General features: G+C 43.8%; 1 protein-coding gene across 1 annotated transcript; it reads left to right on the top strand.

The window, feature by feature from the left end:
- Positions 1-12,361: 12,361 nt before the first annotated feature.
- Positions 12,362-115,450, top strand: DOK5 (docking protein 5). Its single transcript, XM_054980953.1, has 8 exons — positions 12,362-12,636; positions 70,410-70,517; positions 98,580-98,694; positions 98,818-98,937; positions 99,839-100,028; positions 101,615-101,750; positions 110,192-110,312; positions 114,808-115,450. Exons 1-8 carry the CDS (start codon positions 12,571-12,573, stop codon positions 114,864-114,866), a joined length of 915 nt encoding a protein of 304 aa, XP_054836928.1. The 5' UTR covers positions 12,362-12,570; the 3' UTR covers positions 114,867-115,450.
- Positions 115,451-144,179: the final 28,729 nt, after the last annotated feature.

The raw sequence follows: 144,179 nt of genomic DNA on the forward strand, positions 1-144,179 counted from the left end.
GACCTTCTGCTGACCCGGAAGTGACCTTCTGCTGGCCCAGAAGTGATGATTTTCTGACCAGGATGTGACGTTTTCACGAACCAAATGAACCGGTTCGCGAACCAGGGGCAGGTTCGTGAAAGTTCATAGTTCATGAAATTTGATGAACCACGAACCACATGGTTCATTTTTTTCCCCGGTTCGTGCCCATCTCTACCTAGGAATGCACATAACACAATCATGATTCTCTTGTGTGTGCATGTTTTCTCATATGTGTAATGTATTGCTGTTAGCTGAGGAGAACTCTCAGGGTAACAAAATATGTAAAGTTCTGAGTTCAGCCCTTGATGTGGCCATTTTCAGGGCTGATACCTTGCAGAACCTCTAATAGTTAAGAGTCAACAGCACTAGGCTAGATAAACTATTGGTCCAACTCAATGCAGGCCAGCTTTTTCTATCTAAATTTTTTACAGGCTTTGTAAAGCCCAAAAGGCATTTCAGTGTCGGTTCAGTGGTGCCAATAACTCTGCTTCAACACTCCATTAGATCCACACACAAACACAGCAATGCACCCACAGAAGGCCATTTTTTTATTAGTGTGAAACCAAGTCCCAATTGCATTCAATATTGATTTCCTTATGAAGAAGACATCTTGGTTTCTGTGGATAAACACAGGAACAAGCGACATTTGGTATGACTCTACACATTTCAGATTAATGGGCTTCACTAGTTTGAAGGCTAAAAGGAATGATTGCAACCTTCCAGTATTAATCATTTTGTGACAGTCTTCCCTAATAGCACCATTTTTATACCTCTATGGTAAATTTAGCTTTCAGTGTTAAATCTCCCACTGCAGATCATCCATCCTCACATTGTCATTGCATATTTTCAGTGCCAAAAAAAGAGAGAGAAGAGCCTGAATAAAAAGGGTTGAGAGAGAAAACGAGGGGAGGGGGGGTTATGCAGCCCTGCATTTTCAACAAAATGGTGATGGTGGGGAGCTTGATATAAATTCTGATGTGCAAATATATCATCCTGTTCTAGTTAGGCAGGACACTCAGATGCATTAGAGACAACGCTAGGGTTGCGGCTAATGTGAAAAAAGATATGTGATAGCAGAAGGTTCCCCAAGAGGGTGCCCGTGGGCATCATGGCACCAGCAGGTACTTCCCTGGGTGTCCACCATGTGCTTCATGAGAGGAAGTGGGGCCGTTGTGAAGGTAGGACCGGTGACTGGTTGTCTTCATAAAATCAAGGAGCTTTTCACCAGGATCCTCCCTATTATTCACTGGAGGGATAGGGTAATCCTATTAATCCTGTAAACAAGGCCCATGGGTTAGCTGTGAAGTGGTGAGGCAGGGAAGCACCAGAGCAATAGAGGGGTGCCCGAGGGGGTGGGGAGAGGGAGCACAGGACAGCAGCGCAGCTGTGCCGGGGCAGCATGAAGGAGAGCTGCTGTAGCACAGTGCAAAATGCTGCAGCTCGACTGTTATGAGGAGCAAGCAGGAGCAGGAACACCGCTCCCATCCTACAGTCACTCCATTGGCTGCCTATCAGCTACCGTGCTCAGTTCAAGGTATTGGTTATTACATACAAACCTCTTCATGGCTGGACTGCCTCCCTCCCTATGTTCCTCTGCAGCAGCTTCGCTCATCTGAACAGGGTCTCCTGCAGGTGCTAGGCTGCACATGGGCGAAATCAACAGCAGCCTGTACACGGGCTTTCTCTGTGATGGCCCCTACCCTGTGGAATGACCTCCCTGAGAAGGTCAGGAGACCCCTCACTCTCCTGGCTTTCCGCAAATGGTGCAAAACTGAATGATTCAAAAAGGCTTTTTACTCAAATGGGAGGGCTGTATTGTAGGGGTGAGGTCTCAGATGCTTCGCTAATGAGTTAGGGACCATAGACTTCACCATTATGTTGCCTTACATATTATCTGTTGCTTTAAATATGTACTCTTATGTCCTACCTGTGCTTTATGTTGTCTAATGTCAATCCTAGAAGTGATTATGTTCTGTTTCAGTATTTTCTTCTACTTTGTATTGGATTCTACTATGTCTTTTAAAACTTGGATCTATTTACCCTATGGCATTGTTTATGGCAATGTCCTTGATACTGTATGAAATGTACTTGATACGGATTGTAATAATCTCATACTATGTAATCCGTCTTGAGTCTCAGTGAGAAAGGTGGACTACAAATAAATAAATAAATAAATAAATAAATAAATAAATAAATAAATAAATAAATAAGTGGTTCAGCTGCAAATCAGCACTCTGCTGCTTCGAATCTCACTACTGTCATGAGCTCAGTAGGTGGCCTCGGGTAAGCCACTCTTCTCAGCCCCAGCTCCCCAGCTGTGTTGTGGGGATAATAATAACACTGACTTTGTCCACCACTTGAGTGTGGCACTAATCTTTCCAGCAGAATGGTATGTAAGTGCAGCTATTGTTATTGTTGTTATTGTTGTTATTGTTATTGTTAGGCAGGGCAAGTAGTAAACTGGAGAGGTGCTTACCTTTGCTGCCCTAGGTGGGTTGCTGGACAGAGAGAGAGAGAGAGAGAGAGAGAGAGAGAGAGATCATTATATTTCATTTGGTAGCAGAGTTTTCCAGTCAGAAGTGTTTCCCCCAACATACAGTAATTAATCCCCACGCAATTTAAGTGTTGCAAAGATAAAAACTTATAGTTTATTGAGGCAGATTCCATTTAAAGCATTTTCTTATAAAAGAGTCCTAGATAGATAAAAGCGCTACTTTCCCTATTTCATGGCTGACTAGTTCAGCATCAAGGCTGCATGAGAGTGAGAGGGAAATCCCTTACTGCAGGGGAGAGAGAGAAATAGACGTGACCTCTCTGTTTGCAGACAGAGACAGAGGAGATGGCCATCCCACCTCAAATAAAGAGAAGCCCCTCACTATCAAGAGAGTGACACACAAACACAGAGAGACATGCAGCTCCCCGCAGTGGCCAAGGCATGCTGAGTCACCTACCCCAACAATTCAGAGTCAGGGAGTGGCATTGTGCTTACCCCCTGCTCTGGCATTTTACTCTGGGCCAGCGAGCTGAGACTGAGTCCCTGTCTGCCATGGGATGTGGTGCCTGTTTAGATCTTTACGTTTTGAAAAGGCTTGGGGGTGGCAATCCATTGTGGAAAGCAGAGGGGTGGGTGGGTGGAGAGATTGGAGCCCCATATCCCCCTGCGCTGAGATCTCTGGCGTTTTCAAAAGTTAAAAAAAGGAGATCTGCAACAGCGTGGCATCCCTGTGGCAGATTTGGGGGCACAGCATCCTCTAATCTGGCCCTCCCTCTCCTTGACAGGTATGTGGGATCAACACGAAGTAAAACATTTCTCCACTTTACTCTCTGCCTCAACTTTGGGGAGAAATGCTTGCCTTTCCCCCGCTTTGTTCAGGCAATTGAGCCAGTTTGGTGTAATGGTTAAGAGTGGCAGGACTCTAATCTGGACAATCGGGTTTGATTCCCCACATGAAGCCAGCTGGGCGACCTTGGGTCAGTCAGGGCTCTCTGGAGCTCTCTCAGCCCCACCCACCTCACAGGGTGATTGTTGTGGAGATAATAATAACATACTTTGTAAACCACTCTGAGTGGGCATTAAATTGTCCTGAAGGGTATATAAATCGAATGTTGTAGTTGTTGTTATTGATTGGGGAACTGCGGTGGAGAGAGAATGAGAGTGAGAGATGTCCCAGACAGTAGGACAAAGTAAACAAGATAAACTTAATTAACACCAAATCTGAGCCCAAATAAAATTCCCTTGTATGTCTCTACATTTCATGCAAACGATCCTAGATTTACTCCTATCTTCACCTAAAAAAGTCTATGGTAACATGGCTACAAAGACCTCTCTGCCTTTGCAAACAGCTGTCAATTGAAGAAGATTGATGGGCCAAAGGTCAGACTCAGTCAAAGACAACTTTGCTTGTTCATCACTTCAGATCAGTTGTAATGCTATCCCATGAAGTCCCAACAGGATTCATCTCCTGTCTGTTCCCCTCTTTTAATCAGAATTTTAACTGCAATATCAGGTTCAATTGTATTTCCAACATACTTGCCTTAGAGTGTAAAGGAGTGTAGAAAACTCACACTCTAGCAACCTGTGAATATATTCCAGACCCTAAACCTCTACCCAGGCTTGCAAAAACTGGGGATAGCAGCCCTCAAGATAACAGCAGATTAGTGATGAATGGCTTTTGAATGAGTAGTAATATTTCTTCACTCAAAGTCTCTCTACACAAGACATCTTATGTAGGGACGCTCAAGTGTAGGGAGACATCATGTTAGCTGGAAAGCGTAGTTTAAAAAGAAAGAGCCAGCAGAGATCACTCCTCAGAGGGTTTGTTAATTTCATCTTCACCTTCCTGAAGGCTCTGTCAATTTCACCTCCCCTTGGGAGCAGAAGATGAAATTAACAAACCCTCTGAGGAGCGATCTCGGCCTGCTCTGTCTTTTAAAACTATGCTTCTCGGCTAATATTGCATCTCCCTGCACTTGAGTGTCCCTGTGTAAGGTGACTTGTGTAGAGAGACTCTTAGTGTTTGGGCAACATTTTGCATTCAGTCCACAAAACCACTGCTTACATCCACCCAACAGTGAATTTAAAAAAATGATCCAAGCACATGTATGGTTGGACCTTGTGTGGCCATTTCTTTGGTGCAGCAGCAGCTACTCCAGTGGAACTGCTTTTCAGTTAGCAGGGATGCAGATTGTGATTTTTGCTGATTTCCCCAGCAAGCTACAAACTCCCAGTTTGGGTTCAGTGACTCAAAGCAGCATGATTTGAGGATGGAGTCAAGGAAGGTTGCAATAAGATGTGGGAGGCGGAGACATTTTGGTGTAGTGATTAAGAGTGGCAGGACTCTAATCTGGAGAACTGGATTTGATTCCCCACTCCTTCGCTTAAAACCAGTTGAGTCAGTCACAGCTTCTAGGAGCTCTCTCAGCACCACCCACCTCACAGGGTGATAGTTGGGGGGATAATAACATACTTTGTAAACTGCTCTGAGTGGGTGTTAAATTGTCCTGAAGGGCGGTATTATGTTGTTGTTGTTGTTGTTGTTGTTGTTGTTGTTATGCCCTTCCCCTAGCACAATTTGACTGATGTTAGAATCCAAGATTTTTTATACAGAATCCTTTGCTCTATTCATATAATGAGGTTGAGGCCAGCGGCATTCAGAATGAGACTCTCTCCCTTAGTGAGTTCGTGTTCTCCTTTTTATACCAACAGTCGACAAGTGAGGCTTTATTTATGAAGGAATAAAACTGTTCCAGTTCTCCAGAGCTCTGAATGCAAACATTTCTAGTGATGCTCACTGAAGTGTAGCCTAGACGAGCAATTATGACAAGATCTTAATGAATGGTTTCACTAATGAGCGTGGCGGGCCTCGGCAGCAGAAAAAATATGATGCGCCAAAATGAGTGTTGACTGCAGTTGGTGTGGTTCACTTGAACAAAACTTTATTTTTGTTTTTGAGTCAGGTGGCACCTTAGAGATCAGCACGATTTTCAGGGTGTAATCTTTCGAGAGTCACAGCTCCCTTCTTCTTTTGTTTGACACTGACATTTGTTCATGTTTGCCTGTGATTCAAGAGAGGGGAGAGCTTGTGAAAACAATCCCTTCCCTGCCTATGTTGGATCACAGAGGCTGAATGAAGAAAACAACCACAACACCCAGTCCTTTGAACTCTAAGCCATCCCAGTGTATGTGGTGGTTATTCTGGTATGTTGTTCATTATCTGTTGCCAAAGCCAAAAAAAAAAAAAAATAGGCCAATGCCGCCTGGTTTGTTGATTCCTCTCCAGCCTAACTGATGGGAACGAATGTTCTCTCTTTGAGAGTCTGTCTACATGAGACACCTTACAAAGGGGATGCTCAAGTGCAGGGAGATGCAATGTTAGCCAGAAAGCGTAGTTTAAAAAGGTAGAGCCAAAAGCTCTGTCAATTTCACCTCTCTACACCAGGGTAGTTTAAAAAGACAGAGTGGTGAAGATTGGTCCTCAGAGGGTTTGTTAATTTCATCTTCACCTCCCCAAAGGGGAAGTGAAATTAATAGAGTCTTTGGGGAGGTGAAGGTGAAATTAACAAACCCTCTGAGGACTGATCTCCACCACTCTGTCTCTTTAAACTATCCTCATGTAGGGAGGTGAAACTGACAGTGCCTTCAGCTCTGTCTTTTTAAACTACACTTCCTGGCTAACACTGCATCTCCCTACACTTGAGCGTCCCCCGTGTAAGATGTCTCATGTAGACAGACTCTCAGTCTCTGATGGAAATGCTGGTCTGTGGAGAGGACACGGATGGAATTGAACCAACTATTGGCTTCTGGGCATATCTGCAATGCGAAGGTCCAGGCATCGTGGTAGGTCCAGGAATGGCCACAGGCTCCATTGGTAAAGCTCAATGATCTGAAGGAGTGAACTTCATCAAAGGAAGTTTCAGTCAATACTCCCTTCGCCACTTGCTGTTCGTCAAATCAGCTGGCCGGCCTTTCTCCCGTTTTGTCCGTGCTTCAGTCCATTCTCACAGTGTTCAATTGTTTGTTGCCAAAACCTGATGCGCTCATTAACAAATGACTTCATTAAGATTTTGTCATCGTTGCTTTGTTAAGCTAAGCTTCAGTGGGCATCAGAGAATGTTTTCATTCAGGAAACTGGAAAAAACAAAGAAACCTAATTCACAGTGGAAAAAGAAGACAGAGGCAGTTCAGTTTTGCATGGAATGGAAAGTGCTTCGATAAAACCAATTACTTTCTGTAGATAATAAAGAATGAATCACAGGCTGGTTTGGGATTCTTCATTTTTCTCTGGATCTATGACCACTCAAAAGAATGTGACCATTTGGAACTCCGGCAACCAGCTTTGGTCTGCGCAGGTGGAAGGTTCTGTTTTGGGAGCTCTGACTCTCGAAAGCTTACATCTGTCTTTCTTGTTGAGACTCAAAGTGAATTACAGAATTGTAAAAACAATGCACTAAAGACCGGTAAATAATACAATAAACAATGCAAAAAAACCAGGATTTCACTATTAGAGAAGAATGAAATAAAAACAACGTAGTGGGTGGGAAGTATGGCTGCCATATGTCCACTGGGGACAACACTCTAGCAATTAGTCAAAACTCTAATGCCAGAGCATTGCTGGTAATGCACAAATGTCACTTCCTGTTCCACCAGAAGTGAAGTCTGCATGCTGGCCTCCGTTCCCCCATTCTCTCCTTTTTTCTCCTGCCTCCTGAGTAGTGGTGGGAAGGGCCTTCTGGGGCAGGGGAAAGGTGGATGATAAATGAAGTCAATAAATAAATACAGTAATTACATTGCATGCCTGTACCACAAGTGTGCCTTCATTCTATTTTCTCCTGCTGCTCAGCTGGATAGCAGGAGAAAATAAGGGGGGAATGGGGGGCAGACACCAGTGTCTTGATGCACTGATGTTCCTTCTGCTTGTAACCAGAAATCACTTCAGCAATTATGACAACACCAGTGATGCCCTACTCTGGGAAGTTAATCTTCCACTGGTTGCCTGGTGAGAAGAAAGAAAGAGAGAGAGAGAGAGAGAGAGAAAAGAAAACTGCTTAAATTTTTTTTCACAGACAAACAGCAACCCTATTCCCAATATAAAAGTGCACAATCTGTTTTGCCGCGTTCCTATTGCCTTTCTAAAGGGAACAATTTCGAACAATTCCATTTTATACATTCTGTAAATTGATAGAAGCGTGGGAGTCTCTCTGTATCCCTTGTGCTCACAAGAGATCTTTGGATCAGGTTGAATGTTGAATAGTTTGAACATTCTAAGATATTGACCATGTTCTTTCCCCCCCTTTCACAGTTTAAAAATAGATTATTCAGATAAATTCACCAATCCACTTTGAGGGGGGACTTCACTAGGACGCGGAGTCAGCAGCATGCCGTCTCCTCTCCCAAGCCCTCGGAAGATGCTGATCTCTTCAGTCCAAATGTTTAATTTTGCCATTTTCTTGCAACTCCCCCCACCCCCACCCAAAAGATATCTTGGAACATAACGTTGTACCGGGTATTGAAATATCTTATCGTGCTCGTATAATGTGATTATAATTATTACCCACTTAAATTATTAACAGCAGGGCTAGTACTTCAAAGTGACCTTTTATTCTCTCACAATAAGAAATGCTACCACAGTTTTGTGATAATGGAATGATGCTGTTGTGGGTAATGTTCAAAACATTCATCTATTTCCATCAAAGACTGCAGCTCACAAAATAAATTTAATAGGAAGTCTAATGCTGAGCGGCGGCTGGCGGATGTTCCCCTGATTCTCCAGCTGTTATATATGATCCCGTCTTAGAAGAGGAAGCATCATTGTAACCCACTGGTGCTCCAAGTGCTGGGAGGAGAGCTGGGGATCAGGTTAAGAACTGGGTCGGGAAGCTGAGAGGAAGCACATTGGTTCATTTGAAATAAGTGGGTACTAGATCAAAGACCAATAAGTGGGTACTAGATCAAAGACCAATAAGTGGGTACTAGATCAAATCAAGCCTGAATTCTCCCTAGAAGCTAAAATGACAAAACTGAGGCTATCATAATTTGGTCACATTATGAGAAGACAAGATTCTCTGGAAAAGTCAATAATGCTAGGAAAAGTAGAAGACAGTAGGGAAAGGAGAAGATCTAAAACAAGATGGCTTGACTCAATAAAAGAATGAATGTCCTCCAGTTTGCAAGATGTGAGCCAGTTTGGTGTAGTGGTTAAGAGTGCGGGACTCTAAACTGGAGAGCCGGGTTTGATTCCCCACTCCTCCTCTTGACCTTGGGCTAGTCATGGCTCTCTGGAGCTCTCTCAGCCCCACCCACCTCACAGGGTGTTTGTTATGGGGATAATAATGACATACTTTGTAAACCGCTCTGAGTGGGCATTAAGTTGTCCTGAAGGGCGGTATATAAATTGAATGTTATTATTATTATTAAGTCTGTTCATGATAGGACGTTTTGGAGTTCTTTCTTTCATAGAGTTGCTATAGATTGGAGGCGACTTGACGGCACATAACACACACACAGGATTCTCTGAAGTATACACAGGGGCCAAAAGATGCATGTTCAGGAGCATTTGCGCCTTTATGTGTTTGCTGCAAGAAACATCGGTGTTCCTGGGAGCAACTGGGATGCAGGACGTTGCCTTGCACAACAAGGGGAGAGAAACCTATTTTGTGAGCATGACATAGATACATGAATCTGCCTTCTATTGAGTTAGATCCTTGGTCTATCAAATTCATTATTGTCTATCGCGACTGGCATAGGCTCTCCTGGGTCTCTGGCAGAGGTTTTTCACATCATCTGCTTACCTAATCCTTTTTATTGAAAACAGTGGAGGACCTTCTGCATGCAAACAGATGCTGTACATGGAACGACTTATGCTCATTAGGGAGCCAGAATTGCTGGGGCTGCCTGTGCTGTCAGAGACCAAATCAGTAACATGATATGGGTAAGTGCTCAAAGCAGAGCAAGGCAGGAGGAGTGGTTAAGGACTGGCAAAAGTGAGGGCAGGGGTAGAAATGATGAGGAAGGGCAGCAAGAAAAAATGGATCAGTTCCTCTGGAGAAAATGGTGGCTTTGGAAGGAGGACTTTATGGCATTATACACCACTGAGGTCCTTTCAAAACCCAACCTCTGCAGGCTTTGTCCACAAATCTCCAGGAATTTTCCAAGCTACAGGTGGCAACCCTACGTACATTGGTCTCCTCTCTTACCCTCACTACAACCCTGTGAAGTAGATCTAGATGGATAGCCATGTTTGTCTGTAGTAGCAGCATCAGAAAAAGAGCAAGAGTCCAGTAGCACCAATAAGACCAACAAAATTTGTGGTAGGGTATGAGTTTTTGGGAGTCACCCCACCGCTCTTGCTCTTTTCTACTCCTGCAAAGTAGGTTAGGCTTGGAGGCAATGGTTGGCCCAAGGTCCCCATGCAAGCTACTGGGACCCATGAGGATTTAAACTCAGGGCGTTCAGATCCTAGCCTGACACTTTAGCCATTATACCAAGCATTTATTGTACTTCCAGTACAGTATGGCCTGGAATGAGCTCTGTGCTCTCAAATGAATGTGGGCTAAGGACAGTGGCGTGTTTCTATTCCCTGCCTCTTCCTTTCCCTTCTTGATATTTTCTAGCTTAATTGGATCTCACCAGCAGTGGCTGCTAGAAAGGGCTCAGGGGCTGGGCAATGACAGCATTTGAGATCACTCAGGCAGTGGGAGCTGAAGGGGGAGCGTGTATGAGAACACACTGAGAACAGCATTCTTCCACCCCCATGTGTGCTCAAAGTCTTGCTTTCTTTCTCTGTCCAATCTGGCTCTTTAAAAAGCTGAGTTTTTGCAAACCTTTTCAAACCCCCTATTGTTCAATTTCCTTATAAAGCAGCATTAATATCCATAACCGTTTGCAGAATACCATAAGAAACCCCTTGGCTATTATCCAGGGATCTGTAATGAATTGTGTCCTGGAGTGTGGCTAGAAGGAAAAGAAGAAATCGCTTGGAGGATGGAACACTAAGAGCTAAGTGGAGCACGCATATTACTCCCGTACTGCAGTCAGTCCATTGGCTGCCCATCAGTTACCAGGCTCAATTCAAGGTTTGGGGTGTTGCCTACAAAGTCCTTCACTGTCTTGGTCCCTTATATCTGCAGAGCCAGCTGCTCCACCATGGCAGCTTCTCTGATCTGAACAGGACCTTCTGCAGGTGCCACCCAGCAAATGGGCAAAATCAACAACTGCCTGTGCGCACACATTCTCTGTTGTCCCCCCTACCTTATAGAACGACCTGCCTGGCGAGGTCAGGAAGTCTCCCACCCTCCTGGCTTTCTGCAAACTCTGCAAAACTGAACTATTCAAGAGGTTTTTTTTTTTAAAATGCAGGTAATAGGAATGTACAGTAACAATTTTTTTTTCAGAAAGATGCTTTAGTAAAGAGGATAGGGACTGTGGACTATACTACTGCGTACAGTATGTATCATCTGTTGGTGAAAGTATGATCTGTGCAATTTCTGCATTGTTTAACATGTTGTGTGAATGCTTATGCTTTGTTTCTGCTCTGTTCTTCAGATTTCTGGTTCTTGTCAGATTTCTGCAATCCAAGCCCCATTGTGTTGTGCATTGGGTTTGTCACATCCTGTGGATGGTGTTTGATTCACACTGTGTCATCTGCCTTGAGTCTCAGTGAGAAAGGCGGACTATAAATAATGTAAATAAATAAGAGGGAGATAGGGGTTGCTGGAGGGTTCAGCTGCAAGTGTTTCAATTCTATTGACTTAAATGGCTTCAGAAGGGCGTCACTTTCTTTAGGATTCCACTGGTGCTCAGATCACAGAAGTTCACGAAAGCTGCACCCTAACTTAAACTTTTCTAATTTACCATTGTAGGCAGTTCCAGGTATGTTGGTCTGCAGTAGAACATCAGGACTGGAGTCCGGTGGCACCTGAGAGACCAACAAGATTTCCCAGGGAGATAGATCCAGCTGTGTAGCCCTGTCAGTCTGTCCGTAGCAGTAGAAAAGAGCAAGAGTCCAGTAGTATCTGTAAGATGAACAAAATTTGTGGTAGGGTATGAGCTTTTGTGAGTCACAGGACTCACAAGAGCTCATAACCTACCACAAATTTTGTTCGTCTTATAGCTACGTCAAGATTTTCCAGGACTGAGCTTTCGAGAGTCAAAGCTATATACAGATACATGCCCTGTACCTAAAGAAGGGAGCTTTGTCTCTCGAAAACTCAAACCCTGACAAACTTGTTGCTCTCTAAGGTGCCAATGGTCTAAAATCCAGCTACGTTGGTTGAAAAACTGCAGACATTGTTACTAGATAGTCACCCTGTGGTTCCCTTGTTAATTCTTTGCACCCACTATCTATGCTCCCTTCCTTTTTGTTATTCCATGGCTGTTGTGCTGCTTTCTCTCAAGAAAAAAATGTGGCTGCTCAGATCTGATGGGCAAAGCCTTCCACAGAACCCTCGGTGACTGGAGGCCCTCTAGGCAGTACGGAAGGGAATGCATTTTGCACATGCTCAGAGACACTTCCAGCTTGTTTCATAGATTCCAAGGGCTGATCTTAGAACCCACAAACGTTTGTAGAGGAGGAAACTGGGGACTCCTGGTCCTAATTTATCACCCTCCCCCTTTTTCTTATTGCATAAAATAAAAAGATTCTTCCTTTTGCAATTACCGTTCCTGGGGAGAGGGGAGAGGCAGGCGGAATTCAGCAGGTTGATTCCAGTTCTGCCAAGGAGCAGCGAGCGAAGGAGGAACGCATCGCCCACAAGCGAGCGAGGGAGGGGGAGCTGGGCCGATTCTCTGATCTCATTCCATAAGCCAGTCAGCTGCAAGCTGTCGTCTTTCCCCGTCAGCTGATCCACGCGGGGAGTCTCCCCTCTCATTCACTCTTTCTCACTTCCCAAGTGGATTAAAAACTCTCGCCGGCGAGTTTCTGGGTCAGGAAAAGGTTTTTCTTCGGTCGGGAGATTTATTTGTTTTTTTTAAAAGAGGCCAAAGCCAACCCACAGCTGCAAACTGGATCGCTCTGCAAGTTCCCCACAACTCTTCGGCTCTCCCCAAAGAGGATGGCTACCAATTTTAACGACATAGTGAAGCAAGGTTACGTCAAGATTAGGAGCAGACGTTTAGGAGTGAGTACTTGGGCTCTCCCCGTTTTATGTATTTGTTTGTTTATTAATGGGCCGGGGGGCGTCAGGCTTTGCCAGAGTTCGTGGCTTCTGCCACGTGGGGTGTGCGATCGCGTTGCAACGGAAGCTCAGGTTAGTTTCCATTGTAAATAGCAGCTCCTTTCCAGATCCGAACTGGTATGTGCATTACAAATATAGAAACAGCTTGCGGTGGAGGGCCAGGCACATTTCTCGTCAACGGATCCAAGGGGCGGGGAAAACAGAGGAGACCCACCGAGGTTCCAACTGAACCACTTGTGGCAATAAAATAGCAAGCTTTTGGATTTCACAAGACGCCATGCGAGGCAGAGCTTGAAGCTCATTTGCAAGATTTTTGTTTTTTTAAACATACTTGGCTTGGGAAAGAAACGGTTTTGGAGATCGGAGCTGCCCTAAGGCTCTTCAAAGCACTGAGCGCCTATCTGAAGAGGACCCCCTGTTGGGCTGTAGCAAAGTACAATGATGCTATACCCACTCCCATTCATGGTGATGGGTCTGGGGCAAGAGAATTTCCTAGCAGACTGTGCCCGCAAATTGTTGTGGCACCTTAAAGATATCTTCCCTGATGTATGTTTACCTAGAAGTAAGCCTTATGAAGAGTTCTGTAGAACTCAAAAGCTTGCACACTTCTTTTGGTTGGACTTAATTAAAGGTACTGCTTGCGTTTTAAATTTTGCTTGGGACCAATGCAGTTGCCTGAAGCCTCTGAGTAATTCTATGTAAGTGAGTTTAGGATTGTAGGCTAATGGAGGAGGCTTACTTTGGAGTCAAGGTGCATAGACTCAAGCTGTCAGAATTGGTTTAGTATGTGAGGCCAAATCAGATGTGTTGTAAATCATTCTGCAATGACAATGCCAAAATTAGCAATTGTGTGCATTGCATTTCTCTTCCATTTTCTAATCTACGTTAACATAAATGTAACTAGAATAACAGTTTTGGGACATTATGAAGTTAACATCCTGAACCGAGTTACTCCTTTAGGATTACAATCCAAAAGTGAGTCAAACCCTTCTAACGGCATTGTCAGTGGGTTTAGAAAGGTGCAATTCTGTTAGAGCTACACTGAATTAACTTCAGTCTAAATCAATTGACCTCAACGATTTCAGAAGGGAAAAACTCTTCATAGGCTAAATTGTGGCTATTAAAGAAGGCAGATGCTCAAGCCAACTTGCTGTACCACAGGTAGTGGCATCTCTTCAATGCATTCTCACCTGCCATGGATTCAGGTGCATGCACATAGGAGGGGCTCACTGCTTGCAGTAATCATGGAGATACCACACTGAATAGCACCTAGAGTGCCAGCTTTCATTTTGCCCAAAATTATTCCTTCGCTCATGCAACATTTTACATGATGATACACGGAAGAAAGATATGCTAAATGAACATGGAAACCTGTTCTTAGTACAGGAGCTGGAACTCTAATCCAGTTGGGCTGAGATTGTATGGGAGTGAGTTGTGCGCATTCACAAAGTTTGCATAGTCTGTGTTGAAGGAATGCCTTGAGTGAAAGCATGTGCCTGTAGTGTATCTCTGTGGTACCTAACAGCACAGAGCTATATAAAAAAAACCCTGATGCGTTCATTTATATTTCTTGGATTTGCAATTTAGCATTTTAAAAATGGTGACTCCACTTGAAATTCTTAAGTATATGGTAGTTTATACAGGAGCATAAAATGTTTAATATATGTTTGAACTGTTAGGGTCTACTAAATAGCATACTGATCTTGGGAGTCAGGTTACAATTCCTTTTCTGTCATGAACTCATTTGACAAGCAATGAGCTAGCAATCTGCCTGATTCTTCCGTCTGTCAAATGGGAACATTGTATCTCTCCAATTTTGGAGGCTACGCATAAGTACAAGTGACACATGCTTCTTGAAACACATCTGCTAGTAATGCATGAAGCTGGACTTGCCAATATTGCCGGTATGACGACTTGTGGAGCTCTTGGATCTTGCCGAACGTGAAATCTGCACAACGGCCATTTCAAGCAACATAAGTATTGAGAACCAGTGGGTGTAGTGGTTAGACTAGGATCTTTGAGACCCAGGTTCAAATCCTCACTCTGCCATAGAAGCTTTCTGGGTGACCTTGAGCCAGTTATACATTCTCAGCCTAGACTACCTTGCAGGATTGTTGTAAGGATAAAATGAAGGAGAGGTGAAGAGTTGAACCCCCTTTTGGGGAGAAAGTGGGGTATAAATGAAATAAATACAATAGGAAACAGTGCTTTGAAAGATAAAGAGGTGCTCTGAGACACCCCTTAGAAATATTATAGATGTGATAAAGAATGGCCGTAATGAAATATATGAAAATGACCTCGCATTCAACTGACCCCAATTAAAAATTCATATCAAACTGTCATCCCTGAGAATGAGAATTCTCCCTTCCTTCTCCGTCCGTGCTGTTGAATTCTCCGGCTGTTCTTGTAACATCATTTGGGTTAGAGTTCAGATCTGAACTATCAAATTGTAAATATATAAATGATGTTTCAGGGGCTATGGGTCCAATGCTGCCCCCATCAGAACAATAGCAGCAACTTAGGCATTATTGTAATTTTGCTACTTAAGTGTGTTTTGCACAAAATAAAATGGGACTGCTTGTCGAAAGGCAGACTTCTAGATTATATAGGAGGAGAGACTGCTGTTTTGTCCATAATCCTTACTAACAATGCCAGTTACAATAGGTTTAGAGGGGTGTAACTCTATTTAGGCTCACACCATGGACCAATCGAGCTATTCTGTTGTACTCACTGTTTGAGGGTTTCTTTCAGCAGTACAATAAGAAAACCATTCTGTAGCTAATTATCTATTTTCCTCTCTATTATAATTCTATAGGTTTTTTTTTAAAAGTTCATCCTTGGGTTAATAGGAAAATGAGAATTTCTAGAGAGAAAAGCCAACTACTACATTTTGCATTTCTGCTTAATAGAATATTTCTCTAGGCTCATTCTGCTTGAATACATGAAGGCTGGCTGGCATTATTTTGGAAAAAGAGACTGCCCTTGATGTTTGAACTGTGCTTCAGTTAAGCTAGTTAGGTGTAGATTCATTCCACCCCCACCATTCCTGTAGCTAAATTGGTACTAAAATGAAGATAAACTCAGTGTTTAAAAAATAACAATAAAGGAGGTATTGGTAAGTAGGTGTGATAATGGTGCCATAGCACCATCCCTTTAACTTGACTCAGACAACCAGCAGTTTATAGACAAAATATAAGTGATATACAAGTGGCATGTTAAGAAACTGGGAAAGACTTGTATGGAAAGATCAGACTAAATGGTAGAAATGTTTCAGGTATTCTCCATGTGCAAAGGAAAATCTGAAATTTTCTTTAGATGGAGAGAAATTGACATTCTTCATCAGCAAGTGGAGTGATTAGTTATGAACTAATAAAAGATATTGGTCAGGCTCCATAAAGATAGAATACAGTATGTGGAAAGGAAATGCATTCTTTATTACTGCATTTCCCTGGTCGGTCGTAAATGGTGTTTGCTAATGTAATTGGAGTAGAGAATTTATAAAACTAGGAGAGCCTGGGTGATGTAAAATTGGCATAGGAAGTTGTGTGTGCATAGTTTGGCAGGGATACCGAGTTAAACAAGTGTAAGGCAGCAATCCTACGCTCACTAACTTGGGTGTAAGAGCCCCTGTGAATTAAATGGGACCTATTTCTGAGCAAACATGCATGGGGTTGTGAATGTCTGTAAATGTAAATTACAGTGTAAATGCCTTGCATTCCAATCTTAAAACATATGAAGCTTCCTTAAATTGAATCAATCCATTGGTATAGCAAAGTCAGCATTGTCTGTTCAGATGGCAACAAGTCTCTGGGGTCCCAGGTCATGGTCTTCCATATCATGTAATCTGATCCTTAACTGGAGAGGGTGGGACCTTTGGCATGCCAAGCAGCCACTCTGCCACTAACCATGGTCCTTCCCTGATCAATTTTGTTTACTCAGAAGTAAAAACCTGGTTGTAAAATCCCACTGATTGCTTCCAGGTAGGTATGATTGTGATGTTAGCTTCAGAATTAAATCTCAGATGAATAGAAGGAATGGGAAAAGTTCAAACAGAATAATAATAATAAGACTTTGTCTTCATCACCATACCATTTAAATAAGGATCAACCAAAACAGTGGGCAGGCTTTTGAGCTATCCAGAATTCTTCTCCAGGCTGGATGTACAGAATAAAACAGGGGAAGTAAGTAAGCTGTGCGAGTAAAAAGCCCATGTGAGAAGGGAATGCAGAATGTGGCGTGGGCTTCATTGGTTTAGGTAGTGCAAAACAGGGTTTTCAAGCGGCACCAATGAAGGTTATGTTAGAGAAAAACAGCATTCTCCCTTGCTGAATATAAAAGGCAGCTGTTAATCCAATCTCTCTCCAGCACTAAATGAAACACAGCATTTCATTACAAGATAGAGAGCAAAATCAAGGAAACACAGTAAACCTAAGGAAGTTGGAGATTTGGCCATTTTTGAGTGTGGTTGACAAGGCAAAAGCTCTTACACAGAAGACTTTGCATTCATGCAGCATATCATTTAAACTGGGCTAGTGTGCCTAAGGTCTATTGCCCAGGTGGATGCTGCACAGGTGTGCTAATTAAGCACATGTAGGTGCTTTGTCCAGGATTCAGTCCAGTTTCAAAATGTTGCTTGTCAAATCAAGGTTGCCAACTCTGGGCTGGGAAATTCCTGGACCTTTGGAAGTGGTGCCTGGGGAAGGTGGTGTTTGAGGAGAAGGCAGACCACAGAGGGCTATAATACAACAGCGTCCACCATCCAAAAGATGCCTTTTTCTCCAAGGGAAATGATTTCCGTCATCTGGAGATCTGGGAGATTTCCAAGATCCACCTGGAGGCTGGCAATCCCTAGTATAAAAATCCTTACAATTAGGGTTTCCAGCTCCAGGCTGGGAAACTCATGGGGATTGGAGCCTGGAAAGGGCAGGATTTGGGCAGGAGAGGGACATCAGCGGGGTATAATGCCATACAATTCACCCTCCAAAGCAGTTATTTTCTCCAGGGGAACTGATCTCTGTGGCCAGGAGATCCGTTGCAATTCCAGGAAATCACCAGCCACCACCTGGAGATTGGCAACCCTACTTACAGCAATCCTGGGAGGTAGGTCAGGAGAAGAAAGTGGCCCGAGGTCACTCTGAGTTTCATGGTTAATGATGAACAGAAGCTATGTCCTCCCAGTCCTAGTCCAATATATTAAATAATATTTAATTAAATACATGAAATGCCCTGACCTGGATAGCCCAGGTGAGTGTGATCTTGTTAGATCTCAGAAGCTAAGCAGGGTTGGCCTTGGTTAGTAATTGGATGGGAGACCTCCAACGAAGACCAAGGTTGCAGAGGCAGACAATGGCAAACCACCTCTGTTAGTCTCTTGCCATGAAAACCCCAGCAGGGGTCGCCATAAGTCAACTCTGACTTGAGGGCACTCTGCACCACCAAATACATGAAATAATAAACCACTGCACCACATCGGCTGTCATATATGTGAGCCCTTTCATGCTAATAGACATTACAGATTTTTCAGGACAGGATGCCCAATCAGAAAACTCCACCAATCCTCAGAAACAGCTAAAGAAAACATGCCATTGCTGGAAGGTAGACCACTGCGTATGCATGCAACAGAAAAAGGAAATAGAGAATTGATACAATGTTTACTAAAATGTAAGGCTAGTTTTTTTTTCACAGATATGCCATCAAACAAAGGTCCATTACATTTGCATACAACTTATGGTTATTTCCAATAATATATTTTTTTGGTGTGTCTAATATTTTTAAGGGAGTCATCTCACATTCAAACTTATCTTCCTTTCTGGTAAATACAGTGGCTGACGTGATCTTTATTATTATTGTTGTTGTTGTTTACTGTTAGTACAAGAGCAATTGCACACACATGGTACAAATTGGTATCTGGCATATTAATTTTAATAAAACAAAGAGTTGCCATGGCAGCACCGGCATCACAGCCTCCTTCTTCCAAAGAAAGTACATTCTGAAATAAAATCACTCCATCATATCTCTGAATCTGTGCACTCTGAGAAAATTTACTCCTCTTTCCCCAAGAAAATGTCATTGTGAGTGCCCTCTGCTTAGAGTTATCAATTTCAAGCTGAGAGTATCTAAGCATGTGCAAAAATTTTTCCTATGGAGGAAGTTATCCTAAAAGACAGTGTTGCACAGTGGTTAGAGTGTTAGACTAGGATCTGGGAGACCCAGGTTCAAATTCTCTCTCTGCCATGGAAGCTTGCTGGAGGACCTTGGGCAAGTTGCTCTTCCTCAGCCTAATCTACGTCACAGGATGGTTGTTGTGAAGATTCAAAAAGAGGAGGGGATAAAGATGTTGTATACCACTTTGGGTCCTCATTGGAGAGAAAGGTATGGTATAAATTCATAAATAAATAGGGGGATTTCTCCCACTCCAAAACAGAGACGTGAGGGTATCTGAGCATGTGCAGAGCACCTCTGCCTTATAAAGGGAAGGCTTTCTCATATAACTGGAGAATGGCCCAGGTGTGCCTTGGAATGGATTTGCATCATCTGGTTCTCATAACCAGATGAGGGTTTTTGGGGAGGCGAAGATGAAATTAACAAACCTTCTGAGGAGTGATCTCTGCCAGCTCTGTGTAGAGAGGTGAAATTGACAGAGCCTTCAGCTCTGTCTTTTTAAACTGTGCTTCCTGTCTAACATTGCATGACCATACACTTGAGTGTCCTTGTATAAGATGTTTCATGAAGAGGGACTCTAAGACAAGTGTGTGCATTTGTGTGTAGGGGTGGGGGAGAGTGAGAATGTGAGAGAACACATTTTGGCAGGGCCCATAAAATTCTGGTTGGATTATCATTTAGCATACTGAAAAGGCTGAATGGAAATGACCCCTTGGACTGTCTGCTTAGATCTGATTTCCTGTAGGTTTGGCTATCTTCATTGCTTCCTGATCTACCCTTGGTGGATAAGGTGAACAACGGTACTTAGTGTTCATTCATTCTGACATACTAACCATCCTCCTTCCAAGTCCTTAATCTACACACAGGCAATTCCCTTGGCTTCCTTATGTATGATTTTCTCCTAGACTCAATATCATCCTTGCAGATCTCCTAAGAACTTGGTGAATCTTGTCACAACGCCACCTTTACACACTCCAGGTGTTCTTGCATTCAGAAACACGATCGTGTTTTGTCACTGATACTGACATACAGTGAGGCTCCAAGCTGAGAAATGTCTGTTATATATAGAATGGGAGCTGCTAAGACGTGAACATTCCACACTGACTTCCTTCCTGTATCTTTAATATCCTATTTAAGGAGGCAATCTGAGGTCAGGACCTAGAACTGGCCATGTCATATCTTGGATACGCCCCACACATGTTCTCCCAAAGTGGTTGAGAGCCACCCACGGTTGATTTGCGCTATTCTTTCTTGATGTTACCACCCTACCCACGTCACTTCTGCTGCCTCCTGCTGCTGCTTTTGCAGTGACAGATAGCAGTTTAACAGTGGAATCCTAAGTAGAGTTAGAGCCTTTTAAGTCCATTGACTAACATGGGGTTAGAATAGGGCTGCCAATATGGCTTGACAAATGTTAAGAGTGACCGAGAAGGGTTGAGTTTGAGGAAGATGTGATGTCACTTCTGGATGATACTCTAGGAATTTCCCCAGTCTCTGTGGTAAAGGGCATAGGGATATGAAGAAATTCCTAGAGCATCACTATGGAAGCCATTTTCTGGCCATTTTTTCTCCCAATCCTCAATTTCTCAAGGAGGGAGATTGGGGCCAAAGGTAGGTGTTTGCCTGCCAAAGGTTGGTAAATGGCAAACCTAGCTTTAAAAGGTGTACCTCTGCTTAGAGTTGCATTTAGGATTGCCAACTTCCAGGTGGGGCCTGGAGATCTCCTGGAATTACAACTATTCTCCATAAATCAATTCCCCTGGAGAAAACTTTGGAGGGTGGGCTCTATGGCACCACATTCCTACTGAACTCACCCCCCTTTCCAAACTCCACCCTCCTTGGGCTCCATTCCAGAAATTTCCAGGGATTTCCCAACCTGGAGTTGGCTTTCCTAGTTGCATTGTAACTGGTCAATGGGAATTAAGAAGCTACTGAAAGGTTTGGGTTGCAAGGAGTACTGGAAAGGGACAAAGAGTAGTGTTCTAGGCAGCATGAACACGTTGAGTGCTAGAGATAGCTCTAGAGAACAATCTTGCAGCATGTTGAGTTGGCCTGATGGCCTGACGGCCTGACGGGCAATGACGTCAGGTGGGCTTCCATAGGCTATTGTTTTTGAACAGTTCTACTGGAATCATTTCCTCTTTTACTAAAATGCTCCAGGGAGAATTCATACCAAGAGATAACAGCACTGATATAAACAAAGGCATCCTGCCATCAAAACAGTGACATAAGACATGAGCATAGGCTGATTAATGAAGCTGGTGGGGCACCATAAAGCTTTCTGTTGCATTGTAGTGGGTCCAAAACAACACCCCCCCCCCCAAGCCCCACATGGGATATATAGCATACCAGCCGCAGCCATGCAACATTTCCGCATCCACTGGAAAATAAGTGGTCAATTCTATCACAACTGCAGCCACCCATGAGAGACTGCTCTGAGGTTCAAGGCATGGTTTGGAAAGAGTGTGGGAATGTGCACGGAAACAGAAAGGTTACAGCAGGGGTGGGGAACTTTTTTTCTGCCAAGGGCCAATTGGATATTTATAACATCATTTGCGGGCCATACAAAATTATCAACTTAAAAATTAGCCTGCTAAATTTGGTCAAACATTTAATTAACTCCCCCCTAATGGGATGGCTGGAACTGCTTCTCTTTGGTGAGGCGTGTGATGTTAGCTGGCATTGATGATGTTGCCACTCACAACTGTAATGGACATTCCTTGCTTGTCTCTCAAAATTTACGTTATTATGATGATTCACTTAATATAAATTTAAGTTGCTATGAAAAAAGCTCCTAGATGTTGAATATCGAGTCCCGCCTGCGGTTGTCTTGTGTCAGCATCGGGCAGGTCCGTCAGCGTCGGGCCTGGGAGGCTGGCCGTGCTGGCCTTGTAGCGTGGGTCCGTCCTACCTTCCCTACCCTTGGCTGCCTCTTCGGCCTGCACTGATGACCTTGGGGGTCAGAGAGAGAGAGGGGGCTCCCCCACAGGCCTCAGAATGGGGTTGCTCTGGTGTGCGGTGAGGTACTCCAGTATTCACTCCCCTAGGAAGCTGCCTTCTCACCCTCCAGTCCCCTTACTTTTTGTGGGTTGTGGGGGTGTGCCTGACCTGGGGCTGGGCCTTCCTGGACTGGGTAGGGTTGGCGTCTGCTGTGGCGGTGCAGTGCTGCTGTTCCTGTGGGAGCTGGCGCATTGACCTGCAGCTCTGTCACGCCACCACTTCTCCTCACCTCCCCCCATCTGGTGCCTGGCCCAGGCTGGGCCGCTGTGGCTCTTTGTCTCACTGGCTGCTTGCATAGCCCCCAGGCTGCTGCGTTTGCCCACAGCGCTGCCATCGCTTGTCTCTCTCTGCGGTGTCTCCCCACCGGCACTGGAGCTGCTGGGCCCGTCGGAAGCCAGACATCTTGGCAGGGCCAGACCAAATGATTTCACGGGCCTTATATGGCCTGCGGGCCAGGTGTTCCCCACCCCTGGGTTACAGTAACACATATCCCACGGTTTCCAGGTTGCTTTGCACAATTCATTCATCTATACTTGATATGACTGCTGAGAGAGGTCAGCCCTGTTTCCATCAGCTGAAATAAGGGCACAGTATGGTGGATGGAGCCCAGGCTTTCCACGTTCCTGACAGGAGCAGGAGATCTCCCACCTCACACCCTTGAGTTGCTAACCTCCAGGAATGGCCTGGAGATCTCCTGGGATTGCAACTGATCTCCAGACAACAGGGATCAGTTCTTCTGGGGGAAATGGCTGCTTTGGAGGATGGACTCTATGAAGCTGCTGACGTCCCTCCGCTCCCTAAAATCCACCCTCCCGAGGTTCCACCCCAATAGCCAGGAATTTTCCAGTCTGAAGTTGTCAACCCTACCCCTATTTAGCCCTTTCTGCCACCATTCATCTGGATGGCAGGAGAAAAAATGGAGGGGATGGGGGGAACAAAGTTGACATCCTCACATCACTGGTGATGCTTTAGCCTTCAGTTGACCAAATGCTAGCTGGACCATCACCAATGATGTCATTACATCACTTTCACTTGCACTGGAAGTGACATCATCACATTGCCAGTGATGTCATCATGTCACCACCGACTCCCCCTTCCCCCATGACAAGTCTTCTGCTGGTGTCAAGCCTCCTGCCAGTGACTCTAATGGGGCCATTTTAAGCTTGCTGATTCCACCTTGGGAAATTCCTAGAGGCATATAGGTGGGTCCTGCAGAGGGCAGAGTTTGTGCATGGGAGGGAGCTCAGTGGGAATGTGATGGCAAAGAGTTCACCTTCCAAAGTTGCCATGTTTTTCCAGGGGACCTGATCTTTGCAGTCTGGAGATGAGTGCTAATTCTGGGAAAACTTCAGGCCTCACCTGGAGGACGGGAAGCCTGAGCCAGCCATGAGTGGCAGTGCATGCTGTAAACTTGGCAGTGCAAGGACACTGTTATGCACTATTGACAATGTACTTATGCCATAAAGCCAGGCTAGGTTTACCAACCTCAAGGCAGAGCCTGAAGTTCTCCCAGAAATATAGTTGATCAGACTACCATCACCAGTTGCCCCAGAAGAAATGGCAGCTTAGAAGGCAGATTCTGTGGTATACCATAGAATGTAAGGGAAACAGAAGTCCTAGAGAGATATCACATCTGCATTGAGCTCCCTCCCCAGCAACCACCTGCAAATCTCCAAAGATAGTCCAAGCCACTATGGGCAACCCTAAGTTGTCCCACTCAGTAAGGTTTGCAAACCTGTACTGCCATGGAAACAGATCAAGCCAAACCCATCAATCAGTAATGAAAGAGTACAAATTTATTTACATGTGTAGGAGTAAGTGAACTAAATATTTCTCTATTTATATCCTGGATATTTTTTTTAAAAGCAAATCATTAGATTGAATGTCAAAGATGGCCAAAGCATTCCTAACAAAGAAGAATTCCGACAGAGTCAGCTCAGCTGTGTGTTTTTTCTACAATCCCAGAAATATTTTTGGCATGGAGCAATCCTGTGCTGAGCGGCTGTGATATAAATCCATTGATCCCAGTAGGTTTAGACTGCAGCAACTGAGCATAGGATTGCACTGGCAGTCCGGGGCAATTTTAATAATTTCACGCATCTTTCAAAAGCAGATTGCATAGCTAATTAACTCAACACATGGGCTGTCTTATCTAGCACTGTCCAATATTTCCCATGATGATACTCTGAAGATGAATAATTTGTAATATTCTTTTGTAACTCTTCAACAAACCACCTGGCAAAATTTACAAGCAAATTTCCTTTCAGAGGAGGCGCTGAAAGGTTAAGGAATTGGATGATGACCAGGAGTTGGTGATAAATCCACTAAGTCTGGGTGGAATGGAGCCTGGGATAACAAACTGCCCATTTACCTAAGAGTTAACATGAGCAAGTCATGTAAGGAAAGCTTCCAACAGGAAGCAGAATGAAAACCACAGCTATTTCCATTTTGGTGTCTCCATACTTTTTCTAATAATTGAGAAACAGGCAAATAATCAAATGACCTGCCAAGAAGTTTGACCTAGAAGGAAGTCCTGTGCTACATTCTAAAGATAGGATGTCTTGAAATGCTAAAAGATAACTACAGAGCTGACAATTTGGGGTTTTAAAGCAGAGCAAGCCTGCCCAACTTGTGACCCTCTCAAGTGGGGTTTCCAACCTCCAGGTAGGGACTAGAAAGCTCCTGGAATTACAACTGATCTCCAGACCACAGAGATTGATGGTGATGATAGATCCAGAGGGGTTAGCCATGTTAGTCTGTAGTCACAAAATAGTAAAGAGTCCAGTAGCACCTTTAAGACTAACCAACTTTACTGTAGCATAAGCTTTCGAGAACCACAGTTCTCTTCTCTGCATACTTCTTTGCATCTGATGAAGAGAACTGTGGTTTTCAAAAGCTTATGCTACACTTAGTCTTAAAGGTGCTACTGGACTCATGATGATGATGATGATGATGATAATGATGATGATGATGATGATGCCTTTCTCACTGAGATCCGAGGCAGATTATGCAGTGCAAGTGAAAATACAATATAATCAACAGATAGGACATTCACTGAGCAACAACAGTTAGAACATACAGTGAAAAGAGAAACACTATGGTATGGCAGCAGAAAATCTGAAAAACAAGCATAAAGGCAAGCACAGAGATGAACTCTTTCTGAAACAAAGCATAACTCATTTTCATGAGCTCCCTAGCAGGCTTATGTCTATATCAGCAGACAGTACCCAACAGAGTAGCATATAGACCCTGTCCCTGCCAATGCATCTTTCTGAGCTGCTTTTATTGATCTTGATATTTATTTATTTATAGTCCACTTTTCTTGCTGACACTCAAGGCAGATTACACAGTGTGAGTGAAATAATATAATCAACAGCCAGGACATTCACTGAACAACATATAATAGTGATTAGGATATTAAGTAAGCAGGTACAATAAGGTATGGTAGCAGAAAATTTGAAAAAAGGGCATAAAGTTGAGCATAGAAATGAAATCTTTCTAAAACAAGTATAACAAATTAACACAACATGTTTAGCAACATGGAAGCTCCCCAACAGGAGCATAACTACGTCAGCAGACAGCACCCAATAGCACAGTCTAATTGTATAGCCCTGTCTCTACCAATGCACGCCTCTGAGCTATTTCTTATGACCCTCCTGAATAATTCAGTTTTGTACAGTCTGCTGTAAGCCAGGAGAGAGGGAGCTTTCCTGACCTCCTCAGGCAGGCCATTCTGTAGAGTGGGAGGCTACCACAGAGAAAGCACATATATTGGCAGCTGTTGCTTTTGCCCTGTTCAAATAAGCAAAACTGCATGAAAAAGTGGAGGGTGGAATGTACTGCTGATGTACCTCTGCTCCCTAAACCCCACCCTCCCTCAGGCTCCACCTCCAAATCTCCAGGAATTTCCCAACCCACAGTTGGCAAGCTCAAGTTGAACAGACCTCCTATATTGTGGCCAACCTCTTCAAAACCAGGTAATTTATCGTGGCCTGCCATGAGCCACTAGAGCCCCTTGCACAAAGAATGCCTCTGCCAGGATAGCTAATTCCAGTTTGGGAAATTCTTATGAGATTTGGAGATGAAGGCTAGGGAGGGGAAGGAGCTCAGGAGAGATGTAATTCCCTAGCATATATCCTCTGAAGCGGCTATTTCCTTCACGGTGAATGGAATCTCTAATCTGGAGAGCGGTGGTAATTTGGGGAGAACTCCAGGCTCCATCTGGAGGTTGGCAATCCTGCCCCTCAGTTAAAGAAAGAGCACACGCACGAACTTGCCAGTCCTTCATGGAAAAGCAAAGGGTTGAAATGAGTGCTGCTCTTGAGAGCCTTCTACGTATTGTTGAAGCTCTTAGACTACAGGCATCATACTAGGTGAAGACCATAAGAGCTAACTGAAGTAGGTAGACTATTTGGTTTCTTGGGGTGCCTGTAGAAACTCTCCCCCCAATCTTCCCCATTTTTGACAGCCCTGCCTTTATCAAGACTTTGGTGGGCTACCATATCTAGCAGATGGACTGAATTTGGCTTAATGGGTGAGAAATTGTACAGCTAAAGGTGTAAGGTTGCCAGCCTCCAGGTGGTAGCTGGAAATCTCCTGGAATTACAACTGATCTCAAGGCAACAGACACCAGTTCCCCTGGAGAAAATGGCTGCTCTGAAGGGTGAACTCTATGGCATCATACCCCACTGAGGCCCCTCCCCTCTCCAAACCCCACCGTCTCCAGGCTCCACCGCTAAATCTCCAGGAATTTCCCAAGATGGACCTGGCAACCCTATAAAGGAGGGTGGGAAAGAGGAACCAGATAACTAAAGAAAAGCAGCTCCAGCTAATCCCAGTCCCCAGCATGTATTTTATGCACATGACATACAAACAAACACTTTTGAAGAGTGCAGTAGCCAAGAAGGCTGCAGCTTATGGCTTGTGAACTGAGCTGAGGAGCTGAGATGGCGCCATCTGCTGGGGCCTTCCTGGCTTGCTAATTCCACCACCATTTATGGACCGTATTAATGGTGGCAGATAAAACTGTTATTGAAGTAGTGCTACTAGTGATGCTGTTGTAGTGTTGTCATCCTCCAGGTGGGGCCTTGAGTTCCCCCAGAATTACATTTCCAAACTCCAGAGGTCAGTTCTCCAGGAGAAAATGGCAGTTTCAGAGGATGGACTCTCTGTTATCACATCTCTGCTGAGCTCTCTTCCTTCCCCAAACTCTGCCCTTCCCAGGCTCCATCCACACATCTGGTTCCTCTTCAGATCGTATAAATCTGCTACTCCCAAATCTCCAGGGATTTCCCAACCAGGAGACCGCAACCGTATGCTACTGAAATGGGCAATTCCTAAACTGAAACGTGTGATATGAGCTCTCATTTTCTGTTATGTTCGCCTTCCTGCTTACCTTTCCTTCTTACATTTAATAATAATAATATTTGATTTATATACCATCCTTCAGGATGACTGAACACCCACTCAGAGCGGTTTACAAAGTGTGTCATTATTATCCCCACAACAAAACACCCTGTGAGGTGGGTGGGGCTGAGAGAGCTCCTAGAAGCTGTGGCTAACCCAAGGTCACCCAGCTGGCTTCAAGTGGAGGAGTGGGGAACCAAACTCGGTTCTCCAGATTAGAGTCCTGCGCTCTTAACCACTACACCAAACTGGCTCTCACCTAGATTCATTTTGATCCCCAACAAATTTCCTGCTCATACCCACAAGTGCTGGACATTTCCTCAGGTCCGTTTGTCCTTTTTAAATATCTCACCTGAAGAAGAGTTCTGGAGAACCTGAAAGCTTGCATGCTGCCTTGTTTCATTTTGGTTGATCTTATTATGTCCAGTACAGTATAGCAGATAGAGGGTCGGACTATAATCTGGCAGACTCAGATTCAAATATCTGCTGTGTATGGAAGCTTGCTGGGTGGCCTTGGGCCAGTCACACACTCTCAGTCTAACCTACCTCAAAGGGTTGCTGTGAGGATAAAATAGATAAGAGGAGAATGATATAAGCTGCTCTGGTTCCCCATTGGGGAGAAAGATGGCATATAAATGGAGCAAGTAAATAGAGCTACAACATGTTTTTTGTTGCACGCCTCCCCCCGCCCCCCCCAGTGGAAACAACATTTTGCAGCATGACAGGGAAGCTATGGGTCACTCTGGGGGTGATTCATTAAAAATTGCTCCCACATTTCATGTCTGAGAGTGATTTTTAATGAATTGCCCCCAGGCACAACCCATAGCTTCCCTGTTGTGCCTGAAAATGATGTCATTTTCTAGCACCACAGGGGGAAATGGGGGCATGCGCATGAAGGCGAATATCCACTGCCCTCTGTCCTACCATCCCGCTGTCCTCCAGTTCAGACTGTGGAGGACCTGGAAACCCTAGCCCAAAATAATTCTGTATTCAGTTTCATAGTCTGTTTCTAGCTTGACTGCAGTGCTGGTTCAAGGCTTGTGATTATATGTTTTAATACTGATTATTTTAATGTATGTTTTTATGATTTTATTGTGTGTGCCTTGTGAGTTGTCTCAATCAGATCTTTGGAGGTGTGGCAATATAGATTTCTGGAAATAAATAAGTTTTAATAATTTACATTATTTGATGGTAGAAATACGAGACTGAAAAGTGAGAAGGAGCTCTAGATGCCTGGTTTCTACTTTAGCGGGAGATTGAATGAATGGTGCCCAGTTTCTAGGTTGTGATCTGACAGTTCTAGTTATAATTATCAGGGTTTTTTTGCAGTGATACTTACTGGTACTGAGTACCAGCAACTTCTTGGGGTTCTCCTAGGGTTGCCAATCTCCAAGTAGGGCCTGGAGATCACCTGGAATTGTAACAGATCTCTCTAGTCAACAGAGAGTCTCTCTACAAAAGATGCCTTGCCATGTGTTCATCAAGTGTAGGGAGACGCAATGTTAGCTGGGAAGCATAGTTTTAAAAGACAGAGCTGGCAGAGATCACTCCTCATAGGGTTTGTTAATTTCATCTTCGCCTTCCTAAAGGCTCTGTCAATTTCACCTCTCCAGTTTAAAACTGTGTGAGATCAAAATCAGAGGGCAGCAAGGAATGGAAATGGGTTGGAACCAGGGCCAGCATGCCCATTGAAACCAGGTAGGCGGTGGCCTCAGGGTGCGGGGTGCCGGAGGGGGTGCCAGAGGAGGTGCGGGGGGCGGGAATGTGCACCTCAGAGCTGCAGCCTCCTAGCCCTCCCGCCCCGCCCCGCCCCGCCACCAGCACATGCCCCCGGCCAGGCACAGCAGCCGTGGGCAGGTGTCTGTGGCAGTGCAGGGCAACCGAGCGGGAGAGCTGGGAGGCCACACGTGCACTGTCCCAGCTGCCCACTGCAGCAATTGGGCCAGCGGCGCTTGCGCGCCCGTGATGACATCACACATGATGTCATCACGCAGGCCAGTGTGTGTGCATGCGCACACGTGCCCAGCCTGCTCGCCGGCCGCAGACTCCAAAAACCCTGGCACCGCTGCTGGTTGGAACTGTCTTCCACAGCTGGGTTTGGACCTGGACAGGTTATAATTGACTGAAGTTTCCCTTCTGGCAATTCACAGCCCCTTCATACAGCTCCAGTGTATAGCAAAGTCTTTGTCGAGCCTTTGGCTCTGTCTTTTTAAACTCTCCTTCCTGGCTAACATTGCATTTCCCAACACGTGTTCTTCAAGTGCCAGATGTCTCATGTAGAGAGACTCAGGGCCAAACTACAAGTGATGCCTGACACAGGCTGGACACTTGTCAGCTTCCCTCAAGTTTTGATGGGAAATGTAGGCAGCTTGGTGGAATGTTGGACAAATGACAGTTGAAAAGTCCATTAGACAGCAGTCAGAGAGCCAAGCTGCAAGTCCAGGATGCCTATATTTCCCATCAAAACTTGAGGGAAGCTGACAAGTGTCCAGCCTGGGTCACTTGTAGTTTGGCCCTCAGAGATCAGTTCCTCTGGAGAAAATCACTGCTTTGGAAGGCATACTCTATGGCTTTATACCCTATTGAGGTCCCTCCCCCTCTCTCACCAAGGCTCCACCTCCAAATTTCCAGGAGTTTCTCAACTCAGAAATGGCAACTATGCTCTCCCAAGTCCTGATGGGGGAAATGGGAGCAATTGGAGTAACCTTATATATGAGAACTAGCACTTAAAAAACACACGCACAAAAAGCACTGAATATCGCTATTTATCAGTGGACATATAAACCTTCAAATTGGTTATTGCCATTAAAACAGATGGAAATTGCTTTGGGAATGTGAGCGGCAATTAAGTGATATTGCTTATAGCACTACTGGCCTTTTATTTCATATTCCATATTGACAAACATTAATGAATTTAAAAGCAGTTGCATTGATTAAAATCAGCAGAGGTGCTGATTGCAAGCTAGGCAGTTACTTGAACTTTCAGCAAGAGTAAGGAAGGAAGTGAACTCAACAACTGGAGAGGATAAAGTAGAAAGTTATGAGGATGGAAAAGGTCAGGAAGATAAATTGCAGGAAGAAAAACTGAAATGGCCAGTGTAATGATTTCAAGAAATGGGTGCATGTGTCTTTAAATGTTTGGTGAGATAGGTGAAGAGTGGGGTTGAAAGAGAGAGATGAGTGAGTGATATGATTGGTTGATGACAGAGAGTGGGCGGAGTGAAGGCAGTTTTCAGTTACTGAGGGAGAGAAAAAGATTCAGTTAGGGCAAGAGAGGCGAGCTGTGTGCAGCCTGAGTGTGTTCATGTATTTGTGAGGGAAAGGCAACCTGAGTGGAAGCCTGAACTGAGTGTGTCTGTGAGACTATATATTCATTCTATTTGAAGCAGGCAAACTGTGTGTGCGCCTGAGAGAGAAAGAATTGAGAGTGAAAAGAAAACAGGCTAGCTGTGTGCTGTCGGAGGAGTTCTCTGTGAGAGAAATACAGAGCCTAGAGAAAGAGGCTAACTGTGTGTGAAGCCTTACAAGAGATCTGTGTGAATGAGTTTGGATGAAGCAACTAGAAGAACTAAGAACTACTTTTATGTAATGTTCCTGGTGGCAGCTAACTACCCAGAGGGTGTGAAGGGAAAGATTAAAGCAAAATCCACCCTAAAGAAAGTGAAGATCATAACAGCCAGATTTTACATTTAGCTTCTCCAAAAATTTAAAACAATCACCAAGAACAGAAGATGTGTCATATATGCCAGCATCCATGCCATTATTGTATTTTGCATTCATGCCATTGTTGTGTTGTATGCCATTTCTGCGTTCTGCATTTTATACTGAGAGTAAGCACCCACACCGTTGTGCTTGTGCTAATACTAATTGCTAGAGGAGCAAGTGGCCTCTTTTGTTATCTCTAAGAAATACGCGCTTTCACTTCTGAGTGGGCTTGGCCGAAGCTGCAGCTGTGTGCTGAACTGTATCTTTTCACAGGAAGGAATGATTCCACTCTACTCTGTCTAGACTAAACAGCTTTGTTCTAATGTAACTTATAGGTTTTCGTGCCTGAATGCAAAGGGGGTGGGAGAACGTCCCTCTATATCAGTAGTCCTATTGTTTGACTAATTACTTCTGCCAACTTCTCCCTATGAGTGAATACCTGAACTGAATAGATCTCTAAATAAAATTTCTTCAACCAATGCACCTGTTTGCTTGCTGTGAGGGGCTTGGGGATCTAACTGCCAGAGACTGACACCCTAGGACTGACAAGATGAAACAATCTTTTCTTTGCTGCATAATGGTTACTCTGGTTGAATTTGGGACTGAAATGAATAGTGGGGGGACTTGGAAAATTTCCTTTCCAAGAAAAGACTGACAAACCAGTTGCAAATGTTCAGGGAACATAATATACTACTTTAGAACTTGGCTTTGGGAAAAGGCTTTAATTTAAATCCAATCTTAATCCTCCAAAATGCAAAACAATGAAAGAAGAGTGTTATTGAGTGTGTAAGGTTTTAATTACTACTGAATAGGGTTGCCAACTCCAAGTTGAGAAATTCCTGAAGATTTAGGGGGAAGCCTGGGAGAGAAACACACGCACACACACAGAGGCTATGGTGGACATCATGGGATCTGTATGAACAAAAGCTGTATGGAGAACTAGTTTGGTGTAGTGGTTAAGAGTGTGGGACTCTTATCTGGAGAACCGGGTTTGATTTCCCACTCCTCTGCTTTAAACCAGCTGGGTGACCTTGGGTCAGCCACAGCTTCTAGGGGCTCTCTCAGCCCCACCCACCTCACAGGGTGTTTGTTGTTTTATGGATAATAATAGCATACTTTGTGAACTGCTCTGAGTGGGTGTTAAGTTGTCCAGAAGGGTGGTAAATGAATCGGATGTTAGAGGATGTGTTACCTGTCAAAGTGAGATCTGCCTCATGAAAATTTATACTGGAATAAATGTTAATCTTTAAAGTGCCACTGGATTTTTGTTTTCTTTTGTTGCAATAGACTAATACAGCCACCCCACTGTAGTAAGGAGGGAAACTGGATGAGACTGTCTGAAAAAGCTGCTGGATTCAAACCCAGACAGAGCAATTTATTGGATTGTTGTGGGGGGGGGGGTTGGATTCATTTTTGGAGCTGGTGGGAGTAACTTCCTTTTCTTTTCCTCTGTGGTCAGCAGCAAATATCATCACAGGCTTACACAGCAAGATCATCTCAGATCTTCGCTCTGCTGAAAAGAATGCCATTGCTCTTAATTGAAAGTATTGTATTGATTGATCAGAACAGCCGCATTTTCCTCCTGGTAGCTGAAGATTAAGTAATTGGCCTTTTTATTTGATTGTGCAAGGTCCACAAAGAGTACAAAAAGCACCACTGGGTTGTTGAAGAAAACATTAGTTCTGATAAACTCACTGATTTAGGTCAGAGCACTAGTCTTGATCTTGAACTGTTTAAGGCAAAATAGGACTCACCTTTGGCTGAAACTTGGAATATGGGAACAGTTTTGCAATTCTTTTGCCTTAAATGTCAATTTTCCCCCTCATCTCATTTTTTCCCTTCTGTTTATTCCAAGTTCTTTCTTTTGCTTCCTTTTCTTTTTCTTACTTAATTTCTTTTCTTCTTTAGTTTAAAAAAAATTCTCACACAAAAAGCTAGGGGGGAGTTTTACTGGTGCGCTTAGATCAAGATGGGACTTGGTCATAAGTTCCGATCTACAACTTGAAGGCCAACATATAGGAACAAAAGGATTCATATTCATCTTCTAAGGTGATATCGGCCAACACAACTGCATGCAATCAGGGGTAACCTTCCCTTGGGCAGCCCTAGGTGAATGCCTAGAGCACCAGAAGGCACAGTCCTGTGGTGCCCTGCCCTGCGGGCAACTCAGGGCACACCCAGACCATCTAGCCAGCTGGAGTGATTCTGGCCTGCCCTGGGGGGTACCTGGGCTGGCAGGCTTAGGGCAACACAGCCCTCCAGCTGTCCCTGTGTGCAACTGTTAATCAGATCTACGTTTACTAGGCCTTCTTTCACATTCATTGAAACAACAGACAGAGCTTAGGAAGGTGTTCCAGCCTAGCCTTCCTCTCCTCCATAGCTGCCTTGCTGCTTAGGTTGAAAATAGTCCCCCTTAGACACAAATTCATTCCTGTTTATGCCTTTGAGTGTCAGTAGACAAAGATTGGTGAGGGAAGGTGGCACGGTATAGCCCAGTCTCATCAGAACTCGGAGGCTAAGCAGGGTCAGTACTTGGTTGGGCAACCACCAAGGAAGACTGAAGAGGAAGGCAAGGGCAAACCACCTCTGCTTCTCAACAGCTTTGACAGCTCCTTGCTGGGGTTGCCGTAAGTCAATTGCAACTTGACGGCAAATACACAAAGACAAGGATTAGGTTTCTTAGTACTGTTTATGCTTAAATAGTGGTTCAGCCATGGATCTTCATTTTGCCTCAACTTGCAAATATTGTCTTCCACTATCATTGCTGAAGCCACATGGTGGGTTGCTTCTGAACCAAACTCTGTGGGATTGAAAGCGATGCTTGTTCTGCTCACAGAGAAGATGTGCAACCCCCCTACTCCATGGTTCATCCAAAACCATTGCCTGGACATAAAGTGGTATCACAAAATCTTACATGGAAACTGACATCCCGCAGTTGCCTTCCATGCCATGAAAGTAGTGTCCAAAAGTGTGCTTATTGCCTGTTTTCAACTAGATACAATTAGAGGTGAATGGTCTGGAAACTGAAAGTCCCTTTAATCTCAGCATTTCATTAATCTCTTCAGGAGGCCTGTAGCCTTTTGGTTCCTACTTGCATGGACAAGTGGGTATTACAGATCTAACACCACAGATAGAACATTCATGCCATCCATTCTCACTTGAAATTTTAAAAAGTAGAATCAGTTCACACCTCTGGCAGCAGGTAGCATTGAATAGACAAGTAATGATGACTGACTAAATAATGTGAATGTATTTGAGAACTACTCTGACCTGGATACCCTGGCAAGCCTTATTTTGTCAGATATCAGAAGCTAAGCAGGGTCGGTCTTGGTTAGTAATTGGATGGGAGACCTCCAACGAAGACCAGGGGTGCAGAGGCAGGCAATGGCAAACCACCTCTATTTGTCTCTTGCCTTGAAAACCCCACCAGGGATTGCCACAGGTCAGCTATGACTTGAGAGCACTCTCTGCCACCACATGTGAGAACTAGACTTACTTAGGGGAAAAACTCAGATTCTTAGGCTGCAAGGTTGGGACACAGGGTTGGTTCACATGTTCATTATCTGATGAGCCTCAAGTGTAGATTTGCACATGTGAATGAGTCACCATAAATCCAACCACAGAGAACTTTCATACCACCTGAACATAATGTTAGCCAGTTCACACATGCAGCTGTGAACCACCAACTGTCCAAAAATCAGTATCTTGATGGGAAAACATCAAGATATGTGTCTGCATGTCCGAACCAATGAAGTTCACATGGAAATTTCCCCCTGCTGCATTAAGCAGATTGCATTTTGTATTTTTCATAGGCCTTATGGCTCATATTATTGAAAAGTAGGCACAGATTTCAGTAGCGTACAATGTCTTAATTAGCGCAGCGAGGAAGCAACATTTGCAGTAGCACAAGACATCTCTCCCCCACTTTCACTTTTCTCTAATTAAAGACAATAAGTAGGAGACAGGGAGCCATAAACTGCTGCAGTCTTCCTCCTAATTGGTAATCCCATTCAGTCTCAAGTTATGCAGTCTGTCTAGTTCTGAGTTAGTCACTGACTCTATTGCACTGGCAGGCAGCCAAGGTGATTCATGAACTGACTTTGTTTCAAAAGAGAATCTTTGGCCTGCACTGGTGGAAGCACCAGTCAGGCAGCAGAACTCTTGCAGAATCGGTCATCTTTTCTGTGCCTTTGTCATTAAAGATTTGGTCACTGTGTTGGTGGGTTGCCAGCCTCCAGGTGGTGCCTGCAGATTTCCCAGAATTAAAACTGATCGCCACACCACAACAATCAGTTCCCCTCGAGAAAATGGCTGGTTTTGAGTTTGGACTCTATGGCATTATACCCTGCTGAAATCCCTCCCCTCTCCAAATCTGTCCTATGTAGATTCTACCCCCCCAAATCTCCAGGAATTTCCCAACTTGGAGCTGGCAACCTTACTGTGCTGTCAACATTACTCATTCACTTTAAGTCTGGAATCAACTCCACAAAGAAGCAGAACAGATGTTAATGGAAATGCTCAAGATGGCCTTTTCAGACACAAGGTATATGTAGAAATATTGGATCAAAATGTCAAATATCAGCAATTCCTGGAGTACATATATGCAGAAACTCACATAATTCAATCTCACTATTCATTCCAATCAGGGGCCATTTCGTAGAAAAAGAGCTGCAGGAACTCATTAGCATAACTCCTTAGCATAACTCATTAGCATATGCCACTCCCCCTGACATCATCTATCCTGGCTGTTTCGGCCCCAGTCCAGGCTGCAATGGGCCCAAAATGGCTGAAAATCAGGTGGGCGGGGCCACCTGACATGTGACCTCTTTGGAGAACTACCGGAACTGTGTTCCTGTGCGTTCCCCCTCAAAATGAGCCCTGATTCCAATATCACATGAAACTTCCATGTTTATCAGGAAGGGAGATATGAGGTTGCTTCCATTATCAAAGCAAACAGAGCTTTTATAGATACGCCAAAACTCTTATATGAAAAAGGCATGGCCAAATGAAGAACTGCATCACAGAATTGCCCACCTATCACATCTTTATCCCATCCTTCTTCCAAAGACCTCAGAATGATATACCTAGAATTCCCTTCCCATCCTGCTAAGTACCCTGAGTTAGTCTGAGAGAGAGTGACTGGCCAGACATCACCCATAAAGCTTCAGGGCAGAGTAGAGACTTGCATTTGGTTTTTCCAGGTATCTGACTAACTAAACACTGCCTTCTACTGGTACTGACTTAGGTTTGCCAGATCTTCCACTATAGTATGAGAAAATGGGAAGCTGCCAGCAGTCTGACATCACTTCCTATAAAACTCAGAAGTGATGTCATCATGAATGCTGAAGAATTGTTGGTTTTATCAACAAGTTTTAGAAAAACCCTAGAGCATCTAGTGACATCACCTCCAGGCTTTACAGAAAGTGACATCCGAGTGCTGGCCTTACACCCGTGCACCAAGTCCCACTCCCTTTTTGCCCCTGAGGGTTTTTGGTTGCAGCCTGGCAACTTATTTTGTCCACACTGTGGACATTCTGTACACTCTACATTCTGCTAACCCCCTTTCTTCCAGTACAGGGATTATTTCTGCATAGTGAAACATAATGCATGAAGTTAGACTGGCAACCGCTGAATATACCATCTTTAATAAGAATAGCTAATGCGTTTCTAGCAGCAGGAGGGCAATAACACTGTCATGCTTAATAAAACATATTACAGAAATACGCATTTTAGATACAAATATAGTGGCACCGCTTCTCTGCTGGTTACCTTAACTGTAATCCTAGTTACATGTTCACAGTGGTGCATACACAGGGTGCATACACTAGATCCATCGGCACTGGTGGTCAATCTTTTTGGCAAGTGTGCCAAATGTAAAATCCAAAGCATAGGTTTAGATCCAGACAAAATGGATCTGGGTTTAGACCCAGAGTCCTGAGGGCCAGGTTCAATTTCTAGAGATAGGTTTACAAATTCAAAATGTAACTCCAATTTATTTAAATATAACATAACACAACTATGAAACCATTCCCAAAGTTATCAATACTGGGTCAGTAACCAGTGAGCCCACAATCCACTTGGTAGAGTGTGCAGACAATTCTGTGGGTTTGGCCAGAGGCTATGCCTGGAAGAGAGTCCCAAATATCCAGAAGGTCTTGCAGCAGCAGGACTTTTTGAATGAAGATGCTGTCTGAACCCTGCAGCTTGCTTGCTGCCCTAGGAGCACTTTCCCTTTTCTCCTAGCAAGACGAAGTGGGGCAGCTCTGTGCTAGGGTGCTGGTCTCAAGCAGTCAATGAGTTCCGCTGCCAGCAATCCCTGCTCTTTGCTCTTCCTTGCTTCTTCAGCTACTGCTGGTCTCCCAGGGAGAAGGGTTCAACTCTTCCCAGCTAGAAGTTTAATCTCTAAGACCTTCTTGGAGCCAAAGCTTAAAAAACAAGCTTTATCTTCCAAAGGGCTGTAGTTTCAGCACTCCCGTCTCTCTTCCAGTCTTTTCAGCTAGCCCAGGCCTGCATCATACCACCTCTCCTAGTCAAGGTGGCCTTTCCCAGCATGTGCTCCACGAGCCTTCGTTAAACATGGAAATCACAGAATCACAGAGTTGGAAGGGGCCATACAGACCATCTAGTCCAACCCCCTGCCCAATGCAGGATGAGCCTAAAGCATCCCTGACAAATACTCATCCAGCCTCTTCTTGAAAAAAACTACCAGTGAAGGGGAGCTCACACCACCTCCCTAGGCAGCTGATTCCACCTTTGAAGTACTCTGACCGTGAAAATGTTTTTCCTAATATCCAGCCACTACCTTTATGCATGTAATTTAAGCCCATTGCTTCGGGTCCTATCCTCTGCTGCCAACTGGAACAGCTCCTTGCCCTCCTCCAAATGACAGCCTTTCATTGCAAACCGTTCACGCAAACCTAGGTACACATCAGTTATCTACTAGTCTGGCCTGTCTTAAGTATCTGCAGTCTATTAATCAGAACTAGGTCCCAAACCCTTTCTTCAGTTAAGGCTTACATAATTTTTTTTGCTGAAGGAGAGAGAGGTGTAATTTCTGCCAATTCTCCCTTCCTGCACAGGAGGTCCTGAGGGCCTCTTTTAAGCCAAGGGGGGCACTGATTCTCTCAGGAGAGGCAGGCAGGACTGTGGTCTGTGTCATAGCAAGGTCTACATTCTGTCCTGCTACCACTGAGATGTGATAGAAACCTGCTGTTTCATCCTTTCTAGAGCCAGGTCTTGTTGAAAATGGGTCTAGGGTTGCCAACTCCCAAGTGGAGCCCAAAGATCTCTCAGAATTACGGCTGATCTTCAGATTACAGCTGATCTCCAGACAACCAAGACAACCCCTGGAGAAAATGGGTTCTTTGAAGGGTGGACTCTATGGCATTATAACCAGCTGTGCTACAGCCTCTCCTCAAATTCCACCCTCTGCAGGCTCCACCTCCAAATCTCCAACTGTTTCTCAACCAGAGTTGGCAACTGTATATGGGACCTACTGAGTGACAAGCATGTGACAGGAAGTTGCATAACATCAAAAAGTGAAGCAGATTTTTGACTCCACCAGTGTCAAGGCCAGGACCATGAGCAGCAGGCCAAGAGAGCTGGGGACAAGATAGACAAGTTAAGCACCAGGAAGTATGCCACACCGAGGAACAAGCCAAGGACCAGAGCCATGGAGGCATCTTCTCCATCACTGAGTGCTGTGTAAGTTTACCACCCTCTTATTCTTCTCTGCGTGCATTCAAGAGAGGACATGGCTCACTTGTTCCTGTGTGGGCACGCTAGCACCATGGGCATCCCCCCCGCCCCAAACAGGAAAAAATGGCAGCTTTATAGGACCTTGTGACATACCAGGTGTGACTTCACAACCTGAGGGTTCTAACTCTTGAGTTGAAGACCACTGAGCAGAGTCTTATGATGTCCTAAGCAGCATTGTCTTGAACACAGAGCATCCTCAAGAGACACAGAAAATGGCAGTTATTGGATAAAGGGACTTCGGTTCAGGAAACAAGAAGTAAACTATTTTTGATGGCCAAGCAACGTTACCTGCTCCACTGTGGCTGCATTTATAGGACGAGCTGCCGCATGGAAACATGAGAGCAAAGCTTTTCTCCTTACCCTGGTAAAAGAAGCAGCCAGTGGCATTACTGGGCCATGTTCGTCAAGGCACAGGTTCATCAGCACCAATGACCTCTGTAGGTAGACATCAGGCTGGCAGGTCCCCTGCTCCTGGCCTCTGCCCCCCACTGCTGCTCACCTGGCTGGAGTGGGGGGAGAGACCCCAGGGAATGGGCCCAGGAAGCAAAAAACCTCCCAGGCCAGCACGCAGCAGGCACGCTCTTGCTGGCAACCACATTGGCCCCGTGAAGCACGGAAGCAAGCCTGACACAAGGTAAGATGACATCACATCTGGAAGTGATGTCATTGTGCCTGTCAGGAGCACATGCATGTGCAGAAACAGCTTCTAGGTAAGTGTCAGGTTCACCCCCTCCCCCCGGCCAGGAAGGCAATCCTAGATGGACATGACTCAGCAGACAATTGTAGCTATTTCTGATCTATCCTATGGTCTATAGTTAGTACACGTTTTGTTCTGCCACTTATCCATAGCACTAAAGGCAGCAAAGCATACATGCCTTCCCCCACCCCTTGGCTGAACTGATGAATAAGCTTTATTATTTTGTTTAATGTCTGCATTTCATTATATTGTATTTGTCTTTTTGAAAATGCGTGTTTGTGTATCCTTGTGTGAGCATGTGAATAAAAAGTTTAAAGCTAGCCAGGGAGGGGGCGGGAGGGATGCTGATTTGGATTGTTTATGTTTCCTGAATGGAGACTGACCTCTCTCCAGTTGTGAATAGCATCTAGTGTGCACATATAGAGCAACTTTGTGCACATTTATACAGAGAACAAGCCATGCATCCTCTGTTTCTTGCACGCATGCTGAGAAGAGCAGCAATATGGTGAAGATGTGGTCACTCAATGGCTGGAGAAGATTCCTCCATGGCCCTTACCCATAGCTTCTTCCTCACCACGGGACATGTCCAGACGCTCACCTGATGTTTCCTGCCTCTGGCTCTTGTGGTGTGCTGCTTACAGTTAATGGTGCCAACCTTCAGGTGCAGCCTGGAGATCTCTGGAAATTACAGCTTATCTCCCGATGACAAGAGATCAGTTCCCTCTAGAAAACAGTAGCTTCAGAGGGCAGACTCTATGGCATTATAACTTGCTGAGCTCCAGCCCCTCCCCAAACCCCAGGTTCCACTCCCCCAAATCTCCAGGTATTTCCCAAACCAAAACTGGCAACCCTGCTTACAGTCCTGATCTCTGAGTCTAGTTGGAGCTTCAAGACCAACAAAATTTTGAGGGTATAAGCTCTTGAAAGTCAACAATCCCTTTGTCAAATACAAATACCCTTAATACAAATAATAAGAGCCCCGTGGCGCAGAGTGGTAAACTGCAGCACTGCAGTCCAAGCTCTGCTCACGACCTGAGTTCGATCCCGGCAGAAGCTGGGTTCAGGTAGCTGGCTCAAGGTTGACTCAGCCCTCCATCCTTCCGAGGTTGGTAAAATGAGTACCCAGGTTCCTGGGGGTAAAGTGTAGATGACTGGGGAAGGCAATGGCAAACCACCCCGTAAAAAGTCTGCCAAGAAAACATCATGATACGACGTCCCTCCAAGAGTCAGTAATGACTCGGTGCTTGCACAGGGGACTACTACCTTGACCTTACCTAATACAAATACCCTTTAAGGTGCTACTGGACTTGAACCTTGCTGTCCTACTGCAAACCAGCACTGCTACCCACCTGAAACTAGTCTTGATCTTGATACCATTGAAGTCATAGCTGTGGCGTCCTGTCAGGGGGTTCTGTTATATGACTTTCTTGCACATGCCCATGGTTAATGGACCCTTGGTCTGGAAAGGTGAGCAGCCACTGTTTAAACTACCTGAAATCTTTTTGACTTGCTCTGAAAACTTTGGAGGACACCAAAGGGAAGCTTGTTTTTCAAATCTCAGAAACTGCCTGGTATTATGGCAGAAAGTCGCACGGATCCCTATAGAAGCCCATCTGTTGCAAAGCTCTCCAGCCGCTTTAACTCGATTGTGTCAGTCTGTGTCTTGACTCTGTCATCTTACTGCACTTCCGGGATTTCGGATTGCTCACGACTTTCCTTCGGCTTGTTCCCTCCAAAAATGCCTGTCAGCTCTGAAGTTTTTTGAACATAAAGGTCTCAGCTTAGCAAAAACTCCAACTGTGAAACTCTCAATATCTGTGTTATATAACTTGCCAAATAAAATTGCCTGTGTGGGGGAAAAAAATTGTGAGGAGGTTTTTTTTTCTCTTCATTTGAGGAGAAAAAAAATCTTAGTGAAGCAGAACGCGTGGTGAGAAGTATCTCCCTGTTAATGAGCTGCTGTCCTACCTCTAGGTCATCTATTTTTATAGGTTTATCTTAAGTATATAAAAGCCAAGTTTCTGGCACTAAGCCAGGTGTATAGAATATCATCTTGTGCCGCCTGATAGGACATTTACTTCTTTAAAAAAGAAAACCCTATAGAATCCCTTATCTGTCAGATCGTTCAGGTTCGGTATTCTCTCTGCATCTCCAAGTGCCACAGTTTGGAAACGGAAACAGCAGAGTAAATAATACACAAGGGCTGCTTTCTGAAAGGTCAGCTAGGCACCTTGAGACAGCAGACTCTGCCAAGATCCTGTTTTACCTTGTGCAGGATTGCACCCTGGGAAGGCGTGAAGTGATCTTACTAAGGGTCTGGGCCAGGTCCTTTCTTTCAGCCTAACTTACTTCAAAGGAATGTTGTGAGGAGAAAATGGAGGAGAAAAGAACTGCGTGTACCACCTTTGAGTTCTGTGGAAGAAAGCAAGAATATAGATTAATGGATAGAAATGGGCATCCTTGCTCTTGGTCATGGAAAAATATACTGGCAATCAAAAACAGCCATCAGTAGTCCTGTTCATGTATTACAGTGAATGCATGTACATCCTGCCTATATGTGCGCTTGTTTGTAAGAAAAAGCCCCCCCACACATTCACTTTATAAAAGAAACTGGGAGCTAATACCTGGGTAAATGTGGAATTTGTATCACACATTCAGCTGTATATGCATTGAATGTAATGTGAGAATTACTCAATACACATTCAAAAAGCAATCAAGTGTTACGATGTGCACCGATCGTATGTGCGTTCACTGTAACTGGTAAAGAAAGGTAGTGAAGGGGACAAAATGCCCAGAGAGAAAGCAAAGGCAGAAGCTATGGTGGCATCATTCCCTAACTTGGGAGCATATTTAAAAGTAAAGGTAGAACTTCTGGCAACCCAATGTGAGCAGCTTACTAAGGGAACAATTTAAATGTTGTCCCATCATGGGCTGGAGCTCAGTGGCAGAGCGAGAAAAGAAGGTTGCTGATTCAGTCTCCATTTTTAAAGGATCTGGTGGGAGGTTGATCTGGGACCCTTGAGAACCATTGCCAGTCATTTAGGGTTGCCAAGGCCCTGGTGAGATTGGGAGATCCCTCCTCACCAGCTTCTGTTGTCTGCCGCAACTCTGAGCAGCAGTGGGAGAAAATTTTTTAAAAAATCTGGCATCATTATGTGTGGTGTTATGTCATTTTTGATAAAAAAACAAGTGACATAGGGTCGATCTAGACTCTCTGGTGAGTCTATGGTTACCATAGAGTTTCAAGAGATTCCTAGAGCTATTGCATTTCACTTCTACCAATGGTGACATAATGCTGCAGTTGGCATTGCAGGTCCCCAAATCCCCACCAACAACCCTCCCATCAGTTGCCACTGCCTGGCAATTCTAGCCAGAGCAGCCAGTACAGATTTTGATAGACTAATTATCTGACTTAGTTGATGGCAGCCTCATGTGTCTATATTGCAGGAGAGCAATGAGGAACTCTAAACCACAGAAATTAAAAACTTGATCTAATGCAAAACATATCAAAAAACCAGTACTAGGTCTTCTATAACATTTTCCTGTTAATATACACTTTTTTTTCCAGTCTGCATTTCAAAATGCCACTTTCTATTCACTCTGTTAACTTTCTTGATGGTTAGCAGTTTATCTAACCAGATGCTGAGCTGAAGAAATTCTAAGTGCCTGAAAAGGCAAAGAGGGAACCAGTCTCTTTCTTCTCCTGGTGTTTCATCAGACATTTGATTCTCCTCATTTAGAACAAATTGCTGCTTTTTGACTCCTTGGCTGTGAACACCATCCTGCTGTAATAGCTGCCATGTGTTGGGATCAATAAGCAGTTGTTTGTGCTCCATTTTAACGTAAGCAGTAAATTAATCATTTTGAAGAATCAGCACTTAGGGATACATTAAACTTCTTTTGTCTTTGGCTGTGTTCATTTTCCTGTAGTTCTTATGCGAAGGAAAATGAAATCCTGACAATGTGTTTTATTGATCTGTCTAGATATTGATATTTCTCGAAACTTTCTTCCTAAAATAACTTTCCCCCCTATTACACTAGAATGACTGTGGCCCTGGTTCAACTAAAATTAATCAAGGCTACCTCTAAATGAAATATATTAGTGGCATGAAGTTGAGATACTGTGGCTCAATGGTCAGAGCTTCTTGAGTAAAAGTGGTGGGAAACTTGCTGTGCTTGAGAGGGGGGAAGGGGGAGGTAGAAATAATGTTGTGCAATACACAACATCGCTTCCAGTCAAAAAATGGAAGTGCAATCACTGTTTCACAGTGATGTTCTACGAATCCAGCAAATCTCTATGATTTTACCATAGAATTTTGTTGGATTCCTAAAACATCAACACATTGTTTTTCAGCCAAAAGTGACATTGTGCATCATGCAATGCCATTTTTTCCTCCCTGGGGGACTGGAAAAGATCAACAGGACCCCTCCTGCTGGAAGTGAGTAATTGACATCCCTATGTTGGAGCCTTCCTGACCTCATCAGGCAGGCCATTCACAAAGTGGGAGCCACAAGAGAGAATGCTTGTGTACAGGCAGTTTTTGATCTTACCCATTTGCAGGGTGAAATCTTCAGAAGTGGGACTCGGGCTTCACAACTTTTTTTCTTTATACCATTCATTATAAACACATTATATTTATTTGCATCCTCTGGTACGATCCTGGGCATTTCCAGATATGTTTGTATTCTTGGGCATGCCTAAGAACTGAGTACCTCTCCACGTAAGCTTTTCAGTATAGAAATTAAAGCTTATATTTAAGAACTCAGGTTTTAGCAGCTCAGCAGAACTCTGTCCAGTGTGAAGTAGTTAACCACCAAATCTCAAGCAAGTGTGTGGAAGGAGGGTGATGAGCAGGGCTTTTTTTCCAGCTGGAACGCGGTGAGTTCCGGCACCTCTTGAAAATGGTCACATGGCTGGTGGCCCCGCCCCCTGATCTCCAGACAGGGGGGAGTTTAGATTGCCCTCTGCAAACTCCCCTCTGTCTGGAGATCAGGGGGTGGGGCCACCGGCCATGTGACCATTTTCTCCGAGGGCAACCCACTGAGTTCCACCACCTCTTTCCCCAGAAAAAAAGCCCTGGTGATGAGTATTGTCTCTTGTGGGTAGCTTGCTAGGTAAAGGAACTTACCAGCGTCACGTCCCTTCCTCAATAGTAGCTGCATTTGCTACTGTGGTTTCCCTACCTCTTTCTTCTGTCAAGGTAGATTCTGGGCTGCTTGCCTCTATTGGCAATGTCACTAGGGAAGTGAAGTGTTGAATTCCCCTCACACACCATTTTTGTAAGAGAGCACATGAGGGAGAGGGAGAAGAGAGGGAACTCTATACCAGGTGAAAGAGGCAGCTGATATGCCTATAGTTGCTGTCGCCTGAGGAGGGAAGGGAAAATCGGTGAGGAAAATGGCAGCTGTCATGTTTGAATGCATGTTCCTGAGGTGAAATGCTTTATATTGCTGTGAAGAGATGCTGTGAAGAGAAGGGGGTGCAGGACGCGGCTAAGCACATCCCAGCACTAGAATTTTAACAACAGCAAAGGTTTTGGGATGAGGATGCTAAATTGAGATCCAGGGAATTGTAGTGGTTAGATCAAGTCTAGAGTCCTGAGTTCAGATTTTGATGCCTGACAAGCGACCTTGGGCCAGTCACTGAATTAAATCCGGTGACCTGTCAGTGGAAGCTGCTAACAGTCATGAATCTCCCACATCCCCTTTCCCCCGGCAGTTCTTTCTGATCCCAAGAAAGTTTCTTCTTGGGCTCATGAGACCTGTGTGGACTAATAGTCATGTAGCCATGTGGGTTGGGCAGGTGAAGGGAATGAACTCAGGCCATTGGTTCACATGGATTGTATGACGTAAAAAAAAATCAGCTTTCGGGACTGAAAGCTGGCTGCTCAGACCTCCTTGGAGAAAGGGCAGGATAAAAATATACTACAGTAAACATCCTTGTTCCAGGAAGTATTACCCCTGAGTTGTTTGGAAGCTTCTATGCACTTGTGTCTGAACTGGTTTAATTTTCCAGTGTTCTATTGAACAGGAATGTCTACACAGCCTATTTTATACACATGGATGCTGATTTGAATAATTGTGGTGAATAGATATAAGGATAGTCAGGGAAACAATGAATTAATGCATACTTATTATTCAGGGCTATTATTCAGAGAGCTAAGTGCCCCTGAAGGATGTTGCCATTAGACATTTTGTGAACCGATTTCACTTGCTCAATGTATTGAGTTGCTCTTTTCTGATTAAATCTGTGTCTGGAAGCTGTGGAATTGTTTGACCAGCAACATTTCCAGTTGTTATAAATTAAAAATAAAAGAGGTACAATTGCTTTGGGTGTTGTTTGGAAAGGCACATTGGAATGAATATAGATCACATATGCTGGTATTTGTTTAGCAAAAAAGAAAAAGAATGGAAAAACACGACAAGTTAAAGATGTACCCACACTGCAGTTATGGATTGTATGATGGAATGGATTGTAAGAGATCCAGCCTGGTGTAGTGGTTGGAATGCCAGAATATGAAAGGGGAGACCCCAGTTCCAACCCCCAAGGCTTCCTAGGTTACTTGATCCACACCTCCAAGCCAGTTTGGTGTAGTGCGGTGGGACTCTAATCTGGAGAATTAGGTTTGATTCCCCACTCTTCCACTTGAAGCCAGCTGGGTGATCTTGAGTCAGTCACAGCTCTCTCGGAGCTCTCTCAGCCCCACCCACCCCACAGGGTGATTGTTGTGGGGATAATAATAACACACTTTGTAAACCGCTCTGAGTGGATGTTAAGATGTCCTGAAGGGCGGTATATAAATCAAAGGTTATTATTATTATTTTTAAGTGAAATTGAATTGATCTGAGGATAAAATGGAGAAGAGAAAACATAGTTGCCACCCTTACATCCTTTGTAGGAAAGGTAGGATACAAATATACCAAAGAGAACAGGCCTGCTCAGTATGTGATCTGTAGGATTGCCAGCCTCTACATGGAGGCTGGAGTTCTCTGGGAATTACAACAGATCCCCAGATTACAGATATTGGTTCCTCTGAGTGAAATGGCAGCTTCATAGAATGGACACTAAGGGGCAGGGCTTTTTTTCAGCGGGAATGCGGGGGAACGGAGTTCTGGCACCTCTTGAAAATGGTCACATGTCTGGTGGCCCCGCCCCCTGATCTCCAGACAGAGGGGAGTTTAGATTGCCCTCCACACCATGGCAGGGGGTGGGGCCACCAGATGTGATCATTTTCGCCGAGGGCAATTTAGACTTTAACCCCCCCCCTTGTTCCAGCTGACCCAAAGTGACATCATTGTGCAGTCCTGGGAGTGTGCGCACACTTCGTGCATGTACATGTGGTACCAGGGGCACTACCTCCTGCCAAGAGTTGCTGCCTGTGCTGGCAACCCACTGAGTTCCACCACTTCTTTTCTCAGAAAAAAAGACCTGCTAAGGGGAACACAGCTGCATTAACAACAACAACAACAACAAACAAACAACAACGTGCTTATCTACCACTCTTCTAGACAGATTAGTGCCCTGTTCAAAGCAGTGAACAAAGTCAGTGTTATTATTATCCTCAGAATACAGCTGAGGCTGAGGTGAGTGGCTTAACTGAGGCCACCTGTAGAGTTCATGGCACTACTAGGAGTTAAACTAGCAGAGTGCTGATTCACAGCCCAGCCACTTAACCACTAGACTACAGCATTGAATTCTCTCCCCAGACACTGCCCTCAAACCTCCAGGAAATGTCCAAACCAGAATTACACTACCCTCATGATCCATCAGTGATGTATGGTGGTGAAGACTGCCAACCTCCAGGTGGGGCCTAGAGATCTCCCAGAATTATAAACGTTCTCCAGATGACAGAGATCAATTTGCCTAGAGAAAATAGCTGTTCCAGAGGGTAAACTCTGTGACAGTCTAGCCTGCTGAGGTGTGTCCCCCGCCTCAAATCCCACTGTCCCTAGGCTCCATTCTCAAATCTCCAGGAATTTTCCAACCTGGAATTAACAAACCTAACCCAGGAGTTCCCCTGGAACTACAGCCAATCTTCAGATGACAAATATCAGTTCCCTTGGAAGAAGTGAGAACTTCAGGGGCATCACAGCTCTGCTGAGCTCCCTCCACCAAAATCAACTCTCCTCAGGGACTGCCCTAAATCTCCAGGAATGTCCCAAACCACAGTTGGCAACCCTAACAGGGTTGTCAGGCATGGCTTGGAAACCAGTGGGAGATGGAGGAGGCAGGTTCATATGATGGTGGGGCAGGAGATTTACAGCTAGCCTTTGGTTGACCATAGAGTTTGTGGCAGTTTCTAGAGCATTGCCCGGTGTGGTGATATCATTTTGGGGTTATGAAGGAAGTGGCATCATCACCACAGTTGCCATTCTCCTACCCTACCTCTTATTTGCTGCTGCTGCTCAAAGTGGTGGGAAAATTTTTTTATTAAAAAATGTTCGTTGGGCAGCTGCTGTGGCATTAGTTCCAGGGAAAAGCCAGAATTGATTGTATACTTCTCTATGATTTGCCAGAAACTCCATGGTTTTACCATAGTTTCTGGCAATTCCTAGAGAGGACTGATGTCACTTCCAGGTTTTCCCCAGAAGTGAAATCATGCCATTGCTGATGAGCGCTCCCCATGTCCTCACCCAGTACCCCACTAATTGCCAGGCTGGACCTGGTAATCCTGGTCTTCATGCCAGGGACTCTAATCACTCACCTCAATTTACCTTCTGCTGCCCAAGTGGGTAGTGGCAGGAAGAGGTGGCAGGGGAAGGTCTCCTAAAAGGTCTCCTAGAAAAATCTGTATATGCATGTAGACTTGTACCTAGGGAGGAAGGGAGGCCTCAGGAGCCCAATACTGTTGCTACTGCTCAGAGAAAGAGAGGACAGGCAGTAAAAGCTGGCCACAGTGCACCATGGCAGGTCAAAGATAGAGATCCCAGGTGGGGCAGCAGATCCTCCGCTCCTACCCTCCACCCCCCGCCACCACTTACCTGGCCAATGGTGGGGAGGAAGCAGGAGAATAGGCCTCTCAGGGGCACTCCCAGGGGAGCATAATAATGTCACTCCCAGGAGTGATGTCATCATGTTGCCCCGAAACGCTCCTGTGCTTTTCAGCGGGCTGATTTGGGCCCCAAATGGACCTACTGTGAAGCACGGGTGTGCTCCCTGCCCCTGCATGATGATGTCACTTCACGGAAGTGACATCATCACACTGGGAGGGTAAAAGGAATCTGGTGAGCCTAGTCAAGGGTCAGCAGTGGGACTAACCTGATTCATTGTGAGACCCCCCTGGGTGCTTTATGAGGCTGCCTTGCGATAGCAAAATGGATGGTGGGGGTGGGGAGAATTGATAGACCAGAATACAGGCCCATGAATTCTGCTTGGCTTTATTCATAGGCCTGCTGTGATAATTAAGGAATCTCAGGCATTCTTCCTTATACTCACCAAGATATGCTATCCAGTTTAATGAAGATTCCTGGAGTGAGTCTCTATTAAGAAGGGCTCAGTTATACACCTTAATGTGAATTCTGTGAAACATCTACATTCTCCTTGAAAAAAGGTGTATCCTAAGCAGGAGTCAGCAGCAAAAGGGCTGGATGGAAGCAAACTATTCTTGAAGAGTCTCTGGATGTTCTTCATGCATATGTAGTTTCTTCCCTTACCACTACCAAAGGACCTTTTACAGTATTATATTTATGTAAAGGCAGATTAAAACCCATTTAAGCCAGCTTTAACATGAAGTAAAAAAGAAAAAGACTGTGCCATCATTGGCTACTGCACTAATATTGTAATAGCCTTTACTGATACCTGGATGTTCCTATGAGCAAGAAGCAGTCCAGTTATGAATGATGGCTGTAGCAGTTCCCCTGATGTGTGGTTGCAGCCTGAGAAATGTGGCTGAACACTCTTAAGATTCGCCTTTGCTAGGCCAGAGGAGCACATGCTCAGACATGCCTGCAAGGGATAAAATATAATTCATAGAGCCTGGAGTATGGAAGCTCCATTTTGCTTCTGTTGTCCCTGTAATAGCTAACGCAACAGAGAACCAATGTTATTTATAATGTATGCTTAAGAAAACAATGCATTGTATATGTAGGCTTCCCAGGCTTCCAGGCCAGGGATGATGGAAGGTCTCCAACTGGCAAGCTCTGTTGCCCACTGCTGCTCCAAGTGGCAGTGGGAGAAAATTTTTAAAAACAAAACAATGACATTGCTGATATCACTACGTGACTTCCATGTGTAACCCAGATGTGCCAAAGGGTAGCTCTACGAATTGCCAGAAACTCTATGGTTTTGCCTTAGACTCACCAGTGATTCCTAGAGCTACCCTTTCTAATTTTGGGGTGTTATTCAGAAATGACTTAGTGAGGTCAGTGATGTTGCTGACATTGCAACCCTCAAGTTCTTGCCCCCAGTCCTCCTGTCAGCAGGCTCGGCCTGACAACCCTATTTGTTATGTGTGTGTTTATAGCCAGAAGCCATTTGTAGTTTGCCACTCTTGGAAACCTAGTGAGCATCCTACTTTAAAGCAGTGGCATTCAGGCAAGGCCCCTGATCTCATTGAGGGTGGAGCCTGGGGAGGGCAAAGTTTAGAGGTGAAAGACCTCAGTAGGGTATAATACCATAGCATCCACCCTCCAAAGCAGCCATTTTCTCCAGAAAAACTGATCTATGTGGTTTGGAGATAAGTTATAATTCTGGATGATCTCCAGCCCAAATAGGCCTGACAACCCTATTTGTTATGTGTGTGTTTATAGCCAGAAGCCATTTGTAGTTTGCTACTCTTGGAAACCTAGTGAGCATCCTACTTTAAAGCAGTGGCATTCAGGCAAGGCCCCTGATCTCATTGAGGGTGGAGCCTGGGGAGGGCAAAGTTTAGAGGTGAAAGACCTCAGTAGGGTATAATACCATAGCATCCACCCTCCAAAGCAGCCATTTTCTCCAGAAAAACTGATCTATGTGGTTTGGAGATAAGTTATAATTCTGGATGATCTCCAGCCCCTACCTGGAGTTTAGTAATGCTACCTCTGCCAAGTTGTACACATGGCCACTGGTCTCAGCCAGAGTCAGCCATCATCGAGCATATCCAGCTTGGTGGAAGATAGCTGGACAGGATACATAAAAATAGTCAACTGGATGAGACCAGTGGTCCATCTATTCCAGCACTCTGTTTCCTGAAGCCAAGCAGTTGCCCTGGAGGGCAAACAGAGCACAGAGGCTGAGCCCTCCCCCGCAGGTGCCTCCTAGCCCAGTTTCACAATTTAATCCTGTATTAAAGGAACAGGACATTTTTCTCCAGGAACCCTAACTCTGTACTCAGGCTCTTGAATATGCCTATGGAGATTTTTTAAATGCCAGCCAAATTGGAAACCTAACTACATGTTACACTGCTTATTAGCACAACTCATGTCTAATGTGTCATGTCAAGAAGATGCCCCAGGATCTCTCTGTTAAAACATAGACTCTCATGTGTGCAGTGTAGCCCAAGAGTACACTTAATTTCCCCCAGAGTGGCTCCGGGGAGCTGTTTGAATGAAGTGCCCATCCTGATCAATGTCAGGGGGGGGGGGGGAGAGAGAGAGAATGGGATGGAGTGCTGGACCCAATGGACCATCAATAGAATTCTTAGGCAACCAGTAGACCAGCCATCAGTGACGGTATAAGATGACTTCCTGGAAAAAAACAGAAGTGGTGTCATGTCTTTCTAAGGAGCTCTGAAAAGTCTATGGTAAAATTACAGTGTTTTCAGTGATTCCTAAAGAGATGTGATGTCACTTCTGGTTTTTTTCCTGGAAGTGATGTCATGCTGTCAGCAAGATAGCTTTTATGTTTTTCACTGGGCGGCTGGCAACTCTAACCATTAGACTGATCTAGTAGGGCTCTTCTTGTTTTTCACTAAATTTCTTGTCTCATGAGTTTATGAATGAATGAAATTGAGCATCAATATGTTTTCAGTATGGAGGCCTTCTTTGACTGCCTCCAGCACAGAACCCATGAAATATTGAAGATAGCTCAGCAATGCAACCTCTAAAACTATGTGGCGAATCTAAGTCTTCCAGTATTGTTTTTTAAGGGAGGCAGCAGGAGCAAAACTGAATACCTTTTAAAGATGAATTGTACAGTGAGGGACTATTATATCAGTAGCTGCTGCTTATGTAAATATCATTAATTTGTAAAACATGTTATGCCTAAGGCTTTCCAACTTAAACCTAGTGGTGTGGGCTGGGTCAGATAGACTCCAAAGTAAGTCACAAAAATTAAATAAAACACTTTAGGGTTGTGCTGAGCATGATACTAGCTGCAAAGGAGGGAAATCTATAGTTCATTATATATTTCTTTTGGCAACTTCGGAATAGAACAGCTGTAAGGACAGCAGAGAGAATATATACATGTCTTTGGGAAAATAATGCTAGGGGTGTGCACTTTGGGATTCCAATTCAGGTTTTAAACTTGAATTGGGCCCAATTTGAAAAGATTTGAGAATCCTGAACCAGCCCCAGCATTCCTGAGCTGAATCCCGAAGCAAAGATTCCTAAAGTGACACGTACTGCTTCAGGAAGCTTTGTGCAAAGTGGAAGCAGCCGTAGTACTTTTCTAGCTGTTTTCATTTGTAAACAGCAAGAAAAGTTTCAAAATTCCCATCTGCCACCTTTTTCACCCGATGGGAGGGGGAGAAGGGAACCCACTCCTCCCCCTCCCATCGAGTCAAAAAAGCAAGGTGGGAAGTTTGAAAGCAACATCTTTCTTGCTGCCTGCAAGTGGCAAGAAAAGTGTTGCTTTCAAATGCCTGCCACTTTTCAGCTGATAGGAGGGGTATCCCCTCCCATCAGCTTAAAAAAAGCTGCTTTCAAATGTCAGCTGCTTTTTTCGGCTGAGGGGAGGAGCAAGAGGGACTGACTTTCAAATGGTGGGAGTTTGAAAGTGGCAACACTTTTCTTACTGTGCAAAAAAAGCTGTGCTGCTTTCAAACGCCGGTAGCTTTTTCAGAAGATGTGGATTTCCCCTCCCATCAGCTGAAAAATGGCGGGTGTTTGAAAGCAACAATTTTCTTGCCATTTTCAAACAGCAAGAAAAGTGCTGCTTAAGCTTCTGTGTTCTCTGTAAAGGTTCCTGAATCTTTACGGAGCATACCAAAGTGGGAAACCTGAATATTTTTCAGATGTACACATGTAATAATGACCCCTACCCCATCATTTCATGCAATGCAGTTTACAAAAAATTACAAGTGGAGGCACATGAAACACCACAGGACAAGTAAGCTCATTAAGACTGAGGAGCACACTGAGATACAGAAGACTGACAAGAAAGCTTTATTGGTTTCTCCCCACTTTGTTTTTTTTGGGGGGGGTTCTTTTATCTAGGTTCGGTGGCAGCATTCCTTGGTAGCTTGTAGCATCTTACTGCAGAGAACCTTTAAAAAACAGGACATATAGTGAAATACCTAAGAAACTGGGCTCTGAATCAAGAAGTCCCTAGTTTGTAACTCACCTCTGGTAAAAATAATCGCACCATCTGTTACAAAAATAGTAAATATTTAGTGCATCACCATACGTATTCTCCTAATATTGACAACAAAATTACACATACAATAAATATACCCTGTGGGTTATATAAAGTATTTTCCTTCCTTTGGCTCTCCCTTCTCTTCTTGTGTTTCCTTGAATCTGTTTGGAAAGAGGCAGAAACCCAGGCAGACAGTTGTAGTGGCTAGACTAAGAACAGGAAGACCTGTCTCGCAATAATGAACTTTCATTTTGTTTCTAAATATAAACCAAGTATATGCTTTTATTATTTTCATTCCTGCACACACACCAGCCTACAGAATGAGCTTACAACCACCTATAATCATGCTTCATATGCCTAACGATAGACTCTGTTAACAGCCCAAACATGGAATCTTTTAATTAGGTTTCTGGGGCCTACCTAATGATTTATTTATCAGTTCCCACCTTAGACAAAAGAGAAGCAGCTTACTTGGCTTGAGTTACACATACATACAGAGAGACATGCAGCACCCTCCAGTGCCCAAGGCATGCTGATTTGCCTATTCCAACATGAATGGCATAAATAAATAAAAATAAAATCTAGGCTGGCAGCAGAAAGAGGAAGCTTACTGTGTCTACCAACAGGCAGTCAATGGGTTTATTGAGATATGTGTTCCTTGGTGGTAACAAATTGCTCAGGTCTGATTGCATGCCTGAAATGTATGAGATTAGGGTTAGGGGACAGCCAGTGAGATGAAGTGATTAGTGTGTCAAACAAGGATCTGGGAGACTCAGGGCCAAGCTACAAGTGACAAATGACACTTGAACGGCAAGTGGATTGAGTGGAGGGCAAGTGAACAGGGCGGAATACACTTGCCATTCAAGTGTCATTCGTCACTTGTAGCTTGGCCCTCAGGCTTGAGTCTCTGCTCTGCCATGGAAGCTTGTTGGGTGAACTTGGGCCAGTCATGCACTCTCAATCTAATGGACCACAGAGAGTTGTTATGAGGAAAAAATGGAGGAAAGGAGAATGATGTAAGCTGCTTTGAGTCCCTGTTGGGGAGGAATGTGGGATATAAATGAAGTAAAAAAAATGTGAGGGATATGAGAGACTTATGGGAGGGCATCCCATTTCCCCATGCTCAGCTCACCAACCCACCTTCCTGCCTGGCTCACATGGAGGTGTGGAGTGATGGCAGCTGCTTACATCCTCCACCCTTACTTTCCTTTTCCTACCACACACCTTCCTGCAGCGCTGGTGGCAGAAAGGGGTGGCAGCAGTTCTCACTAGAGATGGGCATGAACAGAAAAAAAAAACGAGTATGATGTTCGTTGTTCATTGCCATCCACGAACAGGGACTCACGAACAACCATGAACATGGCCCTGTTCATGAACATGTTCATGGGTGGCTGTTTGTGGGGGCCAGCAGGCTCTCCTCCAGCTATCATCCAAGTCAAGATCCCTACTGCACCACTCCCAGAAACCTGACCTGAACAGGCACCAGGAAAGGTACCAATAATAAATAATAGCTTGGCCCAGAGCCTGGCAGCAGCCCTGGAACTTGAAGGGGTAGATCCCTATCCCACCACACACAAAGAAAATTCAAGCTCCAATGCACTCTCTCTATCAAAATGCCAACAGCAACTCTCTCCCTCTCCACTGTCTGAAAACTAAGCCAGAGCTGGGAGCCCCCCTCCCCCTGGTCTTTGTTCCCTTGTAACAAATTTGGAGCTCCACACTTGAAAGGAAGACCTGCCTATCAAGCTAAATTGGGCTTAGATTGGGGTTTCCAGGGCAACAGCAGGAGTTCAGACAGAGTTCAGACAATCTCTGCCTAAGTTGCCAAGGGAATTGATTACAGGTGCCAGACTGTCTGGCTTGACAAACAGCAACGAACGAGGCTTGCAACGACCACCTGTTTGTTTAGAATGAGACCTCATGAACAGCTTGTTTACAAACAGCAGATTGGGCTGTTCATGGCGTTTTTTTGTTCGTATTGCTGTTTGTGCCCATCTCTAGTTCTCACTCTTGCCTGCCCATGTGGTTTGCTTGTGCAACAGCAACTCCTGTTTCTCATTCTCTGCCTGAGAAAAACAACGGGCAACCCCGGTGACTACAGACAGAAAAACAACAAGACCAGGGAATCACAAAGATGTACAAAATTGATATTAGTAGTTCAAAGTGCAAACGTGCAAAATTGTGTCAAATTTGAATAAATACAGTACAGAGTTACAGAGTCCATCAATGACCAATTCATACAATACAAAATAAATAGTCCATAGCGTTCATTAGACAATTGTAAAGTGCAAGATGCTATCAATGAAAAGCCGCCAGTAGGTGGAATGCGGTGCAAGATGTTATCTCTTAGCAGTCCATAGAATAAATATATAAATGCGTAGAAAATCGCCGACGGGAATATGCAGGCAATTTTTCAATAACCCGTTTCGTGAGTACAAACTCACTTCATCCTGGGCGTACAACAATTAGGACTGGGCACACTGTGAAGTATGAAATTACAAAGGTAAGGTTATATTATGGAGAACATTTTAAATTAATAAAATTAAATCACCCTGCAATTGGAATCCAAATGGATCTTTCAACTTCAGTCTCTTAAACCATTTGGCATGAATTTGGATATACCTTTTTCCTCTTTTCTATAATACACCGTAAGTTGTGTGGACCCTGGTTGATCTTCCCCAGCTGGGCTTGATTAGACACGATATAAATTGATTCGGTCCCAATTGAAATACATACAGCGTCCTTTTCAATTAGACATTGGTCCGTCCACACCACCGTCTTGTGAGCCGTAGGAGAAGGTGCTTCTGTATAATATGCTGCACTTGTGAGTATGTAATTGAGGGTGATTTAATTTTATTAATTTAAAATGTTCTCCATAATATAACCTTACCTTTGTAATTTCATACTTCACAGTGTGCCCAGTCCTAATTGTTGTACGCCCAGGATGAAGTGAGTTTGTACTCACGAAACGGGTTATTGAAAAATTGCCTGCATATTCCCGTCGGCGATTTTCTACGCATTTATATATTTATTCTATGGACTGCTAAGAGATAACATCTTGCACCGCATTCCACCTACTGGCGGCTTTTCATTGATAGCATCTTGCACTTTACAATTGTCTAATGAACGCTATGGACTATTTATTTTGTATTGTATGAATTGGTCATTGATGGACTCTGTAACTCTGTACTGTATTTATTCAAATTTGACACAATTTTGCACGTTTGCACTTTGAACTACTAATATCAGTTTTGTACATCTTTGTGATTCCCTGTTTTTTTTCTCATTCTCTGCCTGCCTGGTTCACACAGCAGCAGGTGGCTCCTTACCTGTCATTTCAGTATTTTAGTAAAATCTTATCTTCCCATATTATTCTGATATCCTCGGGAGTGTCCCAAGTCTGTAAAGAAATACTTTCTATCTGTACCTGGAATATTTTCTGTTTTTTTCCCCCATCTGCATGTGGGCTATGTTCAAAGTTAGATACATGGTGTTGAAATATACATTGATAACTAGAAGTTAGGGACAGAATTTAAAGGCACTGCATTTGTTATTGCAAAACTCCAATATGAATAACACCAAGAGTTTAGCTAAAAATGTATTGTGCTACTGCTTTCCAATTTCTACTCCCCGGTCTGCTTTGGGGTATTGCCTTGATGCTGTTGAGATGTGGAATTATTATTATTACTTCCTGTACTGGTTACCTTTCTTCCACCATGAACTCAAGGTGGCATACATAGGGTCTACACAAGGTCTCCCATCCAGGTGTTCTCCAGACCCAGGCTACATCCTATATAGACAAGAAAAAGTAGTTGTGAATGGTTTCTATAGTGCAATATCCAGTGATTGGGGCTGTTGATCTCCAGGTGGTAGTTGAAGATCTCCCAGTTCCCGGAATTACAATTGATCTCCAGGCCACAGTTCCCCTAGAGAAAATGGCTGCTTTGGAGGGTGGATACCGTGGTCTTACACCCTGCCCTCCCCAAACCCTGCCCTCTCCAGGCTCCATCCCCCCCACCACCAAAGGGTACAAATAAAAGGTTGTCCCTACACACCCAATTAAACACATGGAGATTATTCAATTAATCTGCGATTATGAATATCCCATTTATTTTGGTGAGGTCTGTGTGGAGAAAGTTTCTGGAGGATTGAATCGAAAACTCTCTGACAAGAATATGACAGTGTTTTCTAACCTTTCAATAAATGCCACACAAATTAACAGCATTGTTAGTATACACAACAGTACGCTACTAAAGGTTTCGAATGCAGAGTAACAGGCCCCGAAGTCATGATTTGTAGATTTAGAGAAAGTAAAAATTAATTTCACTTTGACTGAAAGCAAATCCCTTCTCAGCAGTGTTGTTATTACACTCGACAAATAGACATGTTTACCTTCTGGCTGCTAGCATTACGGATTCAAACAATCATACTTAACCTTTGCAAATAATCCTAGGGTTATTTTAATAAGACACAAACTGTTCATCCACCAGCTGGAATCCCTAAGTCTCTCGCTGTTCTTTTATTTGCTTTGCTGCTAAACACAAGGCCACCTGGAGACTGCAGCCGTTGCTGGCACACCTCTGCACCTTTTGGAAATGGAATTTGGTTTCTTAATTCTTGTGGCATTATTATACAGTAAGACGTCGCCATTCTTTTCTTGCAATGATGTATATCTTTGGTTCTCTAATCTGTCACCTTGTATGGGCACAATAAGCTAGAGAAGACACCAAACGGGATGATTTGTTTTCGGAGAGATGAAATGAATGCCTTTTAATGCCTTTTAACACATTTCAAACGTTGGCCAGGATCCAAAGACCTGTTACAATTTGTTCTGGATGTCCAGCAGGGTTTGCAGATGTTTCTTCTTGTACAGAAAATTCCTGTACTTTACAGACCACATTGAAAACTTGGTGGACTTTAAAAAGTGGTTTGTGATTAGGGTTGCCATCTCTGTGCTGTTAAATACCAGTAGGTTTGGGGGGTGGAGCCTGGAGAGGGTGGATTTTATGAGGGGCAAGATCTCACCAGGATATAATGCCATAGAGTTGATCCTCCAAAGGAGCCATTTTCTCCAGGGGAACTGAGTTGTTTCCACATGTAATGCCGCACAACACTCACAGAATAAGGACATCTTCCTGGCACAATTTCTGTCATCATTGCACTAGGATCCCATTTTCGTGGTGCAATGACATCAGAAATTGCGCCAGGAAGACGTCCTTGTTCCGTGAGTGTTGCGTGATGTTAGAACATGTAGAAATTACCCTGATTTCTGTGGTTTGGAGATCAATTGTAATTTTATGTGTTCTCTAGCCACTACTTGAAGGCTGGCAACCCTATGTGTGATGTGTCATGAAGATTTGTTGTTTGGGTGTATCAGGCCTGGCTAGGGGATTCTCTCAGACTCTCCACTTCATCAAACAGGGTTGTATAAGTTTGTCCGGTGCCCGCCGGCGGGTCCCGGACGAGGGCCCCCCCCGGCATCCCCCCGTCCCCCCTTACCTCGCCGAGTTGGAGCCGGGGGAGGTCGGCGAGGCAGCTTGGGAACCAGCGGCGGTGGCGAAGATGGAGGCAGCAGTAGCAGTGCCGGGCATGGAGGCCGCCGCAGTGGAGGTGACGTAGGCAGGTGAAGGCTCGGCGGCGGCGCGGGCAACCCGGCCTGAGGGGAGGCCGCAAGAACGGCGGTGGCTGCAAACAGCTGGGTGGGAGCCTGGCAGTGTGGGCACAGCGGCGTTGCGCGGCCTCCCGGTGCCCGACAGCAGGACTGGTCCGGCCGCCATTTCGGTTGGCCGCACCAGCTGCACCCCGGCCCAGGACGCTGAGGCGGCGCGCGGCCCCGCCCCTGCCAGAGGGCTGGAGAGCGGGGGTTGGGGGAGAAGGCTAGAGAGGTGGGAGAGCGCACAGGTGGAGGGGAGGCAACTGGGTGGAGGAAGGCTTGGGAGGTCGGAGCAAGGGAAGAGAGGGAGGAGCCCTGGAATGTGGCCTCACCTGCTCCAGGTGATGGGCCTGGCCTTGGGGGTGGGCTCGTGGGGGCGGGGGTGGAGGTAATTTGGTGGGGAGGGATAAAAGACAGGGGCTCCAGAAGCCAGGGCTGATGAGAAGTGCAGAGAAGGGCGAACGAGAGAGAGAGAGACAAACAAGCTGTGCTGAGAAGGCGGCTGAGGCAATCCAGCTCACGCCCCTTTAATCTGAGGCCCGTTAGGGCGGAGCCCCTGCCGGCTTTTGGGCAGGAAGGGAAGCGGCCGGCAGGGCAGCCAGCGTCAGGGAGGAGGCGGACCGTTTGGGGCTGCCAGGACGGCCACCTCACCTCCGGCCGCGCAAGCGCCCCCGCCAAAACCTGACAGAGTTAAAAGTTTTTATTCAGATAAAACTCCCTAGAAGTGCACTGATACATAGTAATTGCCTGGAATGCTGAAACAAAGTCTTCCCTGAGAAGTTATACCTCCAATCCCCTACCCCCCGTCCAAACAAGTCAGTTGAAACCAGCGAAAGTCCTGAAAAAGATGCAAAGCTGAATTTCCCAAGGTCGGTTTCCAGATGTTCCCAGCTGTACTGATAACACCTCTTGGCCAAGCGTAGCCAAGATACAGTGGAAGAAAGCTACACTACAGGAAGAAAGCCCATCCTCCCCAGTAGATATACATTCACAGTTATGGCAGGCAGACTGGCTTGCCTGCCTGACATTATCCCCCTCCCCCCTAACTACATCTATAACAGGGTTACCCCTCTCTTGGTTTTTCCGGGTAACGTTTGTGAAAAGCTTTGAAGAGACTTTTAGCTTTTATATCTTTAGCTTGAACCTACTCATTTTGACCCTGGTCAAAGTACTTTCGTTGGATAAGGTAAAATAATTTTCCTCTTTTCCATTTTAAGCCCAATACAGCTTCCACTTCATGATAAGGTTGTCCATCCACCGTGAAGGGGGGGGACACTCCAGATTTTGGGTGTCAAGTGTTTGCCTCTGGGGCTTTCTTCAACAAGCTGAAGTGGAATACTGGGTGTATGTATCTTATATTCGTTGGCAGGTCTAGTTTAACAGCCACCCCATTTATTACTTCTAGGATTTTATAAGGTCCAATGTACTTCCATCCCAACTTTTTGCTTGGTTGTTCTTCCTTGAGATTTTTTGTGGACACACAAACCTCATCTCCAGGTTTCAGATCCCAGGAGGGGGAACGTTTACGGTCTGCATGTTTTTTGTTTTCCTGTTTGGCTTTTTTCAGGGTTTGTGTTATTAGATCCCACTGTTCCATGATAGAGTTCCACCAAGTACTGAGATCCCCCCCACTCCTGGGCAGGGTCATTTACAAATGGCAAGGGTTTGCCTTCAAAGCCCTGTGTGATCTTGAATGGGGATGCTGCTGTAGAGCTATGAATGCTATTGTTGTAACAATATTCTGCAAATGCTAGAAAAGCAGTCCAATTATCTTGTTGATAATTAATGTAACACCTTAAAAATTGCTCCAGGACATGATTAACCCTTTTGGATTGCCCGTCAGTCTTGGGATGATACGCTGAACTCAACCCTTGAGTCATGTCTGTTACTTCCATCAGCTCCTGCCAAAACTTGGCAACTAATTGTGGGCCCTGATCTGATATTATTTTGTCAGGAAATGAATGGAGTCTGACTACATGCTGCATGGACAATGTGGCCAGCTTTTTCACTGTTGGCAACTTAGAGCATGGAATGAAATGGGCTTGTTTGGAAAACAAATCCATCACCACCTCCAATCCCCTCCCCCGAGTCCAAACAAGTCAGTTGAAGTCAGCGAAAATCTTGAAAAAGATGCAAAGCTGAATTTCCCAAGGTCAGTTCCCAGACGTTCCCAGCTGTACTGATAACATCTTTCAGCCGAATGTAGCCAAGATACAGTGAAGGAAGAAAGCTACACTACATGAAGAAAGCCCATCCCCCAGTAGATATACATTCACAGTTATGGCAGGCGGCCTGGTGGGAGTTCAGGGGCCTGGAACTTACCTTGCTTTGTTCCTGGGTTCTTTTTTGTGTGGATGCACAGCATGCACATGTGCTCCTGGCTTGCATGATGATGTCATTGTGAGGGTCAAGTGGCAGCCTGAGAGCGCTCCCGCGTTCACCAGAGTGCAGAATTGGCCTGCTGCGGGGCGCAATTCAGTCCAAATCAGGCCTGCTGAGGGTTCAGGAGCACGTGGTACCACCTGGGGTGTGTGTGCCATGCTACTCGGGGGCGGGGTTCCCCAAGAAGCGGCCTGCCTGCCAGCCAAGTAAGCGGGGGCAGGGAGGAGAGTGGGAGCAGGGGATCTCCCACCCCGGGGGGGGGGGAATGGTACTCCTAGGTACAGGTCAAGCCCTGGGGTCATCCAGGACCTCTGCCTTGATGTGTCTGGGGAAGCCCACACTGCCTTGGAGGTGTTCCAGCCAAAGCATGGCTGGGACTCGGTGGCCAGGCAAATGGTTCCCCTTTAAAGCTCCATCCTCCCTTAGCTGTGGAGCCTGGGGGGAACATGTACAGGGGTTCCACCATGCAGTCTGCCCTCACAACCAGCAGCCATGAAGCCTACCAGCCACTCCTAACAGACCCCAATTCCCACCAATGGGGATGTGCCAAGGGGGTCACCGGCCGGCTCATTTTACCATCTTATCCTGCCAGTGGCCAAAATACTTACAGCTCCACCATAAGTTACATAAGTTATGCAGTACAAAGTAGGCAAACAACACCCTTCCCTGAATGTCAATTGGAAAAGGAGAAAAAATTCCTACCCTGCCCTATTAAACAGAGGCTGCTATAGGGAGGGTTGGTGGGCTGAGCAGAAGGAAACGACTGCTGGCCGGAGAGGCAGAGATGGCTTATAAAGCCTTTGGCTCTGCCCACCCCAGCCACTACCCAGATGCCCAGGAAAGGGCCCGCTGCCCCTGGCCCCAGTAGCCTTTGTCTGCCGGCCGGGAGAGGCCGAGTTGCCTGGATGATAAAGACTCTTCCTTTCCCCACTCATATCTGACAAAAGGAGCCTGAAAGCTCACTCTGGAAATCTAGTTGGTCTTTAAGGTGCTATTGGACCTGGATCTTGCTCTTGGTTAGTTAAAGATACTGATAAATGGTCTGAGGGCAATGTAAAGTATGAGACTCTCCGCCTTTGTCCTTGGTAAACCTGATGAGATTATCCGGAATTATGTCTGAACCTGTTATTCTCAGCCAACTCTCAGCTGTTGCATTGTAGAGGGTCCAAAACTTGATTTCTGGCCTTCACATGACTGGCTGTGAGGAGCTGATTTCAGCTGTTGAAACAGAGACTGGGAATCATGAGCAAAACAGAGGCTTAATGGCAACAAATTGCAGCAGTTTTTGCCTAGATGATAGCCAATACCATGCAGTGATCCAAACAGAAGCAGTGTCACTCTGATACCTTTATTAGGTTTAACTAAAACTCACAAAGGAGTAAACTAGTTTTCAAGTTTCACAGACATTTCTCTTGGGCCCAATTTTTTTTTAAATGAGTGAGTGGGGAAAACACTGTTAACAAGTAGAAGACAGGATAAAAGGTTTATTTGTGATATATTAGATGGTGGGGTTTGGGGGCAGAAAATTCTATTAGTCTTGGATTAGTGCCCCAAGTCGCAAAATATATTGGAACATAGAAATGCTTTCCCTTTGAAAACTTAACTGCTAGCAGTTATTTGAGTCCATCTCTAGCACTAATTGGAACTCACTGGTCCCTTGTTCAGCAGGAAAGAGAAGAAAAATGTGCTTGAGGTTACAGGAAATCCAATCTTTGGCTTGTCAGAACCTAATTTTGCTGCCTGAATTTGGGCATCCTAATTTAAATTTCAGCCAAATGGAAAAGTGGGAAATGTAACAAGTAAAGAGTCTGTAGATATTTGCTTTGTTTTTGGTTGCAAATACTTGGCTTGTGTTTAGGAGTCAAATGGACAAATGAAACTGAGAGAGAGATAATTGCTCCCATCCAGTCTATTGGGTTTATACAGAAGAACTTTCTGTTAGACACTCTCCAGTACCGTTTATTTGTTGCAATCATCAATCAGCTGGTGGATACACTCTGCCCCTTGTGCTTCTTACCATAAATTTCTGATCCAGATACAGTCGTATCAAATAGCACTATTGCAAAAACGATGCCTTGTTGAACAATGAAGCCTTAGCAAATAAATAAATACACCCCAAACAAGTCCAGACTCTCTTGAGGCTTATGTCAAGCTTCCATGTTCTCAGTGCTTCACACTATTGTATCATTTCCCTATTTTTTTCTCTTATCTTCCCAAGAACAAAATACCCTATTAACTAGCCTGGAAATGAAGCCTCTGGAAATGAAGGCCTGATTTCCAATATGTGGGAGTCAAAGATGTTCTACCACTTTCAAGTATATGATCATTAGGTTTGCACAGTATCTCAGTACTAACAAAACCAACTTCTTAGGCAATACTGGCCTCCTAAGGTCCCTTCAATATGTTTAGTCTAGCAGACACACCACTGGCATTTTCCCAATTGACTCCAGGGAGGCTAGTGATAAAAGTCATTTTGTAGTTATTTCCCCCTCTCATGCTATCAAAAATAACTTGAAACTTTCCCCTTTTTCAAAATATGAAGACTAAATAATCTGTCCGATCGTACTGGTTTAAGCAAAACATCTTTACTGAAGATACATAAGGCCACCCAGGGAAGTTCCATATGTATCTGATTTCTAGGAACAGTCCTTGCTTTCTGCTTCCCACCAATGGCAAATCACTGGCTTGGATCTTACAGCACCATTACGTTTCTCCCCTTCTTGGTCCGAACAGCATTTAAATTCTGTCAGTGGAGGATGGGAAATAGATTGTCACAAGGGCGGCCAACTCCAGCTAGGGAAATTCCTGGAGATTTGGGGGCAGACCTTGGGAAAGGTAGGGTTTGGGAACAGGAGTGGGTGGAATTTGGGGAGGAAGCCCTCCAGTCAGGATTTGATTCCAAAGACTCTGTCCTCCCAAGCTGCCATTTTTGTTTAGCAGAATTGATCTCTGTAGTCTAGAGATCAGCTGTAATTCTCAGAGATTTCCAGACCCCACTTGGTAGATAGCAACCCTAACTGATTACCCCTCTTGCTGCAGACTCCTCTTCTACCCTCACTGTTCTAGGGTGGTGATGTTTCAGTTGCTCATTCCCGGTAGGGAAATACCTGGAGATTTGGGGGATGAAGGGCAGGGTTTGGGGAGAGGGGAAGCTCAGCTGGGTATAACACCGTCGAGTCCACCCTCTATAGTAGCCATTTTCTCCAGGGGAATGGATCTCTGTAGCCTGGAGATCAGTTATAACTCCTGGAGATCTCCAGCCACCAGCAGGTGGTTGGTGACCCTGGAGAGGTCTGTTCTCCCATTGGTGCACAATACTTTGGGGCACTGAAGTTTGCAGAGGGCAGCCGCCTTTCTCAAGGACAGCTCTACACCCACACTCCTCAGGATCTAGGCCATTCCTCCTACTTTTACCTTTGAGGAGTTTATGTATATTTTTAATGTGTGAACACATCTAGAGTGTTTAAAAATGTATTAAGATAGTTTATAGAGTGTCATGCCACTGTGGCTGGAAAAAATTCCAGGAATCTCCTCTTATGTGCAAATGGTTTACTCTGGAGGTATTCGTGATTTTGAGGTATCATGGCAGATGAATACAAAGTTCCGTTAGCCTAACCTTTAAGTGTGGAGGGTCTGTACTCTGAGTCATTATTGCTTCCAATGGTGGTGATAGTGGAAAGTGCCATCAAGTTGCAGCTGACTGGGATTTTGAAGGCAAGAGACGAACAAAGGTGGTTTGCTTGCCTCTGCCCCCCTGGTCTTCATTGGAGATCTCCCATCCAATCACTAACCAAGGTTACTAGCTTCCAAGATCTGATGAGATCCAGCTTGCTTGGGCTATCCAGTTCAAGGTACTACTTCCAGTATCCAGTCATATTTGGAAGAAAGCGTGCATCAATTTTATTTAACCTTTTGGATATGTTTGCAAATAGGTAGTTTCTAGAACTAGAACTTTTGTTACCGTGATGTTGGCCTTCGGTTAATTGGAGGCTGTGTGCTATCCAGGGCAGCCTCTCATTAGTTCAGGCAATTAGTTGCAACACCTGAAACAAGCTGAGAAAAAAATAAAATTCTTTTTCCCGAGATGGGTATTTTTGGTTTGAGAGGGGGAAGGCTTGGTTGAAGCTTCTACAAATAGAGCGTGAATGAGGGATACTCATATAGTACAGGCCAATTATATTTTTCTAATACAATATCCTTCTTGCTTTGAAAACATGCGCTCAGGCTCTGCCTAAATGAATTTTTCCTCGGTTGTCTCAACACAGAACTGCAGTGTGCTGCTTTCCCTTCTATCCCCCGCAGAACCATCTGTGCAGATAGTAAATGGTGTCGTCGGAGTTGCAGCTATTCTTATTACAATAAATACAACCCTAGCAATTGTGTGACTAAACATTGGTTTTAAACAGTCTCATTTAAAACAAAGGAAACTGTTGTGATCAGTTTGCTAACAGACTAACTTCGGAATCCAGCACAGAGTATGCTATTGAAAGGGAACCAAACACAGCAGGTGAAGAGACCTTCAGCAATGTGTGGGAATGTGTGATACTAGTTAGCAGGGGAGTGCACTGAGAAAATGTTCATTATAATAATATTAAACATGATTGATTATTTCTGGGTAGGATATTAGCAGTTTGGAGTCGAATCCATTTTTTCCCCTTCAGAGACCATTACTTTAATGGGAAATCTATTCAAAGGACTTGGGAAGTTGTCTATAAAGATAATGACACCAAATTTGCACAGTATCCAGTCCTCTCTATAACAACAACAAAATATACCACTCTTCTAGACAGCTCAGTGTTCACTAGGACTGCTAGTCCACCAGTGAGGGTGGGGGATCCCTCACTCCTAGCCTCTGCCTCCTGCCACCACTAATCTAGTTGGTGGGAGGAAAAGATGCAGAGAATAAGCCCAGGAAACAAAATACCTCCTGTGCAAGCCCGCAGTTGGTTTGCTCCCGGTGCGGCGTGACAACATCACTTCCAGGAATGACATCATCAGGTTGGCCATAGAAATGCTCCCACACTTTACCTGGGCTGATTTGGGCCCCGCACAAAGAATGGGAGCATTCCCGCCACTAGCACAATGACATAATTCCTGGAAGTGATGTCATCATGTTGGCACCAGGAGTACAGGAGAGCATGCATCTTCCAGGTAAGTGCCAGGTCCTCCATTCCCACTGGGAGGGTAAGGGGACCTGGCAAACCTAGTTCCCACTCAGAATGATGAACATAGTCAGTATTACTATTATCTCCCCCAAACAGCTGGAGACCTGGGGCTGAGAGGGGTTGCCTACCCAAGGCCACCTGCTGAGCTCATGGCAGCAGAGGGATTTGAACCAGCAGAATGTTGACTGGCAACCCAACTACTTAACCACTGCTACAGGATGGACCTCCTAAGTTTCAAGCAGATTGAACTAAGGGGACTGATTTTACAGGCCCCCAAGGTAGGTCCCCCTCTGTGCAGTCACACTTATCTCTACTGATTTCTAAAATGGCTGCAGCCTAGCAAGAGAGCTCAGACAGGCACGCCCCCACCCCTGGCTGAATTCATTTCATTTTCCTACTCTTACAGTGACTGACAAATAATAAAAAATGTTTACCTTTCCACTGAAAACTATCCATTTTCTATGCTTCCTTGTAATCTGTTTAACAAAGTAAGGAATCAGTTTAGCAGTTCTTCTATTATTCCCTGTGGTGGTGGAGAGTGCCCTCAAGTCAGAGTTGACTTATGGCGATCCCTGGTGAGGTTTTCATGGCAAGAGACCAACAGAGGTGTTTTACCATTGCCTGCCTCTGCAACCCTGGTCTTCGTTGGAGGTCTCCCATCTAATTACTAACCAAGGCTGACCCTGCTTAGCTTCTGAGATCTGACAAGATCAGGCTCACCTGAGCTATCCAGGTCAGGGCCTATGGGGGACTTTTTTCAGCAGGGTGGGGTGGGGTGGGGTGTTGGAGTTACTATTTGTCAACCAAATATCACCAAAATTGCAGCACAGTGTCTTCTTCTTGTCCTTCAAAGAACTCCTTCATTTCAATTCAATTCAAATACCTTTAATGGCATACAAAGATCTAAGACAGCAAACAGGTCACTATAAAATTACATAAAATATCAGAAGCAGCGGCGGCGCCAGGGTTTTCGGCGCCCGCAGCAGCCGGCGAGCCGGGCGCCCCTGCGTGCGCGCACACACACTCGCACCGGCCTGTGTGATGATGTTGCATGTGATGTCATCACGGATGCACACGCACGCCGGCCCGATCACTGCAGCGGGCGGCTGGGACGGCGTGCAGGTGGCCTCCGAGCTCTCCCGCTCGGTTGCCCTGCACTGCCGCAGACGCCTGCCCGCAGCTGCTGAGCCTGGCCAGGGGCGTGTGCTGGCAGTGGCGGCAACACGGGGCGGGAGGGCTGGGAGGCTGCAGCTCCGTGGTGCGCGCTCCTGCCCCCCGCGCCTCCTCCGGCGCCCCCTCCACCACCCCGCGCCCTGAGGCCACCGCCTACCTGGCCTCCATGGGCACCCTGGCCCTGATCAGAAGTCAATATATTTATACAAAACTTGTATGAATCTTAAGCACACCCACTAAAAACTCTGCAACCACTTTAGAACAAAGAACTCCTAAATTTCAAGAAAATTGGACAAAGGCTTTAAATTCTGCAGGCCCCTGAACAAGCCCCCCCCCTCCAACCATTGTAATTGTGTGTTCATTATTCTGAGTGGGGGTGGAGTTGGAATTGTTATTTTTCAACCAAATGTCACCAAAATTGCAACAGAGTCCCTGTCCTTCAAAGAGCCCCCAAGTTTCAAGCCCAAGTTTCTATGCCCCCCTGATGAATGAGTCCTGGCTTTCTACATTCTGAGGGAGGAGGTATTGAATCATATCTTGCATTCATGGTCATTCTAGTCCAGATGCTTTTAAAGAGTTACATGTAGTTATTTAACCCTTTTTAAAAGCCATTTGGATAGCATAATAATTTGCACTAATTTACCACAGTTATTCAGAAAGCAGACGTGAAGTTATTTATCCTAAAGGTAATTTGTATAACCTTTCCATTTCCCACCTAAGAACATAACACATGAGTGTAAATAATAACGGAATGTGTTATAGTTAGCTGTATTTTACTAAGTAATCTCAGACAGCAAATGAACATTGTACAAGGTACAAGATACATACAAAGCAGACTATCTACCAGTGAGCCAGAGCCATTTTCAAACTATGTATCATATGGGTATTCTAGATGACATGGGTATTTTAAAGAACTGTGTACATTGAAAAGTGTCCAAGAAGTTATCTGTGTGCTATTGTTAAGCATCATCATCATCATCATCATCACCACAACAACATCAATGTGTTATATACCACTCTTCTAGACAGCTTAGCACCCCACTCAGAGCAGTGAAGAGTTATTATTATCCCCAAAGTACAGCTGGGGCTGTGAAGAGCAGCTTACCCAAGGCCACCTGCTGAGCACACAGCAGTACTGGGATTTGAACCAGCAGAGGGCTGATTTGCAGCCCAACCCTTAACCATTATGCTGGGCACAAGTTATTTCTCCAGCACAAACCAGCCTACCAAGAAGGCATGTAAGTACACGTGGGAGCTTCAGCAAAGGGAGATCGCCAGAGGAAGAGCTCGAGAGCCAGGAAGGGATGTGGGTGGCTCGTAGGAGAAAGTTTTAATTTAGATAGGAGACTTAGGACTGCTGTGTACACAACGACCTCCATTTTTAAAATATTTTTTCATTTATTAAAATTTTCTTTATTTAAACTATAAACTATACACCATAACATAACAAACAATAAACACAGAGAATAAGAAAAAACACACAATTCTAAACATGGCACACTAACAATACATATGTCTATAAAATTAAGAGGAAAAGAAAAAAGAAAACAAAAGAAACGAAATTACACTACAAGTTGAGTTCTGATTTTCTCCGCAACAAGTATATATCATTTCTAGAGGCCCATTTATTCTAAAATAGTCACAAAACCCCTCTTTTTTCTATTGTTCATGTTTCTTAATCCATAAATCCATTTTTAACCATTTGTGAGATGTGGATGGTGATCACCATGTGCCTGGAGAGGAAGTGCCCCACTCAGAGCAGTGAACAAAGTCAGTGTTGTTATTATCTACACAACAGAGCTGGGAGCTGGAGCTGAGAGGAGTGGCTTACCCAAGGCCACCTGCTGAACTCATGGCAGTCAAGGGAGTCAAGCCAGCAGAGAGCTGATTTGCAACCCAGCCACTTAACCGCTATGCTACAGCTGCTCCCTGGGCAAGCTAACAAAGGGCCAAGCTACAAGTGACGAATGACACTTGAACGGCAAGTGTATTCCTCCCTGTTCACTTGCCCTCCACTCAATCCACTTGCCATTCAAGTGTCATTCGTCACTTGTAGCTTGGCCCAAAGATAAAATTTCCTGTTTTTTTTTTTAAATCAAGCATTGGGCAGTCTACTTCTGAAATAAAGAAAGAAATGAAATCAACAGAGGGCTACTGGAAGAGTCCATTATGTAAGGGGTGGAGCCTGGATGATTTCAGGAGGAGTGGCCCAATGGCGTTTGGTGGGACTGTAGAAAAAACTCAGTGCAGATGTTATCTGTTAGCCTAAGGGTTAGAATAAACGTGATGAAGATTACAGGTCTTCATCAGACAGTCTGCAAGAAATAGATTGGTCAACTCTGTGTGCACGCCACTGCAATTTGAACTGGGGCCACGAAGAAGGGATTTTTAACTCTTCAGGACCTGTACTAGGCAAAATCAGGTCCTCTGTTCTGTAATTAGCATTTTAAAGGGGGAAAATACAGGCTTTGCAAAGAGATGTTAATAGCTAATAGCATGGAGAGCAATTACCAAAACTGAGCAGGGCTTGAAAGGTTAAATCCTTTTGTCCCTTCCTGCATGGACTGGAGCCAAATTATCCCTATTCACACGCACAGTGTATTCTACAGATTAATGGAGACCTAAAAAATCTAACAGAAGTGGAAAGCAACTTGCCTTGAGCTTTGCTTTTCTGGTAACTGAGCAAAGAGTGTTCTTTGTATGAAACAGCAGATTGCTCAGCATGTGTTTTCCTCTGTAAAGCTTAGGTAGCGCCATTCTGGAAATGTTTAAACTCTAAATTGGGGTTTCCAACCTTCAGGTGGGGCCTGGAGTTCTCCTGGAATTTCAAATGACCAACCATCTACAAAGATCAGTTCCCCTGGAGGAAACGGTCACTTAGGAAGGCAGATTCTCTGACATCACATCCTTCCCTTCTCCCAACTCTCTCCTCCTTAGGCCTTGATCCCAAATCTCTTGGAATTTCCCAAGTCAGCGTTGGCAACCCTAATAAAAATAAGAAAAGCAGGTAATTGAGGACAGTTATCATTGTACATATACCATATAGAAAGGAAGGCATTTTCAGATTATTACTGGCAGTACGGAAATCAGAATCTAAAATAATACATGTTGTTTCCCCAGATTTATCAGAGATGTTGGCTGGTCTTCAAGAAAGCATCTAGCAAAGGGCCAAAAAGGATAGAGAAATTTTCAGATGAGCGTGCCGCTTACTTCCGATGTTATCACAAGGTAAGGAGAGTTTGGGGACATGCAGACTTTCGTATTTTTTTAAACCAAGAACATAAATTTTCATGGTTTATCTAGACATCAGCCCCAGTCCAGCTTGAGTTATATATATATATAATATGCAACCTCAGAGGTAAATCTCACAGACTCACAAAAAAGGAAGAATAGGACTGTAGCCTCAGTCTTATTGAAATAAGGACTAAATTCTTCCTTGGATTCAGTGGGATTTCAGTAGTTAGATTTGGCATGTATGTTCCACAACTGGCAGCCCTACATGTTAAATCAGAGGAAATTAACTATGTTTCAAAATTTTTACCCAAAGTGTTTTGATATATCAATGCTGACATTTCAGAAAGTTTGGCAATTGTTTCCAGATCTGATTTTAATGGCAAAATGGTGCAACTTATCCATCTAGCTGGGATTTCATGTGAGTTTTTAAGTGATAAATGGAAACATTAATAAGCAGAAAATTGAATCAGTTATCAGTAACTCTTAGAATCTTAGGAAAGAGCATTGAAAACAATATAAATTCTGCCCTAGAGAGGGGCAGAACCTGGATGTGAGTGGCATCCTAGCATCATGCCCCAATCCAGAGATATTTTACATGCAATAAGGTATTGCATATATCTGGCAAGGTAATGGTAATAACAGGACGTAGAAACTCACTGAGATGGAAATTATTCCAAATTTCATCACAAAATAGAATAAAGACTATCTCTACACATTCTAAGAAATGCAGGTGAGAATCACGTAGTTTATCCACACCCTGATTTGTGCTCAGTAGACATGGGCACGAACCGGAAAACCCCCCGAATCGTGCGGTTCATGGTTCATCATGTTTCATGAACCATGAACCATGAACCTTCATGAACCTGCCCCGGTTCACGAACTGGTTCATTTGGTTCATGAAAACGTCACTTCCAGGTCAGCAAATCATCACTTTGGGGTCAGCAGAAGATCACTTCTGGGCCAGCAGAAGACCACTTCTGGGTCAGCAGAAGGTCTGCAGAAAGCCCATCCCCCATTGCCTAGAAAACTGATTGATTGGCACCATGCTGTCTGCAATGACGAACTGAAAAATGAACCAAACGAACCAGCCTAAAGTTTATGGTGGTTCTTCAGAAATGGGCTCCGATGAACCTTTGGTTCGCAAACCATGAACAGGCCTGGTTCGTGCTGAACTTTGGTTCATATTTTGGTTCGTGCCCATCTCTAGTGCTCACCCATTTTGTTGAAGTGTCAGGAATTGCATATATAATCTAGAAAGTTTATAGGACACAGACCCATGCAGATGTTATCTTGTAGCATACGTAGATCCCAAATTTTCTGGTTCCAGATGCAGAATCTGTTTCACACAGGTATCCAAGCAAAGAAAAGTATTTCATATGTGTTGTGTTTCATGCTGTCATCAATATTAATTAGGAGATATCAACTTATTTATAGTAGAAGCCATAAAGAAAATACTGTTTCCAAAGAGATGAAAGCACAACACATCCTGGGGAAATGCATAATGATAAACAAATGATAATTTAAAAAAAAAATTCTTATCAATGTACTTGCAGCTGACTTTGATGTTTCATGAAGGAGCTTAGCTATTAACATTTTTCTCAATTCATCACACATTTTCTTATATCTCACCAGGCTTCTAAGCTATCCTCTTGGCCACCTAAGGCCATGTTCTATAAGGGATAACATTTTAAATACAGCTGTAGAACTTTACTTGGTGCTCCTCCAGCCTTGTTGCTTAGGCTTCTGTTGATGGGAGGAGGAACCAAAGAACAGGCAAGGGGCTAAAGAGACATGAAGGCAGGTAGATGAAAAGTTCAAAGAGTCCAGGATAAGGCTGTGATGTGTATGAATGAACAGCAACAGCTCTTCACAGTTCTGAAGAAAGAGCTTGTTAAGCAGTGCAGAAAGGACATGTTAGCGGCCAGACCTGCCCTCACATTATTAAGAAGGCTTATGAACAGGGTTTTTTTTCTGGGAAAAGAGGTGGCGGAACTCTCAAGAGGGAAATGAGGATGAAACACACGGGATTCTTTGAAATCATATTATTTTCATGCACTATTGCCGAGTATTTTCAAGAGGTGCCGGAACTTCGTTCCCCCATGTTCCCCCTGAAGAAAAGCCCTGCTTATGAATATGACAATATCATAAGCCCCTCTCTGTATGTGTTTTAAACACAAAAACACTGCCTAGCAAGGCAAGAAATGGCTGCCTGATCCTGGCCAAGAGCTGGAAAATTACTAGCATGTGAGGAACCAGGCAAGACCAGCTTTCAGCTCCCACACTCTGGAGATGTGCAAAGATCCTAAGATAATGGGGTCTTCCAGGAACTCCTGAATCAATCTCATCACCCATCCTGCCAATCTTCCTTCCTCCCTATACCTATTCAAGGCTAATCAGGGCTCTGATGGCCTCACCCATCCAGGCATCGTGGATCATCAATCATCATTGATAACGTTAGCAATTCACAGGAAAGCGTAATCAAACCTTCCTAGTTTCTTTGTCTCAACCCGGAGACAGCTTTCCAGTTCTTTGTGTCATCTCTGGAGACCGCCATCAAGCTATTGTCTTTGGGATCAGGATGTCAGTTTTAACCCAAGATACGTTTTGGTCTATAAATAGGCCCATGTGCCTAATTATATGTGCTTAGTGTGTCCTGGGACCTCCCGCATGTCTGAGCCCCTGTCTCTTCTTGCCATGAAGCATTGGACCATGAAGCTGCCCCCCTTCTGGACTGGTAACTATAACCCCCAAACCCTGAAGCTCTATCCAATCTCCTCTCTGCTTTTCATAGGAAACTGTATGTGTGCGGTATACGTTCTTGTATGAATCCTTTTGATACCTCTTTAATAAAATCCATTCTTTAAGCACCCGCAAGGTCATTTCAAGAGTCTTCTGAGATAAGGGATGTATACATTGGTGGAGAAGGTCCCAGTTACCCCTCCTCTCGCTCCCTCTCCTTGCACGCTAATTCCCCCAACTTGCCAGGTGACCCTCCGTTTGGGTAACAGACAGACCAGGCTTGAACCCCAGTAGGAAAGAATGGACAGCGTAGCTGTAGGACTTGAGAAATGCGGTATACAAAAAGAGAGCCGAGTAGGATGAGCAGAGAATATTTAGTAGACCAGAGATCAATGAAGGTCTCTAAGCTATTCGCCCTCTACACATGGCCCCTTTGCACATAGAATGAATGGGGAGGGACAGCAGGCTTGGGCATGATGGCCCTGCCCTCTGCTTCCCCATAGTTGCCAGGTCACCTGCAGATTGCAAACACACAGAGGAAATGTCCATATGTGCATCCCATCCCCCTGATTTGGGATGCTGCTTTCCAAATGTTGCCAATCACAGGAAGGGAGAGTAGGTGTAGGCACTTCCTCTGTATGTATGCACATTGTTCTCAAGCCAGCAGTCAAGTGGAAGTAGGGTTGCCAACATCTCGTTTGAAAATTCCTGGAGAGTTGGGGGAGGAGCCCAGGGAGGTTGGAGTTTAAAGAGAGACGGGAGTTCAGCAGGGATATGACACCATAGAGTTCAGCTTCCAAAGTAGTTTCTTTCTCCAGGGGAGCTGATCTCTGTAGATTGGAGATCTGTTGTAATTTTGGAAGCTCTCCAGGCCTCATGGGGAGGTGGGGCCTGGAGGCAGGGGGCAGGGCAAGCATCTTTATGCCCACACACTCATTCTCACACATTCATGTTCAGTCAACACACTAGGTTTGGCCCGGAGGGAGAGAATAGTAATAATATTTGATTTATATACCACCCTTCAGGACAACTTAACACCCACTCAGAGCAGTTTACAAAGTGTGTTATTATTATTATTCTCACAACAATCATCCTGTGAGTCAGATGGGGCTGAGAGAGCTGTGACTGGCCCAAGGTCACCCAGCTGGCTTCAAGCGGAGGAGCAGGGAATCAAACCTGGTTCTCCAGATTAGAGTCCTGCCACTCTTAACCACTTCACCAACCTGGTACTTACCGTGTACAGTTTTTTAAGTACAGCAATTAGAAATAATGGATTGGATCCATCAACTCCCTTCTATACAGTGAGGACCTTTATCCTGTCAGATGTAGGGTCAGACCATCAGAAGAACACTCTTCACTTGATCAAAGGGAATCACTGGCATATATATATATATATATATATATATATATATATATATATTAAAAAAGCCTGCTTCCCAGTTTTTTAGAACAAGATTTGAGTCCAGTAGCTTCTTAAAGACCAACACGATTTCCATAGTATGAGCTTTCAAGAGTCAAAACTCCCTTTTCAGATACGAGGAAGGAAAGCAGGGGTGGGCTTAATGGCCCCTTTGTCCCTATCTGACTGAGGGAAGTCTCTCCATCTTAACACCTGACGTGTTAATACTAGGGTGCAGGTAGGTAGTGTTCTCAATATCCAGGTGGTGTTTGGAGATCTCCTGGAATTACAACTGATCTCCAGGCAACAGAGATCAGTTCCCCTGGAGAAAATGGCTTTCTTAGAAGATGGACTCTATGCCATTAGACCCAGGTGAGGTCCCTCCCCTCCCTGAATCCCACCCTCCCCAGGCTCTACCCCTCCAAATCTCCAGAAATTTCCCAACCAAGAGCTGGCAACCTTGTGTGTACGGAGCATATAACTTCCTGAGTTCTTAAACAAGTGAATGTTCCCATCCTGTCCTCTTTGAAGAGCAGGAGAATTATGGTACTACAATATGTGTTCCCTACCAACTGGGTTGTTGTTCTGTTTAGGGAAGTATTTATCCATTTAGCAGGTTTATAAGAACAAAGTTCATACATGCAAGTCTCTTTCCCCTTGTGACCTTGGGGGAAGTTAATTATCTCTTTGATATCAGTGCCTAGGCAAAATACAAAGAATTATGATTTATTTAACTCTAGACAATACTAAAGGCTATTTTAGGAGGTTTGGCATGGATACTTTTTAATTCTTACAAAAATAATGATGCTTAACTACCTAAATCCAAAAGATTGATTTTTGTGCCCTGGTAGGAAGGCTGTTGATAGCCAGGGTGGGAGTAGGAGTCTGAGAGTGAGCAATGGCTTTCTTGGCAGGCTTGAATACCTTCTTCCTCTTTCATGTGTAAGTTGGGATGTCTGAAGACTCTCTGCCAACCTTACTCGCTGCCACAGCACTGAATTTTGGTCTATTCTAGGAGCCCTCCTGATCACTGAGTTAGGAGTGATGGTGAATTTCCCATTTCTCCCTCTGACTGCGTTATGTTTTTTTTTTTTTGAAAAATTTTTTATTGGGTTAGAATCCATTATTTTTTACATTACATTCAATTTTCCCCAAATTTTTCACTTCTAACCCCCTCCCTTTCCCCCCCTTTTGTTGACTTCCAACAGCTTTCCCACCCTTTGTCCCTTTTCCCTTACTTCTGTTAAATTCCTCTATCTAAAACAAATATACATTCTCTATTATACTAAGCAGTACATCCTTAACTACTTTTCTTGTTATATACCCAAACTGTAAATCTTTGTTTCCATCTTGGATAAACAATTTATCCCATTTCCAGTTTTAAATATTTCTATATATCATAAACCTATATATCATAAACCATAAAAATCTTACATTTAAATCAAACAATTTGACTTATTCTCTATATGTTACTCATTGTATCTTTTTATGGTAATTCTATATAACTCATCACATAGTCAATCAATTTAACTCTTCTGTACATTCAGTTTGGTGCATTATACAAATCTTATCAAAGAAAGAAAATATCGTTGGTTACTCAATACTTATATTTAAACCTTATCATTAATTATTTTCCATCAATATTCTGTCTATTAACCTATATATATCTATATATATATCAATCTGTTAATCTAACTGCTTATAAATTCACATTTATCCCTTCCCCCCCCCGGTAAAGTCACCCCCCCTCTACATTCTATTATACTTCAGTAGTTCTCAAACTGCCACAGTTTCCCTCCAACCTCCCATTTCTTCTCCAGATATTGTTTCAGCTTCTCCCAATCTGTGTTAAACTGCCCTGAGTCCAGATTTCTCAGTTTTCTTGTCATCTTGTCCATTTCTGCCATGTACAGCAATTTGTAAATCCAATCTTCAATAGTTGGCACTTCTTGTACTTTCCATTTTTGCGCATACAAAAGTCTGGCTGCTGCTGTCATATAAAATATCAACGTCCTATGATGGGCTGGAATTCCCTCCATTCCCAAGTTTAGTAGCAGGAGTTCTGGGTTCTTATTTATTTGAAATTGTAAAATTTCACTCATTTCTCTTATTATTTCCCCCCAGTACTGCCTAGCTACATCACACGACCACCACATGTGATAGAGGGAGCCCTCATGCTTCCTACATTTCCAGCATTTATTAGAAGTGTTCAAGTTCCCTAGCGCAATCTTCTTTGGTGTCATGTACCAACGATAGATCATTTTGTAAATATTCTCTTTAATATTTGTACATGTCGTTGTCTTCATTGTAGTCTTCCACAAGTATTCCCATGCCTCCATTGTTATCTCTTTATTAAAATTTATAGCCCATTTCACCATTTGTGTTTTAACTGTCTCATCCTCAGTATACCATTTCAACAGTACTTGGTATACCTTGGATATTCTTTTCTTGTCCTCTTTAAAAAGGGTCTGCTCTAGTTCCGAATTCTCTATTCGTATACCTCCCTTTACAGAGTCCGAATTATACAAATCTCTGATCTGTCTATACTGGAACCAATCGTAGTTCGGTGATAGTTCCTCTTGCGTCTTTATTCTAAGTTTAGATGCTTCTATTTTAGTTATTTCTTTATATGTCAGACATTGTCGTTCATTGTCAACAGCTCTCGGGTCTATCACCTCATATGGAACCACCCACCAAGGAGTTCCTTCTTGTAGGTAAATTCTGTACTTCTTCCAGATTGTGTATAGACTTCTCCGTACAAAATGGTGCAGGAACATCGAGTTGACCTTTACTTTGTCATGCCATAGGTATGCATGCCATCCAAATATTTTTTTATATCCCTCTAGGGCTAATAGTTTCTTGTTCTTTAATATCATCCACTCTTTCAGCCAAACTAGGCAGATTGCATCGTGATAAAGTCTCAGATTGGGCAGTTGCATTCCGCCTCTTTCTTTTGCATCTTGTAAAACTTTCATTTTCACTCGAGGCTTCTTGCCTGCCCATACAAAATCTGATATTTTCCTCTGCCATTTTTCAAATTGTTTAGAGTCTCTGATGATTGGTATTGTCTGTAGCAAAAACATCACTCTTGGTAACACATTCATCTTAACCGCTGCAATCCTACCCAACCATGACAGATTGAGCCTATTCCATTTAATCAAGTCTCTCTCAATCTGAATCCACAATTTTTCGTAATTATTCTTGAACAAATCTATATTCTTTGCAGTCAGTTCAATTCCCAATTATTTCACCTTACTTGTTACTTCACAATCTGTTGTTTCCATTAACAATTGTTGTTTCTGCTTAGTCATGTTTTTGCATAGTATCTTTGACTTCTTTTTGTTAATGAAGAAACCTGCCAAATCTCCAAACTCCTTGATCTTATCTATCACTTTTGGCATGTTCTCCAGTGGGTCCTCTACAATTAACATTATGTCATCCGCAAATGCTCTGACCTTGTATGAATAGTCCTTTATTTTTATTCCTCGAATTTCCTCGTCTTGTCGTATTTGTATCATCAGAATCTCCAATACTAAAATGAACAACAGTGGAGACAACGGGCAACCTTGTCTTGTTCCCTTGCTTATAGTCAATTTCTTGGTCAATTCATCATTTACCACAATTGCTGCAGTCTGGTCTCTATAAATTTCCTTAATTGCTCTGATGAATCTTTCTCCTAATTGTAGCTTTTCCATAGTGGCAAACATAAAGTCCCAGTTTAAGTTGTCAAATGCCTTTTCAGCGTCAACAAAGAAGAAACCAACCTCTTTATCACAACGCTTATCATAATATTCAATAGCATCAATCACTATCCTTAAATTGTCTCTTATTTGTCTGTCTGGCAGAAAGCCTGCTTGCTCCTCCTCTATAACTTCCGAAAGCCACCCCTTCAGTCTCTCTGCCAGTATCTTCGCAAAGATTTTATAGTCATTGTTGAGTAACGATATAGGTCTGTAATTTTTCACACTAGTCAAGTCTTGGCCCTCTTTTGGGATCAATGATATGTTCGCTTCAGACCAAGTGTCTGGAATCCTTTGATCCCTTAAAACTCCATTGATCACCTCCTTTAGGAATGGTGCCAGCTCATTGGCCATAGTCTTATAAAATTTAGCTGTAAGTCCGTCTGGCCCTGGCGCCTTTCCTAGATTTGCAGATTGTATTGCCTTACTTATTTCCTCATCCGTTACTTCACTATTCAGTTTATTTCTCCAAGCGTCCGAGATTTCTGGAAGTGTCATTTTCTCCAAATATGACGCTATTGAGTCTTTATTTACTTCTTTCTTATTATACAGTTTAGCGTAGAATTTATAAAAGGCTCTACTAATGGTATTCTGTTCCAAATGCGTTTTGTCATCTTCACAAATTTTATTTATTGTTTTCTTTTCCCTTCTTTTCTTCAGTTGCCATGCCAGGTACTTCCCAGGTTTATTTGCACCCTCAAACACTTTCTGATTCAGCCTTTTGAGATTCCACTCCAATTCTTTATTACTCATTGCTGTTAGCTGTTCTTGCAATATTTTAATTTCCTGGTATAATTTCTTTTTCCCTGGTCTCTTTTTTAACTGTATTTCCTTAGTTTTTATTTTCTCCTCAATCTCGTGTCTCTTCTCCTCTTTCTTCTTTCTTGCTCTACCATTTAAGTCCATTAGTATGCCCCTTATAACTGCCTTATAAGCATCCCAAACTTTATCAGTTGGTACTTCTTTGTTCACGTTATATTGAATGAAAAACTTTGTCTCTCTTCTCAATATTTCCATATTCTCTTTTTCCTGTAACAAATCCTCATTTATTCTCCATGCTTTCCTTTTCCTCCTTTTCCCCAGTTTCCACATAATTGGGTTGTGATCTGAGCCTACCATCGGCATTATTTCTACATCTTTAGTCCATAACGCCAAATCTTTTGAGGCCCAGATCATGTCAATTCTTGATAACGTGGAATGCCTTGCAGAATAAAAAGTAAACTGCCTACTTTTAGGATGTTCTCTCCTCCATACATCTTCAAGAGTCTCTTGTTGAATCAACTCAAAAAAGAGCTTTGGTAATAGTCCTCTTTTCTTTTGTGTCATAGTAGTCTTTTTATCCAGTTCCAAGTCTGTCACTCCATTGAAGTCTCCAGCAAGAATTATTTGGTCATATGAAAGATCATCTAAATGCTTCCTCAAATCCTCAAAGAAGCTCTCTTTTGCACCGTTAGGTGCATAGATTCCGACTACCAACACTCTCTTTAAATTCCAAGTACATTCCACTGCTACAAATCTGGCTTCCACGTCTTTCATTATAAATTTTGGTTGTAGCTCCTCTTTTACATACAACACCACTCCTCTTTTTTTTTTACTTGAGGCCGCTACAAAGTCTTTGCCCAATTTTCCCAGTTTTAGATATTTTACATCCTGTTTTCGAATATGAGTCTCTTGCAAACAAACGATATCACATTTTTGTTTTAATAGCCAGTGAAAAATATTTTTTCTCTTATTCGGTGAATTTAGTCCATTTACATTCCAAGATAATACTTTACACCATATTCATAATCTTGTTGGTAAGTCTTTTTCATTGTCCCTTATAAATCGCTCCATCTCCCGCTCAGATCTGATACGCTTTTTAGCGCCTCCAAATTCGAAGGACAAACCCTCTGGAAGCTCCCATCTGTACCTGATTTTCATGTCCTTCAGCATCTGGATTAGCCCTTTATATTTTTTCCGATCTAGTAACACTGATCTGGGTAGTTCCTTCATTATGATAATTGTCTTGCCATCGATCTCCAATGGATCTTGAAACTGTTTAGTCACAATCTTCTCTTTCATGTTTCTTGTTGTAAATTGTACAATCACGTCTCTTGGTAGTTTCCTCTGGGTTGCAATTCTCGAATTCACACGATATGCCACATCTAGGATAGCCACAACATCCTCCTCCTCCTTCCCCAGGTATTCAGCTAACACCTCCGTCATCTGTTCTTGCGCTGTCTTTCCTTCCACTTCCGGCAGGCCGCGAAATCTGAGCTGCTTCTCCATATGTCTGCTTTCCGCAACCGCCATCCTTCCCCTCATCAGCCTCATCTCTGTTTGTTGCGTATCTGCTAGGTTCTCCATCGCTCCTTCTACTGTTTTAACTCTCTGCTGCGTCCCTTGTAATTCACTTTGTATTGTTTCCATACCTTTCTTCACTTCTGACAGCTCCAATTTTACTTCTGACAGCTCCGATTTTACCGTCTGTTTAACCTCTTTAATCAGCTCCAATTTCATGTCTTTAAATTCTTTAATCACCTCCAAAAGTTTTTTATCCAGGTTTTCTATTGCCGATTGCCACTCTTTCTTCGACATCGTGGGGCTTGCTTTAGCTCGCTCCCACGAGTCCACTCTCTTCCTTAACTCCGTGGCGTTAAATTTAGTACCTTTTTTATTTCAAATGTCCCGGTCTTCTTGCATAAATTAATTTTAAAGGGTCCAAAATGTCGGGCGTCTTTTCTCTATGGTCTCTCTATGATTTTGTAATCCAATATGGCCTACTTCCTTTTCCGCTGAGGCCGCGGCCCTTCCCCTCTCAAAGATGGCGATTCCCTTCTTCCTGCCCTCCAGCCAGGGCCGCTTCTCTCCAGCCGCTCTATTGTTGTTACGCACTTCCTGTCTCCCGTCTTCCCACAGCAGATCTCGCGATGGTGTCTTTTTCTCACAGCTCCAAAGCCACAGGTATTCAAAACAATAGTCCGATTTCTTTAATAACTTCTTTAAACTTAGTCTCTTTTCTAATACAACTCCTGCCGAAGCTTCCCCTCCTTTTCACTAGTCTGTTGCAGTTTAAAAGTCTACTTTTTTTCCTCTCTGTTTTTATCAATCTGTCCCGTATCGGAAGATAGTGATCTTTACCTTCCCTTCACTTTTCTCGGGTTGTAATCGCTGTTTCGATTTCAAATTCTCCTTTCCACTTCTTCCCCCAATCGAAGCTTGGGTATGTAGGTCTTATGCCAGCCGAATTGGCCCCAAAACTGCCGCAGAGATTGTAGCCGACCCGTCTCAGGGTGGGACCTCAAGGATCGGGAGGGGACCCGTTGTGTAGAGCCCCCCCTCGTCCGAGATCAACGCGCCCTAGGGTCTCGAGCGTTCTTTGCCTGCTCTCCGCCTGAGACCAGTCGGCCGCGGGCTATTTTCACCCCGCCGGCCGCTTAAAACGGCAGTCCGGTCAGCTCCGCAAATGGAGCTGCGTTAGACCTCCATAAATCCCAAACCGGAAGTCCACCCTCTGACTGCGTTATGGACAGGCTACCTCTTTAGGGGATATCAGCTTATTCATGGCATTTGTATAAAAATGGTGAGTGCACCATGACATGCCAACTCACCTGAAACCAGTTATTTTGGTCCTTGCTAGTCTATCTGTGTTGCAAGCCTATTCACAAACACATACATAGGCATCATCAGGGCTTTTTTTCTGGGAAAAGAGGTGGTGGAACTCAGTGGTGGAACTCAGGACCACACAATGATGTCACCTTGGGTTAGCTGGAACGGGGGGGGGAGTTTTTTAAAGTTTAAATTGCCCTTGGCAAAAATGGTCACATGGCTGGTGGCCCCGCCCCCTGATCTCCAGACAGAGGGGAGTTTAGATTGTCCTCTGTGCCGCTCCAGCGGCGCGGAGGGCAATCTCAACTCCCCTCTGTCTGGAGATCAGGGGGCGGGGCCACTGGCTATGTGACCATTTTCAAGAGGTGCTGGAACTCCGTTCCACTGCGTTCCCACTGAAAAAAAAGCCCTGGGCATCATTCAGTTTAAAGAACCCTATGTTCCATTTTGAAAACACCTGAACTGATGAAACTGTTTCTTCACTGTTTACATAAACACCCTTGCTGGGTATTGATAAAGTTACTAAACCTTCCAACAATTCCTTATCACTTGAGGATCGTGTTCTGGTTTTACTGTGTACATGTATAATTCCCTCTAGCACGGTGATGCCACTAACAGATGTTTCTTTTTAAAAAAATCCTTGCTGGTAATGGCTTAATATATTTGAAAAGTAGGATTTAAGTGTGCAAACAGCCTTGGAGCACGAAGATATGCTTTCGGCAGCAGATCCATTCTTATTCGGCTTTGAAAGGCATTTAAGGAATGGACCTCATGGGAATAGTGACTTGAACCTCCTTCATCTGTGTGTTCCGAACGACGGATCTTTGATGCATAATTTATACAAGATTGGTCATAGAACCCTGGGGCTGTTTGCAACACATGTCATTTCTAGAAATAGAAGTTGGTGGAAAATGATATGAGCTCTTTTTCAGAAGTATGAAAAGAGATGGGAAAAAATCCCTTCCTCTTCCCCCTTTTGATATCCTACAGGGATTGTGGAGGATATATATTTAGAGCAGTTTAATTTCAGCTCAGTACAGAAGGTGTGTCATCTGGAATGATACTGAGCTGACAAATTATTGATGCAAATCTTATGTCTCATTCCCTTTTCTCCTCTATTGGAGTAATTCAAAGTATAAGCAGTGTGTCGGCTGCTCTCTGAGGGACGTGGGAATTAGGCTTCAAATAGAAGATCAGAGTTTCAAAAAAATTCTTTTCCTTTCTTGTGTGTGTTCTATATGCTGTCAACTCGCTTCCGATTTATGGAAACCCTATGAATGAACACCCTCCAAAATGTCCTATCATTAATAGACTTGGAGCCAAACTACAAGTGATGCCTGACACAAGTTGGACACTTGGCAGCTTCCCTCAAGTTTTGATGGGAAATGTAGGCAGCTTGGCGGAATGTTGGAAAAGTAACAGTTGAAACGTCCATTGGACAGCAGTCGGAGAGCCAAGATGCAAGACCAGGATGCCTACACTTCCCATCAAAACTTGAGGGAAGCTGACAAGTGTCCAACTAGTGTCAGGCGTCACTTGTAGTTTGGCTCTTGCTCAGTTCTTTCAAACTAGAGGCTGTGGCTTCCTATATTGAGTCAAGCCATCTCATGTTGGGTCTTTTCCTACTGCCTTCCACTTTTTCTAGCATTAGAGTCTTGTTCTTGTGATGAGACCAAAGAACAATAGCCTCAGTTCTGTCATTTTAGCTTCTAGGGAGAATTCAGGCTTGATTTAATCTAGAATGTACTTTCATTCTTAAAATGACTTTAGTTTTTCCATAAACACACAATCTAGAGACTAGGTTCTGCCATGCTCAGAACAAGCAGGCCTCTGTAACTGTGGTTCTTTAAGTAGAACCCAGTGGTGTGATAATCCATTCTTCATGTCTTTTGTGTGAAACTTCTGCTAGGATTCAGCCAAAATACTGAAATGAGAAGCTGGTTAGGGTTGCCAACCTCCAGGTGGAGTTTGGAGTTCTGGTAATTATAACTTCAGACTAGTCTTCAGACTGCAGAGATCAGTTCCTAGGATTGTCAGGACAGTAGACCCCCAAACCCCTGCCACTCCTTAGTAGGCTAGGGGGTGGAAAATAAGGGAGGAATCCTCATCATAAATGGTGGGCAGGAAGATTTGGGGGGGTAGGGGCAAAGTATTAGGTGCTGGGGTCATAACTCTGTTTTAACCACAGAGTTTTGGGTGGGTCCTAGAGTATTACACTGATGTGATGATGGTCCTTCTGGTTTCAAACTGGAAGTGATGTCATGTGTTGGCACAACACCAAATTGCCCCTTTCCCTACCACCACCCTGTTGATCAGCAACAGAGAACAGGGTCTCAGGTAGAGATGGGCATGAACAGAAAAAACCCCGAACATGATGTTGGTTGTTCGTTGCCATCCATGAACAGGGACTCATGAACAACCACGAACATGACCCTGTTCATGAACATGTTTGTGATTGGCTGTTCGTAGGGGCCAGCAGGCTCTCCTCCAGCCATCATCCAAGTTTGGTCAAGATCCCTACTGCACAACTTCCAGAAACCTGACCTGAGCAGGCACCAGGAAAGGTACCAATAATAAATAATAGCTGGCAGAGCCTGGCAGCAGCCCTGGAACCTGAAGGGGTAGATCCATATCTCACCACACAGAAAGAAAATTCAAGCTCCAATGCACCCTCCCTGTCTCTCTATCAAAATGCCAACAGCAACTGTCTCTCCACTGTCTGCAAAGTCAGAGCTGGGAGCCCCCCTCCCCCCTGCTCTTTACTCCCTCATTGTAACAAATTTGGAGCTCCACACTTGAAAGGAAGACCTGCCTATCAAGCTAAATTGGGCTCAGATTGGAGTTTCCAGGGCAACAGCAGGAGTTCAGACAGAGTTCAGACAATCCCTGCCTAAGTTGCCAAGGGAATTGATTGCAGGTGCCAGACTGTCTGGCTTGATGAACAGCAAGATGAACAGCAATGAACGAGGCTTGCAACGACCACCTGTTCGTTTAGAATGGGGCCTCACGAACAGCTTCTTCGTGAACAGCAGATTGGGCTGTTTGTGCTTTTTTTTTTTGTTCGTATTGCTGTTCGTGCCCATCTCTAGTTTCAGGCTAGGAAGTGTAGTGGAAAACCTAGTTCCTCTTAAAGTATGAGTGTGAGTCTGTGAAAGGAGTGAGAGACCCATCAGAAACAACACAGCAAAAATAAGACACTTCTATATTTTACAAGGAACTACTTGTTTATAACAATCATCTAGAAAATTTTAGATTGTGCAAACAAATTCCAAAGCTCTGGCATGTCTCCTATCAGTCTGTTCAGCATGACTGAAGCTTTTCAAAAGCCCAAGGAGCCTGTTGGACAAAGAGAAATTTAAGTTAGAAGAATGCTGTTTAGGGAGGTGGAAGGCTTCAACCTTTGGATTGAGTGACAGGGTGCATGCCATTATTTCCAAATTTGCATTTGAAAACTCAGATCAAGACTGTGGCGTGAAGGCAGATGAGTATTAAGCCTTCCCATTGTGCTGTTTTCCTGACTTGAAATGGGCTCAGGGAGATGCTGTCACTTCTGTTCAGGCACACATACATGTTGGTCGCAACAGGGTGAAGAGTGTCACTCCAGAACAGTAAAAATGAAATGGAGAAAAGGCTTAAATTCCTATCTGCTTGTACTGTGGCCCTGATTGGAATCATGCTCCTGTGTGGTTGAAAACTGAATTAAACCAACAAACAAGAAAGCAACTCTTGCAACTCTTAGCATCTTGTCTGGATTGGTCTCATTCTTCAGTCATGGAGATGAAAGAGCAACTGACTGAAAAACGCACAGGAATCCACTAGCACCTTAAAGACTAATACAATTTATTTCAGCATGAGCTACTGTGAGTCAGAGCTCACTTCCTTAGAGGACTGAAAAATAGCGGGTTGTTGAATTACCGTGTTACAAAACTGCTGTGAAGCGGCCATTCAAAATATCACTAGGAAACTCAGAAAGACATCACAGCATCACCAGAAAACAACCACGCAGTTGCTCAGTGTTTCCTGAGGGCCAAACTAGATGTCTGACCTGGACGCTGATGCCATTTTAGAGAAGAATTCAGCTGTTTGAAAATGTTGGGAGGGCCCAATCCAGATCAGCATGGTGGGACCAGACAATCTTGTGTCCCCCTCCCTGTGTACCTTTTCAAGTGCCAAAACAGCCCCACTATGGCTGTTTGGAACTTGAAAATATACATGAGGTGAGGTGGAGGAGCTCGATTGGGCCTTATGCATCATGGGCCCTTGCAGCATTTTTAAAGGGCTGATTTCTTCTCTGAAATGTGGTTGGCATCCACAGGTCAAACCCATGGACGCTGTAACATCTAGTTTTGCCCCGAGGCATCCCGTGCCTTCACTGAAACCTACTGATGGTTTCTGGTAAGAGTACATTATCTCCTTCCTGCCTGGCTGTCCTGAAGCAGTAGCCCACAGTTCTCCTCAGTGACCCCTTCCCACTGGCTGCTTCTGGCCAGATTTTTGTGACAGGATTTTCAAACTGGGCTTACGAAACAGTTTGAGTAAGTCTTCTTCTGGAAGGTATAATCGGCAGTAGTAAGGGATTTCTGAGGTCCAGGTCTATAAAATGTCTATTTAGTAGTAGCAGCAGTGTTCCATTTATATCCCATTTTACAATCAGTAAACCTTAAAGTGGTTAACAGAGTTCAAAAACAGAAACACAATTTAATTAGAAAAAGTAGTAAAATGGAATGAGAAAACCATCGATCATAAAAATGGGTTGAATCCTGTTGACCTTTCCTGCTTTAGTGGTGGTGCTTTCCAATAACACAAGGAATCTTTCCAGACCTTGAACCCTCTGAAATACAAGAATGTGACCTTGTAGTCATGTGACCTCAGAATCATATGACCAAAAAAAAGGGAGCCAGAGTTTCGACCTCACTGTTTCAAGATAGCAGCTCTGTATTTGGTATCACTCCTGTGCTGAAAGATCTCCACTAGCTACACATCTGTTTCTGGGCTCAATTCAAAGTGCTGCTTCTTACCTTTAAGACTCTAACCAGGTTGGAGCTAGGGTACCTGAAGAACTGTCTCCTCCCATACTATCCAGCCCGCTAGTTAAGATCTGCCTGCTTTGTCAGCCCTGGTCTCTGTGTTCTTGCCTTCAGAGGCGAGGTGGGTGGTGTCTAAGGACAGAGCTTTTTCTGTGGTGGCACCTCATCTTCAGAATGCCTTCTCCCTTGAGGCTTACCTGGTGCCTACTTTTCTTTCTTTTAGGTGCCAGGATTTTAATTAGGGGTTTATCTTATTAGCTTTTTAATGGTCTGCTCTGCTTTATGGACAGTTTTTATGGCTCATGTCTTATATTGTAGTTTTCAATTGTAAGCCTTCCTGGGCAGGACTCTGAAGAGGCAGAATAGAAATATTCTAAATAAATAAATCCAGGGCAGGACCATGGACAGCAGTCCAAGAGAGAGAAACGGGAACTCACGCTGAGCACTAGAGAAAGTACTGTGGAACAGACAAAGGGTTAAAGTCATGCAATAATCTTTATTATCACTGAGGGGCCTTGCCTCATTGTCCTGTTGTTCCTTTCAGTGTGTGTAAACAGAGGCAGGAGACAGCTCTCTGTGCATGAATACTAGCAGTGGGTCCTTCCAAAAGACAACAAGAAAAAATCCAGAAGATGGGGCTCCATGAAGTATTGAAGACCGTTGGTCTAAAAGATCAGAAGTCTTGATTAGAGCAGTGCCTGCCGCTAGCCTGCTCCCACCCAATTCTAGGTGCAGATATGCACTCTATTAAACATGGCCTGCCTCAAAGAAGAGAAAAAGGCATCCCTTGTACACAGAATGCAGTGTGTACATTAGAGTTCCGCAGGTTTTAAGGACAGCGGTGCTGGATCAGTGCCAAATATCGCAAAAACAAAACTAGTGAACCCAGTTGTGGATTTGGGTAGATGGAGAATAATTGTGCTAACTCCCAATTTTAATCTAGGGTGAATTCATGCTGTTCTTTGTAGGTATTATTGTCATGTAGGAGTCAGCAGTAAAAGCTTCCTGTGCAAAGAGAGCTCTGTGTCAACTGAACTTCCTGGTATGGCATTTAAGGGATTGAAGACAGTGCTTGAATTACAGGAGGGCCACGCCCCCATTGTACTCTTCTGATGGCTCACTAAGAAGGCTCTGGTGGCATGATTTGCCCCTTGGCTACTTTTGAAGTCCCACCACCCCGTTGCTTCTTGCCTAGATCTCTCTACTATGTCTTTCTTTGGCTATGTTCCTAGCTGGGGTATGTGTGTGTGAGACTGATCTCCAAGTCTGCACTGCTTTAGTGACTCTGTCTAGAACCTCCCTATTGTGATAACAGATAAGATCTCTATTTAATCAGCTGCCTGTCTGCCTTATGGTTGCCGACTCCAGGCTGGGAAATTCCTGGAGATTTAGGGGTGGAGCCTGGGGAGGACAGGGTTTAGAGAGGGGAGGGAGCTCAGTGGGGTATCATGTCATAGAGTCTACCCTCCAAAGTAATCATATTCTCAAGGAGAACTGATCTCCGTCATTTGGAGAGCTGTTGTAATCCAGGAGATATCCAGGCCCTACCTGGAAGCTGGCAACCTTAGTCTGCCCATTTCCCCTCATGCACTTGATTTGAACAGATACATCCTTCTGTCACCTCCCAGGAGTCCTTGTTGCCTCAAAGGCTACTACACATACTGGTTGAGGGATTGTGCATCAGTAACAAGTTCAAAAATCCTCTTAAATCTTGGCATAATGAACGGTTGTAAGAGAACTCTGCGTGGCCGCAAGGTGAGCAGTGTGCATTCCTGAACTGTAGCAGGGCAACAAGCAGAAGAAACTTGACAGGGGCACAACTCATTAGCCTCCAGAATTGCACCAGGGAGGACTGGTTCTGTGTGCCTGGTCTGGAGGTTCTTCTGCCCCAGGAGAAATGTTTCAGCCTAACTGATGCCTTTGCTTTGTGAAGATACAGAACCTGTCTGCAGATGCTACGGTGCAACAAGGAAGCCTGCAAGTTGTGTATATGCACCCAAAATGTGTGCTACTGTAATGAGTGAATTGGGCAGTGCATGGATTTTCCATGCAAATACAGCTTCCATTCATGTGAACCATGCGAGTGGAAGCTGTATTTGCATGGAAAATCCATGCATTGTCCAATTCATTAATTATGGGATAACACGTATCTGGGGCATTGCAAGGATCTGTGCGCTCCTGTTATGCTCGATTGCTGGGTTCCCGCTTTGTATGAAAGGAATGCCATTGCAGTCTTTGCGGAAGGCTTTGCAGAGGCATGAAAGCAATAAACAACTTCCTGAGAATTCCTTTCCGGAATTTAATAGAGTGGCTGAAGATTAGGTTTAAGCCCAGAACAAGATGAAGCTCCAGTCAAATGTTGTTTTCTCCCAGTATGCAGGGAGGGCAGACTGGTGCTGGGATTATGGTCACCAAGGAGAGTTTGAGTGTTAATCAATCTGCTGTGCTGTCCACTCTAAAGTTCACCTGGTGCCCCTTGCTCTGGGTCTCTGTTGAGTGAGTCCAGCATGGGGGGATATTTCCTATTCTGGAATCTTTTTCTCATAAATATCATAAGAACAAAAGAGAAAGGTGCTTATTTGTTTTTCGATAACAGGAGCCAAAAAACATAATGCTTATGGGAACATAGACCTATTTCTGCTCTTTTGGTGAAATTAAGCAGGCAAATTAGGTTTTTATTCTTAGTATAGTTTGCAATCTGAACTGAAGCGGGCATAACGTTCCCAAGCATTTTTTTCTGATTCTTTTGTTATACACTCTTATAAACTTGCCTTACAATGATCACAGAATGATATCCTCCATGAACCTTTTTGAGAAAGGCAGATTAGAAATGTTATATATTAATAAATAAAATTATTTGACTAACATGTAAAGCAATGCCCTGACCTGGAGAGCCCAGGCTAGGCCAGTCTTGTCAGACTTTTGAAGCTAAGCAGTGCTAGTATTTGGATGGGAGGTGTCTGAGGAAGGGACCCATGGGGTGGGTGGGGTGCTGCTTGTGAATTGAACTCATGAAAAGCTATAGTGGTTAAGAGCGGCAGGACTCTAATATGGAGAACCAGGTTTGATTCCTCACTCCTCCGCTTGAAGCCAGCTGGGTGACCTTGGGTCAGTCACAGCTCTCTCAGAGCTCTCTCAGCCCCACCCACCTCACAGGGTGATTGTTATTGTGGGGATAATAATAACATACTTTGTAAACCACTCTGAGTGGGCATTAAGTTGTTCTGAAGGGCAGTGTATAAATCGAATGTTATTGTTATTGTTACATTTCTCTCTATAATTTGAGCACTGGCTAGGGGGCATGGAACAGGCCAGCCACTCTTTCCCAGCTTCTCAAAGTGGCCTTCTGGGAAAACTAGTTGCTGACCATGGTTCTTCTAGCATGGTTGGGTTGAAAGTTCATTCACTGGCTGTTGGCATCTACACACTTTCTGGCATGCATAACATACTGAATTTGCAACTGATATAATGAATGCAACAGGGAGTGCTGAATCCTAGAATTATAGACCTTGTCATCCTGAACAATAGAATTCCCTGAATGTGGGTTCAGGAGTTATAAAACTTATTAAAACCTTTATTGGCTTTATTGGAACATGTGCTAAGAAGCACTACAGGTTATGATTTAGAATCAGTTTAATTCCGCAGAGTCTGGAACTGATATTCCCCATGGCCGGTATTTCTTTATTACTTTGGTGATTTATTGCATTAATTCATCTGACTTATGCTCACTTGCTTGGATGATGTATTATGCTAACATGTAATTGTGAAGCACTGGTTCTGCTGATACACAGTCATGGTAAATTTTAAGCATAAGAGTATTTTACCCATATTTTTACTCCCTTTAAACGTCATGTTGCATTTACATGGTAGTAAAGAACTCAGTCTAAGCCAATACAGTATCTTACAGCACAGTCTTATGCAAGGTAAATGCAATTTCAAGAAGATTTACTCCTACTATGCATTGGATTGCAACCTTAACCAGCTAGTAGTATTTTTTCGTAACTGCCACCACCAGAATTTTAGGATGCTCTGGACAACGAAAAAGGAATGCAAACCATGGAGAGGAACAGCTTTGGCACCCATTCAAGACTTCAATCAAAGTTTAAATAAACACACAGGCTGCAATATTAAAAATGCTTTCTTTGGAGTAAGCTCTGTTGAATAAAATGGGACACCTGAGTAGACATGCTTAGGATGGCTCTCACCAGGTAGCAAAATACCTTTCTCTGAACAAGTCCTTTGTTTTAGTCCATTCCAAACAGGGCTTTGGGAGTACAGCTGCAACTTCTGGCTTGGAACAACTCTAGCCCAACCATGCTTCTTCTAAGAAGATATCAGGAAGTAAAGGGATCATTTATATTATATAATTTACATAATATAATTTTGCATTCAGAAAGTCTCAGATTTGGTTCCTGCAATCTCTGATATCAGATATTGGAAAAGACCTTTCAGTGCAGAAGCCTGGGAGAGCCACTGCTCTGCTAGTCAGACAATTCTGAGCCAGAGAGGCTTTAAGGCAACTATATATTTTCATACATCTCAACACACCTTCTGTTCATATGAACAAATTATAACCTTACAAGTTGAAAGATTACTGGGGTTGCCAGCTCTAGGTTGGGAAATTCCTGGAGAACTGGGGAAGAGCCTGGGAAGGGCAGATCTTGGGGAGGGGTCTCAGCAGGGTATAATGTCCCAAATAGGGTTGTCAGTCCCCCGCTGGGGGTGAGGAATCCCCTACCCTCACCCTCACCCCCCACTTACCTGGCTGATGGGGGGAGCACGACTCCTTGGGAGTGCTCCTGCATACCACAGCGGCTCAATTCGGTCCCTAATTGAGCCGATTAGGGCTGAATCAGGCCCCATTCGGCCTCTCTGCAGAGTGCAGGAGCATTCCCAGGGTGGCACGTGGTCTGTGCAATGATGTCACTTAGCACACATGCATGCACAAGGGACACAAGAAGGTAGGTGCCAGGCCTCCAACCTACCATCTGGGGGTTGGGAGCCCAGCAACCGTAGTCCCAAGCAACCATTTTCTCCAGGGGAACTGATCTCTGTAGTATGGATATCAGATGTAATTCCAGGAGATCTCCAGGCCCCAACTGGAGAATGGAAACCCTACAGGCAGGTCTTCTGAAAAGCAGGAAGGGGGATCAGAGATCTGCTGTGGGAGGCAGAATCAGTAAAAATGTATTGCATGCACAGAAATTTTAGGTGGTATCCAAGCCGCTGTGTGATGCTGATCTACTGATAAATGAACAATGGTTGAAACATATACAGCTTCATGGAAAAATCGGTGTTAGGAAATAAGGAATTATGAGTCTGATTTGTGGTAGAGAGACAGAAGAGAAATGGGGCTTCGATGAGTCAAAAAAGAAAGGAATGAGAGATCCATCCTTACTCAGGGCCTGCCATAATCCAATTAGGTTCTGGAACATATGAAGGGCTTATTTGATTGCAGTCAGTTTATCCTGTTCTAGATCTGGCCTCACATAATCTGACACCTGGGGCACAAAAAGCATTTGATGATGCTATTATGTCCATAACCTGTTGAAGTTTTTTGTGCTGGCAAGCTGAGGTGGAAAGAAGTTCGGGGAGTGTCTCTTCGTGCGTCTGGAGGCCACAGGGCACACCTGGTTGCATGAGACCCTCTGAAATTACCCAGAATGGTTCTACAATCTACTTTGAAGCTTTGGTGGAACAGACGGAATCCGTTCTGTCCAATTTTTTTTTCCACAGAAGAACTAAGCAGCTTCCCCCTTCTACGTTCCTTGTCACTGTTGGTTATATATCACCCTAAATATACTATCTGCTACCTCACATCAGTCTATTATTGGATCAGGCTATTATTGAGAACAGATTTTTTTTTTGGTTCACATAGATTAATGTTTCTTGATATTTGCAATATCAAAGCAGGACCTCTGGCACCATGAAGATAACTGCCATGGGAGATGAGCAATCTTCATTGTCTGCTTTATGAACTGATACCATCATGAAGAGCAAGTGTGGGAGGAAAAGTAACCAAATGAAAACAAATTTTACTCTGCAGGTGGATAAACTTTGACACCCCAAGTGCGGATGAGGCTTGCAAAATGTATGTCACAATATATTGCTCTGCCTTTCCGATTTTTGCAGAGTTGTTGCTCTTTCAGTGCCTGACCTTTAAGAATGAATTGATAATATGAATATATTTAGTAATGGCTCCTTTTATTACCTTTCCTCCTCCTCCCAAACACTATAAAGTCATCAGTCCCACCAACAGCTTGTGCCTCATCCAGTTACCTTCATAAATAGCTTGAAAAAGTGTTCAGAAACACAATTCCAATTTCAGCTCTCCACAAAATATTATTTTTCCTTTGTCACCAGAGGAGAGCAGCCATAATATGTTTTGGTTCTGTTGTGGAAGATGCATGGAAAAAAGATTTAAGGTCATAGTTCAGCATTGTACCTAAAGACATATTTAGAAGCACATTGTATTTCCCTTTTCATGGACTGTGGCAGTCTATGGCATGAGATAGAGAGAAGGCAAAGCACAACAGCTTTGTAGCCCTCTTTTGACTCCTTCCCTCTACTAGTCTTTCCTAGGGGTGTGCACTGGGAAAAATTCTGTTTCGGTTCTGAAATAATTATGTTCCATTATTGTTTTTTTTCCAGCTAGCTAGGTGCCTGCTCAGATCTGATCTGGTTTAGTTTTTTTTTTTTTTCATTTTCAGGGGGTTTGACCCGTTGTACACACGCAAGATAGACATTGGCCACTGATACACAGACACACTTTGTTCTTTTCAAAGGAGGTTGGGAAAATGAGGTTCTAGGGCAGATGTTTTTGGACTTCAGAGCACCAAAGTCACACAGAACACAGTCCTCCCTCCAAATCATTGAGTGACCCATCGAGTTTGAGCTCACATGCAACAAGAACAACAGGGTCACAGACCCTGAAGAATACTTGGGGAAAGGCATCAAGGCAAGGGTGGGGATTGAGCAGTACGCATACTCACACTGTTCTTTTCAAGGGAGCTGGGGTGGAAATGAGGCTCTATCCATGCTGAATCAAGCAAAACCTGCAAACTCATCCCTTCTAGTCCAACAATGTGTTGATCGAACGAATTTCTCCTTCAACGCAAAACACAACAACAAATGGACCCCAAAGAAGGCGAGTGTTGGTAGGTGCACACAATGGCAGGAAACTGTCTGGTAAATCAATGGTGATGGGGCAATGCCCAAGCAGGAGAGCACTCCATTGCTAACCAGCGCAATACAGCAAAATTTTTAAAAACCCTGCTTTAGAGTGCCAATAAATTACCATTACATCCAGCTGTTGCTTGTTTCCCTGCACTATTCCCACAATGAGGCACGAATCCTTCCTTTCAATATTCAGGAGGAGCCTCCCGCCATAATTGATGGGGGTTGGTCTGACTGGGCTCCTTTCTCAGCTCTCATCTTTGAACTCCGGAACTGAAAAGCCAGCACAGCGCACATTCCCCTTTCCACCACAAGGGTTAATGCTAAGGGCGACTCAGCGCCAAGCTACAAGTGATGAATGACACTTGAACGGCAAGTGTATTTCTCCCTGTTCACTTGCCCTCCACTTGTGCTCCACTTGTCGTTCAAGTGTCATTCGTCACTTGTAGCTTGGCCCTCAGTCTCTCTCCTTTGAATGGTTGCTTGCAGACTTGCCGATATGGAAAACAAGATGCTCTCAGCTGTGGCCCTCACTGCCTGGCAGGCTTGTCTGCCTGTGTGGCTGTTGTGCGGGTAAGAACTGAAACAAAACTCACAAACTTTTAAGTGAGAGAGGAGCATTATAGTCTCATTTCCTAATTTGGTTCTGCCATTCTGGAAACCACTTTAAGGGACCGAACCAATAATTTCTGTGTATATTTTCATCTTGTTTTTTTCCTCTTATGTCCACCCCTGGCTTTACATCTACCACCACATGGATGTCTGATTTTCTCTTGGCTGCCTCTCCCCAACAGTTTTTCTTTATCACCTTGTATGTTCCTTAATGATTCAACAAACTCACAATTACCAGATAGAATGGGAAGACTTTTAGCTATAATGAAATCAAGTTTGTGCTGAAGATTTTTTTAAAAAAGAAAATCAATAAAGTACATTAAACAAATGTAGTTTTTAAGCAGCTTAAACAAAAACCACAAGATTTATTTGTGTAACGAAACAAAAAAGGGAGGAAAGGCATGGGACTTCAGTTCAGGACTAGAACATCTGCTTTGCAGGTGGTGGCCTCCAGGTTCAGTCCCTGGCATCTCTAATTAAAAAGACCTGGATGAAGAAATAAGTAAAGACTGTTGGGTCAGACCAGTGGTCCATCTAATCCTGTGAATTTTCACCCAGTGGCCAGCCAGTTGCCCTGGAGGGCCATCAAACAGGGCATGGAGGTCAAGGCCCTTCTTTGATGCTGCTTCTCATCCTAGTGTTCAAAGGTTTGCTTCTTCTATATAAGAAGGTCCCCTTTCCTCACCATGGTTAATAGGCATTGATGAACCTATCCTCCATGAATCTGTTTAACCCCCCTCCTTAGACCTGATAACTCCAGGTTGGGAGATTTGGGGTGGAGCCTAGGGAAGGCAGAGTCTGGGTAAAGGAGGGCCCACGGTGTGATTTATGGAGTCCATCCACCAAGAAGTCATTTTTTGCAGGGGAACTGATCTCTGGAGATCTGTAGTAATTCTGGGAGATCTCCACTCAGAGGTTGGCAAACCTACTCCTCCCAACCTCCTAGAAAGACCTCTGTCTAAGAACCCGAAGAACTGCTTTCCCATTCGAGTTCAGGATTGGAAGATTGGGAGTGGGACACAGTGGAGGGCAGCATCACGGACATGATAATATCACTTCCAGGGAAAACCCAGAAGTGATGATAGATAGCACTAGGAATCTCTGGAAACTCTATAGTTTTACCATAGAGTTTCCAGAGATTCCTAAAGCTACCCGCCATCACTTCTGGGTTTTCCTCAGAAGTGATGTTGTCATGCTTGTTCTCCACCTTGACCAAGGGCTTAGCAGCAGAGTACTAATGGCCTGACTCAGTAGAAAGCCTCTTCGTCTGTTCAACATATCCGGTTAACCCTAACTATCCAGTTCCCTATCTTGGCAAATTCTAACACAAAATAATTCCCTTTCATTAAACCTAAGGCCTTTGTCAGGTCAGCTTCTTGGCCTTCTTGCCAGCCGATAAATTCTTCAGTTAAACGTTCTCTACTCCAGCTCTCTTCCTTAGTGATCTGAGCTGTCCTTTTTTCAGCTTTCTCCTCACTTAGTTTATATAGCTTCTATAGCTTTGCTTATGTAGCTTAGATCTCCAACTTCCTCCCAGTTATTGATTAATTAATGAGGGCAGAATGAAACTCTCTTCTTCAGTTTCATTTTTCCTAACTCCCATGAGAGCTTAAAAACTCTCTGCTTGAAAGTATTCCATTCTACCCCCACCTCACCCCCCCCCACACACACACACCTTGGGAGAATTTTAACATAGCAAGAACCAAATACAAAATTTTGGAATTGTTCCCTTCTTTCCTGCTACTCTTAAGAACATAGAAATAGCCCTGGTGGACTGGACTGAAGGTCTACCTAACCCAAAATTCTGATTCTAACAAGGCAGATGCTTTGCAATGTTTACAAGCAGCATGTAAATGCAACATCCTTTAACCACTATTCAATAGTTATTGAGTGAAATTCTTCCTTTCGGGATGGTACTCTAAGGGGTTATCCCACAATAACCTAGCCTGATGGATTAGGATGAGAAACAATGGCTCACCAACTACCACCTAGTGAATTTTGTACTTGAGTAGGAATTGGAATGCTGTGTGGATCTGAATATATATGAATCTACTGAAAGGGTGATTCAGACATCACTGCTGAAGTCTGAGAATGTGTCATCAGAACTTCCAGCTGTTTCATGATTTCTTTAGCCTAATAGGATAAGTTGTTTTTTTTTTTTTGCAGGTGTGCACTTTGGATGACATTGAGCAGTGTCGGTTTTCTTAATCTGAATACACATAAAGAATCATCAAAAATTGTTGCACAATGCTCAACTTCAAACAATTAGACACAAGTACCTAGGCAAATCAAATTCCTGTCCACTGAGCATGTCTGTAATTCCTCTTGTCAGATCTGTTATTTATATTAATTCCATTATCGGGTGTGTGGAGCCCCAATTCAGACTGGAACCATACTGCAGAGGGGTGGGTGGGTTAATAAGCATTCTTTGCATGCTGTTTTCCGGGATTTAAATGGCTCAAGGGAACCACTTTTTGCATCATCAGGGAAATATATGACTGCAAGTACTCAATATGTTTACCCCAAAGGGGCAAGTAGTAGTTCCCCGGTGGCATTTTAGATAGGGAATGAGGAGGGGGAAGGGTTAACCTTCCCTTCTTTAGTGCCACGTAGTGTTACCAACCTCTAGATGAGGCCTGGCAAACCTCCAGAATTATGACTGATCTCCATACTACCCTAATCTTGGTGTCTGGGGGAGCAATCAGTGGGAGGGCTTCTAGTATCCCTTCTCCACTGGCAGACCTCCTGAGGACACCTGGTTTTTTTGGCCACTGTGTGACACAGAGTGTTGGACTGGATGGGCCATTGGCCTGATCCAACATGGCTTCTCTTATGTTCTTATGATCTTAATCAGTTCCCTTGGAGGAAATGGGAGCTTTGGAGGATAGATTCTATGGCTTAAAACCCTTGCTGAACTCCCTCCTCTCCCCAGACTCTGCCCAGTAGGCTTGCCACATCCCCTTACCCTCCTGGCAGGAGAGGGGAACTCAGCACTTACCTAGTCGAGGTTTTCTGGGAGTCATGTCAGTGCGCAGGTCCTGAGTGCTCCTGGGCTTTGCCTCAGACCAATTTGCCCCCCCCAATGGGCTGAATTAGTCGGCACAAAGCCCAGGAGCACTCCTGGGGCCTGTGCAATGACATCACTTCTGGGAGTGACATCGTCATACTACGCTGGGAGTGCACCCCAGAAGGCCACACCTTTTCTGCCACTGGCCAGGTTAGTGGGGGCAGGGGAGGAGGCTGGGAGAGGGGGATTCCCTGTCCCCATCAGGAGAATGGCAACCCTACTCCCCAGACACTGCCTCCAAATCTCCAGGAAATTCCCAAGCTGGAGCTGGCAACCCTAATAGTCTTGATTGAAATCAGTGCTGAATATGGAAGTGTCTTGTCTAGGGTTGCCAGCTCTGGGTTGGGAAGGACCCGGAGATTTTGGGAGTGGAACCTGAGGAGGGCAGGGTTTGGGAGAGGTTGGAGCTCATCAGATTATAATTCCATAAGCAGCCATTTTCTCCAGCAGCACAGATCTCTGTCATCCAGAGATTGGTTGCAATTTTGGACAGCTCCAGGCCCTTACCTGGAGGTGAGCAACCTTAGTCTAGATCAACCCAGAGGAGCCTTTGGTGAGCTGTCATGCATCTTTCCCGTGGTTTATGGTTAGTTGTTTTTACTTTGGTGAATTGTAGGTTACACAAGCTTACCTTATAGGAGGCTCTTTGAATTTGGATCTTACAGAGATCTCCAATGTGCTGTTTCCCCTTCTTTTTTAAATCAACAGGTCACGGAACTTAATCATGTGAAGAATATCATTCGGCTGCCGAAAGGCACAAGGAAGCATGCTGTAGGGATATATTTCAAGGATGACACTTCCAGAACATTTGCATGTGAATCAGGTGGGTTTAGCAGCACAGCCTTCAAGAAGAAAAACTTCCCTTGTGATTGTTGTAAATATTATAAACCTAGTGCATCGACATGCAGATTTTACTCTCTCAGTCTCTTTTGGCCTGTTTACCCAGAACTCGAAGCAGATGAATGGTGCAAGGTCTTACAAATGGAGTGTCTAGGGACTCAGATGAATGATATTAGCCTGGGAGAACCTGACCTTTTAGCTTCCGGAGTAGAGAGAGAACAAAGTGGTACGTGGATACGTTTTATGCTCACCTACAAATAGAAACGCTGAGAATGCCTCCACTATGGGATCATAGAGTCCAGAAATACTCTTGGACTGTGGGCCAGGGCAGAGTGTGAAATTCCTTCCTGCAATCGTGGTTGGGGCTGCTCACTTTCGGTTCACCCTGGACTGTACTTACATTGATCTTTCTATTTATTGGTGCCTCCCCCTGACTTATCCAAGGAGGCTTATAAATTTCAAACCAAGATTTAGTTTGCAAAACACTAAATCAACCGTGCCTTCGAGATGCAAGGGTATACTGCCAAGGCAGCAAGTCATTTCTTGGCAGTAAATGTTCACTATAGCAGCTTAGCCATAAAAGAGCAAGATTCGAGTCAAGTAGCACCTTAGAGATCAAATAAGGTGCTACTGGACTCAAATCTTGCTCTTCTACAGTAGACCAATACAGCTACCCACCTGAAACTAGCCATAAAAGATAACTTAAATAAGTAGTTCTTCATTGTTTTTCCTGAATCCCCTTGCTGGTATAGTTGCCTTGGACATAGACCCTACTCAACCCCCCCCCCCCACTGGAAGGCAGATTTTCCCTCTTTTTTCTTTGTTAGCATTGTCTGTATATTTAAGTAGAGGACATATGACCCCCCCCCCGCCCCCCGCCCCATTTGCAGTCTATTGTAGTATAGGATTTCTACCACCCTCAGTCTGCCCACTTCATTCTGTAAAATGTACACAATGGTTATTATCAAGCCTTGTAGACCAGTTCTGAGAATGTGTGATGAAAACACAATGCCCTGGACTTCAGAAAATGCCACAGAAGTGATGATGAATAATTATGAGCTTGTGAAATGTCTGCAATGTTTTAATTCTGCAAGGATTTTTGTCTAAATTTTTTGTTTTTCTCCCAGAGAGATTCAATGTGTATTTGATGCCATCCCCTAATTTAGATGTGCATGGGGAATGTACCTTGCAGATAACGTTTGAGAATATCTGTCTTTGGGACATCCAGAATCCCAGAGTAAAACTCATCTCTTGGCCTTTAAGTGCCCTCCGACGATATGGACGGGACTCAACCTGGTTTACATTTGAAGCTGGAAGGTGAGTGGACGCTTCACAACAGAGCTCTTCAGACTTTTGAGACCTTGGAATTTAAAGTTGCCAGCTCCAGGGAAGGAAATACCTGGAGATTTTGGGGGGTGGAGCTTGGGGGAGAGTGGGGTATGAGGAGGGGCAGGAGATCAGCCAGTTATAATCCCATAGACTCCACTGTCCAAAACAGCCATTTTCTTCAGGGCAACTGATCTTTGTCACCTGGAGATCAGTTGTAATTGTGGGAGATCTCCAGCCACCACCTGGAGTTTGGCAAGTCTATTGGGATTTAACTCCCTTTCTGGAAAACATAAGTGAAATTAGACACATTGTTCTATATGCTAGAACGGAAACATATAACTGACATGCTTTCCTGTCACTGTTCAGCTTCTTGAATCATAGCTTTGGGTTCCCTGTGGGAGAAGCACATTTGGACCAGATGTCAACTGCACAATAAAAACCCATTTAAAAAAAAAAAAGGAGAGAAGGTGGCATAGTATGGCCCAATCTCATCAGATCTCAGAAGATAAGCAAGGCTGAGACTTGGATGAGAGACCAGCAAGAAATGCTCTGCAGAGGAAGGCTAGTGGCAAACCACCTCTGCTTCTCACTGGCCCTTGCTGGCATTGCCATAAGAGGCCGAGGGTGTCTCCTTTGACCACTCAAACGACTCTGTAGGAATTAGGGTTGCTGGGTCCCCCAGGGGCCAAGGCGGTGGTTGGCTCAGGGGGATGGGGGTGGGTGAGTGAGGGGACAGTGGATTACTCACCTCCATCATGCACACAAAGCCTCCAAATGGACGATTTTTAATGAATTGGCTTCTGCATGACCTGTATCTCCCTCGTTGTGCTGAACTTGCTTCTCCCCACCTGTGCCGTTCCCCTCACTGGCAGGGCAGCAAGTGGGGACCTGGCAATCTTGGGATCTTCAGGGACAAAAGCCACATGGGACAGTGGCTGTAGTAAGGAGAACTGGTGAGATTGAGTGAAAAAAGTGGCTGGATCCAACTCATTATTTTTACTAACTGCTGCCCCAAGAATTATAGTTCCGTTAACACAAAATAGTAAAGAGTCCAGTAGCACCTTAAGACTAACCAACTTTATTGTAGCATAATTTTTTGAGAACCACAGCTTTCTTCATCAGAGAGCTGTGGTTCTCAAAAGCTTATGCTACCATAAAGTTGGTTAGTCTTAAAGGTGCTACTGGACACTACTATTTGGCAACTACAGACTGGATCTCTTAACACTCTGGATCTATTAGCACAAAGGAAAACAAGAATGTGAACATCATCTGCTCATTGATTAACCCAAAGAAAATCTAAGTGTAAATGGAGCTAGCTGTCCTTTTTTGTTGGTGAATGTATTTGAAAGAATTGCATTTAAATTCTCAAAGATTTGGAGGGTATTGTGAAGGTACCAAATAATTGTCTTTATTTGCTTCTGTTCTAATGGTGTATATAAGTTTCATGCTTTGTGAATCAGTTGCTGTCATCTCCTTATTCGTTGCTGCTATTTTCTGCATGAATGGTACCACCATGCACACGTATAAATCCACCTGTTCTCACAAAGTGCCTTGCTGTGTTCTCTTTCTGGCAGAATGTGTGACACAGGGGAAGGACTATTCATCTTTCAGACGAGAGACGGGGAGGCAATTTATCAGAAGGTTCATTCAGCAGCTCTGACCATAGCAGAACAACACGACCGCTTATTGCAGAGCGTGAAAAACTCAATGGTATGTTTACACATTTGGCCTGTCAGCATTAATGACATGAAATCCATAGGGCCACATTCCAAAGCGCAGATTTTGATTTTACAGATTATAAACACCTTGGAGCTTGTAACTGTCTTCCTTTTGTCCTTGTTAACTCAATCAATTTCTTCATCTTAATATGTGGGGCTGTTATACCAGTCCGCTTTGATGCTTCTTTTTAAAATGTAACTAGTGCTGTTGGAAATTACTTGCCTCTGAATTACTGGGTTATTTATTGATTAAATAAATAACAACAGCAGCAGCTGAGCAGTGTATGAAAATTGTTGTAACCCCAATCCAACTGATTTACAGATCAGGAGGATTAGGTAACACAAAAAGGTGCATGTACTTGCATGTGGGTGTGCGTCTTCAACTAAAAGAAAAATCCAAAAGAAAACAAAAAAGGAGACAGTTTATCAGACTGATAACAAAACACTGGTTTCTTAATAGTCCTTGCTGTCTCTTTAACCCCTCAATTCTTGAATTAACCTTTGAAATACTACCTAAAAGTGTATCTACAAATGACATCTGTACCATCTTCACTCCCTGCTTTTTCTATTAAACTCAAGGAAACAGACCCATTCCATTATTTAACCATTTTAGTAATGTAGCACCAGTGAAGAAAAAGGGAATTATAATAAAGAACAAATTTAGATCTTCATAGAACTTTAGATCAACACCAGTTTGGTGTAGTGGTTAGGAGAGTGGCAGGACTCTAATCTGGAGAACCAGGTTTGCAGCCAGCTGGGTGACCTTAGGTCAGACACAGCTCTCTCAGAGCTCTCTCAGCCCCACCCACTTCACAGAATGATTGTTGTGGGGATAATAATTACACACTTTGTATACCACTCTGAGTGGGTGTTAAGTTGTCCTGAAGGGCCATATATAGATTGAATGTTGTTGCTGCTGCTGCTTTTGTTTGTGTTTAAGGTTACCAACTCCAGATTGGGAAATTCCTGGAGATTTGGGGATGCAGCCTTGGGAGGCCGTGGCATTGGGGAGGAGAGAGACTTCAGTTGGCTATAATGCCATAAAGTCTATTTTCCCAAAGCAGCCATTTTCTCCAGGAGAACTGATCTCTGTAGCCGAGAAATCCGCCGTAATTCCAGGAGATCTCCAGTCCCCACCCTGAGACTGGCAAATCTATTTGTGTTGTTCCCATAAAAGCTACTCCTTCCTCTCTTTGGCTTTGCTAGGCAGCATTTGGCCTCATAGTTATATTGATCTTATTTCAATTTTGTCAGACATTTCTTTTTTAAAAGAAAACTCCATTTCTCTTCTTAGACGTAAGATTAAATAGCTCTTGTTATATGGGCAGAGGGAAAAGCCTTGGAGACCTAATATGGCTCCTCAGTATGGTTTTCTGACAGTTTGGAGAAAAAAATGTCCTGCCTCAATAACAGAGGTTTATTTAACAGGTGATGTTATTTATTTACTTTCTGCCATTAAAAAAGTCTTAAATTGCCCATTTTAACACGGTGAGTCTCTGTTAAAGGGGCAGGACACTTTTTCTCCAGGCTATTGAGAACCCAACTCCTCAGACCTATATCACATACCTCTTCTTTAGTCATTTCTAGATTTGCTGCTGAATTCTATATAAAATAAAAAAGCCTTTTACTAAGGAGTTGTGTGCCAAAATGGGCACATATCTATCTTCCAACCTCTGTGTAGTTCCCTTGATCTTCTGAGGATTGTCCTCAGAGGTGTAAATGTTTGTGCTGCTTTACAACTACATATTCCATGAGACATTATGAGTCTCATGGAGTCATCAGACTCATTATGAGTCTGATATATCTGCCTCAGAACTATTTTTTCTTCAGCTTTGATTACAAATACAGGATATAATCCCCATAATGGTGCAAAAATGTTGGATCATTTACTGGAAAAGAATAAGGCTTCTTTCACCCCGCAGACCTTCTCCATGTAACTTTTGCTGCCACTGCAAACTCAGATGCATTTGTGATGGCAAATTCACACGGCCGTTTCTCCTGTGCTTTCCTTTCCTCAGTTCTGCCCTTCCCCCACACCTATGGCTGCCATTCCCCCTGTGCCAGTAGAGTGCTTGGGGGGGGCTTTTTAAAGTTGGGGGACTTTTTAAACAGCAAGATGGCTACAATGCAATAACATAATAGTGATCTATTGCTGTGATCTACAAGCTTTTCAGAATTCCCACCTTTCCTTAAAAGAAACAACAACAGCTCCATAGTTCTTTTTGTTGGGGAGAAATAAGGGCACATAATGCAACTATTTCTTTTACAGAAATAGTTTGGTATAGTGGTTTGGTTATGATTCTCTTAACCATGACACCAAACTCGTGTCGTGGTTAAGAATGCAGGACTCTAATCTGGAGAACCAGGTTTGATTCCCCACTCCTCCACTTGAAGCCAGCTGGGTGACCTCGGTACAACCCGGAAGTGACAACAGGTACCTCTAGGAATCACCAAGAATTCTATGGTAAGAGTTTCCACTGATTCCAAGGGGTACCCTTTAGCTGAAGTAATGGGCATTGCAGCAATTAAAATATTAACTGTTATCTTAGGTCAGCTCTATGTACATTTCAGAGGTAGCAGGGGACAGATCCGTATGTCCAAAGGGAAACATGCTGAGAGTTCAATCTTCCATTGAATTAAATGAAGAAGACTACTCATGCTAAAGCTCTATCTTAGAATGAATGTTGTCTTGGTCTCTACAAGCTATCGGTGAGAGCGCAATCAACCTTATGCATGCTGTAACCTCCCTTTGAATGGCAGTGGTTCACAAAATAAAGTTTGAGGCATAGTGTTACTTTTCTCACACAGACATTTTTCTCTTTTGTTTTAAGGAAAACAGCTCAAAATTCACAGATAACATCTTCCAAGTTGTTTGTTTTGGCTAAACGGTTTTCTCAGCCTTTCTCTTCCACTGGAGCCTTCTGAATTCCAAAACATTGTGTTGTGCTCAAATTTAGGATTACTGCAGTTTCCTTCTCACCCTTCTTATTCTGGTGGGGTATCGTTTAAATCAAAACCATCGGGGTGCTGAGGCGTGCGCTTTGAGAAATGTAAAATTAAAATTGCAATGTTCTACAGAGTGCAATTCCCAAAATAGATCCTTAGTTGTTTGTTTCCATGACACTGGGATGTAGGATAACATTGCAAGTCCTTTTCAAGTATAACTGGAAGAACCATATTTATTTAGCATGGTGTGGGTGGAAGCATGTATTGTACACAATGATTCAGTATTACTGACTTAGATGTAGGTATTTAAAGATAGCTAGGCAATTCAACATCCCCACCCCACCCCCAACTTTCAGATCCTACACGGAAAAGGTGAACTTTGTAGAATGGGAGCTTATGGGGTGAATAAGTGCCCCTAAATAACACCAAAGCACTTTTACTTCTTAGATGATAACAACAAAAGAGTTGGGGGTGGGGGACAGAAACATGTTTCAAAGCTTGCATCACATTCCACTTTGTGTATCCTATTAAAGCACCACTTTGGGGATTTTTCTTGGAAAAATATTGTCTTATTAGAAAGGTATTAACTTTATAACTTTAAACAGAAGTGGCAAGGGATTCTGGAAGGATTATAGAAGCAGCATCTCCAACCAGCAGGCTGTACCATTTATTTCCCTTCTTAAACTTCAGTATTTTTTCTTGTAATTCTGCATAACTGCTGGAAGTTCTGATCTAGTCTAGTGACTTCTGCTATTCAGATAAATTGCACATCATTAATGAAGTTTAAAACATTAAAATATTGTCCTCTTTTTTACAACAGCATATTTATTCACAGGAAACTGTGGCCCTTTGCTGTTTCCAAGTAAAAATTTGCCATCTTAACTTACTCAGAATTAGATTTGGCAATGCAACTGTCACACATTTGTGAGTAAATTTTCTTGTGAAACAGGCACAGCAGTGTGCAATTTCTAGCTGTGGGCTGCAGCACATATTTTGGGGGTAGGTTTATTTACCATTGGAGTCAGTTGCCACAAAAATACTTGTATTTCCTCCATTTTCTGTATTGACGCTTCAACATGACACAGTTTTTGGGACACATCATCAGCTTGGAAAGAAAACCAGAAGTCCTTACCTTGGTCTTTTCAAGCGCATTCAGAAACTATATTATGAACAGCTTCAGAACAAAAGGGAAACAACCTCAAAAAAGTAAGAGATACTGTAAGGGCTGCTGCTAATATGGAAGTACTTGAAAAGACACCTTGTACTTCCCCTGACATGCATAATGTTTTCACCTCTTTGCACTGCACACCATACCATTTTAAATATTGCTGTCATTCTTATAACAGTGGGTTAGTTTGATTCAAAATAATGAAAATAAAATAGAACGTACGTTATTAATACAGGCAAATGTGCACATATATTGGGTATACATTTGTGGCATCATCAAGACATTCTCCTGGCCATTTGAAGCAACTGTGGGAGAAGCTCCTACATGGCTGTGAGAATGCTTAACTGGAGCCAGTTATATGGGTGAGAAACCTGAATGTATCGGCCTTTCCGAAATAATCTGCACTGTTCTGGAAGGAAGCAACCAGCATTCCCTTTAGTGTTATTGGGTCACTGAAATGTTCTCTCAGTTGCACAGTTCATAAATAAGTGATTCATGTATGCTCAGAAGGACATCTAAAGAACACCTCTTCCAAATATCATATCTTTAATCCTGAACCTGGTCATAGAGTGAGGATTCACAAAACAGAGCTAAGGACAGATGAAGGGACTTCTCTATAAACCTGAACAAAGTCCCAAGTGTGCAGAAAAATCTGAAATCTCTCTCTCTCTCTCTCTCTCTCTCTCTCTCTCTCTCTCTCTCTCTCTCTCATAAATAGCATAAATCTAAATAAATAAATCTAAATGACACAAATCTGTCTGTCCATCTATATTATACACACAAACACAATGGGGGATTAAAACTTCTCCAACTAATAGAAATAATACTTGTAGATTTAATTATGGCCACTGAGTAATCAGTGGCCATTTTTGAGGTTGCTAGGCAACCACAACAATATTGATGAGCTTTCCAAGAGTTGGTTTATGTAAAGCAAAGGCATGGGAGGGGGAGCAGCAGGTATGGATTTGGAGGCTAAAACAACACTAGAAAAGATCCCACTCCCTCCCTAGTTATGTTCACTGGTGTAGGAAGACTTGCCCGGGACAGTCCAAGTTTGGAAACAGGACCTGCATATCGGTTTTCCCATCAGTGCTCACATTTGGAATTTATACAATTTAACCTGGAATTGGCACAGCATAACCCATTGAGGAATTGGAGAAACTGATGTGAACTTACATTCCCTTGCACTTGCACTTTAGAGAATCAGCGATTGCAATTTTTATTGAATTATTAATTTTTATAGAAGCTCTTGATGTTTACATAGGGATTGATTGTTTACATGTAAATATGATTTAAAGAGAATGAGCAAGGATGTATTATTAGGACAAATGTTATTATTTATGTATGTGTGAAGCACTTTACTATTCATGTAAAAGGATTTGAATATTGTCATTCTGATTCCTCTTCTGTTTGGAAAAACAGAAGTATGGGTTAAATCTAAATGTCATTCTACTTATTCATTTCCAAGTAATAATATACATATATTATTGGATATATATTTTTGTTTATTGCTTAGTTAGTTTTCACAGGTTCGTTGTTTTTTTCCATGATACCCTCTTAGTAATCAGGGACAGATCTGGTAGCAACTACTGGACAGATCACTCCCCACAACACTTGTCTTGGCACCAGCCACCGTGCAGCTGTACCCAGCTGTGGTGGTGCGTGACAGTGGCCACTGAACAACTGGGGCCAGATTTTTATCAGGGGGATTTTTATCCCCTTCCTGCCAGGGGGAAGGAAACCTAAAGACAGGGGAGCAGATAAAGGTAGGTTGGTTGGTGGATGGGAAGACGAGAAGAAAGAAAAGGGAAAGTGTATTGGAGCTACCAGGGAAGAAAAAGAGAATGTAGCAAAAGATGGGATACAAAGGAAAATAAGTTGCCCCCCAGTTTTTGTTTTCTCCAGTTGTAAATATACCTAATTTGCACCATAGCTCAATCTGTGAATACTTAAATCCAAAGACTGGAGCTGTGAACAAACAAAACAGATCTTTCTACAAACCTGAGAAAAGCCCCAGGTTTGCAGTAAAATCTGAAATCTTTTTTTTAAAAAATGGGGGCATTCACACTCCCCCCCCATAAAAGCAGTGCCTATACCTTTAAGGAATAGATGCCTTCTGAGATCACCGTGTTCATTGTAGGGGTCGCTAAGCAATCACAACAATATTGCCAGCCTTCAGCCTTTGATTTCTGTCAGTAATAGGCAGGGGAGAAGGCAGGAATCAGGGCCTTTTCCAGGGATAGTTTGGCCTCCTAGTCCACCCCTACTCTGCTCCCCCCTGCCTTGGAAGGAGGACTCATTTGAGTCAGGCTTAGCAGCAAACTCTGGACAACTTTCTACCGTGCAATTTTCACAGTTATCTCAGGTGTGGTAGTGGCTACAACTTGATGCTCCACAATATCCCTATGCTCAGCGACTGGGCCTGGCAGTGGCCACTACACAATTCACCTGAGCAACCTACTACTATGTGATATTTGCACCTTGGCCAGACTTTTCCTAGGGAGAGGCTGCCAGGTGGAGGGAAGGAGGAAAAGCTGAAAGCCAGTGTGGTGTAGTAATTCAAGTGTCGGGCTAGGGTCTGGGAGACCCAAGTTCAAATCTCCATCCTTTCATTGACACTTGCTGGGTGTCCTTGGACCAGTCAACTCTCTTTTGGCTTAACCCACCTCACAGGGTTGTTGTGAGGATAAAATGGAGGAAAGGAAAATAATGTAAGCTGCTTGGGTCCCAATTGGGGGGAATTACGGGGCATAAATGAAGTAAATAATTAATAAGCTGAAGATGAGGGGGCACAACAAAAAGCTGGTCTAAGCTTCTTGGGGGAAAGGCTGGATAAAAATGCATGGATAGAAACTGACCCATGTTATTACTCCTTCCTCAAAGGAAAGAAAAAAATACAGGGAGCCCCATATTTCCCATGACTTTTTTCTTTAGTGAGCTAATAATGGTGTGTGTGTGTGTGTGTGTGTGTGTGTGTGTGTGTGAGAGAGAGAGAGAGAGAGAGAGAGAGAGAGAGAGAGAGAGAGAGAGAGAGAGAGAGAGAGACTCAAGGGGGCAAGTTACATTTCTTCTTCTCCACTACATGGCCCTATTATGGATCAGGGCTTCATGTGTAGGGAGGGTCTAATTATGAATTTGGCATCACCTGTTCACATTTAACCCAGAATTGTCAACAATAATATAGATAATTTGATTAATGTTTATACTACAAACATTTTGGGGGAATTGACTGTTTATTAACGTATGGTTTTGCCTTGTCTTCATTTTGCTGGGAGATACCTGAATCGTGAGTTTACATGCAGCTTCTGTACTAAGGTTGTCAACCTCCAAGTGGGTACAGGAGATCTCTTGCAATTGCAAAAGATCTCCAGACTACAGAGATCAGTTCCCGTGGAGAAAATGGCTTCTTTGGAAGAGAGGCTCTATGACATTATCCCCCATTGAAGTCCCTCCTTTCCCCAAACTCCACTCTACCCAGGCTGCATCCTAGCAAATTGCATCTGTTTTTAGCTTTCTTTTCAACTCTATATAAAGTCAATATCTGCTTTTCCTTCCCAAGAACAGGAATAGTTGACGAAAATCAGTTTTACCTTCTTTGAACAAAAGTTTATGGCATTGGACTGAGTTGCGAGCAATAATTGAATGCCATTTTTCTTTTCTCAACAACTGCACTTAGAAAGCTGTTTCATTCATTAGCCTAAACACCGAAGCTACTGCAGTGGTTTTGTTATAAAGGAAAGGGTTTTTTTTTACCCCAGTATCAAAAAGATGAAATTAAGGAAGTAGTAAGAAAAACATGAGCTCAGATTTTCTCCAAGCTGAGCACTAAGGGTCAAACTATACAGTATGTTTTTGGATGAGTTGGGCTTAGGTTCCTTTGCAGTCACACAGCAGCTGCAGGGAATGTGAAACATCCTTTCTGACTTGGAACTGTGGTATGGGGAGAGGAGGGGCTCCTGTTCTCCCCTCTGTTTTCAGAAGCTGAAACAACCCTCAGCAGGACATTATTTATTTACATAACTTTGGAGTGGCAGCATGTGCTTGGAATACTCTATGTGCTGCTCCATGAATCCGGTAGGGAAAATCCAGAGAGGTGACCGGAGAGAGGAAGGCTTAATTGTCAAAGTCAGAACAGTAACACATGTGTAACTGTATCAAGTTTCATTTATGAGCCACTAATCAAATAATTTGAAATGTGGGCTGCTTCTTTTTAAAGATCACAAGATGGAAAAGATCATAAGGCTAAACGAGGACTTGATGCAACATGTGGAAGATGGTCTGTCCGCGTTCATTCCTGTCTCTCTTCCGCTCTCTTTCAGCTACAGATGAAAATGAGTGACAGAACTGTTTCCCTGGGCACGATGGTCCCCTTGCCCCGCAGTGCCTATTGGCAGCACATCACACGGCAGCACAGCACTGGGCAGCTGTTTGGGCTTCAAGGTAGGAGGCTCTTGTTGTAACAATACTGCAAGTAATCCAAGTATTATTTCTGCCCTTGTGTCATCAATATTGCTATATTTAGCAGGTGATGATTTGGAAAACATGTCCTTGCTGCAAAAAAGGTAGCTTCCTCCACCCTCGGGCCACATTTACACGTCACCCTGCTTTGGCTATAGTATTTTTTTTCTTTTCTCAACAATTGCACTTATAAAGCTGTTTCATTCATTAGCCTAAACACCTAAGATACTGCAGTGCAAACATTCCCAAACTCATCTCTGTCATTGTTTGTAGCATAACCCCTTAAATAGTCAACCACGCTCTCCATTAAAACAAGCACCATGTTACAGGATTTGCTCACATTTATGCCATAACCATTCTCTTCTGGTGTGGCCTCTTTCTACAGTGGCAGTGCCTATAATGGTTAGAGTGATGGATTAGGGTTTGGGAGACCTGAGTTCGAATTCCCAGTCTGTCATAACTGAGTGGCCTTGGCCAAGTCATATTCTCTCAGGCTAACCTACTGTAGTAATAGAATTTACAGCTAAGAGACATTCCCCTACATCAAGGGAATGTTAAGAAATCGGTAATTTGTGGACTTGCCCAAAGGTCATGTGACCTTAGATTGTTCTAGAACAGAACTTAAAACTGCTGAACAAGATGTTTTAGTTGATCTTCATATGAAATTGTTTCAAGCCATTCTTTATTCTAGTAGCTGCATCTGTGAACCCAGAAATGTTATACCTCCCTTACAGGAGATAAAATTAAGAAAGGAAAGAGCTAAGTAGCCCATCCTGAGTTCCTGGGAGGAAGGCTAGTATAAAAACATAACAGTTGAAATTAAGTTTGTAAATCCCAGCAAGGCCCTTTCCCTTTTGTGGATAATTATAATAATCATAACTGATGGGCACAAACTGGGAAAATTCTGAACTGTGTGGTTTGTGGTTCATCGCATTTCACAAACTATGAACCACAAACTTTCACGAACTTGCCCCAGTTTGCAATCTGGTTCATTTGGTTCATGAAAACATCACTTCCGAGTCTGCAGAAGGTCTGCAGAGAGCCCATCTCCTCCCCGTTGCCTAGGAAACTGATTGATTGGTGCTAGGCTGTCTGCAGTGATGAACCGAAATACAAACCAAAAAACCGGGCTAAAATTATTTATTTATTTATTTAATTTATTTCATTATATTTCTATTCCGCCTTCCCCACAATGGGCTCAGGTCAGCTAATGAGATTGGTTGAAACCATTGGAAGTAATAGTATTATGATTATGTTGATTTCGGCTGTTTCAGTATGCGGTCCAGATTGAATGCCATTTATGAGAATCCATTGCCTAATCCACGTAGTATCACATTGACATGTTCTTCCCAGCAACTGGGTCTGGTTTCAGTGGCCTGAACATCTTGACCAAAGTCAAAATGTTGCACAGATACATCTTCAGTCCTCACCAAATGACTACAAACTATAAATTTATAGCAATCTGGCAGGAACGGGAAGATCCCAGATGGAGAGCTGCTATATATCATCATCTCCAGTATAAGCTGATGTGTCTCCAGATTTCAAGTGATGTGCATATCATTTGGATTCAGCCCAAAGCAAAAGAAAAAGGAGGAGTTTGCTGCTACAGTATCGACTCTGCTCCTGTCCGGCCATAAATCAAACCTTGCTCTTGCCAAAAGCTATCCTTGTTTCAGTTTTACCAGGATGTTGAGCCACACCAGTATTTCCAAGCAGCCCCGCATTTTTCTCTTTCCGCATTCTCCAGCCAATGGATTTTCTATATCCATTGGCTACACTTCATAATTAATATGTCTTATACCCTACTCCCAATGAAGGTTGTTAGCCTGAATGTCACCGCTTTTGCTATGAACGTTTTGTATCCCTCATTCTCAGCAAAAGGATACCAACTTCCTTCAGTGTCTATGGTTATTCTAGTCATTTGCAAAAAATATTGCAGATGTATTAATGCTTGTTTTTTCAGACATTCAGATCTTGCAAAGAAAGTTGGTAATTTAACTTTAAAAACTAAGTGTAGTTCTAAGTAAAGTTATACTCTTTTAAGACCAATGACTTCAATAGACTTAAGGATATAACTCTATTTAGAATTGTACTCTGGGTTCTACACATGGGAGAACATTGTGGGTATAATTGCTCTTCGCATCTCCTAGAATAGGTTGATGGCTTTTCTCATGATGTCTGAAGGACATCTAGTGGCCAAGAAAAGTATGGTCCTGGATGTCCAATGCAGCCTTTCATTTGTCAAAGATCAGAAAGACGAGGCTTTTAAAATGTTTCTAAATGTTTCCAAAAATGTTTCTAAAAATGTTTCTAATCCATGCCACGGCATGGAGGGCAATCTAAACTTCCCTCTGTCTGGAGTTCAGGGGAGCGGGGCCACCGGCCATGTGACCATTTTCATCGAGGGCGATTTAAACTTTAAAAAACTCGCCCCTTGTTCCAGCTGACCCAAAGTGACGTGATTGCGTGGTCCCGGGAATGTGCGCACACTTTGCATGTGGCATGTGGTTTGTCACAACCACAACTTTGTTACAAGTAGACATGGGCACGAACAGCATTAAGAACAGAAAAAAACAACAAATAGCCCGTTCGTCTGTTCATGAACAAGCCATTCATGAGGCTCCATTCTAAATGAACAAGTGGTCATTGCAAGCCTCATTTGTTGCCTTCATCACCTGTCAGTCAAGCTAGACAGTCTGGGGCCTTTCAATCAATTTCCCTGGCAACACAGGGACTGAACTCTGTCTGAACTCCTTCTGGCTTTCCTTCGGGCTTTAACCCTTCAAAGTACTTCCAGTAGAGTCCCGTTTTTGCCACTGTGAAGAGAAAATGACAGCAAAGGGGGAGACCCATGCATCATGCCTTTCCCGGGGTGCATCCTCGTCTTGCAGCTTGGCTCTCTGTCTGCTGTCCAATGGACTTTTCAACTGTCATTTGTCCAACATTCCACCAAGCTGTCTACATTTCCCATCAAAACTTGAGGGAAGCTGACAAGTGTCCAATCTGTGCCTTTTGTCACTTGTGGTTCCGCTCAAAGAGGGAGACCCATGGATCATGTCTTTCCCGGGGTGCAATCTTTCTGAAGCTTAGGGGGGGGGGGGTCTTCGGAGGACAGTGAGGACTATGTCCCCTGCAAATTTGGTGGGTATTGGACATTGGGAAGGTCAGTTTGTAACCCCCCAAAGTAGCTGCCTTCCAACAGGCAGTTCCATTTTTGCCACTGTGAACAGAAAATGACAGCAAAGGAAGGGACACACATGGATCATGCTTTTCCCAGGGTGCAATCTCCACCAGAAAGTCCTGTTCATGCCTTTCCCAGGGTACAATCTCTCTAAAATCAACAGTACTTAAGTGTAGGAAGTTTGATTTTGTCGAGTGGATCCAGCCTTCCATCCAGTATTCTTCCTGTAGTCTAAGGAGGCTTCCTCCAATTTAAGTGGCCTTTTCATTAGAGCAAGAATCATGTAAGTTGTAGACAATCTCCTTAGGCTGGAGAAAGGCTTCAAACTTTGCTTGTTCAGGGGATGAGGAAGGATCTACCTCCCTGACTCCACTTCAGCAGACAAAAGGAAGAGGGGTATGGAGACACACAGTAGATGTCAGGGTGATTTAACACCCTCCCTGTTCTGAGACCATACAAGGGAATAGGAGGTCAAGGGAACTGTGGCAAGGGAGATGGTCATAGAGCTAGTATGATGGAAACAGGTTAATTTATGTGGATTGAAGTTATACCTGTGAAGTTTGGTGGTAAAATTAAGAACTGGAATACAAGTACAGTTGAGCCATTTTCATATCCCTTGAGAAGTGAGCATCCTTGGAGAAGAATGCATATTTTACTTTTTTGGAGTGGGCATTTGAAAGGCTATAGAAGTGTTTGGGGAAGAGACAGCGTGTCCCCACAGAACCAGTAACCAACCAGATCCTGCCACACTGTGCTATAATAACAAAGCTGCTGCACCACGCCAACATTTAAATCTTTTTTCTCTGGGTGTGTTAAAAATTGAAATCCAGGCATAGATACTACCTGTCAATGCTATATTGCTTTCAATGGGAGTTTGCATTTCAAAGTGTACCCAAATAAGCACATCCACTGATTCCTAGAGTCAGAGTTAGGACAATATGGCGCCTTTTGCTTTCACCGCGAAAGCAAATCTGTTGGCTCCATGGTGTTCACTGCATGATTCCTGTTTGGTTGTCATGATGAAGAACGAAGCCCTGTTGAAATTAAAAGATGGGATCAAAGCAGCACCTGGGGAATGATGGCAGTGGACAGAAAAACAGTACACAAGTGGAAGATATGGGTACGCTTTTGAAACCATACTTTTCACTTCAAATGGTCACGTGTGAAAACGGAGCAGAGCTCTCATATAAATTAAGGCCCAGAAATTCATTTAGTATCCTACATCAGCTTTATGGTATTTAACTGATGTATTCCTTTTCTTCCCCCTTTGATATTTTCTTTTGTTTTGTTGAGAAGATAGTCCACTGAAGATCCATCGAACAGAAACGTTCCCCACCTACCGATCAGAGCATTGATAAAAGAGAAGCAAGGACTTTAAAACAGTATGTCTTATGATGGACTGTTCCAGCAAAGAGGTTATCATTGATACTGGATAACAGTCATGAAGCAGCCGCAAGAAACGAAGACTGGATTATGACTGCAATATTATTTTTTAATCTTCAACCCAATGATAAATGGCCTGCAGATAATTTTGCAAAATTACTATATTTCAGAGTTACATCCAGAACAAAGAAGCACTCCTTCCATGTGTGAAATCTTTTTGAGTATAATTGATATCTGTTGATGATCCGTCTTATGCTATCAGTTGTTCAGAAATTCACTTCATCCATTTTGACAGTATTGTAGATAATGGAGTTTACAGTCTCTGTATATTTTCCTTTAAAGCTCTGTGTCCTAAACCGTCACTGAGCAAAGCACTTTTCAGAATGGTGACCAGTTTTTTTTTTTAGGAACTGGAATCTGTCGTCCCTGTCTATTAAAGTCTGGTTAAGACTCACCTAACTTATCAAAGGACAATTCTCTTGTCTTTAATCTATGCTTATTTCACACTTGTGTGTTTTAAATATGTCTCTTCGACGTTTAGAAATAAAAAAATGTCCTTTCCCATAGCATTCAAAATGTTTTTGAGAGTCATCATTTGAGAGCTCTAACAGATGGGTCACACCTAAAGTTCTATAAGAGAACCCAGTGTTGGATTTACAGTAATGGATTTACTTGAACCTAAATTCAGTAGCATTGAAGGTAGCATTGAGAAGAATTTAGATTGCATACATTCAGACTAAGATCTCCAAATGTATGCTGAATCTGAAAGCATCTCAAACAGTTCACAAGGGTGGAATGCATTGTGGAGATTCACCAGAGAGCTAGTTTGGTGTAGTGGTTAAGAGCAGCAGGATTCTAATCTGGAGAACCAGGTTTGATTCCCCACTCCTCCGCTTGAAGCCAGCTGGGTGACCCTGGGTCAGTTGCAGCTTCTCAGAGCTCTCTCAGCCCAACCTACCTCACAGGGTGATTGTTCTGAGGATAATAATAGCACACTTTGTAAACTGCTCTGAGTGGGTGATACATTGTCCTGAAGGGCAGTATATAATTCAAATGTTATTATAAGTTGTCTTACCAGATTGTGGAAATCTTAAGCAGTAAACCATGTGTCATATCAGGGAAAGGTGTACTTACTAGATAAGGCCTGCAAAACCTGTGACATGTCATGCTTTATTCAACTTACAGGTCTTTGATAACTGCAGCCCACAAGGACAGGAATAGGGTTAGTTGTATTGTCGAAGGCTTTCACGGCCGGAGAACGATGGTTGTTGTGGGTTTTCTGGGCTGTATTGCCGTGGTCTTGCCAAGACCACGGCAATACAGCCTGGAAAACCCACAACAACCAGGGTTAGTTGTGCTTGACAGCACCCATGTTTTGTAGTCCCAAGAAGACAGCAAAATCAGGAGGTTTGGAGAGTCCTTGGTAGATTGAATTTGGTTTCAACTTGCATTAGACTGGCTGCAGTTGAGTGAATTTATACAATCAAAGGCCTGAAAGCGGATTTTTAATTTATCTGTTTTCATCTGAATTTTTATATTGAAACCCATGTGATGGAACGTGCATCCTTTCTAACTGAAAATCCAACTACATGCATGACCTGTCTTGGCCTGTCTTCATGCTTGCTTACAGTGTGTAAATTGTAATCTGGTCTCATAGAAATGGAGAGTTTTGCCCCCTTCTTACCACACACCATCATCACTGGAGAAGTTGTTTTGCAATTGATTCTTGCTTCTTTGCTGTTCTGTGCTCTGCCACTCAGTGCTGCTTTAGTACTGTTTATTTCTTTGGTGTGTACTGAAGTAGTAAAGATTATTAAATGCGACATCTAGTGGCAGAACATAAGTATTACATCAACAGACAAGTGGGTGGACATCCATATAGTCCTATCCAATAAAGCATCAATAAAAACAGCCATTGTCTGCACCAAGTACATGCTAACATAAACCTGATTCAAGCTATCCATTCCCTTCAGGTAGATATCTGTTTTCATGTGACATATTTGTTCACTTATGAGAGTTACTATGTGCGTTTGGCATGGGCCACCTCTGGAATCCACCTCAAGAAATCTGTGCTAACTTCACACAATCTTTTTGGCTTGTGGCGTTCTGAATGTTTCCATTATGCTTCCAGCTCTTTCAGTAACAGCTGGTCATAGAATCTGGGTTCCTAACTGTCTGGAAAAATGAAGACTTATCTAGCCATCTCTGTGTTTATCATTTTCTTTAAAGGCATCGCTGCTTCAGCAACTTCCTTTCGAAAGCTAACTATAACTCAGGGAGTAAAATCCTCTGAAGCATTGAGTGAGGGGAAGAGGAAAGAACATTTTTTTTTAAAAAAAAATCCTTTGACCCTCATAATACAGGTTAACATTTGCAGTGTTCCAACAATTGAGGAGAGTGTTCATGCTAGACATCACCTTGGAACGAGGTAAGCTGTATAATGTGGAACAGATCTTAGAAAGGTAACTAGACATACTAACTGTGTCAGCTGATCTCAGACTCTAAGCACGCAAACAAGATATATTGGCTACAGCTCAGGAAGGCTGGAGAATTCCATTTAATTGGATGCAGGCTTACAGCCATTGTTTGTGTCTGCAGGTTTAGCTATTTGTGATGTTGCAAAAACAGCATTAATAGCGAGCGTTAATGATCTTTCACATTGCTCAAATTTCCTAACCATATTTACAGTGCAATCCTAAAGAGAATTACGCCAATCTAAGCCCACTGAAATCAAAGGACTTAGACTGGAGTGACTCTGCTTATGATTGCACTTAGTGTGTTAATTAACAAAGCTTGAGCAGCTGCAAGTGAAGAATTTAAAGTATGGGGCATCCCTTACTTGCTGCCATTTTGGAATACTGTAATGGCCCTAATGTGCAGACTTAATAAAATCAAAGTCTCTTTAATCACCCTATAGGTAGGTGTGCATAATGAATGGTGCCCCCCCCACCCAAGGGAGATGTGCATCCAGTCTTCCTCAAACAATCCAGATTCAGTGGGAACCAGATGACCATCTCCGTACAACGTACATCGACATATGGAAGTGCCTTGTACTGGTCCACCAAGGTTAATATTGTCTATTCAGATGGGCTGTGGCTCTCCACGATCTTTCACATCATCACATCATCATCAAAAAAGTTTTTCTTGCTAAACATTAGGAAGAACTTCTTGACAGTTAGAGCGGTCCCTCAGTGGAACAGGCTTCCTTGGGAGGTGGTGGGCGCTCCTTCTTTGGAGGTTTTTAAGCAGAGGCTAGATGGCCATCTGACAGCAATGTTGATTCTGTGAACCTGGGCAGATCATGAGGGGGAGGGCAGAATGGGTCACATCAGTGCTTAGTTCTCATGGCTCTTCTTACATGCTCAGGGTAATGCCGATCACCACCTTGGGGACAGGTAGCAATTTTCCACAGGCCAGTTTGGCTAGGGATCCTGGAGGTGTTTTGCCATCTTCTGAACATGGAACAGGGGTCACTGGGGAAGTTGGGGGATAGTTGTGAATTTCCTGCATTGCGCAGGGGGTTCAACTAGAGGACCCTACAGGTGCCTTCCAACCCTATAATTCTATGATTCTATCTACTACCAGATAACTGGAGATGTTGAAGATGGACCTTCTCATGCCAAACAGATGCTCTACCCTTGAGACACAGCCCCTCCTCACATCTTACACTTGCATTGACAGTGCATGCAGAAGTCTGCTTCTTAACATAGCTTTTCACTCAGGAAACTGATGTTTCAAAGTACTCTTCCCAATGACCGTCTTGCTTTAACAGTGTATATGAGCGAAGAGTCCCAGAGTACGGTGAGCATCTTGCCAAGGTCTGAGAAAAGAATCCACATTCTCCTTTAAAAATACTAAAAAATCTAATGGAAAAGCATTTTTAATCTGGGTAAGTGATAACAAGAAGAGTAGGGACAGGGGGAGAATGCTGTAAAAAACTGTAGTTCAAAATTAAGCACCTCCCTAGTGACCTGTGAAGAGGTGAGCATGTCAGTTCTTTGCTGAACTCAAATCCCAGGATTACTTTTCTTGTAAACTTGGAATTTCTAAAGCTAAGAAAAATAAACAATATTGGAAAAATGTTTGTGGTAGGTATTTTTTTTAATAAAGCTGAATTCATATAACGGCAGCTGTTTGTATATACAGCTAACCAGTAAAGTGAAAATCAAAATGTGCAGTGAAATAGAAAGCCAAGATTTAATATGATGGTGATGGGGGAAAAAACCGAGGAGATGGAGTAAAATAGCATAATGCAGAACACATTGGCCCCCCTGACTGAGGCAACCATTGAGTCCAAGAGAAGGCAAGTGCCATCAAATCCATTATGTCTAGAAAGGAAAAGTGGCTGGCAGATGGGATAGGGCAGCTACAACTCCTCATCACCTCCCCTCTTATATACAATTTCTTTCTGGTAATTACATTTTAGCTTTTTAATAATTTAGTCCAGTGGGGCAGAACCCTAAAATGGGATTTGACTGTCTCACAGGTGGGTGGTGAGGCCAGTAGAAAAATGTGGAATAAGATGAGTTGGGAGACGAGTCCCTGGAAGGCAAATGTGGCCCTCTTTCTTGATAATACAACATAAATCCATCAATGAGTCTCCCTGCTGGTCTCCCACCTGTGGGGGAGGCATATGGTCACCTGCCCCCCATGTATGAGCAGCCATAGGATATCAATCCATACCTTCACCTTTTTTACACATGATGAGCAGGTGAATTGCTGAAGTGCTGTACTGTAAGATTTGTTGATTGTATTTCTTGTTTTTGTTGTAACTCGCCCTGAGCCCACTCATGGGGAAAGCAGGCTATACATTTGATGATGATGATGATGATGATGATGATGATGATGATGATGATGATGATGATGATGATGATGATGATGATGATGATGATGAAATCGAAAAGTCTGAATGATCGACATTGCAATTCCTGGGGATGCCAGAGTCAAAGAAAAAGAACAAGAAAAAATGATTAAATATAGAGATCTCGCAATAGAAACCACCTGACTATGGAAGAAGAATGCAACAGTAGTCCCCGTTGTCATCGAGGCACTTGGAATCATCTCAAAAACTTTGCAGTTCATATGGAAAAACTACAGCTTTCTGACATAACACCTACAGAACTGCAAAAGACGGCACTACTTGGAACAGTGTACATATTACGCCGGTATCTGGTTGATACTTAGGTCTCTGGTAGAAACCTGTATCAGCTTAGCAAGGCCAATCAATAATAACATGACCTCTACTTATTGTTGATTGTGTTTTGGATAATTCGAATAATAATAATATGCAAAGTCTCCATGAAATACAGCTGGATGCTCAATAACTTGAGTGTGTGTGTGTGTGTGTGTGTGTGTAGATATATGCATCAATGCAAAACAAAACATTTGGAAAGGCAGAGACCACCCCATGCAAGCACGTACATTTCTTCACATTTGGGGTAATGCTAAGTTTCAACAAAATATAAAATTGAGAGTATATCCTGGAAAAAAGTAGCATACCCCATCTGTGCATGTTCATGTGCAGATGTCATTAAAGAAACACTTGGCTGACATTGTAGATTGTCTAACAACCCAGGATGTTATGCAAAAAATAAAAAATAAAATGCCATTGGCTAGAGAAAGCAACACAAGCCAGATGGTCAATGAAGTGGGCTGGGGAGGGCAGAAGAAACAAGCTGATTGGATAGACTTGGAAAAGGAGAAGAAATGGGCTGATTAAGTTGTGGGTTGGTGAGAGAGGGTGCAATCATATGATTGTGTGGGTGTCAAGGGCGAGACACTAGGCAACTGGGAGGCTGAGTGTGGTGAGAGGGGAATAGAGGCAGAGCAAGAGGGAGGCAGGGGGAAGCAGTAAGAGTGATATCCCTTCCTGCAAAAGCCTTCTCAGTTTCCCATCTAGTATATGTATAAACACTAAAAATGAAAATTAAATCTAAACATCTTTAATGTCAACTGATGTGAGATTCTCATGCTTTATGATGTGGAGGGGAAAGTCTGTGTGCAAAGTGTTGTCAAATAGCAGCCAACTTATTAATGTTGCCAGCTCTGGTGGGGAAATTCCTGGAGATCTGGGGATGGAACCGGGAAAGGTGAGGGTTGGGTAGGTGAGGGAGCTTAACAAGGGTGTGATGCCATATAGAGTTTACCCTCTAAATCAACTGCTTTCTCCAGGGGAACTGATCTCTGTTGTCTGGAGATCAGCTATAATTAGGGTTGCCAGGTCCCCCTGTCCTCCCAGTGGGAGGTGGGGGACCCGGCACTTACCTTTCTCACTTCTTTCTCGCACATTCATAGCGCGCACATGCTCCTGGCCCATGTGATGACATCACTTCTGGGAAGTGACATCATTGCAAGGGCCACATCCGCCCCCGAGAGCACTCCCATGCTCTGCAAGGGGCCAAAGTGGGCCCAATTTGGCCCAAATTGGTCCACTGCAGAGAACGGAAGCATTGCTGCATTCCGCAGCGGCCCAATATGGCATGAATCTGGACCGATTTGGGCTCTAATTGGGCCGGATTGGGCCACTGTGGAGCACGGCAGCACTCCCGCATTCCACAGCGGCTGGATTCGGGCTGCATCGGGCCCACGGGAGCATGCAGCACTGCCTGGAAGTATGCCCCCAGGATGTGCATTTCTCCCCTGCTGGCCAGGTAAGTGGGGGTGGAGTGTGGAAGTGGGGGATCCCCAGAGGCTTTTCAAGGCAACAGATGAACAGAGGTGGTTTGCCATAGCCTGCCTCTGCATATCCACCCTGAACTTCCTTGATGATCTCCCATCCAAACACTGACCAGTACCAGCCATGCTTATCTTCTGACAAAATTGGGCTAGCCTGGGCCATCCTAGTCAGGGCAAGCAGGAAACTAGCACAGAATTATTTTGCAAGCTGTATATACAGCAAAATATTTGTTCTCCAGCACCTGATTATTCAGGATGGTCAGTAAGCCAGCATTGCCCAAGGGCGAGCTCTTCCTCCTCAGCTGCCATACCCCGGTGATAGGGCTGCAGCTTCCAGGTGAGCCTGGAGTCCTCCTGGAATTACAACTGATCTCCAGGCCACAAAGATCAGTTCCCATGGAGAAAGTGGTAGCTTCTGTATAACATCTCCTATCTTGTTTTTTTCCTCTTATCCACCGATCGGGAACGGGAGATGCTCGGTGCGGGTCATTAAATCGGGATCGTCGGTGGTGCCGATCCACAATCAGCTTGATCGTTATTTTTTTTTGGATCGTGCCCATCTCTAGTTATGACACCACATGCCAAATATACATCAGGACCTGTTAAATGAACTTGTATCTGTAGGCTTACTGGTCTTCAGGCTATTTATCTCAGCATCATTGTGAGAACGAATTAGCTAGAGAGATCATTAGACAGACAGAATGAGAGAGATCAGTATATTAGACTGCTCCTGGCTTTCAGTGAAAGGTTTCCAAAAGGTTACTTGGAGCAGAATCCTAATAGTTTCTTCTGTATTATAGGGCTTGCATATAATGAGAAGTATACACATGGTTCAGGATGGACAGAAAACGCTTCAGCTGCACAAATCCCCAAAGGCTCTAAAATATTTATTTGACGATACTACAATAGAGGGTGAGAAGAAAAAAACAAGGAAAGGAAAGAGAACATGTTAGTTTTCTTGTCCTTTCCCCAGCGAGTTACCTAGTCCAGCTCCTTGAATTTTCATTATCAAATGCATCTTGGCTAAGTCAATAAATGGCATCTAGCAGTAGTGAGTAAATGGACTCTCCGCATTCAGAGGCGAAAAACCTCTGAATCTCAGTACTTGGAGGCAAAGTCAGGAAAAGACCTTGGCCTCTATGCCCTGGTTGCTGGCCCTCCAGAGCAGCTGTTTGGCCGCTGTGTGAAACAAGATGCTAGAATTGTTTCGATACTTCCAATATGGTTTCTGGCCTAAGTTATGGGACAGAAACTGCCTTGGTTGCCCTGGGGGATGACCTGAGCCAGGAGATGGACAACGGGAGTGCGATTTGATTGTCCTGGACCTCTCAGTGACTTTCAGTACCATCAATCATGCTATCATTTTAGACTGCCTTTCTGGCTTGGGACTGAGAAGCACCGTTTTATGGTGGTTCCTATCATACCTGGAGGGTAGGCTTCAGAAGGTGGTGCTGGTAGGCTACTGGTTAGGGTCTTGGCCTTCATCCTATGGGAAAAATGGGAACAACACCCTGCAATGCTGTGACAATAGTTTTGGCTGTGTAATCAAAAGTGTTGTTACCACTTTGTGGGACACTCTAGGAGTCAACCAAAACTCTATGGTTTTATCAGTTTTTTTGTTGAATCCTAGAGCATCTTGCAATGCAGTGATGTTGTAGGATGCTGTCTGGATCAGTCCCACCTCACCCATCTTCCGGTAATTATCAACAAAGGGCTGGCAAGCCTAGCTGGACTAGATAGATCACTGGTCTGATCCAGCAGGGCTCTTATGTTCTTAGGGAAGTAATCCTAAGAAGGACTACTCAGAATTAAGTCTGAACTTTTTCACAGGGAGCTTCCTCAAAGGAAAATGTTAGGATTGCAGCCTATGGTGCTCATCCCAAAAGGAAGACAAATAAGCATCCCTAAGGCCTGTCCTTTGAAACCACACACAACTTCCCCAAGTAGTCTATCGGTCCCATTCCTCAACTCCTTTTATTATTAGGAAGTTTTTTTTTTGTGGTGTTTAACCTAAATCTATGGCCCAGAAGGTTTAGTCCATTGCTTTTTTCGGAGAACAGGTCCAATAATAGCTAACAGCCATAGCGACTAAAGGGAATCTCCATATTCAGAGGCAGTAAAACTCTGAATATCAGTGCTGGGGCATAATTATTGGGAGAAGGTCTCTGTGCCCTGGTTGCTGGCAATGATATTCCCTTTTGCCTTGTATTTTTTTTAAAAAAATATTTGATCTGGCTAGTTAGCTTTCTTGCCAGAGAGGACATTACTCCTTGACCAAGAGAATCTTACACTAATTGTGTGTGCTCAATATTATCATTGATCTTCCAAACATAGGCAGAACAAACACATTCCTAGCCATTGCCCCTACGATATTACAGGTTTATCCCCCTAGAAGCCTATTGCATTATCTGTCAATTTTTCCCAAACGTCCTCTGACATGTTGCCTCAGACTCATCAGCTTCTAAATGGTTGTCCCCTCTTTGGACAACCCATGTTCTAAAACCCTTGATGCTGAGAGATGGATCTAGAGACCCCTCCTGCCACTGGCTTCCTGTCCCTGCTGTTGCTTGGTATGGCAAAATGGAGGGGGAAAGTGCCATCACAGTCACTTCTGGTCATGCAACCTGAAGTGGCATCGTATGTCACCATGATGCTCTAGCAATCCCCCAAATGTTTACATTAAAACCATAAAGATCTGGGAGATTGCTAGAGTGCTGTTGTGATGCATGTCATCACTTCTGGTTATGCGACCAGAAGTGATGTTGTGGTGGCACCCAAAGTTCTTGGGGTTTACTAGCTCTCAGCTGGCAACCTTTGAATTCCTCCAGATACAAGGAAAGGTATAGAACTCTCCTTTCTTCATGTATTTGGAAAATGCATCACAGAATCATGGATATCCCAACTCTCCAGACACCTGCTTGAGGTGGCTTACAACTAAAACAGTAAAATAAAAGCATTAAAACAGTCATTAAAATACAAATCAAAATGCTTTAAAAAGCTACCAAAACCAAGTTGAAGCCATTGAAACAAGCCACTAAAAATGTAGAAACCATTAAGACAAGTATGCAAGTCTTTCTGTTTCCTACTGCTTGAAGAAATTAAGAATATGGGAGTTTGATTGATTGATTGTGGAGGTGAGAATCTAATAAAAACCCTAGCATATTTCTTTGGTTTTTTAGAGTAGTTTTTATCAAGGGAAAATTCTTTTCATTCTTTTTCTGAAATTTGCTTTTTCGGATATAGCCATTGATTCCTCTTACTGTCTCTTCTTCTTATAAAAGAGGAATTTCTAGTTCATTTCTCTTTGAAGATAAATTAATGCATCTTTTTGTAATGTCAGACCTTGCAATTTGTTTTATGTTACACACAGCAGAGTGTAATAGAAGGAGGAAAGATAATGCCTCTGAGCATCTATAGAGTGAAATTATGAAATGCTGCAGAATCTCCCTTCCTGCCCCTTCAAGTTTTTCTTTTTTTTAAGAATTTTTTATTTAAAAAGAAAAGATAAAAGTATGATCATAGGAAGTGCATAATAAAGCTTATACAAGCAATAGTTGAAATTAATTTGAGACTTATACTATCCTATACAAATAGTAGATATTAAATTAATTTGTAACTTATACAAGCACTACATTTAAGATTGAGTTAAACTAGTAAAAATATAATAAAAATAATTTTAAAAACAGAACTTAGTTGTGTGATACATCTCCTTCCCTCTTCTTGGTTACTTATACAAAATTTAATATCAATTATTTTACTAATCATTCTCTGTGTTTCATCCTTTTACCTTTATACTGAGGGCCAAGCTACACATGACGAATGACACTTGAACGACAAGTGGATTGAGTGGAGGGCAAGTGAACAGGGAGAAATACACTTGCCGTTCAAGTGTCATTCGTCATGTGTAGCTTGGCCCTGAGTTACCTTAATTAATATTAGTCCTGGCCTAAATATTTTAAACAAATCCTTCCATTCCCCCCCAAAATTCAGCTATTGGTCTGTTATGTACATAAGTACTTAATTTGTTGAAGCATATTCAAATTTCTCCATGGTCAAAATAGATTTAAGATCTGCCTCCACATTCCTAAAAAGAGAAAAAGGAATATATTGCTGGATTTCAGGGAGAAATTGACTACAGAGGAATTAATAGAATTTCTCTTCATGCTGGCCTTGAAAAGGGGGGTGGGGGGAGGTAAGGGAAAGATCTTGGTTCTCTCCAGTAAAGTTGCTCCAAGATGCTTATGGCAGATCTTCAAGTGGAGAACAGGATGAAATATCATCTATTGAATATGAATCTTGGTCTAAAAATAAATGTGAATTGGGTGGGGTATTTTTTGTGATCCTCAGGAAAGATTTCTTTATCATTCAGAGAGCAATCTTAAATAGAAAGCCATATAACCCTTGGTTTGTTTTCATTGTTCTGAGGTAAAGGCTCCGCCTTGATCAAACTTCCTCTCCTAATTCTACCTTCCCATAATGCCATTCAGTACGTTGTCTTTGTTTTCTCAGAATGAAAGATGTGCTAAGCCTTTTGGACTTCTGCACTTTTGATCCATATCTTCACTGGGTGGTGAATCTTGGGAGAGATGGAGACTGCTGCAGTGTTTCCTTAATTAATGGAGGAAGTGAAGGTCTTATACACTGTCCCCTAGTCTCAGATTTCTCAAGAGAGTCAACAAGATAGAGACATTAAGGGCCTGTGTGTCTTACCTTTCTATTGATGCTGTCCCTTTGAAGTGCTATTCTTAGGGACTTCCTTCCATCCTCATCTTCCATCTCCTCACTCTCTTCTCCAGAGAGGCGAGCAGGACATGCCTCTAGCATCTCTTGGCATTGTAGCCTAGATAGTTAGAGCGCTATCTCTACACCTTTCCCATCTCAAGTGGAATTCCTTAAATAAAGAACTCCTATTCCTTTAGTAAAGATAAAACCAGATTCTGTGTGGATATCCTCAACATGCACACCCTTTGCTCTGCTCACTAGGAAATTCTGCTATCAATTAAAACCTGTATTGTCCAGTTATAGATAAAGGGAGAGCAAGACCAGTTTGTTTATCATTTTCTGTTACCCAGAAAATTATCTGATCTCTCTCGCTGAGAAAATATGCCTACGGTGGTATACTGCTGACCATGATTGAATGTGTTCTCTGTTGCTGGGATACATAGGAGCTGAAGTTTCCAGGGTCTCATGGCCCCATTCATTTAACTGAAAGGCATTGGAAACTGCAATTCCCATGCACCCAGCAACAAAAAACACTCCTGAGCTTCCTTATACTAAGCTGAGATTGAGTTGCTGTGAGTTGGAAAATTCCTGTAGATTTAGGAGTAGAGCCAGAGGAGGGTGGAGTTTAGGGAGAGGAGGTAGCTCAGCAGGAATATGATGACACAGAGTCCACTTTCTGAAGCTATGACTTTCTCCTGGGGAAATGATCTCTGTAGTCTGGACTGGAGATCAGTTGTCATTCCAGGAGGATGTCAGGTCCCACTAGGAGGTTGGCTTTCTTATGGAGGCCTACAAGACCTCAATTGTCACCTGTCATTCCTAGAGTTGCTAGATCCCCCCCTCCCACCACCAAACAGCAGGAGACTTACTCTGTTGAGGGGGGCCCTTGCTGTCAATGTCATGATGGCACTAGTGACGTGCACTGAGAAGTGACATCAGATCATCACCAGGGACACTCTAGCATCTCTCAAAAACTCAGTGGTTTTACCATAGAGTCTACAAGAAATACCAGAGTGCCCCTTGTCACTTCTGGTTTGAATTGGAAATGGCATTGGTGAGCTAGGCCTTCCCCCACAGCAACTTCTTCCTGCTACTCCCTCTCCCTTCACAAAAGTAAATTCTTGGGGGGAGGGACCAGGATTGAGTTTTCCTGGTTTCTTTCCTGTGCTTTTTTTCCCCTGAGAGAACATTTAGGATTCTTTTTTTCCTGAAAGTTTCTCTTATAAAGCTTGGAAAACTGAACCAATTATGAGGTCAATCAGAGGGAGGGTCACTCATAACTAGTTCATTTATCTTCTCCTCCTGGGATTTGCCTTCCAGACTCTTTATCATTCTTATGGCTCTCTCTTTTTTCTTTTCCTTTTTCAAGTTGAACGCTAGCCAATTTCTAATGTTAACATCCTACAACAACTACTAATTGATACAGAGCCTCAAATCAAGTACACATCCTTAAATCCCACTGAAATCAATGAGGCTTAAGAAATACTCAGAACTCTGGTGATGGGATGCAGTGAACGACTTTCAACACCTTAAGACCATGACTTCAATTTACCATTAATTAAAAGATTCTGCACATAAATAGACTGCCCAGGGATTTAAGGTTAAATATCGCTATTATGCAATTCTACAGCTGCAGGCAGTGGGTTTGCAGGTGGGGCTACTCCTCTATTTCTGTACAGCCTTTTATTTTCACAAGGACAGGCTGTTCTTCAGTTGCTCCAGTTGCATTTTTAACTGGTATGATCTGTTTTCCGATGCCTTGCTGTGAGATGTCTAGCCACTTTGATCAATCCAAGGCTTGCTGGCAGTGGGGGAGAATAGAAATATTTCACCAAAAACCTGGGAAACATGAAAAGGAAAAAAGAATTGCTTTAAAAATGCAAGAATATTTTCAACTCAGCTTTACCTTTTTTTTTTTTTTTTGGTAATTTTTGTTTTTGCTGCAGGCCAATCTCCATAACCACTAGATGTCCCTCTCTTTCCACACCAAAGAAAGACAGAAATAAAATGTGAGCAACTTTATTTACTTTATGGGCGCTTTCCCCGTGCTTTGATCCCTGGCTAAACTGGAGTTTATAGCTAATAAAGTCAAAATATCTCACACTTTTTTTCTTCTTTTGGCTGACTTCTGACATGTTCCTTGATTTCTGCTGTCTCAACCCTTTCTGCTTTATCTCCCCGGCTGTCCACAGAGCAATGGACCTGGGTTACTCTAAATAGGCTCTCACTGGGGAAACCTTATAGACAAAACAGTAAAAGTGTAAATGGGTAGGAGGGCAGGCTCAAATTGTCTTCTCTACAAATATATGAGCCAAGAAGCTCTTTGGGAGTCACTGCTCACATGCGGTATGAACAGGACTTAGCGAGACTGAGCAAATGGAATCCTTGCAGCTTCTGCCGGATCTTGAATCCAAGAAGATGCAGAGCTGTGGATGAAATGCCAGCACATGCTGCCTGAGGAAATGCCTCCCTGTCTGAAAAGTGGCACAAAGCCATTATAAGAGAGTTAGGAAGGTGAGCATGTAGGCAAGAAAGAGACGTGCAGAGGAAGGAGCATAAACGTGCCTCATCGACCTCCTTTGTTTACTTCAGCATCTTCTTATATAGTCATGCAACCGCACACAGCTTGTTTTTCTATCGTTTGAACAGGCTTGTAATGAAAAAGTTATCTCAGGGTGAAAAGAAAGAGTTGAACCAGACTTATGTTAAGTCAATTGCTTGGTAATAGTTGGGGAGGCATGGCTGATAGTTCATTAGTGGAAGCTGGGAGAGATATGTAACCACTTGGCTTGGCCTTCAAGTCAGAGAAAGAGAGAGAGAGAGAGAGAGAGAGAGAGAGAGAGAGAGAATCCCCCCTCACCCTGTGCTCTTCTCCCTGGTAGAGAATCATGTTGCAGATTCTCTCTCTCTCTCTCTCTCTCTCTCTCTCTCTCTCTCTAAAAAGCCGCCCTGGATTTCCTAGCTCCTGTTACATCCCCCCTCGAGCTCCCAGAGGAAAACCCAAGCTGAGGCTTTTTGCAAGAGTGAGAATCTGTCCCATCACTCTTCCCCCAGTGGAGAATCGCGTTGAGTGGCTGTTCTTTGTAAGACTACACTACCCAGGGAACCTTGCAGGACCTGACACGTGAAGAACACATGTTCTTCATGACACATGAAGACACATGTCTTGTGTAGTTTGGCTCATGTGTGGGTGTGTGTGTAAGTAAGAGAAAAGAGAGTTGGTGTGGTTTGAATTTAGGACAGAATGAGAGTCAGAGATCTGTGGTTTAGCTAGTCTACATGCAGTCGTCTAGACACAGTTGACAAATCAGTTTCACAAGGTAGAAAATATCACTAGCTGCTTCCGATGGAGGGTACGCAGAACCTTTGCTTTTTTTGGAATTCCTTAGTTCTCCAGAGCAGTGGGTGGGTTTCAAGCTATCTTTCAGGAAACCCTGAGATTCTGTGAAATGTTATCCCGAGTGCTTTTAATGAGAAGATAAACCATATTGGACAACCGTCTGTGAAGGGCAGCTTGGACACCAATTAATCTCTCTCTGCAATATGCGGATGGCATATGTCATTTTCAGCAGGGAGAAGGAGTCCCCGTTCCCCTACCTTTTAAACTGGATCCCCTAGGTTCTGTTTATAGAAGGTTATGGCTAAAAGATTTGCTCTCTCTAGCTCTTTACAGGAATAAGCAATCTTCTCTCTGTTCAGATTGCAATTTAATTTGAAAACTGCAGGCAGCGCCCTCAAACAAGTTTACTTTCTGAATATTCAACATTGCCCTGAATTTGTATTGCAAGATGTTCTGAGCATGCATACTTACATCTTGTCCACTATCTTTCCTATCCATTATCTGATAAATACATACAGTTCTTAATGGCTTGCAAAAGAGATGTGTCAAATCTGCTGGGTTGGTGTGCATATGTCAGGGAAGCAAGGAGTATGTGGCTTGTGTCTGTGGTCTAGTCTTACCCCTTTTATTTGGTTTAGGGATGGTGGAGACTTTTAGGTGAACATATTCGATAGGCAAACATACCACCTTGAAAAAAAGTGATCACCTGTGGGCTGACCATCCAATGTCTTCGCCTGTCTTTGGTATTAGAGTTCTTTTAGTACAATTTTTATTTCCTTGCCTTGAATGGGCTGTTGCATCTGTGCAGTAGGTGAGACAATTCTATCCAGAATCACGGATGGCTGGGTCAGGTAATTAAATGATATGAGGAGGAATTTTCCTTAAAGTTGCGTGAATATATGCATGCTCAAAATAACTTTGATAAGACGTACTTAAAGCAACACCAAGTGATAACAGGGTTTATAATCACTGCCAGACAGATTGTAACACAGGGTTTATAATCACTGTTGGACAGATTGATTTGCTCACTGTTTATGTGATTGGCTGCCGATCCATGAGGAGCCATATCAAGGCTGGAGGGAAGGGGTGAAGTAGGACTCCCATCAAGCTTAGAATGTGCAAGTGTGAAATACTGCCTACTAGAGATGGGCACAAACAGTAATATGAACAAAAAAAAGGATATGAACAGCCTAATCTGCTGTTCGAGAACAAGCTGTTCATGAGCCCCCATTCTAAACTAACAGGTGGTCTTTGCAAGCCTCGTTCGTTGCTGTTCATCAAGCCAGACAGTCTGGCACCTGCAATCAATTCCCTTGGCAACTTAGGCAGGGCTTGTCAGAACTCTGTCTGAACTCCTGCTGTTGCCCTGGAAACCCCAATCTGAGCCCTATTTAGCTTGATAGGCAGGTCTTCCTTTCAAGTGTGGAGTTCCAAATTTGTTACAAGGGAGCAAAGAGCAGGGGGGAGGGGGTCTCCCAGCTCTGGCTTTGCAGACAGTGGAGAGGGAGAGACAGCTGCTGTTGGCATTTTGATATAGAGAGTGCATTGGAGCTTGAATTTTCTTTGTGTGTGGTGGGATAGGGATCTACCCCTTCAAGTTTTGGGGCTGCTGCCACGCTCTGAGCCAACCTATTATTTATTATTGTTACCTTTCCTGCTGCCTGCTCAGGTAAGGTTTCTGGGAGTGGTGCGGTAGGGATCTACCCCTTCAAGTTCCAGGGCTGCTGCCAGGCTCTGGGGCCAAGCAATTATTTATTATTGGTACCTTTCCTGGACCCTGCTCAGGTCAGGTTTCTGGGAGTAGTGCAGTAGGGATCTTGACCAAACTTGGATGATGGCTGGAGGAGAGCCTGCTACAAACATCCAACCACGAACGTGTTCATGAACAGGTCATGTTCGTAAGTGTTTGTGAGTCCCTGTTCGTGGATGGCAACGAACAACCAACATCATGTTCATTTTTTTCTGTTCGTGCCCATCTCTACTGCCTACTGTACTATAATGGGGATTTATTGATATGGAAATAATGTAGAACAGTGTGAGCACTTTATGGGAAAAGGTTGGAGAGGGTGCTGTGGAAGAACAACATAGGCTTATCTGTTGGGGAGATGAAATACGATCCTCAAGCTACATTCCAGGAACAGGATGACATTTTTATGGTGATGGATGCAGAATCCACAGGCCAAATTTTTCCTCTGGGGTCAGGTTGCTAATCCCCCTGATAAAATATTCCTGGCCCTCTTACCCAAGTGTGCGTTGGGCGCAGTGTTCAAAATTCCTTTAACCTATACTTTTTTAAAAAATGGTGAAGACGAAGAGTCATCTTGGAGGGAAATTTTGCACCTGTATCCCAAGTTCTGATTGGTCCAAGAAGGGAATTTCTAAACAAGAGAGGAAGTCCATAAATGAGAGATCTGGGAGTGCCACTTTGTGTCAAGATTTTTCTGTGCTTTCTCTGTGGTGGGTGGCCCCCACCCTATGGAACAGCCTACCAGAGGACGTCAGTAAAGCTCCCACTCTCCTGGCTTTCCCCAAATGATGCAAAACTGAATTATTCAAGAGGGCTTTTTACTCAGATAGGATGACTGCACTGTAGTGAGATTGTCCCAAAGAGGTTGTCTCAAAGAGATTGTCTCAAAGAGATAAAGGGATCGGGGCTATAGATTTTACTTTTATGTACTATCTGTTGCTGTAAGTATTATCCTGCTGGATAGTTTATATGTTGTTTAACGTATCAGTCTTTGAATGAATATTTCTTCAACTCTGAATTAAATACCTGCAAGTTTTAAAGCTTTGCAAATTTGCATTTATAGACCCAATTACATTGTTTATTGAAATGTCTTTGAAATGGACTGTTCTGAGGCTCACTGTGTAATCTAGTCTCAGTCACACAAAGGCGGACTATAAATAATGTAAATAAATAAATAAGATTTGGGTGTTTGTAGGCAGAAACCTACATGCTTCTAGGTCAAGGAAGAGACAGAAATGTCAGATGTCTGTTCTCTAACATACCAGTCTTGGACCTTTGAGGGAGGGATATATAAGCTTTTGTAAGTAAAGATAAACTATAGCTACATATTTTACGTTCTTTTCCTAGTATTCTGCCTTCATTCTGTCTGCTTATAGATTGTTCCCAAATATCTATGCTTTCTTGAACATATGCGTAGTTAACATAACTTATATTAAACCCATGGGTTAACTGGGATTTGGACCCCTTGGAAGATCTCATTCATGAGTCTTTTGGGACTTGTTTACCAGGGAGTTGATGCTGAAAGGCCAATTCTGATGTAGTGGTGATCAGGGGAAGCTGAAATCTTTTTGTGCACATACCTTTCTCTGACCAGGGGCAGACAGAGGAGAAAAGGGGAGACAATTTGAAGTAGATATGGACCCTGCAGGGTCATCAGAGCCAGTTTGGTGTAGTGGTTAAGAGCGTGGGACTCTAATCTGGAGAGCCGGGTTTGATTCCCCACTCCTCCACTTGAAGACAGCTGGGTGACCTTGGGCTAGTCACACTTCTCTGGAGCTCTCTCAGCCCCATCCGCCTCACAGGGTGTTTTGTTGTGGGGATAATAATGGCATACTTTGTAAACTGCTCTGAGTGGGCATTAAGTTGTCCTGATGGGTCGTATATGAATCGAATGTTATTATTATTAGTTGTTGTAGATTTTCCGGGCTGTATGGTGGTCTTGGCATTGTAGTCCTTCAGAGGTGATCTCTGTCTTTCAGTGCTACACTTCTGAAGATGCCAGTCACAGCTGCTGGCGAAACGTCAGGAACTACCATGCCAAGACCATGGCCATACAGCCTGGAAAATCTGCAACCACTAATGTTCTCCAGCCGTGACAGCCTTTGACAATATATCGTTGTTGTTGTTGTTGTTGTTGTTATCATCAGAAAAAGATTCTTCTGGTGGTGGCACTCCTGCCTGAGAGGATTTATTTTTAAAACAAACCCCTTGGTGATTGGCCAGCTTGGCATGCTGACCTGAGACTCTGTTCCTGTTGGAAGTAACAATGCCTGGTGTACAAGAGAAGGATAAGAAAACCCAAAAGGGGGCAGCAAGATTCAGTCAGATTGATGCTTTCCCTCCTAGTTAGCTAGCCAGGCAGACACCTATCTCCATCTCTCCTCTACACTATCAAGTATGGAGTTCCTAAATAAACTTTTCTTACTCTTTAAACAGTAACACTTGGCTAACGTTGTTAAAGGCATTCTGCCAACAGTTCCAGAGGGGAAGATTGGTGGCGAGGGAAAGCCAAGAGCAGGATGGAATCTATGACAGCAGAAAATGGTATGAAAATAAAAAATAGCAAGTTCACTTTGTAGAAGGCAAAACGGAAAAGGGGGATTTGGAAAGGAGGAAAATGACACAGGTGAGAAATTTGAAATAATCTCTAGCTTTATTCATGAGTGGGAGTCTTCTGGTTGGTTCATGGATTTCATTAAGGGTTCCCCCTCTTCCTCCCCATTTGAGCAGTAACTTACAATTGAAGAAGGGAAACTGTGAGGTCTGGCCAGCTGATTGGATGCTCTAGAGTGTGGTCCGAAATCTTTACAACATGGTAGACATATAGGAATCCCGCTACAGAAATCTGAAACAGGCAGAATTTCCTAAAGGGAGAAAGTCCTAAAGAAACATACTTAAATTTTACATAAAGAGCTGCAAGGGATGCACCTTGCAATGATTTACAGCCCTCCTTTTTGTGATAATGACAAGATATCCTCTGTAAAATATATTGTCTCTAAAACCGGAGTTAATATTTGCATAAACAGTTATTTCCCCATGAACGCCTAATGACTCAGATGAAATCTGGGTGGTGTTAAATGATGGATGTTCTCTATTTTTAGTATAATTTAGTCAAGAAGGCTGCATTTAGCATGCATAAAAAATCTAAATAAATGATATCCTGTGTAGAGTCTTAAGACCTGGGAAACAGATGTAATATTTACTGCTTTATGCTGCTATTTTTATAGTGCAGGTATCCAGTTCAGCTTTGCCGAGGTGCCTTTTTGTGTGTGTAAGGACTGGGGTATGCAGTTTTAGCAGTACCGACATCCCACATTTCAGACTTGTCATGTCTTTTAGCTCAATAGTGTAGTGGCTAAGTAGCTGAGTTGTGATGCTGCACTTTGCAGTTGGAATCTCACTGCTGCCATAAGCTCAGTTAGTGGCCTTGGGTAAGTCACTCTTATCAGCCCCAGCTCCCCAGCTGTATTGTGGGGATAATAACACAGACTTTGTTCACCGTTCTCGGTGGGCACTGATATTATACAAATGAACTGTTATTATTAGGGCTTTTTTTCAGCTGGAACGCAGTGGAACAGAGTTCAGGAACCTCTTGAAAACGGTCACATGGCTGGTGGCCCCACCCCCTGATCTCCAAACAGAGGGGAATTTAGATTGCCCTCCGCACTGCCGAGTGGCACAGAGGGCAATCTAAACTCCCCTCTGTCTGGAGATCAGAGGGTGGGGCCACCAGCTATGTGACCGTTTTCTCCTAGGGCAACCCACTGAGTTCCACCACCTCTTTTCCCAGAAAAAAAGCCCTGGTTATTATTATTAGATTGTTTTCCATTGACCCATAAACTTATGTAGGACCAAGGGCTTCATAACTAACTTCATATACTCATCCAAGCCCCTGCTTTGTTCTGGCATATTTTCCACACTCCTTTTTGCACAATTTTTTGGCAGATTTGACCCAGCTATATTATTGTGCCTTGGTGTTCTTGTTCTTTTTGGGTCCAGGGGTCAAATGCCTCTCTCTCTATCTTTCTGTTCCTGACTGACTCCTTTTCTGCAGATCACCAGGACAAATGTGAGCTGAACAGTGCCTGCTCCCTTCCAGTGCTGCCTGTGTCCCATGTAACAATCATACATGAACTATGGGTTCTTCTCCGTGCCTGTATGTACAGTGCCCAATTCAGATTGCAACTGTGCTAAATGTGGAGAACAGGCTCCATCCCCATTCCCCTTTTCCTGATCTGATGTGTACAAGTATACACATGGGTTTCTCCGACAAGCCCTAAAGCATACCCCCAGAACTACTGCAGGTCATGAAAACAGCTAGGAGTGGGGCCTATGTCCCTTCTCTATATGGATCACAGTAACAATCTGAATTGTGCAAAAAGGAGTGTGGAAAATATGCCAGAACAAAGCAGGGGCTTGGATGAGTATATGAATATAAAATAAAAAAATATATATGCTGTTCTCAGGGGGAACTGATTTCTGCAGTCTGGAGATCAGTTATACTTCTAAGAGATCTCCAGACTCCACCTGGAGGTTGGCAACCCTAAGAATATCACAATAAGAACACTCCTAAACAAAATTACACTTTCTTATGTCGATTAAAGTTTGTTGATGATTGTACTGTAAATGATTCACGGCTTCAGACATTAATGAGGTTATGTGGACCAAACACAGGAGAAGAGATTTTGCCAGTAACATTACAGTTGGGCTAAGGACAGCAGGCACAAGAAAATAGGAATATTGTCCAATCGGATTCCCATAATCCATTCGTTATGACTTCTAGAGCAGATGTTCACTTTGAAGCACAGTTACTTCCCCTTCTGTACAGTTTATCTACACAAGAATATGGAAAGTTTAATATGACTGGTGGCAATTTTACCCCTTTCTTCAGACAAAGAAGGAACATGCAAGGGTGAAAAATTCTCAGTCAGCTTGTGCTTCATACCGTCATTTCTCCAGATAAAAGAAGCAACAAATATTTACAGCAACAAAAGTCTAGCGGTGGACCTTTGACGACCTTTTGCAGAAGGATGATAAGGATCGATAGAAAATGGAGCTTACCTTGAGCAGTCACACAGAAAGCACATTTCACTGAGCTCCGTCTGAGGGTCTTTTTTTTTTTACACCAACATTTATTTTGCCAATGGATATTCAATTTACTTGTTTACTGTATAAAACCAAATCAATCCAAAGTTACTTTCCCAGCATAGCACGTGATGGTTGACTCCTTGTGGAAAACAGCTTAAATTTGTGTGATCCACTGCCTCAGGCTAGAACAGTGCATTTAATTAGAGTTTAATTTCCATACTCCATTTTAAGCTCTCTGTTTGGAGACCCCTTTGGTTTCCTTTATTTTATTTGCTCACTCTGTTCAAAAAACACACTTATTTACAGCAAAATAACAATCATTTGTTGGGAGTGTTCAGTTTCTCATTGGCTCTGTCTAGGTTGTACTGGCTTCTCTGTCTGTAACTATGATGGATGAGGCAGTCAGTGGGGGAGAAAAGGTTGGGCCCTTTCACAGCATCCTTGTACGCTAAAAGTAAATAAGGAAACAGAAGTCAGACAGAATAGCCTGGATCAGATTTGGTCACAGGGCCATACAGGATGGATGCAGGCAATGTGCATTGACTTTTGCCATCTCCAGATGTTGACAATAAAGGGGGGCGGGGTGATTCACACAACTACCAGGCACTTGGCATCCAATTGAAAATTCTGTTCCCTGTCCATGGTCAGCTGGTTGTGTGCACCCACCACCAGAGGGATTCAGCTTTTGACATGCCCCTGCAAATGTCAATTTCTTAGAGTTTGCTGATCTATGCTGATATCTGCATTCAGATGCAAGGTGGAAGTTGTTGAACAAATGATTATATAAAAGCTATCATTAGTCAGCACGAGGAAAGATTATATTCTTGGAGGGAGATTAGAGATCTAGGCAGGTGATGGGCCAAGTATACAAAACCAGTGATGGGACACTGGGATTTCACCCACCTCACTACCAGACCAAGTCTCCTCCATCTCTGGGATACAATATAGTGCTAGGGTTGTCCTACCCAGTTTGGACCCATAGAGTTTTGGGTGAATCGTAGAGTGTCATGCCAGGATGGTGAGATCACTTCCACCGGAAATGATATTGTGGAGTTGGCGTGACACTGACCTGCCCATTTTTTCTCCTCTCATTGTAGCAGTGGGAGACATGTCCCCAAGAGCAAGAGGCCTGTCCTGATATGTCTGATACATAATGCAACATGTTCAGGCCTCATAACCTATTATCCTTATGTTCAATTTTGCCAGGAAAAGATAATAGGTTATCAGCCCAGTATTATGAGTATATATTATGTTTAATGCATGAAGATAAAATCTCATGTGCTGGATAATGCAACCCTTTTCAGCTCTCCTTTTCAGTATTGTGGACACCATCACCTCTGACAGCCAGTGTGGTATAGTTGTTAGAGTGCCAGGCTAAGACCTGGGCGACCCATGTTCAAGTATTTACTCAACTATGAAGCTCACTGGATGAACTTGGGCCCTTCACTCTAAGTATAATCTACCTCACAAGGTTGCTGTGAGGAAACATGAGGAAGAGAAAACCCATGTCTGCTTCCTTGAGCTCCTTGTGGGATGGACAACATAAAAATGTGGATAAGTAGAAACAATACTAGAGATGGGCATGAACCCAAGTTCATGATGAACCCAGCTGGGTTTTTTAAAACTTTGAGCAGACATAGTAATGCTGCAATGTTAGAACCCTTCCCCTCTGTATTTGCTGATTGGGCTGTCCCCTGCCCCCTGGAGAGGCAAATTGGTTACAACCCATTGCCTTTGAAAAAAAGAGAGTGTGTGCATACCCCAAAGGGAAAAGCAGCCATTTAACCCTTTCCTGGCTTTTAAAGCCAGCAGGGAATAAGCAGCAACATTTGGAATTGTTCCTGGCTTTGAAAAAAAAATAAGAGAGTGCTTGCATACCCAGGAGGAAAGAAGCCAATAGAGAAGCAGCCTTATGACCCGTACCTCACTTTAGTTCCTGGGGAAAAAGAGAGCGGCAGGTGTTTGAAAGCAGTAACCGGGGAGAAACAGCCCAGTGCGCTCAGCCTCCCGGTGTGAGAGAGAGGAGGACCTCCCTTTTGCACTGGGAAGGTCTGTGCTGCAAGAAAAGTGTTGCTGCTTTCAAACACCGGCAGCTTTTTCAGCTGATGGGGGAATCCCCTTCCCATCAGTTGAAAAGCTGACCCAGAAGTGATGTTTTCATGAACCAAACAAACAGGTTCCCAAACCAGGGCAACTTCGTGGTTCATGAAACGTCATGAACCACCAACCATGTGTTTCGGCATTTTCCTGTGTTACCAGAACTGCTCTTTATTATAATGGGGAATTAGCTGTAGCAGTCTGTAACTTTAAAATTAAGCGCGGATCATAACCTATGTTTACGGAGGTCCCGATCCCAGACACTCTAGTGAAAAAGAGGCAGACAAGGAGTAAGGTCCAAACACGTGTATTGAGTGTAGCGTAAGCCTAGCTTGCACAATCATACAAGGAACATACAAGGTCTAAGAAATACAGAGTAGGAAATACAGAGACGTTCGCATTAGCTGGTTCCCAACGATGATAGGGGGAATACTCACTTATCCTGGAGCGAAGCAGAGACGCAGCAGCGAGGGTGGCCCAATGCCAGCACTGGGACCACAGACGGACAGCAAGGAGGTCTGGATAGGGAATGGCCTGAGCACCGAGTGGTCTGAGAGACCAGCTTAAATACCCCAAAACGTACCCTGGGGCTGGTGCTGTACTTGGTGGTTCTCACAGTTTAAAACAAAGGTTCTAATGGGCTACTGAATGGCTTGGATGGGCCACTTTGGTAATCAGATTGTGATAAGTGACACCTCAGGAAGAGGGGACAAAAGAGGGAGGGGGAAATCCAAGTGGGCTGAAAGGATGTTCCAGCGGACAGGGCTTGTCCTGATGTCATCAGCTTCTGGAATGCGGAGGTTTCTTTGAGATGCATTCTTTAAGTGCTTGGGATGGTCAGCACTTAGTTCTTCTCCGGGGCGGCTCCTAAGATATGCAGAGCGGGGCGAGGGGCTCTCGCTGCGGACGTGGTGTGCCCGCTTCGCCGAAATGGCTTCCCAAAGCAGTCTTCCTCTCAGGGTCTTCTGGCTGCCTGAGAACATGGATGCCGGCTGGGCATAGCTGGGGCTGGATAGCAGGCTGCCCGGTAGCGAGGGCAAGCTCGGGGACCGGCTCGCGGGAGGCTCCAGGCGGGAACTGACCAGGGAGCGCCTAGCCAGGCTCGCTGGAGGTTTCCCCGGCGGGCGCCCGGCTGCTAGCAGCGGCTTGGGCCCATATGAGGCAGGCTTCCATGGAGGCAGGGGGAACAACACTTAAAACACAGTCCAAAGCAGGGAACAGGCACGGTCCGTGGTAGATGGCAGTGCAGGCACGGGGCACACTTGTAATAAAGTCCAAACACACACTGGGAAGTCCAGATACAGGTCAGGGCAGGGCTGCCCAGAAATAGAGTCCTTTGTGCAGTTATCCAAACATGGAGTCAGTAAACTACACAGTCTATTACAGCAGCAGGGTAATTGACACGCAGGCAGGAAACTGACACGTGTATTGGGACACACACGTGCTAAGCAGTCTTTGTGCAGCAGTGAAACAGTAATGCAGGAAACTTTAACACAGTTCATGGCAGGCCTTAAAGCAGGGGAGGGGGCCTACTTGGCAACAATTCCCCCCCTCGGAGACCCCGGGACGTCAGGCACGCGGGTCTCCGAACTTGACTTCAAAGGCGAGGTGGTCGGCAATGTCCGGTGGTCGAGCTTCGAGCGAAGAAGGAGTGGGAAGGGAAGGAGGGGGAGGCGTCACTCAAAAATTTAGTTTGGAGAACCACCTAACCAAATAAGTGCAATTTAGATCAGCCAATGGGCTGCAGGTCTCTGGGTTCACACCAGGGGGTGTGCTAAGTGCTACAGTCAACATAGACAGCAATTCATGGGCAGCAATGCGCAATTCATGCATATAAATAGCAATAATTCATATTGGTGTACATTGATCAATTCATGGATGAAGGTAATTCATACGGAATTCATGATGGGTTAAAAGCATTAAAAAACCAGGAGCAATTCATATACATGGATTAATTCATAAGCATAAGATTTAAAAGCAAAGACAATTCATGATTCAATTCATGAATGTAGGAGTAAAAGCAATTCATACAGGATAAAAGTGAGATGTGCAAGCAAGGCATAGATCAATTCATTGATACAATATTGGAGTAATTCATGGGTGGTTAAAATAATAAATATATGTGTATAGGAGGTTAAAAGCAATCGATAGAATAAAACAATTCATAAGAGATTAAAACCAGTATATAAATAAAAGCAGCAATAATAAAAGCAAGTGCGTGGAAACAATTCATGAGGGGTAAGCGGCGGAAGGGCTCATGGGGGACAGAAAAATAAACTCTGCGATTAAAAACCAAATCAATACGGCTGGATTAAAATCAAATTCATAGACTAGAACTGCCTCGGCGGAGGGAGTCAGGTTAAAAAGGCAATTCAAAAGGTTAAAATCAAATTCATAGGGATAAAGTTCATGGGCGCACTTGCAGTGGATAGAGGGAGGGACTAGTTCGGGGCTAAATTCATGGGAGTAAAATTCATAAGAAGCAATGGCGAGAAATTCATAAGAAACGTAAAACAATAGAGCAGCAAAGATCACAGACGGCTCAGTCCGCAGTACAGCTGCTAAACTGGGTTGCATATATACAGGAACAAGCAAGCTTAGTTCATGTGCTCCAAAACACACTTCCACCCCCCCTTGCTGTCTGCGTCAATCCGCAGGGCAGGGTCGGCAGGCGGAGAGAAGGGCTTCAGACACACAGTTCTAGTCCTCATGGAGGTAGTTCCGTTGGCGGTCGTTCGCAGGCGGGCCGTGGGCTGGGAGGCGGGAAAATACGTCCCCCCCTAGTCCACAAGAGGGCCTCGGAGCGGTGTCCGGCAGCAGAGCGTCCATGGGGCCGGTGCAGGATCCGTACACATAGTAATAAACATAATCATAGTCCATACCGGCACAAGCAATAAAACAAACAAGGGCTGAAAACGGGGCGCCAAGAACAACCCTTAAGGCAGAGGAAGGTCGGGGTTATAGTGATCCAAGCGGTAAGACAGCTGGAGTTGCTGGAGCTGTCGGCGGCTCCAACAGCCCAAATAAAGCAGTGAAGCACACAACAAAACTTGGAAGGCCAAAATAACAACGATCGGGTGCAAAGCCAAATTGTAAATTCCAGTGGCGGTGGGGCTCCAGCCAAAGAGGGTCTCCCACCACGAGTGCTCACCGGTGGTCTTAATCCGCTGGGCAAGATCCAAAATCTCTTTGCCGTTGTGGGACACAACCAAAGCAGTGGTATCCCCGTCCCTCTGGATGCTCTGGAGGGTGCGGTGGAGCTGCGGGTGGGTCAGGAGCTCGTGGATTAGCTCCAGACCGATGCCAAGGGAGACTGGCTTCACATGTCGATAGATGGAGGGTGCCACCAGGATCTCTTCTTGGGTCCAGACTGGTACCGTGTAGGTGAAGTCGCAGGCTGCCACTGAAGACAGGTTGCAAAAGCAGCGATTGACTCCCGGGATCACGGGCTTCAGCTGGAACGAGTTCAGGATCACAAAGTCGCAGGCCGTTCGCACGCAGGCACATCCTTTCCCAATATAGACCACAGCGGAGCTGTTCTCCCGGACGACCTCAAAAGGGCACTCGTTGAGGGCGTCGACTTGCGGGGCTACACAGGGGTGATGAGGTGCAAAGACTTGGTCCTGGCAAATGAAGCCGGTCTGGTCTCGATGCTGGCACCCTTGGAGGCTGACGAGCTGCCATCCGGTCGGGGTGAAGCGGGCCCAATGGTCGGGGTGGCGGGCGTAGAGGACTTCGGTGTCGCTGACTTGGAGTCCCAGAGGCACGACTGGATACACGTGGAATGACTCGTGCGCACTGGCCGTTAACAAAAATAATTTGAGCTCCTGGGTGGTCGGTGAGAATGAGGAATTTACGAGAGACCACCAGGATTCAAGCTCCAGTTCTATAGGTGACAATTTGGGCATAATCAATCTTTTAATTTCCAGGGGCAAGTGCCCATCCGTGGCTTGCCGAATTAGCCCCATGGCCACAGCCTGGTTTAATTGTTGGGCTTGCATACATGCCATGGCTATTGACACGTTGCGTTCCAAAGACTGTGTACCCTTGAGCAGCAGAGAAAAATCTCTTTCAATTTGACTCTCCCAGTTGACTAAAATGGAGCTGATCTCGTGTTGCCCATTTGAAATGGAATTTAGGGACTGCACCACCGGTTTACCTAAGTCAGAGATGCTAGTCGTGACATGGGCAAACTTATTAGCGAGAGTCTCAATGTTGACCGAATCCATGATTGCTAAGCCTCCGGCTGCAGGAGCAGTCCAGTCGGCAATGCTTCGTCTGGCACGCGAGAGAGAGGGGGAGGGATCGATCCACAGTTGTAGCCATGCATTCCAACCCTTGCTACCGGCCTCCAGATAGGGAGCGCACTGCGGCAGCCTCTGGGTTATATTTAGCTCAGCTAAGTCTATGCGGATCTCTTTTAAAGACATTTGCGGGCGGACTAGAACTCTCTCTCGAATGTCAGTCTTCAAAACATGGGAGCCCACTATATGCGTGCCGCCTTGGCTCAATTGTTCATTGCTGGCAATCAAAGGGTCAATTTGGATGGTGTGGGTCTCCTGGGTCCGGATCAGCAGGGAATAATTGCCTGGTTCGTGAGTCAAATTTACAAAGAGCAGCCCAAGCCGGTGAAATTTCTCTACTAGGGGCTTGGTTTGGCATTCGGGCGTCTGTTGAACCAGTATCCAATCGGGTGGGCCGTGTTTGGCTAGGTCTTCCTCCTTTACAATCCAGGTCAGGTTCTCCCAGCGTTCTATAGCAAAGGAGAGAACTGCGCCTGAAGGGGGCGTGATAGTGACTGATGCAGATTCAGTGGCAGTAGTGCCTAGTAGGATGGTCATTCTAAAGGGGTCTCCTGCCTTCCATACTGCGGCCGACACTAAGATAACTTCACAGTATGGTCCGAAAGCCTCAGTGACAAATGGCGAGGTTTCGACATTGGCAGGGGTGGTATATTTGTCTACCACCGGGACTGCGGTGGGGGCTGGCCTGATACGGGGAAGGAACATACATGGAATCGGAGCAAGTGGTGACACTGTGTCAGTAGGCGAGTAGCATACTAATTCTTGGGACAGAGTTTTCACTCCTACACATAAAATAACAAGCTCTGGGGGTCGGATCCACTGCTCTTCACAACTGCGGAAGTTTGCGCGATCCGTGGGGGTGGTCATATTGCTCTGCTGCACAACCTTGCAGACCATCATTTCATTTCCTGCTAGGGTATTGATACATCTCCAGTGGGGGTAGGGCATTAATTTGGACGGGCGTCCCTCTATTAGGGTGCCTGCCAGCACGAGCAAACACAGAGTAGCCAGGTGCCTCATCTCCTGGCCTTCTTTTTCCTTTTGTGGCGAAAATAGGCGAAAATATCCTGGGGAGACCTGCGGATATAAGTACAGGTTCCCTGAGTTTCTTGCAGCAAAATAAATGAAGTGAAGCAGGGAAAAAAGAAAAGGGCGTTTTTCTGCCAGCACTGTTTAGTAGGCGGGGTTCGAACGAGAAGTCCCGGAGCACTAAGCGAGCCTTCCAGCTTGTTGCTCTGGGGAACTCCTATACGGGGGCTTCTTCCTAAAGCATGTATATTTCAGAGGGGAAACGTCTTTGCGTCGGGCAAGG

The sequence above is a fragment of the Eublepharis macularius genome, chromosome 5 (assembly GCF_028583425.1).
Source record: "Eublepharis macularius isolate TG4126 chromosome 5, MPM_Emac_v1.0, whole genome shotgun sequence".
NCBI lineage: Eukaryota > Metazoa > Chordata > Lepidosauria > Squamata > Eublepharidae > Eublepharis > Eublepharis macularius.

Bases quoted from the DNA above. Each gene is read 5' to 3' on its own strand.
- DOK5 (XM_054980953.1), top strand. From the start codon at position 12,571: ATGGCTACCAATTTTAACGACATAGTGAAGCAAGGTTACGTCAAGATT. The intron at 12,637-70,409 runs GTGAGTACTTGG...TTGTTTCCCCAG, and splicing joins TTAGGAGCAGACGTTTAGGA to ATTTATCAGAGATGTTGGCT. The intron at 110,313-114,807 runs GTAGGAGGCTCT...TTTGTTGAGAAG, and splicing joins GCAGCTGTTTGGGCTTCAAG to ATAGTCCACTGAAGATCCAT.